The sequence below is a fragment of the Natator depressus genome, chromosome 20, assembly GCF_965152275.1.
Source record: "Natator depressus isolate rNatDep1 chromosome 20, rNatDep2.hap1, whole genome shotgun sequence".
Lineage (NCBI taxonomy): Eukaryota > Metazoa > Chordata > Testudines > Cheloniidae > Natator > Natator depressus.
Genome location: NC_134253.1, coordinates 22,926,141 through 23,048,036, shown reverse-complemented (window position 1 = coordinate 23,048,036; position 121,896 = coordinate 22,926,141). Strand labels below are relative to the sequence as shown.

At 52.3% G+C, this 121,896-nt stretch overlaps 2 protein-coding genes across 4 annotated transcripts; both read left to right on the top strand.

Annotated features, from left to right (window-relative positions):
- The first annotated feature begins 2,045 nt into the window (after positions 1-2,045).
- VAV1 (vav guanine nucleotide exchange factor 1) lies at positions 2,046-60,308 on the top strand. Of its 3 annotated transcripts, none has more exons than XM_074935731.1 (27): positions 2,046-2,398; positions 18,759-18,875; positions 30,714-30,772; positions 31,801-31,866; positions 33,326-33,434; positions 33,942-34,037; positions 35,594-35,662; positions 36,624-36,727; positions 37,288-37,387; positions 38,128-38,223; positions 38,868-38,936; positions 41,993-42,079; positions 43,138-43,223; positions 44,727-44,859; positions 45,671-45,780; positions 48,061-48,162; positions 48,419-48,516; positions 49,185-49,207; positions 51,400-51,445; positions 52,195-52,331; positions 54,398-54,463; positions 55,080-55,111; positions 55,366-55,482; positions 56,049-56,136; positions 56,905-57,019; positions 58,999-59,147; positions 59,998-60,308. In XM_074935731.1, the coding sequence occupies exons 1-27, from the start codon at positions 2,195-2,197 to the stop codon at positions 60,049-60,051; spliced, it is 2,532 nt and encodes an 843-aa protein (XP_074791832.1). In that variant the 5' UTR covers positions 2,046-2,194; the 3' UTR covers positions 60,052-60,308. The 3 variants fall into 3 exon arrangements, with proteins under 3 accessions (XP_074791832.1, XP_074791831.1, XP_074791830.1); XM_074935730.1 differs by having other exon boundaries at positions 2,047-2,398; positions 56,908-57,019; positions 58,996-59,147; XM_074935729.1 differs by having other exon boundaries at positions 2,049-2,398; positions 58,996-59,147.
- A 17,089-nt stretch (positions 60,309-77,397) lies between these two features.
- Positions 77,398-107,499, top strand: ADGRE1 (adhesion G protein-coupled receptor E1). Its single transcript, XM_074935354.1, has 22 exons — positions 77,398-77,477; positions 82,571-82,621; positions 82,890-83,033; positions 87,897-88,043; positions 88,216-88,353; positions 88,760-88,906; positions 89,851-89,997; positions 90,170-90,307; positions 90,711-90,857; positions 91,717-91,793; positions 92,693-92,776; positions 93,999-94,176; positions 95,020-95,139; positions 97,075-97,256; positions 98,272-98,442; positions 98,761-98,955; positions 99,675-99,910; positions 101,677-101,743; positions 104,970-105,061; positions 105,922-106,090; positions 106,859-106,951; positions 107,400-107,499. The coding sequence occupies exons 1-22, from the start codon at positions 77,447-77,449 to the stop codon at positions 107,403-107,405; spliced, it is 2,760 nt and encodes a 919-aa protein (XP_074791455.1). The 5' UTR covers positions 77,398-77,446; the 3' UTR covers positions 107,406-107,499.
- Positions 107,500-121,896: the final 14,397 nt, after the last annotated feature.

Here is a 121,896-nt window from a genome sequence, read left to right as displayed (position 1 = left end):
GATTATATAACTATTGTACTTACATTTCAGTGGATAGTGCATAGAGCAGTATAAACCAGTCACTGTATGAAATTGTAGAGTGTACTGACTTCGCTAGGGCTTTTATGTAGCCTGTTGTAAAACTAGGCAAATATCTAGATGAGTTGATGTACTCACCGGAAGACCCCTGTGTACCCCCAGGGGTATGCATACCTCGGGTTGAGATCCACTGCTTTTGACAGACAGAGTCTGGGTTTCAGAGTAGCAGCCGTGTTAGTCTGTATCCGCAAAAAGAACAGGAGGACTTGTGGCACCTTAGAGACTAACCAATTTATTTGAGCATACGCTTTCACGAGCTACAGCTCACTTCATCGGATGCATAAAGTGGAAAGTACAGTGAGGAGATTTTATATACACACAGACCATGAAAAAATATACATTGTAAGGAGAGTGATCACTTAAGATGAGCTATTACCAGCAGGAGAGTGGGGTGGGGGGAGAGAAAACCTTTTGAAGTGATAATCAAGGTGGGCCATTTCCAGCACATTTCCAGGAGTTAACAAGAACGTCTGAGGAACAGTGGGGGGGGTGGGGGGGGAATAAACAAGGGGAAATAGTTTCACTTAGTATAATGACTCAACCACTCCCAGTCTCTATTCAAGCCTAAGTTAATTGTATCCAATTTGCAAATTAATTCCAATTCCGCAGTCTCTCTTTGGAGTCTGTTTTCGAAGTTTTTTTATTGAAGGATACTCACTTTGAGATCAGAAATCGAGTGACCAGAGAGATTGAAGAGTTCTCTGACTTGTTTTTGAATGTTATAATTCTTGACGTCTGATTTGTGTCCATTTATTCTTTTACGTAGAGACTGTCCAGTTTGCCCAATGTACATGGCAGAGGGGCATTGGGTTATTAATAGGAATAGATGAATCGGTGACAGTGGGGATAAATAGATATTGTCTCTCTCTCTCCATACTCCACTCCCCACCCTGAGGATACAATCTGGATACAGCCCTTTAGCCCAGGTAAAGGGTTAGATCCCAGCTGTGTGGGTGTGAAGGGCCAGGCACCCCAATGTTCTGTCTACACTGCGTTGTAAATCCAGAGCTCAGACTCAGGTCTGAGCCCAACCACCCCCTACCATCCACTCACAAATCTGTCTGCAAGCCCTGCCCCCTCCCCTGCAAAATGTGGCGAAGAGTGACCCCTAGTGGTCACTTCGGGCAAACAGGTGGCCGCCCTGCAGGGATTTCAATGGAGAAGGTGGGAGGAGGAGATAGGGTTGGAAGCACTGCTCTGAATTTGCTGTGGGGACGGGGAGGTTAGTGGATGGAGACTGCTCTGGGCTCAGTGCAGAAGCTGACCCACCCAGGGCATCTCACTGTAGATACCAGCTCCCCGGCCTGCCCCCTCCCACGATCTCCCCGTGACAGCAAACCCACTTGTTGCTTCTACTGCTCAGATCGCTGGCTGCGTCTCTGCTTCTTGTCACCCCCTCCGGCTGTGCTTGATGGGAACTGATTTGCCTTACGAGGGGCACACACGCCACAAAGAACGGCCACCCACCCTTCTTATGGCAGAAACAGGGAGTCGCTTCTATTAAGTCTGCCGACGACTTCCTAGCTGATCTTTGGGAAATCGCTCCCTTGCTCCGTGCCTCAGTTTCCCCACCTGTGAAACAGGGATCATACTGACCTGCCTGCCACATGGTGCATGTGTGTGAAAGAGACAGCAAGAGCATACTGCCCAGTTCTACGGAGAAGATAAGATGTCTACTACTGCTGCAAGCAGAGGAGCTTTTCCTTTAGCTCAGGGGACCAAAGTCTTTGGGAGCAGAGCAGAGCGACTAGCCCCGGCTCCCCAAGCTGTGTGCACACAGGAACGAAGTGTGACTTTTTTTCCCCAGTAGGTGCTTTTAAAAGGGGCCTGTCTCCTCTGCCAGCACTTACCCTGCTCACCAGAGAAGCTCTCTCTGATGCCCCTGGAGGAGAGGGGCACCCTTCCCTTGTAGCTTCTCCCTGGGGTGCGGGAGGGGGAAGCTCCCAGGCCTGCTCCACCCCAGCCCCCACATGGGCTCCCTTGCTCTGTGGTTTGGTGTTGTCAGTTGCAAAAGAGGAAGCTGTCGCTCTCAGGCATCGGTTTCCCAGACACGAGGAGGAGGCGGAGGCAGCCGAAGCCGTCAGCAGCCGGCCAGCAAGGACGCTCTGTCGGGGAGATGGAGCTGTGGAAGCAGTGTGCCAACTGGCTGATCCAGTGCCGGGTGCTGCCCCCCAACCACCGGGTGACCTGGCCCAGCTCCCAGGTGTGCGAACTGGCTCAGGCCCTGCGCGACGGCGTCCTACTCTGCCAGCTTCTCAACAACCTAATGCCCCACGCCGTCAACCTGCGGGAGATCAACCTGCGGCCCCAGATGTCCCAGGTGGGTGAGCGGGAGAACCGGGGGAGGAATGGGGCCGGGCAGCCTCCAGCCTCCCGGCAGCTAAGGTGTTAATCTGGGAGCTGAGCCGGAGGCTTATGGGATCCAGCTGGCCGTGAAGCGGTTAATGTCCATGGGGTGGGGAGTTAATGGCATCAAGCTGGTAACTAAGGGGTAAACGTCAAAGGGGGAGGCAAGGCTTATGGGGGCTCACTGGCAGCTAAGGGGTTAATATCCACCCCCTCAAAAAGGGGAGGAGGGATTGAGACCCAGTTGACAGTTAAAGGGTTAACATCCAAGAGGAGGGGGAGTTCATGGAGTCCAGCTGATAGCTAAGGGGTTAACACTGTGTGTGTGTTTGAGAGAGAGATGGAGCAGGGTTATGAGACCCGTTTGTCAAGCAAGGGGTTAACAGTAGTGTGTGTGTCTGGGGGTGGGGAGTTGCTGGGACAGCTGGCAGCTAAATGGTTAACAGCAGGGTGGTGGGTGGTTATGGGCCCCAGTTGACAGCTAAGAGGTTAACACGGAACTGGGGAGTCTTACATGCTTCCTCACCTGGCAGCTAAGGGGTTAACAGGAAGGTGGGTGGTGTGGGAGGAGGGTGCTTACAGGCATTGCTGTCTTTGGGGATGGGGAGGAAATGGGATCCAGTGGGGGGGAAGCAGACACCAGCAACGAACCCTTCAGCAGCTAAGGGGTTAACAGCAGGGCTGGCTGGGTGCGGGTGGGGGCTGAGATGGGCCCTGGGGTGAACCAGGCCCTGATGCCCTGGCACATGGGAATGCAGCCCCCTGGAGCAGGGCCAGGGCACTGGGGCAGCTCCCCTGGGTCAGGGCACAGGCAGGAGGGTGAATGATGGTGGGGTGGGGGCTGGCAAGCCCTGTTGAGCGGGGTTGGAGTCCTAGCTGCAAAGCCTTGGCGGGAGATGCGAGCAGGCCCTGGCTCTGTAGAGGACCGACAGTCACAGGAGGGGACTGGGGAACGGATACCCAGCTGTGGAGCTGTGCCTGGAATTGGAGAGTGCCAGGCTCAGTGGGCCCTGAGCTGGGGCAACGGGTAGGCCCTCAGTTTTGGGGCTTGGTGTGAGGGGAATTTACGACAGGACTGGGGAGCCCTGACTCCTGGATCCTATCCCCAGCTCTGGGAGGGGTGTGGGGTCAAGTGGGTGAGAGCAGGGACGAATGAGAGTCAGGACTCCTGGGTTCCATCCATGGCTCTGGGAAGGGAGTGGGGTCTAGTAGTTAGATCAGGGGAGGCTGGAAGTCAAGTTCCTGGGTTCCTTTCCCAGCTCTGTCATGGTCCCGCTATTAGAGAAACAAGGCGGGTGAGGGAATATTGGACCAACTTTTACAACAACAATTGTCCTGCTACGAAAGATGCCAGTACAAATGGGGGGAGGGAGAGCTCAGTGGTTTGAGCTTTGGCCTGCTAAACCCAGGGTTGTGAGTTCAATCCTTGAGGGGGCCATTTAGGGATCAGGGGCAAAAATGGGGGATTGGTCCTGCTTTGAGCAGGGGGTTGGACTAGATGACCTCCTGAGGTCCCTTCCAATCCTGATATTCTATGAAATGGACCTTCAAGTTACGTCTACACTTAAGTTTTCCCAGGATAGCTATACCAGCCATGCCCTCCTAGTGTGGACACTAAGGCCTGGTTTGTATTGGAATAGCTGCACCGGCAAACCCTCCTAGTATAAAGACAACGAGGAGCCCGGTGGCACCTTAAAGACTAACGGATAGTTATTAGAGACGCAGCTTGTGGCAAACGAGTGCTTCCATCGTACAACAAAATAAATGATACCGGCACATACACGTCTAGGCCACAGTAACTGCAGTTCTAGCAGAGTTTTTGCTGGTAAGGGGATGTCACGTCCCTAAGCAACATTATTACACTGGCAACGTTTTTAATGTAGACCTGTCCTCAGAGGGCTTTCGCTGGAATTGCTGATTTTGGTTCTCCGGCCCTCTTCTCCTGGTATAGCCGCATCCCTACAAACTAGAGCTTAGCTAGGGCGGTAAAAACCCACATCCCTAACTGATGCAGCTAGGCTGGCGTTACTTTTAAGTAACCAGGCCCAAGCATGTGAGATCTGGAAATCGTGGCCAGGAGGTGAATTAAGCCTCCATGAAATCTGATCTAGGCTCAAAGGAGGGTCAGAAGGGATGGAAAATCCGGAATTGGGTGTATTGAGATAAGGCAAAAGTTGGGCTTGGTTTCCACCCCTGACACATGCTCTGGGGTGAGGGGGCACTGATCGGTGCTGGCGGTGGTCTGGGTTCAGGATAGCAGGGCAGAATGGGCCAGCGTTTCTCTCAGTGGTAAGACAGTGACTGTCTGGAAATGAGTCCTCGGGTGTCTCAATCATTCCCATGTGATTGCGCGGAGAGACAAAAGAAGCAAATCGCTCTCAGTCTCTTACTCCTCAGAGACTCGAGGAAAAAGGGAGGCTAGGGCAGGCTCTGACTTACCCTGGTGTAAATCCAGCATGTCAAGGCACTTACTCCAGATTTACACCAGATCAAAAGGAAATGTGGGGGGTTGTGTTAGGTGAGCCCTTGTCTTTGTGAACTGAGGTCTTCCTCCGGGCGCCATATCTAGTGTGACAATCATCTTGGAATCCTGCTTGGCAAGAAAGGCCTTGTGTCGTGCGTGGGAATAGGGGAGTCTCCCTTTAAATGATCTGTGAGTCCTCGAGTGACGCTCACTGTGTTCTGTGTTTGAGAAGCTGCCAGAAACCAGTCAGAGCAGGAGCGTGTGTGTGGCCAACCCTGGCATGATTGTGTGTTGCTGAGTCCCAATTGCAGTGTTTACTAACTGGGTTCTATGTGGTGTTGGGACTCAGGACTCCTGGGTTCTAGTCCCAGCTCTGGGAGGAAGCAGAACTGGGTATCAGGACTCCTGGGTTCTGGGAGGGAAGCAGGGTCAGAGCAGGCTGGCTGGGAGCTCTCCTGAGTTCTCTCTATTCCCAGCACAGGGAGGGAAGTGCGGGTGAGTGGCGCAAGGGGTGGGGCGGCTGGGACTTTTATGTTCCATTTCGGAGCCTGCCACTGCTTCTGTCTGTGAAGCTGCTTCCCCTCCTGGCCCTCCGTTTCCCTATTTGCACAAATGGCAGATGACGACGCGGAACTTCTTTGGAAAGGCGTTATGCGGCAGTGCCATCTCAGGTTTCAGGGCTGACCGCTGACCAGGGTCAGCAAGAACTACCCGCTCCCTGGCTCTAGTGAACAGGATACCAGATTGGGAGTCAGGACGCCTGGGTTCCACCAACACACTTGGGTGACCGGTCTCTCTCTGTACCGCAGTTTGCTCCCTCTGGGGATGAGAATAAAACTCTCTGAGACTTGCGGATAGGGAGTGCTTTGCGGTCACATCATTAGATGCAGCATATGGGCTTCCCTTGCTTCTGAAGCAACTTATCGGAACAGGAATTTTCCCCTGGGTCAAATTGGCAGGGATGTTGGTGGTTTTATGCCTTTCTGGCGGATCACCTGGGCGTGTCTCACCTGCTCTGCCATCACAGGGGCCTCAGTTTCTCCAGGTCTCTGTGTGTGGTACAAAGCAGTTTAGTCTCTTGAGGGCTGAAGTGCTTTGGTCTAAGTACAGTCACTGGGCTCAGTATAGGGGTGTCTGGGTGGGATATAGTGGCCTGTACTCCACAGGAGAGCAGACTAGGTGATCTAATGGTCCCGTCTAACCTTAAACTCTATGAGACTGTGGAACTAGCTGGCACTGGGCTCAAGGGAGTGCTGGTCGATAAGAGTTTGGCAGACCATATATTCCCTGCCTATCACCCAATAGGACTTGGGTCCTGAATAATAATCATCCCTAGCTCTCCCTTTTCATTGGTAGATCTCAATGGAGGTTAAGCACCAACATCCCTATTTTACAGGTGGGGAAACTGAGGCACAGAGCTGCCCGAGGTCACCCAGCTGCAGATCTGAGACTAGAATGCAGGTCTGTTGAGTCCCAGTCTAGTGCTCTGCCCACTAGGCTCTACTGCCTCTAAGAACTGGCCCCAACAAGATGTAAACTTGGCCTGGTGTTTAAAAACAACATCCCCATTGAATGGGGAAAATGCTGTAAACAGCTCCTGTGGTGTTTAGATAGTCAAATCCCCGGTGAGGTTGCCTGTTACGGGACTGTTCCTAGGGTGACCACAGACTGAACAATGGAGCCAGAATGCCCCAGGCAGGCTCTCCCAAGAAGAGGAGCTTTAAGGAAGCTGCCAAGCGAATTATCTTGGTTGACACACCTGTCACGGTCATTGAACTGAATGCCCCAGAGCTCAAAGCGACAGCGGCTTGAACTGAAGAGCCAGGCTTCCCTAGCTGCCTCTCAAAATCCCCCTCCCCCAGCGGTTTTAACGCTCCCTCACTTCCCGTCCTGGACTGTTGTGTGCTGTGGCTCTGCCACTGTTAAGCAGCTGCTGCATCCCACTCCAGAGGTGGTTGCATTTCAGTGGTGGGTGGGTGAGCCCTGTGCTCTGGGGCTGTAACAAGCACAAGCTTCTCTGTGGATAGGGGCTTCAGGGAGATCCGTAATGTGCACTCAGTGCTGGGTTATACTGTGATTTAGCCAGGTCTTGTTGGTCCTTGGATGGGAAACCCAGAGTGCTGTTGCGGGCGGGTTGCTACCTGACTCCAGGACGGACCCCAATGCATCGTCACCGGGGTGCTGCACTTTGGGAGACCATCCAGAGCATCCCTGGTGGTCGGAACAACCTAGGACTCAGCTGTGATGACTGTAAATAGGATTCTCTACGGAGGCTGCTGGACACAAACCAACCCTATGGTTCTCTCTTGGCCCCTGGTGTCACTTAATCCTGGTGTCACCGCTCTGCTGTGGAACGCCCTGCTGGCTAGCTCTCACCTGTTCTGAGGCTCTCACCACTTCTATATTTCGGAGGTGCCTGTCACTGGGGGATTTAGGTCACTAAAGAGCCCAGGACAATTTGCTCAAGGGTGTGAACCCTGGTGCTCTACCCGATTTCTAATCTCAGTCATTCCATTCTGCCTCTCTAAATTATCCCCCTTGCTGTTTTAATTCTCCTTCACTTTCTGTCCCAGGCAGTATTGTGCGTTTCAGCTGTGCAGTTGTTAAGCAGCTGTTGCATCCCACTCCAGAGATAGCTGCATTTCAGTATTGGGTGAGCGATCCCTTGCGCGGTGTTGCCGCGTACCATTGATCAGCTGCCACATCCCACCTCAGAGGCAGCTGCATTTCAGTGCTGGGTGAGCAATCAATGTGTACCATTGCAATTCAGCTATTAAGCAGCTGCTGCATCCCACCCCGGAACTGGCTGCATTTCAACACTGGCTGAGTGATCCCTTGCACAGTGTTGCTGTGTCCCACACCAGAGGTGGCTGCATTTCAGTGCAGGGTGAGCAATGCCTGCTCAGCATCACCATATGCCGTTGATCACCTGCCATGTCCTACCTCAGAGGTGGCTGCATTTTAGTGGTGGCAAAGTGATCCTTGTCTAGTTTGTAAAGTGCTCTGAGGTCTCACGGGATGGATGATGCGCTGTGTAAATTAGAGGTGGACTTGAACTTCAGTGCAGTCCATGAACCGATATTCAGAGGGCGTTTGGATCCAACCCTAGGCGTGCTAGCTGCTCCATTGGTGAGTGAACACAGGCTTGGTTGAGAGTCTCTAGCCCCTTGGTTGCAGGGGAAGATGGGTGAGGGGGCGGCCAATCGGAGCTTTCCCAGGAGACATGAAACGTACCAGCCTCCCTGCACGTGTGTGTGACTCGGGCAGATGCTGAGAGAGCAAAGCTGTTTGTTTCGCTGAAACTCTTCATTCTGCTGGGCTTGCACTCAAGTTCCTTCCTCAGTTCCGCTTGCGGGAGCTGCTCGCTCTCGCTGCTTCTCCCCAGAGCTGCTTTCCACGCTGCTCCCAACTTGCTGTGGTGCGATTTTCAAAAGCGCCTACATGACTTAGGTGCCTAAAGTCCCATTTTCAGAAGTAAATTGGGGTCCCAGGAGCCTAAGTGTCATTGAAAGTCAATGGGATTTTGGCACCTAAATAGAGCTGGGGCCTTTGCAGCAACCGGCACATTGGGGCCCTGATCTCAGTCAGGGTCTGTGCAGCACCTGGCACAATGGGGCCCTGATCTTGGTCGGGGTCTGGACAGCGCCTGGCACAACGGGGCCCTGATCTCAGTCAGGGTCTGTGCAGCTCCCGGCACAACGGGGCCCTGATCTCGGTCAGAGTCTGTGCAGCGCCCGGCACAATGGGGCCCTGATCTCGGTCAGAGTCTGTGCAGCGCCCGGCACAATGGGGCCCTGATCTTGGTCGGGGTCTGGGCAGCGCCCGGCACAACGGGGCCCTGATCTCAGTCAGGGTCTGTGCAGCTCCCGGCACAACGGGGCCCTGATCTCGGTCAGAGTCTGTGCAGCGCCTGGCACAACGGGGCCCTGATCTCGGTCAGAGTCTGTGCAGCGCCCGGCACAACGGGGCCCTGATCTTGGTCGGGGTCTGTGCAGCGCCTGGCATAATGGGGGCCTTGATTTCAATCAGGGTCTGTGCAGCATCCAGCACAATGGGGGACCCCAATCTAGGTTGGGGCCTCCGGCTGCTACCGTAATACACATAATATCCAGAATTGTAATAATTATTGGTGGTCACATTGTGAAAGGAGATTAAACTTCAGGGTTTGAGATGATCTCTGAGACCAGGAGACCTAACGTGAGGGGCAGATTATTCCCCATTTGCTACTGCAGGGTAAACCTGGTCTGTGCAGGAGACAGAACCTCCTTGTCCCAGCCGGTGGAACTATCTGCCACAAGAACTAGGGACCATTCCCAAACCTCCCCCCCTTCCTCTGCACCATCTGGCACTGACCACTGTCCGAGAAAAGATCCTGGGCTGCAAGGACCTCGGGTCCGATCCTGTCCAGCAATCCCTGTGTTCCTAGTAATCTAATCTGGTTCTCGTCCCCTGCCGCACTGAATCAGAGCAACGGTCTAGCTAGCCTGGTGTGCGACCCACTGCCATATTATTATTATGTATTAGGTGCATTATGGTATTGCCTAGGAGCCCCACTCATGGATCAAGACCCCATGGTGCTAGGCGCTGCCCATGAACACAGAACAAAAAGACGGTCCCTGCCCCAACCAGATCTGGCCAATGGCCCATCTACTCCAGCATCCCGTCTCGTGGTGCGGTGGGTCACAGCGCAGGGATCATTGCGCCATGACATAGGGTCCAGGGAATGCACCGAAATAGTTTAAGTCCTTCCTGGAGGGATGCGCCCGATGAGCAGTGATGGGGAACCGCCCCTCGGCCACTGGACCCCTCCCTGGTGGAGTCCCACAGAAATCCATTCTTCCGCTGGTCCCAGTCAACATATCCATGTGGGCACGAGGTGAGCCCGGTCAGACAACATGGACTTAAGTACCAGCAATAAGCAGATGTTGCCTATCCATCACCATGCACCGCCCACCCCCATGTGGCCCAGGGACGGGACGAGGTCAGCGCGTGGCTGAAGAGACGCTGAACCTGAGCAAGACAGAGGAGACGCTGGAGGACAGAGGGAAGCCCGCTGAGGAGAGTGCAGCTGGCTGGCTGGGGGACTCCATCCCATCCTGCTGGACAAAGACCTGGCCTCAGTGACTCAGGCCTTCGTCACTGAACTACAGCCATGTGATAGATCTGGCTGAAGCCTTCAGTGCGTGGGAAACTCCAGCTCATACAGTACTCTGCAGCACGCCTCCCGCAAACCCATCACCCTGCCTGTTGCTCTCAGCACCAGCTCCCGTTGGATAGAGAGTCAAGTTCAAGGGCTCGGTCTTTCTCGTCAAGTTTCTTGCTGGCCTGGGCCCAGCCTAAAGCTCCGGGACGGGGCCTGTGGTCAACATTCCTGCTGCTCAGGCCCCAGACAGAGCCTCCTTGTCCCAGCCGGTGGAACTACCTGCCACAAGAACTAGGGACCATTCCAAACCTCCCCTCCTCCTCTTCCAAGCACCAGACACACTTCTCCGATCAGCCTTCTCCAGTACAAACCCAGTGCGATGCAGGCAAATACAACAGACCCCAGATAGTGCTTCACTGCAGAGATAGCCCGGCTGATTGGCGCCTGGCTTGGCTTAGCCCGGGCAGGAGCAGCCCAGCCCGACCCCAGTTACTGGTCCACTAGAAGCCGCTGCTCGAACGGCTGCAGGCACATGCCTGTGGATCTCAGTGCAGCATTAAGCTCTGATCCTTGTGGGAGAACTTCTCTGCCCTTGTGGGAAGGGTGGGAAGGCGTTGGAGAACTAGAGTGGTTTTAACCTGCATCCACACTGCAAAGTGCAAGTGGCACCCGGCTCTAACCCGCTGGGCCAGCTGGGCGGGGTTTGTGTGTGGATGGAACCAGAAGGGGAATTGCGGGGCCATGCTGCAAAGGCTAACTCTGCAGTGAAGACCTGCTCTTCACCTGGGAACTCGCCTTGCGCTTTGATTCCCTTTGGGGAGCATGCTCAGAGCCCTGCGGGGGCGTGGAGACCTCAGAGCTCTGGGGTTTCTGAAAGGGCAGCTACAGACAGAGCCGGTGGTTTCCAGCTAGCACAAGGCCCCCAAGCCACAGAGGAGCTTGTCTCCAGAGCAGCCGCACAGAGAGGAGATGGGTCTCTGCAGCCCAGACTCAGCCTGGCTAAGGTCAGACCTCGCGAGTAGAGCGGGGGGCTCTGCACTGAGCCCCTGAATCACTAATAGCGAGGGAGGCAGCATCGTGGCGCTGGTGGGAGTTGGCCCTGCGGCAACTCCGTTAGCATCCTGCATCGGGGCTGCTCATAGCCCACTGGCCGTCCCAGTGGGGCAGCTGGGGGCCCCGGGGGCTTGATTCTTGGTGATGCTAAGGGACCTTTAGGCTGCTCCAGGAGTGTACACCCGCCCTGAGCATCCCCTCCACCCACGTGGGGGCCTCCCCACCTGATGGATCTGGTGGAAGGGGCAGGCTCTGCTCCCACAGAGGGTGGAGCAGTGGCACGGCTAGAGTGCACCGCGCTGCAGCTGTTCTTTGCTTCCCAGGGGCCACTGAGTTAGAGCAGCCCTGAGGCTGCTCTAACTTGGACCAGAAGCCGGGCAGGGCCCAGAATACGAGGAGCACAAAGGGTGGTTTAAAGGCCCCCCCCCACCATTTCTGCCCAAAGCAGGGGAATGGGGTAACTGAGAATCAAGCGCGAGGGGTGGGGTCTAAGCCGGTGTAACTGACACCAATGATGTAATGGACACCGATGAGCCGCCCGCTCAGACTCGGTCTGGATTCACTTGCTGCTAAGCGTGTGCTCCACGCAGCACAGCATCCAGTGGGTAGGTCTGATATGGGACATCCCCAGCCCAGGCTGTGCAGACGCAGCCAGAGGAAAACGCCAGCCCTGTTGCGCTCATTGGTTGCTCTCTGCGGTAGCCAATTTCCCCCGTGGGGGGTCGGGGGAGGAGGAAGCCGTTCTGATGGCTCTGCAGAGCTTCCTGTTTCCGGCCCAGCCCTCCCTAGTCGTAAAGAGATGTGGCTGGTGGAAGGGAGCATGACCTCTCGGTGGATCTTGCACCACCCAACCGGGCATCGCCAGTCCCGGTGCAGCCTCACCAGACCCCCATGCGGCCTCGCTTTGTCAGGCCCCAGGCGGCAGCCCCAGCCCCAGCATGGCATTGCCAGTCCCCTTGCAGCATTACCGGCCTGGCTGTGACGTTGCCATGTCCCACGCAACGTCGCCAGCCTCACGTCTACCAAAAAAATACAGTGCAGCCCCATCCAAAAAAAAAAAATAAATTGTGAGATTGGCTTTAAAATCATGAGATTTTTAAATAACAACAAAAGTGGGGGGTCTCTTTATGTGACTTTTAGTGGTTGTGCCCTTTAGGTTTCAGAGTTTCAAGCTTCAGATTGTGAGGTCTTTGGGGGAAGGGACTGTGTTTTCATTCTGTGTACGTACAGCACCCAGCACAATGGAGTCCTGGGTGATAGCTACGTAAGCTACCTAGCTGGCCCCCATCACTGTCAGATCTGAGCACCTCCCAGTCTTTAATGTAGTCATCCCAACATCCCATGAGACAGGGCATTGCTATTATACATATGATACAGATGGGGAAACTGAGGCGCAGAGAGATGGAGTGACCTGCCCATGGTCACCCAGGGAATCTGGAGCGAAGCTAAGAATTGACTCTGGGTCTCCAAAATTGTACGTTAATGCCTTTACCCCTGGATGATCCTTCCTGTCTGGGATACAGGTAATCTGGTGTTTACCGAATTCAGGTTTGCTCCTTCTCCCCTTGAACTATCCCACGGCCGTGACTTTCCCAGGCTACACTCTCTCTTGGCTTCTCTGTCCATTAGTGCTCTGTTGAGTTTGGTGGAGTCAAACCAGAGATGAGTTTTGACCCATTGGGCTGGATTCTTGCTTATGCTAAGATCCTTCCGATTGCTCTGGCCCCTGAGAACCCTTCCAGTGCAGGGAGCCTCCAGCCCCTAGTGCAGGAGGTGGATTGGACTGTGTGCTTCACTGTGGCTATTCCTACTCTCCAGGGCCCGAAGGGGTCGGATTGAGAGCATGGCTGGAGTACACTGAACTGTGTGTATTTTCCACCCCTCCCTCCCGGCCCTGAGCCCATAGCGGGTGGATGAGGGGTATGGCTGGCGTGCACTGCTCTGTGACTATTCCTGTTCCCCTTGGGTTCACAGGGCGAAGAGCATGAGTTAGAGCAGCCCAGAGGTTGCTCTCACTGATGCCAAGAGCCAGGCAGGGCTCTGCACAGCCCCAGCATCCAGGGAATGTAAGAGGGTGCATAAAGCCACTTAACCACCCCTACCTTGGGCATTCCCCAAGCAGCAGAGCTGGTTTCCATCGCCCCAGGGTTGGCAGTGGCATCTCTTTGCTCTGCTGAGTTGGGCCTGGTTACACTGAGTTCAGGTCTGGATTCTTTGGCCTGTTCTAGCACCAGGGCCCCAGGTGCTCCCCCAGAGCTGGGCGCAGTCCGATCCGGGGTTCTGGGTCTGACGTGCCCCCTTCCCCAGTCTCTCTTTCTCTTTCGAACTCGGGGTTCTTGAAATTTAGCAAGGAGAGGAAAGTGAAACCAGGGAGTCGGGGGCATATTTGCGGCTGATGAGCTCAGCTTGTGGTGGGCTCTGTGGGCTTAGCTGGCCCAGGGCCTCCGGGCTGTGAACAAGCTAGCTGACGGGGGGTGTGAAGCTTCCAGTTACTGTAAATGGGGGGAGAAAAAGGGGGGAAGGAGGAAGTTTAGAGGAGAGGAGGCAGGCAGGGGAAGGGGGAGGGGGAGGAGAAGGGGTGAGGAAAAGGAAGTAGGGGGAGGGGAGGGCATACTGGGGGAGGTGCAGGAGAGAGGAAGAGGAAGGCGTGGGGGAGGGAATCCAGGGGTGGAGGAGAGAAAACAAGTGATTTTAAAGAGCAGAAGTGGCTCAGCTCCTGTGGACCCCCCGTCCTGCCGTCGCTGGGGTGGGGGGGCTGCAGCCGGGTGTTCCTGTGAGAGACGGGGTGGAGCTAGGCCTTGCTTCTTGGCCCGAGTGTCCCCATCCCCTCAAACTGGAGACCCCCCCCCCAAATGTGAGCGCCCGCAAACTTCTGGGGTGTTTAAAATCAAAATTCCCCAATAGGCCAGGCCAAACACACGCCACTTCTACGATCCAGAGCTGGTGGCGCACCCTCCCCAAAGATATCACGGGTCTGTCCCTTGCTCCGGCCCTCGGCCTCGGTCCGGCCCCAGAGGGCTAGGCCATAGTTTCCTGCAAAAGTTTCCTCCTCCAAACGAGGTTGAAATCTTGTAAAACTTCACAGACCGATAATCCAGGTTCTCCCCCACCCCCACCCCAGTTCAGGTCAATAGAAATATTTCGGTTTCAAGAATTTTGAAATGTTTCATTTTGATTTTATCCCTTATTTGATTGAAAAGCAATTTTTTTCAACTCTAATTTGCTTACATTTTCAAAGAGGGAACCAGAATTTTCCTTGAGAAATTTTTCCCGTTGACGCAGAACCTTTTGACAACTTCAGAACTTTTTTCAACGGGTTTTTTTGTTTTTTTTAAAGTCGAAAACCTGTTTCACCTGTTTTTCTTAGCAGAGATCATTGTCAGAACCAACCCTTTCCCCTGAAACGTTTCGTAAGATGTATTTTGTCAGTGAAAAAAACCTTCTCCTGAAAAGTTCCCGTCTGGCTCTAGTCTCAAGCGATGTTAATGTGATGGCCACCATTTTGACTGCCACACTGGGGATAGACCTGGGAACCTCCAGAGCGTAAACTGATGCTGTGGCTTGCCCTAGCTCACGCTGTAATCGACTCATATCCTCTGTGGATCAGGGACCGACTGGGATCTGTAGTTACACGCTGACACGGGGGGATTAGGCTACGATTTTGGAGACTAAGCATGACCAGAGCCGGTTGGTCCTTGGGATGAGAGACGAGTGGGGGTGCGTTAAAGTATTTCCTCCCTGTAGCCTCTTCAGCACCAACCCGCAACCAGGGCTTCTCGGTGCTTGTCCCTTTCCTCATCTGAACAACACCAAAACACAGACTTCAACCGACGCTTCCTCTCAAGCTTGACTGTTGCTTTTTATAAAACCTCCTCAGCTCCTAACCTTAATTTTCTCTGGGATGCACATGCCTTTTCATACTCCCAGGCTGGAATTAGTAGGACCCCTCTGCTCTGGAAGCAAGTGTGAGTCGGCAGAAATAGTGCTGCGTTTCTGAGCTGTGAGAGTGGTGCAAAGGCTCCACCTCTCTGTGCAGGGACGTGGCATCGGGGTGAGTCAGCAAAAGTAGCTCTACCTCTCCACATGAAGCTCTTGGCATTGGGGTGAATTGGCAGAGATATCGCTCAGCATGGTCCTGGCATCGGGGTGTGTCAGCAGAAGTCGCCCTGCATCTCTGCGAAGGGTCTTGGTACTTGACAGCTGGACATTCAAACCCTTCGATACTCCTGAGCCGCAATAAAAGTACCCACCTGTCCTGGCTGCCAGGGTGAATCAGGAGAAATAGCTCTACCTCGCCACACAGGGTTCCAAACCTTGATGTCCCTGGGCTGTCCAGCTTTCCTTGTGTGCTTTGAAACATAAATCTTGTTTTTTCCCCTTTAACAATGCCATACACACACGCACGATTTGTTACGCAAACCTTAATCCTGGACCATTTGCTTAGAATGGCAAAAAGGCTATTTTATGAATCTGTACTGCCAAGATAATTTCTGGAGGCTTTTGCATCTTTGGGATAAAGGCCATTCAAGGAACAGCCATAGTAGCGGGGTTGATGTGATGAACCACTGCAGCTGGATAGCTGCAAAGACAGTCCACCAGTAGATCTTCTCTCCTGACAGCTTCCTGCCTCGGGAGGAGGGATGGAGACCCTATCAAAATTCCCAGCCTGCTCTCATGGCAGACATGTTGAGGCATTAAAAAGCCTGTAGCATCATGGCTGAAATGTAAGATCTGTCCAAGTATGTGTCATAGGTCCCATTCTGCAGCAGCCAACGTGTGACCCTCCGCAGAAGCAGGTGTTTGGAGGAATGGTTGGCTGTGGTGATCTGGAATCTTTATATCTAGGTCTCCAATTTACTGGCAGAGGGCTAGGGAATGAAATTCATCACCAGAGATTTTCAGATGGGGAGGGACCATTCGATCATCTAGTCTGCTCTCCTGCATAACACCCGGCCATCCACTCGTGACCTGTGTTGAGCTCCTAGTCAAACTGGAGCCAGATCTCCAAAGATCTGGGCTCCACTTAGGCACCGGAAGAGGTGACCAGGTTTTCAGCAGAGCTCAGCTCAGATCTCCGCTGAATCTCAGAGGATGAGCTCCCAGGCCATGTGTTGTGCCTTCTGCTCTTTACGCAAAACAGCCGTGTGGGCATAACCAAATAACCTATTGTGTTCACTGCATATATACAAACACACAAGGCCCAGCTCCGGCCACACCGCTTGCTCTGGTTGGTTTCTGGTGGCTTCTAAAACACGGAACATAGTGTGCACCATCAGAGGGTTCCCTCAGTATTTAAAGGGATACCACCCTATTCCTGTACACCACAGGAAAGTGCGCATCTTCTGGCAAACTTTTGAAGGGGGCAGGAATGCCAGGAGACCCGGAAGGTTAAGGATGACTCCCAAGATTATAAGATGGGAAAGCAGGTTCATGAAGCTATTATGGGTATTACAGTAACATCTAGAGATGCTGACCAAGATCAGGGCTTCATTGTGGGGGTGTAGTACACACATGAGGCAGCACCTGCCCCACAGGGTTTATAGTCTAAAGGTGGGAGGGGAAACTGAGGCACGGCAAGGAGAAGAGATTTGCCCAGCATCACTTAGTAAACTAGTGGAAGAGCTGGGAATGGAACGCATGTTTACTAAGTCCTACCTTGGTGCCCTATCCACTAGTCTAGACTGCCACTCGAGGTAAGACGGAGCCAGCTTGCTGATGGGGCCGGCGTGAGAGAGAAAGTTGGCAGGAAGGGGACAATTGTGGTTAAAGTGTGAAACGGCCTAACCACCATGGGAGAGGGCGTGGCCTGGGGAGGGAGACGAGACAAGATGCCCAGGGGTGGGGCTGGTGCAACACATGTTGTTTAGGGGTTGGGGACACCAGGATAGTGGGGCAGACGACCAAGGAGGTTGCAGTGCCCAAGGCTGAGGTCAAGGAAGAGGGTCTCCTGAGGGATTTGAGGTCGGCAAATGGAAGAGGATATGTCCCTTTGCCACTGTCCATTCTGCAAGTGATGGTGCCCCATTCTGCAGCCTTCAGGCCTTCCAAGAGCAGGTCCCCTGGGAGAGTTGGTAGCTTTGACCGGCTACAGTGAAGGTCCGAAGCTTAGCTGTTTCAGCAGCTCCATGTGGGTTTTGCATTCAGAGCATGTGCAGGCCAGGAGCCTAAGCCATCTCTTCTGGGAGCAACTAGCAGACGCAAATCTCAGGCCAGTTTTGAATGTCTCACGGATTACACCTAACCACTGAGACCTCACAATGCTTTGGAGACACATCTCAGTCTATTTCAATGATGGTGACTAAAACAGGACTCAGACTTGGGCCTTATCTATGGTGGGATTTTAAGCCACCGGTGTAGCTACACTGGTGCAGCATAGAGGGGCCTTAAAGCGGGTGGAAACAGCCTCCCTGAGAATCTCCCCACAGAGGGGACCAGTGTGGAACTTGTAAGAGCCCTACAGCTACTGTGTTCCCAGCCTCACAGCCAGAATACACTGCACGACAGCTATTTTCAGCTTCCTAGTGAAGCAGAGGAAGAATTAGAACAGCCTTGAGGCTGCTCTAAATGACCCCAGTGGCCAGGCAGGGCCTCAGAATGCAGGACTGGGAAGGGGTTGATAGCCCCCCTAGCCTTTTCGCTGCCCCCAGGCAGTCCCAGAGGCACAGCTTCTGGGAGGTATTTAGGCACCTAACTCCTATTGATTTCAGTGGAAGTTAGGAGCTCAAATACCTCTGATGGTCTGGGCCCAAGTCTCTGGGAATGAGCGTGTTTCTCTGTTCTAGTAATTACCCTGGGGAAGTTTTATGGCCTGTTTTAAACAGGAGATCAGATGAATTCTTCCATCAACCTAGTGTTGTCTACATTAGGGGTTAGGTCGGTTAACTTCACCATTCAAGGGGGGTAGATTTTTCACACCCCTGCGCTACGTAGCTGGGTCAACCGAAGTGTTTAGTGTAGACCAGGCCATAGGCTTGGAGTTAGTGAAAACAAAGCGTCATATTTATTACACTAAGGGCAAATCTAATCCAACACGGAGCTGGACGTATTAAAGAAACAGGTTTATGCAGCGAAACTGCTCATCTCACCCTATCTGTGTCACTCTGTCTTAAGCTTCTTCATTTGCAAATTTTGTGCCATGACCTGGCTGTGCCTGATGTAACTTCCCAGCACCAGCCTTTGCTGTTTGGGTGGCTGGAACGGCTTGCGGTGTCCCGCACCTTCTCTGAGGAATCTCCCCCCACCCCCCCGGAGCCCACCTTCTGTCTGACCCTCCAACTCCCTGTCCCCTGGGACTGCCCTGTCACCATTCCCAGATCCCCCCTCTCGAGATCTGCTCTCCCCCTGACGAACCCCGCACAGAGGCTTCCAAGAGAGGGACTGAGCTGAGGGCTCAAGCGGATGAGCTGGCTCGTAGCAGGCTCATGTCCTGGGGATTGAGCGGTGGGACACGATGCTGCTTTACTGGTGGCCACCAGTCCCAGCACAGAGGAGGCACTGGTGAGGAAAAGGCCTGCCGTCCCCAATTTATTATCATGTATCTGTAACGCAGCAGCCCCTGGGCCCCCAGTCAGGGATCAGGGACCTCTGGGGCTGCCACAGACACGTGGCCATAAAAGGGAAGTCCCTGCCCCAATGAGCTCGCAGATTAAACATCAACTCCTGTTTCCTTTTCAGTTCCTGTGTCTCAAGAACATCCGCACCTTCCTCTCCACCTGCTGCGATAAATTCGGCCTGCGCAAGAACGAGCTCTTTGAAGTCTTCGATCTCTTCGACGTACGGGATTTCGGGAAGGTCAGCCTTTGATTGGTTGGATTATTGATTGGTATCTATTTGGTGCCCGTCATTGTGGCATCTGGGCAACTCACAGTCTTTAATGCATTTTTCCATGGAACCCCATTGCATAGCAGGGAAATGCTAATATCCCTGTGTTAAGATGGGGAAACTGAGGCACAGAGTGGCTAAATGACTTGCCCATGGTTCCCCAGGAAGTCGGTGGCAGAGCAGGGAATGGCTCCCCCAGTCTTGTTCTCAACTCTGAGATGGTCTGTGGAGAATTGGGTGATCGGATGTCCCGATTTTTTGGTCTTTTTCTTATATAGGTTCCTATTACTGCCACCCCGTCCCGATTTTTCACATTTGTTGTCTGGTCACCCTAGTGGGGAAATTGAGGCTCAAAGAGGGGAAGTGTCTTGACAAAGGGCCGCACAGCGCATCAGCAGTAAAGCCAAGAATCCTTGCGCCTAGTGTCCCTCTCTAACCACTAAACCACACTTATTCTCAGAGCTGGTGATGAACCCACAAGACCTGGCTCCCAACCCAATGCCGCCTCCTCCCCCCCCAACCACTAGACACCACTACCCTCCCAGGGCTGGCAATAGAACCCAGGTGTCCTGACGCCCAGCCTCCCTGCTCTAACCACTAGGCATCACTGCCTTCCCCTCCTCCTCTCCTAGAGCTGGAGAAAGAACTCAAGAGCCCTGGCTCCTGGGTGCCCCCCTGCTCTGACCACTAGCCTCCACCCCCGTCCCAGAGCTGTGGATAGAACCCAGGAGTCCTGACTCCCATCCGCTCCGTGCCTTGCTCTAATGTACACCCCGCTGCTGTTTAGACAGTGTACAGTATAACCATTGCCCATATCAGAATAAATGGCCACGTTGTGTGTTTAGGTTTCAGAGTAGCAGCCGTGTTAGTCTGTATTCGCAAAAAGAACAGGAGGACTTGTGGCACCTTAGAGACTAACCAATTTATTTGAGCATAAGCTTTCGTGCGCTACAGCTCACTTCATCGGATGCATACAGTGGAAAATATAGTGGGGAGATTTTATATACACGGAGAATATGAAACAATGGGTGTCACCATACATACTGTAACCAGAGTGATCAGGAAAGGAGAGCTATTTCCAGCAGGAGAGCGGAGGGGGGGTGGGGGTGGCGGGGGGGGTGGGGGTGGGGGACCTTTTGTAGTGATAATCAAGGTGGGCCATTTCCAGCAGTTGACAAGAACAGTAGGAGGGGAAATAAACAAGGGGAAATAGTTTTACTTTGTGTAATGACCCATCCACTCCCAGTCTTTATTCAAGCCTAAGTTAATTGTACCCAGTTTGCAAATTAATTCCAATTCAGCAGTCTCTCCTTGGAGTCTGTTTTTGAAGTTTTTTTGTTGAAGAATTGCCACTTTTAGGTCTGTAAGCGAGTGACCAAAGAGATTGAAGTGTTCTCCAACTGGTTTTTGAACGTTATAATTCTTGACGTCTGATTTGTGTCCATTTATTCTTTTACGTAGAGACTGTCCAGTTTGGCCAATGTACATGGCAGGGGGCATTGCTGGCACTTGATGGCATATATCACATTGGTAGATGTGCAGGTGAACGAGCCTCTGATAGTGTGGCTGATGTGATTAGGTTCTATGATGGTGTCCCCTGAATAGATCTGTGGACACAGTTGGCAACGGGCTTTGTTGCAAGGATAGGTTCCTGGGTTAGTGTTTCTGTGGTGTGGTGTGTGGTTGCTGGTGAATATTTGCTTCATGTTGGGGGGCTGTCTGTAAGGAAGGACTGGCCTGTCTCCCAAGATCTGTGAGAGATCTGTGTGTTTAGCGTGCCATAGTGAGACCCATTGCCCCAATCTTGCCTCTCCCCCCTCCACCCACACCAGAGAAGTGGAACCTCTTTTTGGTTTTTTCAGTTTCTTTTTACACCTGAGGTTTCTCAAATAGTTTCAGAAAGAGTCAGAGTCCTCCCAAACCCAGCTCCCCTGCCCCCTAACCCCAGCCTCAATGAGTCACTGCTAGCATTTAGCAAGTGCCGTAATGAGTGGTTGACAAGCTGTGAACCGATTTGGTGAAAAATATCAACATGTCAACATGGATCGAAACAGACCCATTTGCACAAAAATATTTGTGAATTTTTGTGGATGACTTTTGTGTGTGAAAATGTGAAACGTTGGTGGACATGTTAGCGACCAATTGTGCGATAATGGTGAAAATTGTCATGAAAATATTAGTGAAAATTTTCTTGAAAACTTTAGTGGTTTTGGGGAAAAGTGCATACAGATTTTGGGGAAAATATTAATGAAAATCTTCAAGAAATACTAGTGAGTTAGGGGGACAATATTTGGGGGGGAAAAAAGGGGGAAAGTGAAAATATTGATGAATTTGGGGGTGAAAATTTTAGTGACATTTTTACCAAAATTGTCATTAACATTTTTTTTCAAAATAATTGTCCAACGTTTTATTGCATTTTTTTCCTTTACTGAAAAATTTCGTATTAAAATGGTAAACAAAAGATCTGAAAAAGAACACCAAATGGAGCATTATTATTGTTTTTAAATCTCGTGATGTGTAAGCCAATCTGGCTCCCGATTTTTGAATGCTTGGGGCTGGCCATAATGAATTTATCATTGCAGCCAAGGCCATTGCAAGGCTGGGACTTTCCGGCTGAGCCTTCAAGGAGAGCCACTTGCCTCCTAAAGCAGTACGGTCTAGTGGCTAGAGCAGTGGACTAACCCTCACGAGATGTGGGTTCTATTCCTGACTCTGTGAGACCTTGAAGATGTGACAATTGCTCTGTGCCTCAGTTTCCCCAACTATAAAATGGGGTTAATGGCTCACTGTTGTAAAGTGCTTTGAGTATGTATCTGTTGGACAATAAATCTTCTCCCTTTAGGGCAGGGGGGTCTCACAACAACTCTCATTGGTGGCTGCACTGACACTCTCCCCCTAAAATACTTAATTAACTCTAGGAAAAACAGTTAACTATGCACAGAGTCACACCCAGATCACTGTAATTTATATTTCTAGGGATTTTTGGCAGACTCAATAACAAAAATAATGCCTCCCCCTTCCGCCCCCTCATCCGGGGCTTAATGGGTCCGGGGGCTTGCTGTGAAAAGTGGCATTAGCATAGTTCAGGTTTCAGAGGAGCAGCCGTGTTAGTCTGCATCCTCAAAAAGAGCAGAAGGACTTGTGGCACCTTAGAGACGAACAAATTTATTTGAGCATAAGCTTTCGTGAGCTACAGCTCACTTCATCGGATGCATTCAGTGGAAAATACAGTGGGGAGATTTATATACACAGAGAACATGAAACAATGGGTGTTACCATACACACTGTAATGAGAGTGATCAGGAAAGGTGAGCTATTTCCAGCAGGAGAGCGGGGGGTGGTGGTGGCGGGGGGGACCTTTTGTAGTGATAATCAAGGTGGGCCATTTCCAGCAGTTGACAAGAACGTCTGAGGAAGGGTCGGGGCGGCGGGGGGGGGGGGAATAAACACGGGGAAATAGTTTTACTTTGTGTAATGACCCATCCACTCCCAGTCTTTATTCAAGCCTAAGTTAATTGTATCCAGTTTGCAAATTAATTCCAATTCAGCAGTCTCTCCTTGGAGTCTGTCTTTGAATTTTTTTTGTTGAAGAATTGCCACTTTTAGGTCTGTAATCAAGTGACCAAAGAGATCGAAGTGTTTTCCGACTGGTTTTTGAATGTTATAATTCTTGATGTCTGATTTGTGTCCATTTATTCTTTTACGTAGAGACTGTCCAGTTTGGCCAATGTACATGGCAGAGGGGCATTGCTGGCACTTGATGGCATATATCACATTGGTAGATGTGCAGCTGAACGAGCCTCTGGTAGTGTGGCTGATGTGATTAGGCCCTATGATGGTGTCCCCTGAATAGATATGTGGACACAGTTGGCAACGGGCTTTGTTGGAAGGACAGGTTCCTGGGTTAGTGGTTCTGTTGTGTGGTGTGTGGTTGCTGGTGAGTATTTGCTTCAGGTTGGGGGGCTGTCTGTAAGCAAGGACTGGCCAAGATCTGTGAGAGTGATGGGTCGTCCTTCAGGATAGGTTTTAGATCCTTGATGATGCGTTGGAGAGGTTTTAGTTGGGGGCTGAAGGTGATGGCTAGTGGCGTTCTGTTATTTTCTTTGTTAGGCCTGTCCTGTAGTAGGTGACTTCTGGGTACTCTTCTGGCTCTGTCAATCTGTTTCTTCACTTCCGCAGGTGGGTATTGTAGTTGTAAGAATGCTTGATAGAGATCTTGTAGGTGTTTGTCTCTGTCTGAGGGGTTGGAGCAAATGCGGTTGTATCGTAGAGCTTGGCTGTAGACAATGGATCGTGTGGTGTGGTCTGGATGAAAGCTGGAGGCACGTAGGTAGTCATAGCGGTCAGTAGGTTTCCAGTAGAATCTCCGATAATGTCACGGCAGACCTGGTGGCTGAACTTTGTGACTTTGTCCTCACCCATAACTATTTCACATTTGGGGACAATGTACACCTTCAGATCAGCGGCACTGCTATGGGTACCCGCATGGCCCCACAGGATGCCAACATTTGTATGGCTGACTTAGAACAACCCTTCCTCAGCTCTCGTCCCCTAATGCCCCTACTCTACTTGCGCTACATTGATGCCATCTTCATCATCTGGACCCATGCAAAAAAAGCCATGGAGGAATTCCACCATGATTTCAACAATTTCCATCCTACCATCAACCTCAGCCTGGACCAGTCCACACAAGAGATCTACTTCCTGGACACTTCGGTGCTAATAAGCGATGGTCACATAAACACCACCCTATACCACTCTCCTGCTGGTAATAGCTCACCTTACCTGATCACTCTCGTTACAGTGTGTATGGTGACACCCATTGTTTCATGTTCTCTGTGTATATAAATCTCCCCACTGCATTTTCCACTGAATGCATCCGATGAAGTGAGCTGTAGCTCACAAAAGCTTATGCTCAAATAAATTTGTTCGTCTCTAAGGTGCCACAAGTCCTCCTTTTCTTTTTGTATATTAGTTAATGTCACAGCACAGTTAGAAGCTACCTGGGAGGCTATGAAAAGCGGTAAGTGATGTTAACAAACATACAAGTATCACTTTTCACAGATAGCTAGTAAGTCTGCTGTGAAAAGGGATACTTGCATGTTTGTTAATATCACTTTTCTCAGCAAGCCCCAGGACCCATTAAGCCCTGGATTGGGGGGATGGGGGAGCTGAAAGGGGAGGCAGCGGGGGCCCAGGGCAATGCGGGGGATGGATGCGAGGCCAGGAAGGTAGCAGGGTCTGGGGAGGAGGAGTGATGAGCCCCACTGTCGTGTGGCCAGAGCCAGGACCCAGTGTCTGCTGCCATGTGGCTAGGGCCAGGGCCCAGTGCCCGCAGCCAGAACCTGGAGCTGGGGACAGGAACCGCGTGGCCGGAGCCAGGGATCGGAGCTTGCTGCTGTGCGGCTGGAGTCTGGGACTAGAGCCAGGGGTCAGCGCCTGCTGCCACCCAGCTGGAACCAGGGGCCGGAGGCTGAAGCCCGACAGCTGGAGGCCAGGGCCGCGTGGTCAGAGCCGGGGGGCTCAGAACCCGCTGCCCCGCGGTCGGAGACCGGGGCTGCATGGCCAGGTTCCTGGAGTCCCACCACTGGAGCCTGTCGCCCAAACCCCCTCCCTCCAACGTGGGTTAAGAACTCACCTTGCTCCTGCAGCATTGTTCCCCACCTGTCTCCAGAGTCGGGGCGGGGCGGCGCATCCAGGAGCAACAAAGGTGGGGGGGGGTTTGCAATGCTTTGCCCCCCCATCACCACCCAGGAGGCCTTCGTGGCCTCACATAAAGCCCCTGGTGGCCGCATGCAGCCATGGTGGCTGCATTTGAGAAACGTAAACAAACCGGCCCTGCCCGCCAGGGGCTTTCCCTGCACAAGTGGCCGAACAAGTTTGGGAACCCCTGCTTTAGGGAGTGTCAACCTTTCCCCAAGAAAAGCTGACTTGCTAGCCCTCCTGATCCCACTGGGTATGTCTACACTGCACAGGAAGCCCAGGTCTGTGGGATCCAGGCTTGTGGACTCAGTGTTTCCCAGCCCGAGCTTGACTGTCCACACTGCATCGTAAGCCAGTTGCTGGACTCGGCTCACACGGCATGACACAGGCTTTCCAACTCGGATCTGTGGCTTGAGCTGCGTCCACACAGTAAAATGACAGGGCTTGGACCCAAGTCACCGCAGGACTTGGGCTGTGACCCAGCCCCCTAAAAGGGGTCTAGGTGTGGAGTGCTTGCTGACCCGGGACAGGCTGATTTGTGCATAGACGAAAGGGGGGCTTGGGCTCAAACCTGAATCAGAGCCCAGGCTTGGGGTACGTCTACACTGTGATTATAAAACCCCGGGCAGCAAGTCTCAGAGCCTGGCCCAGCTGACTCGGGCTTGTGGGGCTCGGGCGGTGGGGCTAGAAATAGCAGTGTAGACGCTCAGGCTGGACCCGGGGTTCTGAGACCCGCCCCCAACCCGAGCTCAAATAACTACACTGTAATTTGCCAGCCCTGCAATCCCGAGTCAACTGACCTGGGCCAGCCTCGGCTGTGCCATGGGTCTATGACTACAGTGTAAACATGCCAGAATGTACAGTGTAGACAACATACCCACAGATCCAGAAGAAAAATACCGTCTATTAAAGGGCTCTTTAATCAATTGAAGAAAGAATCAGCCAGAACCAGCGGCTGGAAGGGAAAAGCCAGACTCATTCAAATTAGAAACAAGGCACCAATTTTAAACAGTGAGGGGGTGGGAATCATTGACAGAAACTCCCCAGGGAAGTGGTGGATTCTCCATCTCTTGAGGTCTTCAAATAAGGAAGTGGTTGGGCTCAAGACACGGTGACGGGGTGAAATTCTCCAGCCTGAGCTCTACGGGAGCTTCGATTAGATGCTTGAATGGTCTCGTCTGGTCCCAAAATCTGTGGATCTGCGAAGGCCGCGTTCTCACTGCACGTGAGACGCGCCTGCTGTGTCTCTGAGGCTCTGGTGCTGCAGCCCGTGTGTGGTTTTTCTTTTAGATCTCGCATCCTGTCGAGGTTGGGCCGCTCGCTCAGTTTCTGTTCTGCTGGGGCGTGGAAGAGGAGCTGGGGCCGACAGCTTTCTCTGGCTTTCACAGAGCTGAATGGTTGGGTGCGGGTGTCACGTAGTGGCCGCGTGCTACGATGCTGCTGTACGTCATGGGGGACGAAGGCTTTATGGTGACAGGGGTGGAGGCTCAAACTTCAGAGCTGAGACTCGGGGACGGGGTGGTGCAATGGTTAGAGCACTTGCTGCCCAGCTGCTCTAACGGCCCTGCTTTGCTACAGGCTTCCAGTGTGACCTTGGGCAGATCTCTCTGTGCATCTGCTCCCCTAGCTATCAGATGGGGATCATAGCACTGCCTTATCTCCCTGGATGGTGTGAGGATTAATACAGATTAAAGAGAGTCAGGTGCTCAGATATTGTGATATTTGGGGCCATAAAGGTCTGATAGTATGAGGCAGTGTGGTCTAGTGGTTAGACCAGTGAACTGGGAGACCTGTGTTCTAGTGCTAGCTTTGCCGGTGACTGTGGGCAAATCATATTGCCTCCCCATGACTCAGTTTTCCCCTCTGTAAAATGGGGATAACAAACCTGGCTTCCTTTGCAAAGAGCTTTGAGATGAAAAGCGCTAGATGATGCTATTATTGCTATAGGTCATCCTCTGACACCAGTGCAACGGCGGAAATGCCATTTCCTGTTGGCAGTATAGGGCCTATGACACACACACACACAGTTGACCCAGTTCTGATTCCATCCAGGAAGGGGCTGGGGTGCACGTGTAATCAGCGTGTGTTATGTGTTCCCCGTTCTGTGCCTGAGCCACAGAGACAGTGGGTTGGTTAGAGCCGCAATGAAGCTGCTTGTGGAGCGGAAGCTGGAGAGACTCATGCTGAAAGCTGTGGAGATCCCCTGGTTCAGTGTGTCCTGGGCTGTCTACTCAGCAAGCTGTCTCCTATTTGCCTGGCATTTCCAACTGTGGATGGATGGTCTCCTTACCTATGTGCCACAGTCCAGCATTTGTTAGTTTTGGACTAATAGCTGCTTCTGGGTTCTCTCCCCAGCTTTGAGAGGGGAGTGTAGTGTTTAGAACAGGGTGGGCTAGGAGTCAGGACTCCTGGGTTCTAAATCCAGTTCTGGGAGGGGAGTGGCATCTAGTGGTTAGAGCAGGGTGCCTGGGAGTCTGGATTCTATTCCCATTTTTGCCACTGACTCACTGCACGACTTTAAGCACATTGCTTCCTCGCCCCCACCTCCTGTGCCTCAGTTTCCCCCTTTATACTATACAGCTTCTCTGTGTGACCTTGGGCAAATCTCTGTGCCTCAATTCCCATCTGTACAATGGGCACAACAGCCCTGCTCTGCCATCCAGGGGTGTTGTGAGAGTAAATGCAGTAAAGATTGTGAGGTGCTCGGACATGACAGGGGTGGGGGACAGATAAGCACCTAGGGAAGAGAACTAGTAGTTTACTGGGCTTTGGGGAGATAACATAGGAACTGCCAGGCTGAAAAAGTTCTTTGGGGCAGGGACTGTCTCTTTTGTCTATGTTTGTACAGCACCTAGCACAATTAGCACCTGATCTATGACTGGGGTTTCTAGCATTACCGTAATACACCTAATAAATAATGTACAGTGCCTAGCAAAATGGGGTCCTGGTGCAGAAATAGGGTTTCTAGCACTGCCATAATAAACCTAATAAATAACAATAATAGTCAGACTCAGAATCCATCTAGTCCCCTATTCTGCCTCAGACAGTGGCCAGCACCACATGCTGCAGAGACTCAGGTGGGATAATCTCCCCTCAGGAAAATCTTCTCTTAATCCCCAATTAGTGAGGGGTTGTTTTGTGCCCTGATGCGTTTCTCTCTCTTCCAAAACATTTAACATTTGCTGGTCTAACGATGGATCTCCTTGCTGTCCAGGTAAACAGCCAATTCCCCTTTGAATCTTGGCGAATTCTTGGCCATGGCAGTGTCCTGTGGCAATGAGTTCCACCGGCTAATCACCCGTGTTGTGGAAAAAGCACTTCCTTTGCCACTGTTCAGTTTCATTCAAAGGGGCCACTTGTGCTGGTAGCCCGACAGGGCAACTAAAAGCTCCCCCTCTGTTTTCTCTAGTTGTCAGACTTGATCAAATTTGTCCCTTCTGGTTTTATAATCTATGAATTCCTTATTCTGTATCTATCCGTATATTTGTCTCCTGTTCGCTTCAATCTCTCTTCATAGGAGAGTTCTTCCAGGCTCCTGATCATTCCCATCGCCCATCTCTGAAGCCCCCCATCCATGCACTAGGCTTCATGGTCAGTGCTAGTAAATCCACCTCCCTGCTGCCTCCCAGTGACTTTTGTGACAGTGACACCCTCCCCGGAGCTGTCTCCCATGAACTCTGCTGAGCAGGGAAAAGGGAAAGGCTCCCCTGGCACGCCCGAGAGCGTGTCAAATAGTCTTGGCCAAGGAGGAAGTGGAGAGTTTTGTGCTTCCTCCCAGACAGGCCAGTCTGAGGTGACATAACCTGCACCGCAGATCAAATGGCCCGAGATATCCCACAGAGCTTATCACTGCCTCTTTCTCCACCCTGCCCTGCCCCCTTTAAGAGGCTTTAAGGTGCCTGTGGACCATTGAGTGCCCAAGCACACCCACACCCTCCCTGGCCCCCTTGTGGCCTTGACTGGAGTAGGGTGCCACCTTTCTAATGGCTGGTAACCGGACCCCCAAGGCCCCGCCTCTTTCCACAAAGCCCCGCCCTGCTCCACCTCTCCCCCCCCTGCAAAAAGCAGGACCTCAGGGCTTGTCAAATGGCACCCGGACACACAAGCTGAAACCTGGACTGTCCGGTTGGCAGCCCTAGATTGGAGTCACTTGGGGCTTTGGCTCATGAGGCAGCCATCTTGGAGAGCCATCCGGAGCCATGGAGCGAGTTAGGCCCCACCGTACGCACCCCCCAAAACTCACTTCCCTTGCTCCCCAGCCAGCCCCGACGCTCCAGCTCTGTCTTAGGGAAGAAGGCAGGCGGTCAGCGCCGCAACCTTTGCCTGGCAGGATCAGCGCACTGGGCACCGTCTGCAGGGCTGCCATGTCACGCTGCGGCCCAGCGACATGGTTCTGGGTCTGGAATAGTCCCTTAGTGTCACCTCGGTGTTGCTGGATCGAGCCGAGAATTATTATTTATCGTGATTACGTCCATGCCTGGGAGCCCCAGTCTCGGACCGAGACCTGATGTGCCAGGTACTGTACAAACACAGAGCAAAGAGAAGGTCTTTGTTCCACAGCGCTCACAATTCAAGTAACCCTAAATGGAACGGTGCTGCTGCATGTCTGGGCCTGGAGAACTGCCCCAGAGTTCGGGGACAAGGTCGGGAGCATTTCCTGCCACTGAACTGCTGGGTGACCTTGGGCAAGTCGCTTCCCCCCTTGGGTCTCTGTTTCTGCGCCTACCCTTTGTCTATTTAGATTATAAACTCTTCAGGGCAGGGACTGTCTCTTACTGTGTCTGTGCAGCGGCCAGCACAATGGGGCCCTGATCTCGGTCGAGGTCTGTGCAGCTCCCGGCACAACGGGGTCCTGATCTCGGACAGGGTCTGTGCAGCGCCCGGCACAATGGGGTCCTGATCTTGGTCGGGGTCTGTGCAGCGCCTAGCACAAGGGGGCCCTGATCTTGGTCGGGGTCTGTGCAGCGCCCAGCAAAATGGGGCCCTGATCTCAGTCAGGGTCTCTGCAGCGCCCAGAACAATGGGGCCCTGATCTTGGTGGGGGGGGTCTGTGCAGTGCCCAGAACAATGTGGGGTGGGGGGGACGACTGATCTCACTTAGGGATCTGTAGGTGCTACTGTAACACGAATAAATAATAACACTAATAAATAACAGTTCTTGAGAAGTGAGTGGGTGTCCCCACCTGGCCTCTGAGTAGCTCCGGCGTTGGTTTTGTGGTGCTTTCACCATCACAGCAGCAGGGGGCACTCTGGAAGCAGGAGTTTAACATAGATTTATATTGCCCCTTTCAATCCAAAGATCCCAAAGTCCTTAAAATCATGTGTACAGAAGAAGCCCAAGAATGTGAATGTCTTGGGTTAGTGGGGAGCACCCAAAGCCCCCAGATAATTGGTGTGCTGTTTGTAGCGATATATGGTGCTTGAAAGAAGATCTGTGTCCAGGAGGGTTCTCCTTATCTGTTTGCAGAGACAGCTGCTGGGCAGCTTCTGTTCTGTGTTGCAGTCCAGGTGCCGGGTGTTACAAAGGGGCTTTGTGTGTGAGAGACCCTGCATCTCTGAGTACATGTTCATCTCGCTTTCATGGAGACTTTACATTGGTTCTTTCTTACTCTCCAGAATAAAAGCTCCCTGGACAGAGACATTCCTGGTTTTTTCTTTTTGTACTTTGGGAAAGCCACACATTTGGGGATTGAGGTCAGCTGGCCCAGCAGGCTTTGGGGCTGGGAAAATCCTGGGAAGATCCCCAGCCTGCTGCTCATTTTAACCCAGGGCATGGAAACCCCTCGGGTTTAGCACCAAGGGGCCATATTTGCTGAGCATTCAGCAGCTCCCCCGGCAGTGGGAGTCTCCATTGCGCTCAATGGGTGGTTTCAGAGTAGCAGCCGTGTTAGTCTGTATCCGTAAAAAGAAAAGGAGTACTTGTGGCACCTTAGAGATTAAGAAATTTATTAGAGCATCTCACAGGGCAACGCTGCATTCCCAGAGCCTCGGGGAGTTCCAATCCGGGTTCTATGGGTCCAATCCACCCTCGCTACAGTTCTGTTGCCATCCCTGCAATTGTCCATCTTGTCCCCTGATGTAGCACGCCCCTCTCTCCCCTTACAGGTGATCGAGACCTTGTCGATTCTCTCATGGACTCAGATAGCTCAATCCAAAGGGATCATGTAAGTATGGATGGTGACGCACCCCGGTTGAGTGCTACAGCAAGGAATTTGAATATGCATGAGAGGGGTGGCTTCATTTCTCTTTGGAATGTGCTGGTGGATGGGATAATCAGCCTGGTAGTTCATTAATATCACCTGGCCTCTCCTTGCTGGGAAGGATCCTAGTTTATGGTCCAAATCAGGCAGCCTACATGGGTCTAGAATCCACGAGCCAGGGATCCAGAGTCCTGCACTGGGTGATATCGAGGGTAGGAATTTTCCAGCAAATCATTTTTTCATCCGAAATGCTGATTCATTGACACCAAAACTGGCCGTGAAAGAGGGACAGGTTGGCCAAATTCTTCCTGACTCGGAAGAAAGTTTTGAGATGGTCAGAATGTGTCGTTTGGACATTTTCAAAATGGAAAAATCCCGGTTCTCCAGTTGGAAACAACTTTTCGTTGGGAGATTGAAGCTAATTAGATGGGTAAAAAAAAAAAGGATTTAAAAAAAAGAGAATAAATTGGCCAGTCTGAACAAAACTGGGGTTGAAAAGATGGAAATGAAACATTTCAGTGCACCAGAAATGAAAAAAAAATTAGTTTTCTCAGTGCGGGACTAGTTTCAAGATTGCAGCCTTTTGCCCCCAATTCAATATGGAAAAAAATTTCAACTCTGATTCGCAGGACGGGAAAACCGTTCCCAACCAAACCCTATCTGAGGGCCTAGTCCTACCTCCTAGACCTTCCCATCAATTAGAAGTTATCAGCTGTGGTGGTCATGTGGTTAGTAAATGGCCACCTTGGTTGATTGTGACATCTGTCCAAGTTTGCCCACGGACAGTCTCTTGAGTGACCCCTTCTAGCTGATCAGCTCCATGAGAGGGGCAGGGATGCAGGCAGCCCTGTGCCGCTGGGACATGGGGGCAGCCAGGGTAAAACTGAGGGGAGAAAAGGCCAGAGAGACGAACCCTCCTGGAGAGGAGACGGTCGCGAACGAGGCTTGCCCGCTTTATAACCTGATCATGAGCTGGCTCCATCCTCTTTCAGCCCCTTCCCCACTGAGGACAGCGTCGCGGACAATGACATTTACGGCGACCTTTCGGATCAGATTGAGTAAGTGCCCCCTGCGTCTCCACCAAAAGCCATAGGGTGTGACCTGGAGAGAGCATTGGCTTGGCAGTCGAAAGGGTCCTGTTCCCTGCTTTTCCACTGGGCGACTCTGCCTCTGTAAAATGGAGGCCACGCTCTTGACTTTGTCTTGCCTGTTTATTCTGCAAAATCTTCGGGGCAGGGACTTTCTCATTACGCGTCTGTGCAGTGGCCCCCATGGTGCTTAATATGTAATGAAAAAGGTGCTGGGACTCAAGTCATTTTTTTAGATTCATAACGGATGCGGCAAGCCCGGAGGTGCCGGGGCTCTGCACTGCCAAGCCCGGAGGTGCCGGGGCTAAGCACTGCCAAGCCCGGAGGTGCCGGGGCTCTGCACTGCCAAGCACTGGCCCAGCACAGGGGGGGCCCCGAACTTGGTTGGGGTCTGTGGAGCGCCTGGAACAATGAGGGCCCTGATCTCACTTGGAGTCTGTGAGGTGTCTGGCACAACGAGGGCCCCCATCTTTCTGGGGAGTCTGTGCAGTGCCCGAGACAACAGGCCCTGATCTCAGTTGGGGTCTGTGCAGCGCCTGGCAAAATGGGGGCCCTGATCTCAGTCAGGGTCCGTGCAGAGGGTTGCCTACTTTCTAATAGCACAAAACCGAACACCCTTGCCTTGCCCCTTCTCTGAGGCCCTGCCCCTTCTCTGAGGCCCTGCCCCCCCTCACTCCATCCCCCCTCCCTCTGTTGCTCGCTCTCCCCCACCCTCGCTCACTCCTTTTCACCAGGCTGGGGCAGGGGGTTGGGGTGTGGGAGGGGGTAAGGGGTGCGGGCTCCGGGTGGTGCTCACCTCAGGTGACTCCCAGAAGTGGCTACATGTCCCTCGGCTCCTAGGTGGAGGTGCGGCCAGGCGGCTCTGTGCACTGCCCCCGTCCACCGCAGGTGCTGCTCCCACAGCTCCCATTGGCCGCAGTTCCCGGCCAATGGGAGCTGTGGAGCTGGCACTCAGGGTGGGGGCACCACACAGAGCCCCCCTGGCAGACCCTACGTCTAGGGGCCATAGGGACATGCGTGAAGCAAGGTAAGAAGCCTGCCAGCCCTGCCAACCGGACCTTTAATGGCCCGGTCAGTGGTGCTGACCGGAGCTGCCAGAGTCCCTTTTTGACCAGGTGTTCCGGTCAAAATCTGGACACCTGGCAACCCTAGCAACACCTGGCACAATGGGGGCCCTGATCTCCATCCAGGTCTGTGCAGCACCTGGCACAATGGGGCCCTGATCTCAGTTGGGGTCTGTACAGATATTAATCATTGGGTGCTGAGGAACCCTTGGGGGAGCTCATCACTTCTGAGAATCAGACCACTTATTTAGGTGCCTAAATATTGAATTTTGGCCTGTGAGTTGGAACATCTGGACTGTTCTGCAAGATAAGGGTTCAGACCCGGTGCAGGGCACTGAGCTTCCTTCTCGCTCTCAACTCCCCAGTGACACGGTGGAGGAAGATGACGACCTGTACGACTGCGTGGAGAATGAGGAGGCAGAAGGAGATGAAATCTATGAAGACCTGATGAGGTCGGAGCCGGTTGTCATGCCAGTAAGTAACAGGAAGGGTACGTTTCTGAGTCCCTGCTGCTGGAGTGGGATGTACCCCGAAGGTGGCTCGAGGTATTCAGCATGTGGAGATATCCTAGGACTCCTGGGTTTCATTCTCTGGGGAGGGGAATGTGAGCTAGTGGTCAAACCAAGGGCTGGGAGTCAGGACTTCTGGGTTCTGTTCCCAGCTCTGGTAGAGGAGTAGGATGTAGAGGTTAGAGGAGGAGGAGGGGATGGCAGTCAGGACTCCTGGGTTCCATTCCCAGCTCTGGAAGGGGAGTGGAGCCTAGGGGGTAGAGCAGAGAGGAGTGGGAGTCAGTACTCCTGGGCTTTGTTCCCAGCTTGGGAAGAGAGCTGGAGTCTAGCGGTTAGAGTAGAGGGGGCTTTGAGTCTGGACCCCTGGGTTCGATTACGAGCTTGGGGAGGGCTGTGGGGTCTCCAGCTGGGCATCTGGCCTCAGGGGTTAAGGTTACTGAATGGCAGGTATCTGCACTGTGTCTTCCTGCAGCAGAAGATGACAGAGCTGGATAAGCGGAACTGCTGCCTTCAAGAAATCAGACAGACGGAGGAGAAATACACAGACACACTAGAATCAATCTACCAGGTATGATAGGTGGGCGGCCCACCAGTCCTGCCATCTCTGCTGGCCACTCGGCCCGCTGGGGGTGCAGACAGTCCCCCTGTGACATAGGCAGAGGTATGGCTGCGATGATTTAGTTGGGGATTAGGTCCTGCTTTGAGCAGGGAGTTGGACGAGAACCTCCTCAGGTCCCTTCCAACCCTGATAGTCTATGATTCTATGATTCTATGACATGGTGAACAAGGGGCTCATCTTAGTTTGGCTTCCCCTGCCCCCTTAATGGGAGGGCTTTGTGGGCGGCAGGAGCTGGGGGGACACCCTTGAAAAGGCCAGGTTGGCATGAAAGAGGGTCAGAGCCCATGTGGGCAAAGGTCACCGTGGTGCTACTTGAGGCGGTGACTACAGAGTGTATAGCCCTTCCTAGCCCTTTAGTGACTGCACCATATGTAGCCGTGTAAAAGCATTCTACCACCTACAGCTCAAGCAACAGAACGATGAGCTTTTAGCTCCATATGCTGCAGGTTCAGTCCCCAGAGACAACCTCCCCACCATGGGGGATGAGTCCGCTAGTTCTCACCGTACCTAAGGAGAAGAGGAACTTTCCCCTAGAGCCGGTAGAAAAATGCCGGGGGTTCTGCAAAACGTTTAATTGAGAACACAGTTTTCAGTGACCAATTTTGATTTTACATCAAAAACCTGAAATGTTTTTGATGAAAAAATGAAAAGAAACGAAACCACCTCCAAGAGATTTGGTCTAAAGCTGGACGTTTTTCAGTTTTCTGACCCAAAAAAGAAAAATCAAAAATGTTGGAGGAAGGCAGACGCTTTCTGTGAAAATGTCAATGCTCCAATTTTCCATCCACAAAATTTGAACAGAAAAGTTTGGACCAACCTTTAACTCCTGGATCACTTTAACCTTCAAGCATAGAGACATAGAATGATTCCAAGCCTACAAAGGCCCATGGTGATCATCTAGTCTGACCTCCTGAATGACACAGGCCAAAGAGCTTCCTCAAAATAATTCCTAGAGTAGATCTTTTACAAAAACATCCAATTTTGATTTAAAAAGTGATGGGAGAATCCACCACAACTCTTGGTCAATTGTTTCAATGGTTAATTACCCTCCCCGTTAAAAGTTTACACCTTGTTTCCAAGATCATGTTAGACCTTTTTCTGCTTGACAGAAGAGCCCGTTATCTAATATTTGTTTCCCATGTCAGTACTTACTCACATCACCCCTTAACCTTCTCTTTGTTAAGCTAAATGGATTGAGCTCACTTTAACTTTAGATTGAGCGAAGCTTTAACTCCTGGACTACTTTAACCTTCAACCTTTAGCGTACACATTTGACCTTGAACCCCTGAATTGCAGAGGTGTATGTTTTACCCTCTCCAGGAGGGTGGTCCCTTTAAATGACAATGCTGTTTCCTTTCCCACTACCCAATCTGCGCCAGCGACCCTCGCTCCCTTGGGTATGTTCCATGAAAATCCAGCCAGGGTTTGTCTGTGGAATCTGGCCCCAAGCCGTGTGATTCAGACAGGTCTGTCCTGTTTGACTACTCCCCGTTGTGTGTTTGCAGCACTTTATGAAGCCCCTGCAGAGATTTCTAAGGCTGGAGGACATGGAGAACATTTTCATCAACATCGAGGTAAGTTACTCTCTTCTTCATATACCTCTCCTGACTCAAACTGAGCTCCGTCCTGGAAACCCGGGCTAAATACCACCCATCAATCCACCTTCCCTGTTTAGGGGACTGTGTGACTCAGAAGTTCAGTATGTGCTATATATCCCCACATTCTAGTGGCTGTTCCACAAAGTGTATAACAACCTGCTACTGCTAGCAGCTAATGGAGTTGCTCCTTTAGCTCAAAAGGCAGCAGCCTGTGCTGAATGCCCTGGATCCAAATTTCATTGGCAATCCATGCAGGGGTAGTTATGAATGTCACACTGTCTCCTGCAGTAGGTCATGGGTAGGTTCCTAGAACTGAAAGGCTCTGGTAGGGGAGTGTGGCTTACTGGTTAGGGTGAGCCAGCTTAGTAGTCAGAACTTGTGGGTTCTATTCCTGGCTCTAGGAAGGAGTCTGGTCTAGGGGTTAGATCAAGAAGGATTGGTAGTCAGGACTCCTGGGTTCTATTCCTTGCTGTGGGTCTATTGGTTAGATCAAGATGGATTGTTTGTCAGGACTCCTGGATTCTCTTTCTGGTCCTGGATAGGACTGAGGCCTGATTGTTACAACCAGGGGATCTCATTAACACAACTGGGGGGTCTGGCCCATTGACTTCAGTGGGGCCACACCCATTTGCACCCGCCGGGGATCTGGCCCCACTGATATTTTTGTTCTGTGTGTGTACAGCACCCAGTACAATGGGTTCCTGCTCTGTAAGTGGGGACTGGGCAAATTTCACATCAGCTGTTAGCCCAGGAAGCCCATGTCCTGGTGGGTTCCACAGTCTAATCTTGGGGTCTAGATCTAAGTCCGCCTCCCCTGGGCCTCCAGCATGGGACTTGTGGTGCACGTGATGTTTCTGTACAGCCCATAGCTGGTGACTGAGCTAGTTGTAGCAGGTTGAGTGGCTCTGAGCTGACCTCCCCCCCAACACGCTCCTAGGACCTCGTGAAGGTGCATCGATTCTTTTTGGATGACCTGAAGAACGTCCTGTCCTTCAGCAATGCCCAGAACCTCTACCAGATCTTTATCAAGTACAAGGAAAGGTGAGGCTTGTCTGGAAAGGTGATGGTGGGGAGAAGAACCCCTGGGAAGGGGTGGAGGAGCTTCCCCGAGTGGGGTCACTTGGGTATGCTCCATAGCCACATGTTCTTCCCCGTCCCCCTCCACCCAGACCCCCTTGCTGGGGGGAGGGTCAGTTCCCCTTTTTCCTTCCTGCCCTGAGAGCTCAGTGTCTAGAAGAATCCGTGGAGATGTCCCCTTCTGTCCACCCCCTCACCCCACTTCTGTATTCCCTGCCCACATGGTGCCCCCCCCCCCGCCGAGCAAGAAAGCTAAGCCCACCTTGTGGGCGCTCTCTTCGCACTTGGAGAGCAGAGGAGGGACAAGGGAGTCAGGGCACAGCTGGTACCAGTGTTCCCCACTCTCCATTCCCAGGATACGGGGCTCCCAGCACCTCTTTCCCGAGTTCCCACCTTTCTTTTTTCCCCTTGGCTATGAGTGGAGACGGGAAGAAGACAAGCCCAGGGTCCTTTCCAGACTAGGCCAGGGCCAGCTCTCCCTCCCCTCCCCCGGCTCATGGCCATACTTCCTTTTGCCCTCCCAGGTTCCTGCTCTATGGCAGATACTGCAGTCAGGTGGAAGCAGCCAGCCGGTGTCTGGACCAAGTGGCTGGTGCCAGCATGGACGTGAGGATGAAGCTGGAGGTCAGGGCCATGGTTCTGTATCATCCTAGCCACTCACCACTCCCCATCCATCTTCTAACAACAGCCCCACTCCCCACATCCCTCCGTGCTAACAGGAACCCCCTAAGCAGGAATGGGCTGGGGACATCAGAGGACACGGAAGAAGTGTCAGGGTCAGGGGGTTCAGAGGGCACATCAGGAGGTGCCAGGTTTGGGAGGTTCAGATGGCACAGCAGGAGGTGCCATGGGGTCAGGGGGGTTCAGAGAGCATGGCAGGAGGTGCCAGGGTTGGGGGGTTCAGAGAATGTGGCAGGAGGTGCCAGGGTCAGGGGGTTCAGAGGGCATGGCAGGAGGTGCCATGGGGCCAGGGGGGTTTGGAGAGCACGGCATGAGGTGCCATGGGATCAGGGGGGTTCAGAGGGCACGGCAGGAGGTGCCAGGGTTGGGGGGTTCAGAGGGCATGGCAGGAGGTGCCATGGGGCCAGGGGGGTTCAGAGGGCACGGCAGGAGGTGCCATGGGGTCGGGGGGCTCAGAGAACATGGCAGGAGGTTGCCAGGGTCAGGGGGTTCAGAGGGCATGGCAGGAGGTGCCATGGGGTCACAGGGGTGGATGGGTTCCATAGTCCTGGCTCAGTCAGGAGCTAGCTGGGGCCCTATGGCTGTCCCATCACATAGGACTGGCCCTAGTCTCTGTGGGACCTTCTGGCCAGCCCTCAGCACACTGGGCATTTCCCCCGCCAATGCCCCTTCCTGTCGTGCAGGAATGCTCCCAACGAGCCAACAATGGGCGCTTCACCCTGCGTGACCTGCTGATGGTGCCCATGCAACGGGTGCTGAAATACCATCTGCTTCTGCAGGTAAGGACCCTTGGCGGGAAGCTGGGGGTGGGCACGAAGGGCCCTGGTCAACGGGGGTGGGGGTAGTCTGTGCAGAAGGGTCACAGGTTGGGAGTCAGGACACCTGGGTTCTATTTTCAGCTCAGGGAGTGGAGTGGGGTATTGTGGGCTAAAGCAGGGGGTAGCCTGGGGATCAGGACTCCTGGCTATTCCTGGCTGTGCCGTTGGCCTGCTGTGTGACCATAGGCAAGTCCTTTCCCCGCTCAGTGCCTCAGTTTCTCTCTATAAAATAGGCAGAACAATGACCACCATCAGAAAGAAAGCCCTATAGGTTTTTGGCATGGTATAATCCCCATCAGTGCCAGCTGGGTCTGGCCAGCTCTTCCATCAAAGCCTGGGGTCAGCTTCAGACTAGGAAGTCTGCTCTTTGGGGCAGGAGCCGTCTTTATGTTCTCTTTGAGGGGTCCTGAGCCATGACTGGGGCACCTAGGTGCTACCGTAATACCCCTAATAAATCACATACAGCGCCCAGCACTATATGGGTTCCTGGCTCTGCCCCATGATGCTTCGCTCTGTGGAGCTGGGGAACCTGGAACCCTCTGCTGGAGGAGCCAGAAATGCCTTTGAGTCAGTCAAATCCATCCCGGTTAATTTCCTCTCTCCAGGAGCTGGTGAAACATACGGTGGAGCCCACAGAAAAGGAGAACTTGCGGCTGGCACTGGATGCCATGCGGGTGAGGCTGGCTCTCCGTCTCTTGGGTGCCGCCAACTTTCGGGATGGTCGTGAGGGTCTCTCAGTGTTTTGGTCGCCAGACTTGGGCTGGAACAAAACGCTCCAGGGCCTGGTGGGTGGGTGTGCGCATCAGAGGGGCTTATGCTTGTGGGGTGAGGGTAGGAAAGTTCCTGTGTAAGGCTGGGTGGAAGAGGGACTTTCCTCCCAGGGGAAATTCTGACACTGCAAGTACGGGGGAGGGAGAGGGGGATGGGGACCATCGCCCTGAGCCTGAAATTTTCCTGAGAATGGAAATGCTGAAAAATTTTGATTCGGAACATCTCAGTGACTCGAGGGCTTGTGGAGACATGGAAATGGACCGAAATAGCTTATTCTGGAATAATTACCTAATAACAAAATTCTAGGATAATTATTTTAAAATGGAGTAATAATAAAAAAAATCGATTCCAGAATAATTATTTTATACCAATAAAATAAACATAGTAATGAAAACAATAATTATAAGTAGCTACTCTGGAATAATTATTAAATAAATGACATCATAGTAATAATTATAAATAGCTCTTCTGGAATAATTATAAAATATAATAATAACAATAATAATAAAAAATAATAACTGTAATAATAATTAATAATAATTTCACTATTCCAGAATAGTTCTTTTGGTATAAGTCCCAGTGTGGATACTCTTATTCTGGAAGATGAATGCCTTTTCCAGTTTAGCTTAATGCACTTTGGAAGTGGATTTATTCCGGAATAGCTACTTCTGAAAATGTTTAAGCGTAGACACACCTTAAATATAATATAATATATAATACAGGGGCACCAGAACGGGGGGGACCAGGGGGTCATGGCCCCCCCACTTTTCACTGGCTGTAAGGGCAAGTGATGGGGGGGGCGAAGAGGAGCGAGCGGGGGGCAGGGTCACTGCAGGGAAGAGGCAGTGTGGAAGCAGAGGATCTGGGGAAGAGGCGGGGGGGACGCCTTGGGGAGAAGGGGCAGTGTGGGGGCAGGGCTTGGGGGGGGTGATGGGGCACAGGAGTGCGGGGCCACGGTTCGGGTGCCTGTGGCCCCCCGCTTTTAGGGCACTTACCTCCGCCGCTCCTGATGTAATATAATAAATTAATTAATAAGGCTTAGAAGTATTTGATTTTTATTGTAAATGTTGGTAAGCATCGATTTCACCGCACACACACAAACCAACAAAAATATTTCCACTGATGATAATCGACATTTAGAGGTAGGCAAAGTAAGAAGAATGCCGGTTGAGACCTTATTAGAGTCCAAATCCAGGGACTTAGACTTTTGAGTTAGGTGTGTTACAAGTGGACTAGCGCAGGGGTTCTCAGACTTTTTCTTTCTGAGGCCCCCTCAACATGCTAGAAAAATGCCAGGGCCCAGCCAGAGTGGGGTGGGGTGGGGGCTCCGGGCCCGGGACCCTGGGGCACAGCCGCAGTTTGACTTGTATCGGGGGGGGGGGGGGCGTGGGGGACGGGGACGAGGGGGAAGGGCCGTCAGGGCTCGGGCCAGCTCTGCACAGCGGGGTCTGGGGAGGGAGCACCATCTCCACCCCATGACTCACCTCATCAGGCCACCCACCTGTCTGGGGCTGTAGCCCGTGGCTACTCCCCAAGGGCTCTGCTGGGCCCGGAGCTGCCTGGGCTGCTCTGACCAGCTGCGTGAGCAGTCAAAGGAGGCTGGGAGCTGAGGAGAAGACGCAACCCCAGGCACCAGGGGAAGATGGGGGGGATGCCACCGCTGCCCACTCCCTGGCACCACCAGCCAGAGAGCAGCTGCCTCGCACTACCTGGCTCTGTCTTCCTGCCTAGGATCTGGCCGGGGGGCGGGGGGGGGGCTGAGGGAGAGGAGGGGGTGGGGGGATGGAGCTGCCCCCAGAACTACTCCACTCTGGGTAAGGCACTGCAGTTTGGGGAGCAGCACCCTTGTGCCCCCTCAACGCTTCAGCCCCGCAGGGGGTGCCAGGGCTCGGGGCACTGGGTTTCAGAGGCGGGGTTCTGCGGCCCCCCCTGAAAGGGCTTGTGGACCCCGAGGGGGCTACGGACCCCGGTTGAGAACCACCGGACTAGCAAATGACTCGTGAAAACAGGGGTGATTTGTTGATTGGAGGGTCTTTACTTTGTGTACGTGACGTGTGGTGTTCACAGGTTTTGAATCCGGTGTCAGTGCATCGCCTGAGCACCTCATAACTATCCCCAAGTGTGAACATTTCAACCAATAAAAATAGGGGGGGGAAAATGCTTAAAACCCGTAAATTCGCGCAACTGTGAAAATTTACATCTACAAAAATTGATTAAAAAAATAAATGTTCGTAGTCTCAGTGAAAATTCAAAAAGATCTGCTCACGCTAAACAAATACACGAGAATAAACACCGTGTAACTAAGCTGCAGTAAATATACTGTGACTGCGCTTTGGTGCTGGTGCAATGGGCTGGGGGTGGAAGAAGTGGTGCCAAGTGCAGGGGCTCGTGAGGTGAGGAGGGTGGTGCTGAGGGGAGTGGTGGGGGGGCTTGTGCTACTGTGGTGGGGGTTTGTGGGCGGGGGGGCTGCAGAGTTGGGGGGTTTGTGGGGTGGGGAGGCTGGGGCTGGAGAGGGAGGGTAGGGGGCTGCTACTGGGGTGCTGGGCTGGGGCTATTCAGTACACCCCATTGGGTGGCGGCGTGGCAGAGCAGTAATGGAGGGGGTCTGGCGCACCCTTTGCTAGCAAGGGATGTCACTCTGCCCCAAGGAAACCGCCCTTTTTAATAGTCAGACATCAGATGGCCATTCCCCCCAGCAGAGAATGCCCTGGGGACCCTGAAGGGAAAACCCAGCCATGGATCTTCTAAAGCCTTAGAAGTTTTTAAGGTCAGGCTTGACAAAGCCCTGGCTGGGATGATTTAATTGGGGATTGGTCCTGCTTTGAGCAGGGGGTTGGACTAGATGACCTCCTGAGGTCCCTTCCAACCCTGATATTCTATGATTCTATGATTCTATGATCACATCCCCAAGCACGGCTGGTGCTGACCAAGGGCTCGTTGTGTCCCCCCCATCCCTTAGGACCTGGCACAGTGCGTGAACGAGATCAAGAGAGACAACGAGACCCTGAAACAGATCACCAACTTCCAGCTCTCCATAGAGAAACTGGTGAGTCCCTGGGCCACACCTACTGTCCCCTCGCCTGGCTGCCTTTGCTGCTTCCGTCGGTCTCTGTCTTTCTTTTTCCTTTCTTCCTTGTCTGTTTGTTCGTTCCTTCATTCATTCGTTCATTTTTCCTCTTTCATTTATTTATTCCTCCATTTATTTCTTCCTGCATTCATTCATTCATTCTTCCTCCACCATGTTTCACGTTTGCTCCTTTATCTGTTCATTCCTTTATTCGTTCATTCTTCCTCTTTCAATTTTGCGTTCGTTCGCTCCTGTATTTATTCACTCCTTTTCTTGTTCATTCATTTTTCCTCTCTCACCCTTTTGTTCGCTCCTTTATTCATTTGTTCCGTCGATCATTCTTCCTCTTTTTCTTTTTTTTGTTCTTTAATTCATTTTCTTTTACTCATTTGTTCTTTTTTTCATTCATTCGCCTGTTGGTTGGTTCTTTCATTCACTGATTCATTCGTTTCCCCTCTTTCATTCTTTTTCATTGATTTTCACTGGTTTACGCTTTTCCTTTCATTTTTTGTTGTTCTTTCATTCAGTTCTTTTCATTTGCGCGTTCTCTTTAATGAACTGATTATTTCAAACAAGTGCCATGAAATTATTTTTTCCCCAGCCGACTGTGTCACTCTTCGCCTCTCCCCTGGAATACGTATATACTATACAAACCTGAGTGCATGTTATACGCACTCAACAGCTTCCTGCTGGCTGGCCTTTGTTAGAGCTGCTCCTGTCTAGACCAGTTCCCTTTCCCCGCTCCTCCTGGTCGCTGTGGTATTTCCCAGCATTATCGCTACCACCCTTTGTACAGCTCTAGGAACCTTGTGCAGCCTAATATGGCCTCCCATGGAGTGAACCCAGGACCAAGCACAGAGGTTTTCCCTCTGTAGCTATAAGAGTTGCTCCATCATCCAGTAGCAGTCGTAGACTCTTACCATCTTTGGGCCAGCCATTAGGGAGGTATATGGCATCTGTTCAGTCTGCTGGTTCCTTATGTCTCAGACTGAATTCCGGTAAACGGGTTTGGTTTTCTGTCCCCCTTCTCCTCTTAGTCACAGTCCCTGGCTCAGTACGGGAGGCCGAAGATTGACGGGGAGCTAAAGGTCACCAGCACTGAGAAACGCTCCAAGACGGACAGGTGAGGGCAGGCAGAGAGCTGAGCTGTGCGGCTTTGAGTGGTGGCAGCGCGGCCTAGTGGACAGAGCACTGGACTGGAGACCTGGGTTCTACCGGCTCTGTCACTGGCCTGCTGGGTGACCGTGGGCATGTCGCTTAGCTGGGAGTGGGGGCTGAATCGATGGTGGAGGGCTTGCCCATGCAGTACAGATATGATCAATAAACCCCCGACGTGATGGAAGGTTTGCCATCTTGACTTAAGGTCATACAAGTAGTTTACAAACTCTTTTACCTCCTTGAACGGTGGGGCCAACTCCAGGGCTCATCCCATTGCTCTTAGGCTGCTGACTTTCAGCAGAAGGGACCACGATGCATCTGATCACATAACAAGTGTCTGGGACAGCGGTTCTCAGGCCATGGCCCATGGCAGCCATCTCTGCGACCGACAGAGCCAAACTGGGGCTCCAGCCCGCAAGCTGCTAAGAGCTCTGGGCCCCCATTTAAGTACACGCTGAGCTTTAAGTCACACTGACCGCTCACGCACTTAGAATTCAGCGCATGCATCCGGCCCCCACTCAGGAGCACGTCCCTTGTCAGGAAGGGCACTTACACACACGTTTAAATGCTGTCCTGGACTGGGGGTTTAGCACCAGCGTTTTCAAGGGATAGTGCGTCTTAGTGCCATTCAAAATCTGGCCTTTCCTGGCAGGGTTGGTTGGGTTCTTTTCAATTTCAACAACAAAAACCAGCTTTTCATTGAAAACAAACGGGGTGGTGGGGAAATGCCCTTGCTGGACAAAATGAGTCCTACAAAAATGAATGTTTTTTTCAGAAATCCTTTGTATCGACAATTTCAACTGGAAAACCAGATTTGGGTTGGTTGGGGTTTTTGGCCCACAGTTTTGGGGTGGGGGGGGGCAGGAAATTTTGATAAAACCAAAATTGATTTTTTTTAAGGACACTTCTTGCAACTAAAACGAAATTAAAATAATTTGCTGCCTTGAACCGCCTCCCCTCTGCCTATTTCAAGATCAAGCTCTGGGGCGGTTGGGGGATCTAGAGCAGATACGGTCCTTAATAGTGTCATCCTGAGGTCCAGAGAATAACAAAGGTTGGAGAACATCTTAGAGAAAAGCCAGAGAACAGCCAGCGTTTCTGTGCAGACACTCACCGGAGGGGTTCTCCTATTGCCACAACTAATCCACTTCCCGAAGAGTCAGTAGCTGGGCTGATGGACGAATTCTCTCAGCAACCTAGTGCTGTCTGCACTGAGGTTTAGATCAGCTTAGCTTCGTCGCTCAGGGGTGTGGATGTTTCACACCCTGGAGTGACATAGCTGTGTCGACGTAATTTTTGCATGTAGACCTGGCTTAAGTGTACAGCCTCCCCAGAGCAGAGCTCAAGTCTTGGGGCTCATATAAGCCAGATGTGCGTTCCTCCCGCCCCCCGCCCCCGGCCCGTCGGTGGTTCATCTGTCCCAGGTTCTGTCTCCATCCTTCTCCGTGTCGGGGCTTGTTCCTTGCAGGTATGCCTTCCTTCTGGACCAAGCCCTGCTCATTTGCAAGAGGAAAGGGGACTCCTACGAGATGAGGGATTTCATCGACCTCCACACTTACCAGATCCGGGATGACTCCTCAGGAGAAAAGGACAATAAGAAGGTAACGCTGCGGGATGTGTGTGTGTGTGTGAGCTGGAGCCTCTCCCACCCTGCTAACACAACATGTGTGCACTCCATCCCGCACATCCATACCCACACTTACTCAGAGCAGGTATTTCCCCCCCAGTAGGGGGCAGCGACCACACACATACAGAGTCTGCACCATTTCCACACAGTCTTCGGCCCAAGGCGTCTCCTTAGCTTGGCTGATCCCACTATTTGCCCCTGTGCTAGCTCCTCTTCCCCCTGGCTCAACCCTTTTCTGTCCTGGGTTGGAGCTAATGAGACCTGCCAGTTCTGGCTGCCAGGGAGAGTCAGCAAAATAACTCCCACTCCTAGTCCCTCTGCTCTAACCCTGGGCACATTCCTCCCATCAGCCAGGAATAGAACCCAGTCATCCTGGCTGCCAGTCCCCCTGCTTCGACTACTGGGCACACTCTTCCCAACAGCCAGGAAAAGAACCCAGGAGTCCTGGCTTCCACACACACCCTGCTCTAACTACTAGTCAACGCTCCTTCCAAAAGCCAGTTGTAGAACCCTGGTAGTCCAACTCCTGCTTCCCTAGCTGTAATCACTAGACTTGTCTCCCCTTCCAAGGCTGGGAATAGACCCCAGGCATCCTGGCTCCCCATTCCCTTGCTCTAATTTCTAGTCTGCACTGCCCCTGTCTGCTGCTGGTGGGCGGGAGTGTGGTTTCACATCTCTCTTTGAGTCCCCTTGTCTGATATGCAGTTACTGGGAAGGTGGGACCCCCCCCACTGCCCATGAGTTCCAGGGGGACTGTTAAACATCCGTGCACTTGTCTTTTCCAGTGGACTCACATGTTCCACCTGATCTGTTGTTACGGGACCCAGGGTTACGAGCTCTTCTTCAAGACGCGAGAGCTGAAGAAGAAGTGGATGGAGCAGTTTGAAATGTCCATGTACGTCCCCCCCCACCCCACACACCCTCACTCCCATCCTTCCCCACTGAATCTCCCCAGATTTGGTGTCAAAAAACTGTCCCAGCCCTTCTCTGAAACTTCTCTGCCACGTCCTGCCGCCCTCTCTCCTCGGTTGGTTGTTGCTTGCTAGATTATTAGTGGTAAAGTGGTAGTGGCCAGAGGTTCTGATGAGGATTAGGGCCCTGTTGTGCCAGGTCCTGCACGGACACAGCGAGAGACGGTCCCTGTCCCAGCTGAGATCAGGGCCCCGTTGTGCCAGGTGCTGCACGGACACAGCGAGAGACGGTCCCTGCCCCAGCTGGGATCAGGGCACCGTTGTGCAAGGCACTGCACAGACACAGCGAGAGACGGTCCCTGCCCCAGCTGAGATCAGGGCCCCGTTGTGCAAGGCGCTGCACAGACACAGCGAGAGATGGTCCCTGCCCCAGCTGAGATCAGGGCCCCGTTGTGCCAGGCGCTGCACGGACACAGCGAGAGACGGTCCCTGCCCCAGCTGAGATCAGGGCCCCGTTGTGCCAGGCGCTGCACGGACACAGCGAGAGACGGTCCCTGCCCCAGCTGAGATCAGGGCCCCGTTGTGCCAGGTGCTGCACACACACAGCGAGAGACGGTCCCTGCCCCAGCTGGGATCAGGGCCCCGTTGTGCCAGGCGCTGCACGGACACAGCGAGAGACGGTCCCTGCCCCAGCTGAGATCAGGGCCCCGTTGTGCCAGGTGCTGCACACACACAGCGAGAGACGGTCCCTGCCCCAGCTGGGATCAGGGCCCCGTTGTGCCAGGCGCTGCACGGACACAGCGAGAGACGGTCCCTGCCCCAGCTGAGATCAGGGCCCCGTTGTGCCAGGCGCTGCACGGACACAGCGAGAGACGGTCCCTGCCCCAGCTGAGATCAGGGCCATGTTGTGCCAGGCGCTGCATGGACACAGCGAGAGACGGTCCCTGCCCCAGCTGAGATCAGGGCCCCGTTGTGCCAGGTGCTGCACACACACAGCGAGAGACGGTCCCTGCCCCAGCTGGGATCAGGGCCCCGTTGTGCCAGGCGCTGCACGGACACAGCGAGAGACGGTCCCTGCACCAGCTGAGATCAGGGCCCCGTTGTGCCAGGCGCTGCACGGACACAGCGAGAGACGGTCCCTGCCCCAGCTGAGATCAGGGCCATGTTGTGCCAGGCGCTGCACGGACACAGCGAGAGACGGTCCCTGCCCCAGCTGAGATCAGGGCCCCGTTGTGCCAGGTGCTGCACACACACAGCGAGAGACGGTCCCTGCCCCAGCTGGGATCAGGGCCCCGTTGTGCCAGGCGCTGCACGGACACAGCGAGAGACGGTCCCTGCCCCAGCTGAGATCAGGGCCCCGTTGTGCCAGGTGCTGCACACACACAGCGAGAGACGGTCCCTGCCCCAGCTGGGATCAGGGCCCCGTTGTGCCAGGCGCTGCACGGACACAGCGAGAGACGGTCCCTGCCCCAGCTGAGATCAGGGCCCCGTTGTGCCAGGCGCTGCACGGACACAGCGAGAGACGGTCCCTGCCCCAGCTGAGATCAGGGCCATGTTGTGCCAGGTGCTGCATGGACACAGCGAGAGACGGTCCCTGCCCCAGCTGAGATCAGGGCCCCGTTGTGCCAGGTACTGCACACACACAGCGAGAGACGGTCCCTGCCCCAGCTGAGATCAGGGCCATGTTGTGCCAGGCGCTGCACAGACACAGCGAGAGACGGTCCCTGCCCCAGCTGAGATCAGGGCCATGTTGTGCCAGGCGCTGCACGGACACAGCGAGAGACGGTCCCTGCTCCAGCTGCGATCAGGCCCCCGTTGTGCCAGGCGCTGCACAGACACATAGGGTAAATCTACGATCTGAACTGCGGCTGTAATTTCCAGCCCAAGTAGACATACCTGTGCTAGATCTGTTCAAGCCTTGCACTAAAAATGGAAGTGTAGCTGTGGGGGTGCGAACGGCAGGCGGGACTAGCCGCCCTGAGTACGATCCCGTCCAAGCCCGTAGGCTCGTCCTCAGGGTGGCCAGCTCCTCCTGCTCCTCACCCCACCTCGGCTACACTGCTATTTTCAGCGCCCCGGCTCCATCAGAACGAGGGGACGAAGTGCTCCTGGGTACTACTGTAATATTCAGTGCCGAGCGCGAAGGGGAGCTGGCCAATGACTGGGACTCCTAGGTGCTACCGTAATACACCTAATAAATAACAATAATAATCATAATAATCATAAGCATAACTCGGTCTGTCTCTCTCCCCTGATACCCGTAGCTCCAATATCTACCCCGAGAACGCCACGTCCAATGGCCACGACTTCCACATGTACTCCTTCGAGGAGAATGCGTCCTGCAAATCCTGCCAGATGCTGCTCAGGTAGGCGCTGCCTGGATCCATGTGCGATGCCCATGCCAGCCACTGGTCTACACTACTGCTCCCAGCTAAGGCATCTCCTGAGTTTGGCCGTTCCCGTGCTTGGGGTTAATTTGTGGGGCAGGGCTGAGCTGGGAATGGGGCATGGGGAGGTAGGGGTTAATAGGGCAGGGTGGAAGGGTGTGGCGGGATGACGTCAAGCCCCGATTTACCACGGTGACTCTAACACACATGTTCTCTCTCTTGGCGGTGCAAACAGGGGCACGTTCTACCAGGGCTATCGCTGCAGCCGATGCAAAGCCCCAGCTCACAAGGAGTGTCTGGGCCGGGTAGCCCCCTGTGGGAAGTCGAGCTCAGGTACGTGTCTGTGCCCAGCCCAGGTCAGCAGCGTTGGCGGGAGGTACAACTCCGTTCCTGCTACCTGAGCCTGCCTGCGGCCAGCCCTCCTTAGAACAACCCAGAAACTAATCAGCTGATTCCCAGGGGGTCCTATCTGAAGGGTTGGGGGCAAGAGATTGTGGAATGCATCTAGGCCATGAAGTACAATGCATTCTGGGATGCATCTGGGCCAAGTGTTGCAAGGGATTGTGGGATGCAGTTGGGACAAATTGGGACAAGGAATTCTGAGATGCATCTAGGCCATGAGGTGCAAGGGATTCTGGGATGCAGCTGGGGTATGGCAGCACAAAGGATTCTGGGATACATCTGAGGAGGCTGCAGTTGCAAGTGGCTGAATACAAGAGCAGAGGAAGGAAAGGGTTGGCCTATGGGCACGAGTTAACCCTTTCACTGCTGCTGCTCTGTATCACCATCTGCGCTGCAGCCACATGCCGCTGAGGTGCCAGTGGGGTGACAAAGGGGCACCACGTGGGACAGGAGGTGGGTTTTCTAACCCAGCCTCCCTGGCACATACTGGTCACCCACAACCAGAAATACAATTCTGCTTTAATTTAGTCTGAGAACTCGCAGGATGAGATTTCGCAACTAACTGAGTAATCGTTTCTCCCCTTTTCTGTTTAATCCAGATTATGGGTCTACGATGAAAAAGGTAAACAAACAAACCAACCCCGAACAACCTTAAATCTCTTAGGGAGAAAACGTTCTCATCTGGGGGGTGGATTTATTAGTTGTATTGTGATAGGAGCTAGAAGTCCCAGCCGAGATTGAGACTTTTACTGTGCTGGGCTCCGAAAAGCGCCTAGTAAGAGGCTGGAGCTGTCTTTTTGCTCTGTGTCTGTACAGCGCCTAGCACAACGGAGTCCTGGGCCTGGGGGAGAGGCGGAGTCCTAGGCGTACTGTGAGACACCTAATAAATATGAATAACAAGTCGGAGGGTTTGGAAACTGAGGCCTGGAGAGGGGAGGGGATTTGGCCGGGATCACACAAGTCAGAGTTGGAAATAGAAGGCAGGTCTCTTGAGTCCCAGTCCAGTGCTCCATCCGCTGGGCAGTACTGCCCCTTGAAGCACCACTAACTTTTAATCAAGGTTCCCTTCACCTCAGCTCATTTGCTGCCTGGCTTTCTCTCCTCATACTAAAAAGAAAAGGAGTACTTGTGGCACCTTAGAGACTAACCAATTTATTTGAGCATAAGCTTTCGTGAGCTACAGCTCACTTCATCGGATGCATACTGTGGAAAATACAGAAGATGTTTTTATACACACAAACCATGAAAAAATGGGTGTTTATCACTACAAAAGGTTTTCTCTCCCCCCACCCCACTCTCCTGCTGGTAATAGTTTATGTAAAGTGATCACTCTCCTTACAATGTGTATGATAATCAAGGTGGGCCATTTCCAGCTCCTCATACTGTTTATCAGACAGATGTTGCACCTAATTTCTCGCTCACCCACGCCTTATTTTACACCAGTGGTGCTCCAGTGTAAGTGAGCAAAGAGCCAGGCCTTGTGGCTGATGGGGGAGAGCACACGGGAGATGTAATCCAGCCAGGGAGCCAGGCCCATAGAAGAAAACGGGGTCCCGGGGCCACTGAACTACAACTCCCAGGAGGCACTGGGGCAGCATATGGAAATTTTCAGGCCTTTGGGGGATTTTTTGATGAAAAATTAGCCATTTTTCTGCAGAAAGCCGACACTTTTCATGAAAAAATGGTGTTTCTCAGAAAAACCCCAAATGGAAAATGTTTCGGATCAGCCCTAGTCACAGCCTAAATGGCAGCATCAGGAGATCACAGAGCCCTACCCATGGTTCATTAGCAATAAGTGATGCGGGACAAGGGAGATCTTTACATGCTGAGGGTCTAGAGACTGGGTGCAATGGAGCTTGGTCCCAGCTTATATGATGTTGCTGGGGCAGTCATCAGGAATGGGCATCAAACCTGGGACCTCTGGGTCTAGAACCTGACCTAGCAGCAGGCTCATCAGCCTCTGTCTATGGCTCAATTACCATTAGAAGGGGATTAAGTATAAGTAGGGGCATAGAGAGCAGATCGAGGGACGTGGTTGTTCCCCTCTATTCGACACTGGTGAGGCCTCATCTGGAGTACTGTGTCCAGTTTTGGGCCCCACACTACAAGAAGGATGTGGATAAATTGGAGAGAGTCCAGCGAAGGGCAACAAAAATGATTAGGGGTCTAGAGCACATGACTTATGAGGAGAGGCTGAGGGAGCTGGGATTGTTTAGTCTGCAGAAGAGAAGAATGAGGGGGGATTTGATAGCTGCTTTCAACTACCTGAAAGGGGGTTCCAAAGAGGATGGCTCTAGACTGTTCTCAATGGTAGCAGATGACAGAACGAGGAGTAATGGTCTCAAGTTGCAGTGGGGGAGGTTTAGGTTGGATATTAGGAAAAACTTTTACACTAGGAGGGTGGTGAAACACTGGAATGCGTTACCTAGGGAGGTGGTGGAATCTCCTTCCTTAGAGGTTTTTAAGGTCAGGCTTGACAAAGCCCTGGCTGGGATGATTTAACTGGGAATTGGTCCTGCTTCGAGCAGGGGGTTGGACTAGATGACCTCCTGAGGTTCCTTCCAACCCTGATATTCTATGATTCTATGATTCTATGATAAGTACCACATGGGGGGTTGTTATATTTGCCTTGCTGAGCCCTCCCCTAGTACCACACTGACCTAAGTCCCTCCTCAAGCCCCACCCTCTTACTCCAGTTCTGCTCATAATACTACACCCCCTGCTGATTTACAGCAGGGTCTGTGCCTGCTGAACTTCAGACAGATCCCACACATCCTCCTTATCTGAGCCAGGCTCCTTGTCTTCCCTCTGCAGAACAAATCCAACCGACACACCCAGGAGAGAAAGAAGAACGACCTTGGTAAGTCCTGTGGCAGGCACCCACTCTCATGCTTCAGGGCAGGCAGGGGAGTCAGGAAGGAATTTCCTTTCTTGTAATCAGCAGTCCTGATTAGGCCTGGTGTGATGGAGACCCCTATTGGTGACACCAGGCACTGCAGCCTGGAGAGAGCCGAGGGTCTGCTCTGGGTCTAAAGCCTCAATAAAGGACCCCCCTTTAAGTTCTGCTAGATCTGCTGTACTATGAGGGACTGGAATACTATAACCCCATCCCTCTGAAGTTGTAGTGCATCATGGGAGATGCAGTCCGGCTGGGGAGCTTGCCCCATAGAGGAGGACATGTGGTAACTGAGCTACCGTTCCCACAGGCTGGACACCGGCCTAGCTGGATCCCTGATCTGTGCTGGGATGCTGAGCTCCAGCTTAAATTCAGGGCACCTGCAGGAAAGCCCCACTGGCTCATGGGAGCTCTGGGTGGACAAGGGTTCAGGAGACAATAAGCCCTTAAAATACACCTTCCTGCATGCAGAATCCCTGTCCTGGAGGGGCAAATGAGGCCTGCCCCAGGGCTTTCCCTCTATCCCCCATGTAGAGCACGGGGAGGATTTTCTGTCCCCCTCGCACCAGGAAGATGTGACCGTCCACGTGTGTCCACGTAGTGGGTGGGAGGAGCGCTGGGCGCAGATGCAGCTGGGTGGCAGGCGTTTGCTGCAGGGAGATACATGGGGTTGCTCTGTGACCGGTTCCTTGCCAATGTCCTTGTTTCCTTAGGGCTGCCCAAAATGGAGGTCTGCCAGGACTATTACGGGCTGCCCCCGCCACCCGTGGCATTTGGCCCGTCGCTGCGACTCAGCCTGGGGGACATTGTGGAGCTGACCAAAGCTGAGGCACAGCAGCTATGGTGGGAGGTAGGTGTCTCCGCAGCCATCCACCCCCAGCTCCGGTTGCCCTCATGGAGACACGCTGACTAGAACAGCGGTTCCTGAGCGTTCAATCCCACAGATTCCCACCACCCCATAACTACATCACTAGACCCGCTGCTGAGATTTCGTTTGTCTACTCACTTGGACTCGCAACCCCACCCGCTGATGGGGTGACCCCACTTGGGGTTGAGACCCACAGTTTGGGAACTGCTGGACTAGAGGAATTGCACATAAATTTGGTCAGCGGGGACTTGAAGCTGTGACTTCTGGTTCCAAAACCACAGGGCTCCGCCACATGAGGACATCTCCTTTGGATGGCTGGTCCACTCAGAGGGTAACAGTCTGACTACTGTTATGTTCATGGCATGCAAACCGAGAAACTAGATAAACCCAGAATACTCTTGCTGGAAAGTTGCAATGTAACACAACTTTATTTAATTGAATCCAGAATGATAACACACAAGAACCCCAAAACAGAGAGAGACAAAACAGGCTTCTCCCTGAGGCATAACTCACCTCAGCTTACTCCAGGCTGGCTGGCTGCAATCTAACTATTGCTAGGCCCACATCTCAGAGCTTCCTACAGAGCTCCCTGCCCATAAGCAGGACCAGGAACACTCCACCACCACCCCCTGAGTGTTTAAAGGGATAGCGTACAGTTGCAATGCAGTTTTCAAGACACCGCAAGTTAGTGCAGCTGGCTAATGGAGCTCACGTTCGCTCAAGTGGAAGGGGTCTGTCAGCACTAACATTCCAGCCGCCAAGCCCTGCTGATGACCGTAGCTGGGATCGTTACAGAGCTCATGATAAGAAATGATGGTGGGGAGGGGTGTCTTTAAAATCAGGTGTCAAAGAGGAGAGCAGCATAAATCAATTCATGCTTTAGCCTGTTGTTGTTCGGGAGGCCAGGCGGCATCAGGCTCTGAATGATGAAACAGAACTGATCTGGGCCGCTTCTGAGCATGGCTCAGTTGTTGAGCCCTGTATTCGACTCTCCTGATGAGGCCAAGAGTGAGGCAGACTCCTCTTAGTGGTGATGCCAGGCAGTGAAGGCCAGAGAGAACCACTGGGTCTGCCTGGACCAGCAGCCGTGGTGTCCAACCTGCTTTCAGTGTCTCTGTGTTTATACCTCGGGCTTTAGCAGCAATAAATAGCCCCTTTGGCAGGGTCACCCATGCCTTGTCTTCTCCCAGTTAATTCCTGGCACGATGGAGCTCTGATCTCAGTCGGAGTCTGTGCAGCACTTGGCACAATGGGGCCCTGATCTCAGCGCTGGCTCTGATCAGAGATGCTGAGTGTTAGGCAGGGTTTGATCCAAAACCCACTGGAGCCAGTGGAAGAGAGGTGGGCAGGGTTTCATCCAAAACCCACGGGAGCCCATGGAGAAGATGCCCATTGACTCCAGTGGGGGTTGGCTCAGGCCTTCAGGCTAGAGTTGGTTGGAAAAAGGGGGCTTTTTCCTGTGCAAAATGGTCAACTTTTGGGGGGAAAATGAAATATTATGGTGGGGGACTGTAGCCCCAGTGCCTTATTGGAGTTGTAGTTCGGTTGCTTCATGCTCCCATTTCTCTTCCAAAGGCCATGCTTCCTGGTCAGACTACATCTCCCATGATGCACCACAGTCTGCCCTCATGGTGAGGGGAGACGGTTGTATTATGGGAGGCCCTGACCATGGTGCATCCTGGGAGAAGTAGTCTGGCTGAGGAGCCTGGCCCATAGAGAATAGGAGCACGAGAAAACCAAACTACAATTCCCAAGAAACACCACAGTGAGATAGCCAAATTGAAATATTTCTGCTCTCGGCTTAAATCTCCAGCCTACCATAGTCCCTCTGCAAACCAGGCCCAGAGCAGCCCCTTCGGCCTCTGCCATGATAGCTCTTTATGATTAGGGTGACCAGACAGCAAGTGTGAAAAATCGGGATGAGGGGTGGGGGGTTATAGACACCTATATAAGAAAAAGCCCAAATATCGGGACTGTCCCTATAAAATTGGGACATCTGGTCACCCGATTTACGATAGATCTGACATGCATTGGCTTCCGCTTTGCAGGGCAGAAACACATCCACGAATGAGATCGGCTGGTTCCCATGCCAAAAAGTCAAACCATATGTGTGTGTGAGTAGCAACTCCTTTCACATTTGCTTGATTAGCTGGTAGATGCTGGATGTTTTTGTAGGGTCTCTAAATTCCTTAGACAAGTTTGGGTGGGTTGCATCTGATCTGGGGACAAAGGGCAGATGTCCATCTACAATCCAGGATGCTTAGCAGCAGAAGAAAGGGTGGGTTTTGTGGGTAAGGCGCTGGAGTGGGGCTCAGAAAATTTGAGTGAAATTCTTGGCTCTGCCACAGGCTGCCTGTGAGGGACCTTGGGCAAGTCACTTCATCTCCTTGTACCTCAGCTCCTCATTTTTAAATGGAGTATAATCATTCTTTCTTTGTTTACATGCTGTCTGGGGCAGGACCTGTCTTTCACTATGTGTCTGGGCAGCACCCAGGGATCTTGGGGAAGGTCTATGCAATGCCTGGCACAATGGGGCCCCATTCTTTGTTCCATTATGTACATAATTTTTTTAAAAAATGAATTATTTGTGATATGACACTGGGAGCAAAATGAAACTCCAGAATAACAGAGTACTGACATCAGACATCAGCTCTCCTGGGCCAGACATAACTCTTTCTTCTCCGTTTTATTTACTGCAAGAAAATAAAACCTTTTTCTTTCCCCCCCCAGAATCCTCCCCCAGATTTTTCTGTTTATCTTTGGTAAGTAAAATTATAGAATTGAAACATTTCTGCATCTACATAATTTATTGCTGTTTAATCTGGAGTCCAGCCTTGTATGCATCATGCTCTATGAAATCACAGACTGTCTTAAACCAGCTTGAGTTCCAGCTTTGCCTCCATTGTTTACCAGGAAACCACACCCTCGCTGGTATGGCATACAGCCCACAGCAACATCTAGTGGCTGAATTGTAGACTTCAAGTAATAACTCCTGTGTGGATGTCCCTCCTTCCAGGTACGCGGGACCTATGGAGAGAGCAGAGGCAGAGCAAATCCTCACAAACCGTTCAGACGGCACGTTCCTGGTGCGGCAGAGGGTCAAGGATGCGGCCGAGTTTGCCATCAGCATCAAGTAATCCTAACCTTAGTAACAGCTTCTAAAGAGCAACATCTTTGTGTGCGTGAATAGCCTGCCGCTCAGAAAGAACTCTTTTGGGCCCTTCCCTATAATGCAAACACCAGGGGGCGCGTAACAAAATTAAATGCCCACCTGGTAAAAGTAAATATTTTTATATGCAACAGGTAGTTAACCTGTGGGACTCCCTACACTTGAGGTGGGATATAAGGCCAGAGCACTGCAATTATCCTGGTGGGATATAAGGCCAGAGCAGTGCAATTATGGAGAATCCTATATTCCTAGGGCCAGAGCCCCAGAGGGCATGGATCGGTGTCACTCCATTGGAATCGGTGGGGCCAGATCTCCATCTTAGTTCTTTCTGAAAGACCCTATGAGAGAGAGAGAGTACAGCGTGTGCCTCTCTTCTGTAACCAGCTGCATCTACCCTCCATGCACAAAGCCCTGCCCTCCCCAGAGAGCAGACAGCTAGAAATTTAAAGGTGCAATACACTGGAAAATTACAGCTGTCGAGATCGTTAGGAAACCCACGGTCCCCTGAGAGCTGGTGTCTGTGCCCCCAGGTTTAACGTAGAAATCAAACACATCAAGATCCTGACGTCGGAGGGCCTGTACCGCATCACGGAGAAGAAGGCGTTCAAAGGGCTCATAGTAAGGATTGACCGGATTTCCCATCCACTGCTTCAACTCCATCTTCACTGGAAGGCTCCGGCCACTGGGGGAATGCTTAGTGCAACACCAGCTGCTTAGCCCTCAGGAAGGCAGTGTGGTGTACTGAATAGAGCAGGAGGGGCTGGGAGCCAGGACTCTTGGGTTCTGTTCCCAGCGAGGGGAGGGGCGGGGGGGGGCTAGTGGGTTAGAGGAGGAGGTGGCTGGGAATCAGGCCTCCTGGGTTCTATTTCTGGCTGGAGGGGCTGGTGGAGTGGGGTCTAGTTGTTACTGTCTCTGTTCCTGCTCTGATCTTTAACTATTCATGGTAAATAGGCCCAATGGCCTGTGATGGGAAGTTAGATGGGGTGGGATCTGAGTTACTACAGAGAATTCTTTCCTGGGTGTCTGGCTGGTGAATCTTGGCCACATGCTCAGGGTTCAGCTGATCGCCATATTTGGGGTCGGGAAGGAATTTTCTTCCAGGGCAGATTGGCAGAGGCCCTGGGGTTTTTTTGCCTTCCTCTGTAGCATGGGGCACGGGTCACTTGCTGGAGGATTCTCTGCACCTTGAAGTCCTTAAACCACAATTTGAGGACTTCAATAGCTCAGACATAGGTGAGAGGTTTATTGCAGGAGTGGGTGGGTGAGATTCTGTGGCCTGCATTGTGCAGGAGGTCGGACTAGATGATCATAATGGTCCCTTCTGACCTTGATACCTATGAGAAGGAATCTCCGCATGCTCAGGGCCCCTCTGTACTTCCTCCCTAGGAGCTGGTGGAGTTTTACCAGCAGAACTCCCTGAAAGACTGCTTCAAAACACTCGACACCACGCTGCAGTTCCCGTTCAAGGAGCCCGAGCAGAGGGCCATCTCCAGACCTCCCGGTAGGGTGCTCAGGGGCCAGTGCTGAAGCTGGGGCAGGGAGACCTCGAGAGCCCTCCCTCAGGGCTGCAGGATCTCAGCCCCTGGGGTTCTTGGGATAGATCCTCATGACCAGGCATATGTGGGATGGAAATTTCCCCCAAAACATTTTTCTTGAGGGACGGTGGCTTTTCAACCCAATTTTTTGCCCCCCCCCCCGCCATTCTAGTTTTTGTCAAATTTCCAGGGTTTAGTGTGGGGGACCCCAAAACTGGGGCTTTCAACAGAAATGGTAAAATTGGGACAAAACCAGGAGAAAAATGTCTGGAGGCAAAACCCGTCATTTCCCAGCCCCAGCTGGAATCGCTCATACTGGTCGGCGGCCATGGCCCCCCGAGGGTCCCCTCTATCAAAAATCATAGAATCATAGAATATCAGGGTTGGAAGGGACCTCAGGAGGTCATCTAGTCCAACCCCCTGCTGAAAGCAGGACCAATCCCCAACTAAATCATCCCAGCCAGGGCTTTGTCAAGCCTGACCTTAAAAACTTCTAAGGAAGGAGATTCCAACACCTCCCTAGGTAACACATTCCAGTGCTTCACCACCCTTCCAGTGGAAAAGTTTTTCCTAATATCCAACCTAAACCTCCCCCACTGCAACTTGAGACCATTACTCCTCATTCTGTCATGTGCTATCACTGAGAACAATCTAGATCCATCCTCTTTGGAACACCCTTTCAGTTGGTTGAAATCAGCTATCAAATCCCCCTCATTCTTCTCTTCCGCAGACTAAACAATCCCAGTTTCCTTAGCCTCTCCTCATAAGTCATGTGTTCCAGTCCCATAATCATTTTTGTTGGCCTCCGCTGGACGTTTTCCAATTTTTGCACATCCTTCTTGTAGTGTGGGGCCCAAAACTGGACACAGTACTCCAGGTGAGGCCTTACCAATGTTGAATAGAGGGGAACGATCACGTCCCTCGATCTGCAGACAATGCCCCTACTTATACATCCCAAAATGCCATTGGCCTTCTTGGCAACAAGGGCACGCTGTTGACTCATATCCAGCTTCTCGTCCACAGTAACCCCTAGGTCCTTTTCTGCAGAACTGCTGCCTAGCCATTCGGTCCCTAGTCTGTAGCAGTACATGGGATTCTTCTGTCCTAAGTGCAGGACTCTGCACTTGTCCTTGTTGAACCTCATCAGATTTCTTTTGGCCCAATCCTCTAATTTGTCTAGGGCCCTCTGTATCCTATCCCTACCCTCCAGTGTATATACCTCTCCTCCCAGTTTAATGTCATCTGCAAACTTGCGGAGGGTGCAATCCACACCATCCTCCAGATCATTAATGAAGATATTGAACAAAACCGGCCCGAGGACCGACCCTTGGGGCACTCCACTTGATACCGGCTGCCAACTAGACATGGAGCCATTGATCACTACCCGTTGAACCCGACAATCTAGCCAGCTTTCTATCCACCTTGTCATCCATTTATCCAGCCCATACTTCTTTAACTTACTGGCAAGAATACTGTGGGAAACTGTGAAAAGCTTTGCTAAAGTCAAGGAACAACATGTCCACTGCTTTCCCCTCATCCACAGAGCCAGTTATCTCGTCATAGAAGGCAATTAGGTTAGTCAGGCATGACTTTCCCTTGGTGAATCCATGCTGACTGTTCCTGATCACTTTCCTCTCCTCTAAGTGCTTCAGAATTGATTCCTTGAGGACCTGCTCCATGATTTTTCCATGATTCTGTGCATCATGGCTGGTGCATGCACTCCACCCTGGTGGTCTCTTGAAATTAACCCTCTGCAGCTCAAGCCCTCGGAACCCTAGGAGGGGAGAGAGCCAATCTTTCACCATGAGTTCACTGCCTCCAGCCATGTGGTGGGTGACGAGCGCTTCTGGGGGCCGCTCGCTTTCCAGGATCCCACCAAAGGGGTGGATCTTTATTTGAGGGTGTCCAGTCCTGTCTCTAGTGTGGGTCTGTCCCCTTGCAGCAGGAGGGCTGAAGTACTTTGGGTCGGCAAAGGCTCGCTACGATTTCTGCGCACGGGACCGGACGGAGCTGACACTCAAGGAGGGCGACATCATAAAGATCCTGAGCAAGAAAGGGCAGCAGGGCTGGTGGAAAGGGGAGATCTATGGCCGGGTGAGTGCACCGCCGAGAGGGGGTTGGGACCGGCAGAGTTTTACAGCCCCCTTATACACCAGAACAGGCCTGACAAACCCGTCCACAAGGGGGCAGCGTTACACACATATACACGCACACGACGCGCTCTGACATATCCCATCCAGCAGAGGGCAGGGTTCTTCACACCTCTACACACACTGAGCATTTCTATCTCACCCACACCCACAATCCATGCATATGCACACACACAATCCATGCATGAAGATGTGCTCACGCGCACACAATCTCTGCATGCCTGCACACACGCATATACGATCTCCACACACACGTACGTGCACACGCACGATCGCTCCACAGGCCGGCGCCCGCACACCCACACGTTCTGATGCATCTGGTAACAAGAACACCTAGTGTGAGTATAAAATGCCAGGAAATCTATGGCCAACTGGTGACTTCCGAGGCACTTTGTCTCCCCCTAGTGGTGGCTGGGACAGTAGCGGTTGATGAGCCAGCTAATGGAGCTGGGGCTTTTAGGTCAAGCAGTAGAGACTGGTGCCTTTAGATCCAGAGGTCCACAGTTCAATCCCTGCTACCCATGCCTCAGGATAGTGGCCCTTGTGCCACATGGCATGGCCAGCATATCTCACCACAGCATTGGGGATAGCACACAGATCTTCCTGCTGTGAAAACCAGCTGAGTTACAGGAGAATCCCTGTTAGCTCTTAGCAGTAAAGGGCTTATGACACACAGGTAAGCAGCACCCATTTCATCCAGAAGAGGGCAGCAATGTGTATCTGACACATGGGCCATGTTCCAATGGCTGTTTTGTGATAACAACTGAATGTCTCACTGGGTTTTCCCCTCCTAGGTTGGCTGGTTCCCAGCGAATTACGTGGAGGAAGATTATTCGGAATATTGCTGAGGTCTGGAGCCCTGTGTAATTTTTTTCCCTCCTGAGATCATGACCCACAGGATTCTCGTGGGCTCACGCAGAGCTCACAGCGTGAGCTCACGCGGAGCCAGGCCTGGAAGGGGTCTCTGTAGCAGGAAGAAATGTTGTGTTGGTGCCCAGTGGCAAGTGCGGCGGGGAGTAGCACCCCCTGGACTATTAATTTATGAACTTTCGGAACCCTCTTCTCTTTCTCTTCTCTCACGCATGTAAAGGAAGTTTTGTGTTAAATAAACGGGATGGGTGGACGGGCTGGGGATGTATCGTCTGCCACCCTGCCCCCAAAAGCCCTTTTCTCTCCAGTCCGAGCCATGATCCAACTGCCCCATCAGGCGCCAGAGTATGGAGCCCAGAGGGCTGCCGCCTCGTGAATGGGAGGGAGGGAGGATCTCTTGCCCACTGTCACCTTTATATTCCCTCCAGCATAGGCAGAACCCAGATGGCAACAGGCTCACGTGATTGCCATTTGTTACCAGATTTGCCCGTTAGGTATGCTCATTTATTAGGGTTACTCTTCTAGGGGGGGTGGGGGTGGGGCGGATTCTGTAATTCTATCAACGTAGTGCTTGTGTCACTTGTGTGTTCATATGGAGCTCTACTTCTCCCTGCTGCAAGTCCCCTCCCCATGGAGCTATCCTGCAGGACCTTGGTTCCCCAGGGCTGGGTTCCTCCAGCCCCAGAACCGGATGAACACACACCCACACAGGAACAGAGCAGGTCTGAGTGGACCAGGTCAATCAGCACTTTCAAGCTGCCACCCTTGTATGTCCCAGGTTCAGCACATCCCTATCCCCACTTTCACGTTATAATTGTTCTGGTCGTAACCCACTTGATGAACAAACCCCACAGGATTTTTGGGCGCTATAGGGATCTTTAGCTTAGGTAAGAGGAGCGTTGCTTCAGCGTAAATGGGGAACCCAAAACCACAAAAGAGTAAAGTTCAGAGAGAGAGAGGGAGGGAAGCAACCAGCTTAACCATAAAAGTTATTTATTGAATAACAGTGATAACTACACAAGGAGAGCCTAAACCAACATAACGGTTACATTATTAAAGGTTACAAAAGTCATATATAGAAAACAGTACCTGATCAAACAAGTCAGGGTTAGAAAGTTATACCTGAGGAAGAAAAGAAAACAGAGGGGGGAGGATCTCACTGCTCCACGAAGTTTGAACTGGTCAGGGTTCCCAGGTGATGGTAGTTGCTCAGGGCCCTGAATGCTGGAAACAGGCAGAGCCCCCAGCACGATCAGTCAGGAGAAGATGAAGTCCCCGTGGAACTGATGCAGAGTTTGGATCCAGGCATCAGAACACTTACTTGAACATAGGTAAGGGGTTTTTGTAGAGAAACATCAATGGTTCACGGGAGAACACTACATCTTTCAGGCTTGACATGGGAGCTGATCATTCCTGGCTATGGGTGGTGTTCCTTGGAGAGAGCTCACTATGCAATTAGGCAGCTTCAGTATTTTGGATCTCAATCAAGGATTCATTACTAGAATTGGTCTGATAACTGCTGAGCTGGGGGTGTGCAGGCATAGGTTCATTAACATCTGGAGCAGAGATCCCCCATCATGCCGTGCTTCCCTGCTTTTCTGGTCCCAGAGTTCAGTGTGGTTCTTGCCTTGGAATCTCCATTCTCCATTCTGTATGCTAATGGAGATGCCTCCTTGTCCTATCTTTGATGCAGATGAGGCTAGGGGAGTTGCCTTAATCCTATCACCCTTGTCAGGAGAGGTCTAGGTGTGTCTCACACTGCCCTTCACTGCTCTCTGCGAGTCTTTTCTCCGATCGATTTTGGTTCAAGCAGAGGCTGGGAGCATCCTTTATGAGTCAGACAGGCTGGATACTGTGACCTGGTTCCCCAAGAACACAGAGCTGACAGGTATCACATTAACCCTTTACTAAGTTGGTCAGCAGGGTGAGCCAAGGCATCCAGGCGGGTGGGGGGGCGACTTGCTGGCAAGTCAATTTATGAGCCAGGAACAGAACCCAGGAGTCCTGACAGCCAGGCCCCTCTTCTAACCACCAGACCACACTGTGAGGGGTTGGATCACAGAAACCCCCTGGGGGCTGCCACCTGATGTGCCAAGACTACTTCTGCCCCAGCTTTCCCTGCCACCATGGGACTCCAGCACCCTGTCTTGCTGAGCCAGACACACCAGTCTGCTCCAACACAGACCCAGGGTCTGAACCACGTGCCGCAAAGCTGCAGACTTAACTGAAAGCAATTTAAGAAGTGTTCCTGTCTTTAACACTCAGATGCCCAACTCCCAACGGGGTCCAAACCCCAAATAAATCTGTTTTACCCTGTATAAAGCTTATACAGGGCAAACTCATAAATTGTTCACCCTCTATAACACTGACAGAGAGATATGCACAACTGTTTGACCCCCACCCCCAGCTATTAATATATACTCTGGGTTAATTAATAAGTGATTTTATTAAATACAGAGAGTAGGATTTAAGTGGTTCCAAGTACCAACAGACAGAACAAAGTGAATTACCAAGCAAAATAGAATAAAACACACGCAAGTCTAAGTCTAGAACAGTAATAAAATTGAATACAGATAAAATCCTCACCCAGTAAGCTTCCTTTTACAGACTAGCCTCCTTTGGGTCCAGCAATCACTCACACCCCCTGTACTGTCCTTTGTTCCAGTTTCTTTCAGGTATCCTTGCGGGGGGTGGAGAGGTTCTCTCTTTAGCCAGCTGAAGACCAAATGGAGGGGTCTCCCACGGGCTTAAATAGACTCTCTTGTGGGTGGAGCCCCCTCTTCTCTCCTATGCAAAGTCCAGCTACACGATGGAGTTTTGGAGTCACATGGGCAAGTCACATGTCCATGCATGAATCAGAACTTACAGGTGGCAGCCATTGCCCACATGCTATCTTGAATGTCTCCAGGAAGATTTCTCATGTGGATTGGAGCCTTCCAACATCCATTGTTTGTTAAATGCTTCTTGACTGGGTACTTAATTTGCACATTCCTTTCTCAAGAAGCTGACCAAATGCTTTACAAAGGCTACTTAAAAAAATCAAGCCAGTACACAGCCAACATTCATATTTGAATACAAAACTGACATATACCTACAAATAGGATTAATAGATTCAATAGATCATAACCTTTTCATAGATATGTTACATGGTATATGTAGCATAAAACATATGCCAGTTATGTCATATATATATTCATAAGCATATTTCCATAAAGCCTTAGGGGGCACTGTCACACACACTTCCTCCCAGAACTGGGGTTAGATCCAGCAGCCCTGACTTTCAGCCCGTCGCTCCGAAGCACTAAATTAAACCTCTCTTAGGGCCAGCATTAGGACCCGGGTGTCTTGACTTTCAGAGCCCCCCCTCTGCTCTAACCACTAGACCTCACTCCCCTCCCTGAGCTGGGGAGAGAACCCAGGAGTCCTGACTCCCATTCTCCCACCATGCTTTAACGTAAGGGTTCTCACCCCTTTTTTTGCGGGCCCCCCCCTCCGAAAATATTTCAGGCTGTGATAACCCCCCCCCCAAAAGTGATGACCCCCCCCATACCATGCCACCCTTACTTCTGTGCTGTTGCTGGAGGCCGCGCTGCCTTCAGAGCTGGGCGCCTGGCCAGCAGCTGCTGCTCTCCAGCCACCCAGCTTTGAAGGGCTCAGGCTGTCCGCCCTGCACAAGGCAGACAGCCAGAGCCCCGGTGTGCATGGGGGCCTGTGACATGCCCCCCCATTACCTCGTGACCCCCAGTTTGAGAACCCCTGCAACAGCTAGACCCCAGTCCCCTCCCAGAAGAGGGAAGAGAACTCAGGAGTCCTGAATCCCATTCTCCTCTAACTCATGAGCCCCCATTCCACCCCCAGAGCTGGGAATGGAACTTAATGAAAGTGAAAAGGAGGCACCAAAACATTTGCTGGTGTACGTTCCCCTCCCTTTTGTCTGCTTCACTCATTCATTTCATTGCACTATGCTGCCTAAACCCCAGGCCGTGCGGGGTTTCCTCCCTTCTGCTTCATTGGCTCTGCAGTGCATTTTCCAGAGGGATGAGCTGCCAGGGAAGATCCTGGGGACACGGACACCCTGTAGCCTCAATTCTCAGCCACACCAGGCCCGGTACTGTGTTAGCATCCAAAGTAGCTACCCCTAAATGGCGCTGTTACCTCCAAATTGTGTGGTGGTGGTGATGATAATATTATGGTTCTCTCAGGAAACTGAGGCACAGAGCAGGGAAGCAGCTCACCCCATGTCACCCAGCAGCAGAGTCAGGCACAGAAACCAAGGTGTGGATGTGGAGCCTAGCAGGGGCAACGCGCTGGCCTGGCACAACACAGGGAAATGCGGCTTAGGCCCAGTTGGCCATGGGGGTTGGGAAGAGATAAAAGTGGGGTGGGAGAGTGTTGGGATCAGAGCCAGAATACATTACAGCGTTTTGCTGAGCTACCAGTAAGTTCAACCCTGGCTCAGCATTTCCCCCCGGGTCTTGAGTTTGTGCAATATTCCAGGAAACCCAAGGAAAACGGAAGCACTTGGTTTCAAGCAGAACACTGTGGCCTCAGGGTGCGTGCATGCGAGCGAGCGGCACGAGACGTCTACTGAAGAAACCCGGGTTCTATTTCTCTGCTGCTAGGTGACCCTGGGCAAGTCCTGCCAGATCGCAGAGCCTCAGTTTCCCCCACTGTAAAATGGGGTGAGCGATACATGTCTCCTTTGCAATGTGCTCTAAGTGCTAATTATTGTGCTTCACAAACACTGACTGCGACATGGTCCCCACCCCGACGAGCCCCTCTCATTCTGGGCTAGTGAGGACGATAAGGTACTGTCAAGGTTCCTCCCCCACTCTGAACTCTAGGGTACAGATGTGGGGACCTGCATGAAAACCTCCTAAGCTTACTTTTACCAGCTTAGGTTAAAACTTCCCCAAGGTACAAATTAATTTTACCCTTTGCCCTTGGAATTTCCACTGCCACCACCAAACTTTAACTGGGTTTGCTGGGAAACGTAGTTTGGACACATCTTTCCCCCCCAAAATCCTCCCAACCCTTGCACCCCACTTCCTGGGGAAGGTTTGGTAAAAATCCTCACCAATTTGCATAGGTGACCACAGACCCAAACCCTTGGATCTTAGAACAATGAAAAAGCATTCAGTTTTCTTACAAGAAGACTTAATAGAAGTAAAGGAATCACCTCTGTAAAATCAGGATGGTAGATACCTTACAGAGTAATTAGATTCAAAATATAGAGAATCCCTCTAGGCAAAACCTTAAGTTTCAAAAAGACACACAGACAGGAATAGTCATTCTATTCAGCACAGTTCTTTTCTCAGCCAGTTAAAGAAATCATAATTTAACACATACCTAGCTAGATTACTTACTAAAAGTTCTAAGACTCCATTCCTGTTCTGTCCCTGGCAAAAGCAGCATACAGACAACCCCAGACCCTTTGTTTTTCTCCCTCCTCCCAGCTTTTGAAAGTATCTTGTCTCCTCATTGGTCATTTTGGTCAGGTGCCAACGAGGTTACCTTTAGCTTCTTAACCCTTTACAGGTGAGAGGATTTTTCCTCTGGCCAGGAGGGATTTTAAAGGGGTTTACCCTTCCCTTTATATTTATGACACGCCCACCAAATCTCAGCTAGGGTGAAACGCTGGCTGGGATTTCTTCCTGGAGCTCTAGGAAAAACAGAGTTAATAAGACACATGCACCTCTAAATATACTACCAAGTACATAAAGACTAACAATATTTTCCACATCTCAAGGACGATTTTAACCAGTTGATTCTGGGAAACTTTCACGGGAGAGTGCATCAGCCACTTTGTTAGAAGCTCCTGAGATGTGTTGGATGTCAAAATCAAAATCTTGGAGAGCTAAACTCCACCGAATAAGTTTTTTGTTATTTCCCATGGCGGTATGAAGCCACTGTAGGGCAGCATGGTCGGTTTGCAGGTGGAAACGTCATCCCCAAACATATGGGCGTAGCTTTTCCAGAGCGTAGACAATGGCATAACATTCTTTTTCACTGACTGACCAGTTGCTTTCCCTCTCAAACAGTTTTTTGCTGAGAAACACTACAGGGTGGAATCCTTGATCAGGTCCTTTCTGCATTAAAACTGCTCCCACACCACGCTCGGATGCATCTGTGGTTACTAGGAATGGTTTGTCAAAGTCTGGGGCCCTTAGTACAGGGTCAGACATGAGTGTCGCTTTAAGCTGGTTAAAGGCCTTCTGACACTTTTCGGTCCACTGAACGGTATTTGGCTGTTCTTTTTGGTTAGGCCTATCAGTGGGGCAGCGATTTGGCTGTATTGCGGTACAAATCGTCTGTAATAACCGGCCAAGCCTAAGAAGGATTGAACCTGTTTCTTTGACTTTGGGACAGGCCACTTTTGGATAGCATCCACTTTGGCCTGTAGGGGGTTGACAGTTCCTTGACCCACCTGGTGTCCAAGGTAAGTCACTCTGTTGAGGCCTATTTGACACTTCTTAGCCTTAACAGTTAGTGCTGCCTCCCTTATGCGCTCAAGGACTTTTTGTAGATGTTGCAGGTGTTCTGCCCAGGAATCCGAAAATATGGCCACATCGTCAAGGTAGGCGACTGCATATTCTCCTAATCCCGCTAGGAAACCATCTACAAGTCTTTGGAAGGTGGTGGGTGCATTTTGCAGCCCGAAAGGGAGGACATTAAATTCATACAGCCCGAGATGTGTGATGAAGGCTGACCTTTCCTTGGAGGATTCATCTAGCAGTACTTGCCAGTACCCCTTGGTTAAGTCCAAGGTAGAGATGAACTGGGCCCGTCCCAGTTTCTCTAATAGTTCATCTGTGCGTGGCATTGGATAGTTGTCAGGGCGAGTTACACCATTTAGCTTACGGTAGTCCACGCAAAAGGGTATCTCCCCATCTGGTTTGGGAACTAGAACCACTGGAGATGCCCATGCACTGCCAGAGGGGCGGATTACACCCATCTGTAACATATCCTGGATCTCCCGTTCTATAGCAGTTTTAGCTTGAGGAGACAGCCGGTAAGGTTGGACTTTAATTGGGCGAGCATTACCTGTGTCAATGGAGTGGTATGCTCGTTCAGTCAGTCCTGGGGTGGCCGAGAACGTCAGCGCGTAGCTAGTGCACAGCTCCTGGATCTGCTGTCGCTGCATACGCCCAAGGGTCATGGAGGGGTTCACCTCTTCCACACCACCAGCACTTTTCCCTTCGTAGTAGACACCTTCAGGCCACTCAGCGTCGTCTCCTCCCTGGGCTGTAACCTGACAAACCTTTAATTCTGTGGAATAAAAGGGCTTTAGAGAATTAATATGGTACACCTTAGGCTTTTGGTTGGAGGTGGGGAATGCTATGAGATAATTAACAGCTCCCAGGCGCTCCTGGACCGTGAATGGCCCTTCCCATGATGCTTCCATTTTATGGGCCTGGAGCACCTTTAAGACCATGACCTGGTCCCCTACTTTGAAGGAACGCTCTCTGGCATGTTTATCATACCAGGCTTTTTGCTCTTTTTGAGCATCCTGTAAGTTTTCTTTAGCAAGGGCTAAAGAGGTTCGGAGGGTGTTTTGTAGGTTGGTTATAAAGTCCAGAATGTTAGTTCCTGGAGAAGGTGTAAATCCCTCCCATTGCTGCTTCACCAACTGTAATGGCCCCTTAACCTCATGGCCATATACAAGTTCAAATGGGGAAAACCCTAAACTGGGGTGTGGTACAGCTCTGTAGGCAAAGAGCAACTGTTGCAACACTAGGTCCCAATCATTGGAGTGCTCATTTATGAATTTACATATCATGGCCCGCAAAGTTCCATTAAACTTCTCCATCATGCCATTTGTTTGATGGTGGTAAGGAGTGGCAACCAAGTGATTTACCCCATGAGCTTCCCAAAGGTTTTCCATAGTTCCTGCCAGGAAATTAGTCCCTGCATCTGTGAGGATGTCGGAGGGCCAACCTACCTGGCAAAAATGTCTGCTAGTGCCTGGCACACACTTTTAGCCCTGGTGTTGCTTAGAGCTACTGCTTCCGGCCATCGGGTGGCAAAATCCATGAAAAGTCAGTATGTACTGCTTTCCTCTGGGTGTCTTTTTCGGAAAAGGACCCAGAATATCCACAGCTACTCGCTGAAATGGAACTTCAATGATGGGGAGTGGCTGGAGAGGGGCTTTGACCTGGTCTTGGGGTTTTCCCACTCTTTGGCATACTTCACAAGACCGGACATCTGTAGAAACATCCTTGCCCATTCCCTCCCAGTGGAATGACCCCCCCAAACGATCTTTGGTCCTGTTCACCCCAGCATGGCCACTAGGGTGATCGTGGGCTAAGCTCAAGAGGTTGGCCTGGTATTTAGTTGGAACTACCAACTGTCTCTGAGGATGCCAGTCTTCCTGGTGTCCGCCAGAAAGAGTTTCCTTGTATAAAAGTCCTCTTTCTACCCCAAACCTGGATTGATTGGAAGAGCTGAGAGGCGGTGGGTTGCTCCGTGCTGCCGCCCAAGCTCTCTGGAGGCTTCCATCTGCTTCCTGTTCAGTCTGGAACTGTTCCCTTGATGCTGGAGACATCAGTTCCTCATTGGATTGTGGATCTATGCTTGGTCCCTCTGGAAGCGATGTAGGGGATGGGGCTGTTTCCCTTGATTGTGAACCGCTCTCCGCTGAGACACTATATTGGGGTTCAGGCTCTGGCTGAGCCTCTTGTGTAGGGTTCTGGGCTGCTGCCGGTTCAGTTTCGGTGGGGCCCTCTGGTTTTGAGGTTGCAAGTACTGGATTCAGTGCTGACAATGGGTCTGGTGCTGGTTGTTCCGCTGGTTCCGGTTCTGGGACTGGTTCCATCTGGGTCTCTGGACTGGATCCACTACTGCTGTTGCAGACATTGGCCTGGGGTCCGGGTCCATCACCTCTGACTGGGTCCTGATAGAAGTTTCCAGAACAGAGCTAGGCCTCAGGGCTTGTTTAGCGTGGCTGCGGGTGACCATTCCCACCCTCTTGACCCACTTCACATGATTGGCCAAGTCTTCCCCCAACAGCATGGGGATGGGATAACCATCATAGACTGCAAAAGTCCACGTTCCTGACCAGCTCTAGTACTGGACAGGCAACTTGGCTGTAGGCAAATCGAAAGAGTTGGACTTGAAGGGTTGAATTGTCACTTGGATCTCTGGGTTGATTAAATTGGGGTCTACTAAGGAAGCATGGATAGCTGACACTTGTGCTCCGGTGTCCCTCCACGCGGTGACCTTCTTCCCGCCCACACTCATAGTTTCCCTCCGCTCCAAGGGTATCTGGGAGGTATCTGGGCCTGCGGACCTCTGGTGTGATTCCAGTGCAATGAACTGTAATCTGTTGGGGTTCTTGGGGCAGTTGGCCTTTACATGCCCCAGCTCATTACATTTAAAACATCGTCCAGCTGACGGGTCACTGGGGCGAGGTGGGCTGCTGGAGAACGGGGTGGTGGGACGATAAGGTGTCTGGAGGGTTCTTTGGGAGGTAGGTGGGGCTTTGGGCGGCCCCCGGTAATAGGGTGTGGTCTGGGGTTGTCCCTTCTGGTCTCCACTCCAACTCGACCAGTTTTCTTCTTCTCTGCCACCTCCACCCATCTGGCTCTAATCTCTCCTGCCTCGATTACAGTTTTGGGCTTCCCATCTAGGATGTATCTTTCTATTTCCTCAGGAACACCCTCTAAGAAATGTTCCATTTGCATTAGGAAGGGCAAATTTACTGGAGATTCAACACTTGCTCCTGATATCCAGGCATCCCAATGTTTCACAATGTGGTAGGTATCTCGGGTAAATGACATGTCTGGTTTCCACCTTAGGGCTCTGAACTTCCGACGAGAATGCTCGGGTGTTATCCCCATTCTGAATCTCGCCTTGGATTTAAACAGTTCATACTTGTTCATGTGTTCTTTAGGCATTTCAGCCGCCACCTCAGCTAAGGGTCCACTGAGCTGCGGCCTCAGCTCTACCATGTATTGGTCGGTAGAGATGCTGTACCCAAGGCAGGCCCTTTCGAAGTTTTCTAAGAAGGCCTCCGTATCATCGCCTGCCTTGTAGGTGGGGAACTTTCTGGGATGGGAAGTGGTACCTGGAGGAGGATTGCTAGGGCTTGTTGGTATATTCTGCTGAGCCTTTATCTTCTCCATCTCCTCCACATGCTTCCTCTCTTTTTCCTTCTCCTCCAGTTCTTTGGCCCTTGCCTCCATTTCCCTCCTGTGGGCAGCCTCCTGTACCTCCTTCTCCAGCCGCATGAGTTCTATCTGTCTTTCATGTTCCTTTTGTTTTTCCTCAGCCTGAAATCTGGCTAATTCCAGCTTTTGTTAAGCCGCAGATTCTGTCATCCTAACCTCTCTGTTTTTAACTAACTTTACACCCGAGGTTTAGAAATAAACAAAACTTGGCTGTAAAATTTTGCTGTGCTGGAATAGGTTACCTATTCTCTGATAGTGATTGTCAGCCTACAGAAAAAGACAATTCCCTTTGTCTCTGTTCTGGGCCCAAATCAAAGCAAAAAACCTCCAACTACTTGGAAACCTGCTTACCAGCAGCCCAAAGGAAAAAAAATTCCTTTCAAACCTGTGCTCCTCATTAAAAAAAAACAACCCCCCCCCAAAATCCTAAAAAAAAACCCTACCCATTTGCCTGGAGACAAAAGTGGCAGGAACACCCCCCTTATTTACTTTAAGGGGAAAAAAACCCTCTGGTTTGCGAAGACCGTGAATTTCCCTGCAGGAGTTAATTACTCTGCCTCCAGGCAAAGAAAACCTGCAATTCACAAAGATAATCCCCTTTTGTCTCTGCTCTGGCCCCAAAGCAGAGAAAAAACTAGCTGCTTTCAGTTGGACCTCCTTTCCAGCAGCCCCAAAGGAAAAAAAATATTTCCTTTTTAAAATCTGTTTTTCTGGTTCAAAAAAATCTCAAATTGATCTCAAAAGGATTTCAGGTTAATCCCACCACTCTGCCACCATGTCAAGGTTCCTCCCCCACTCTGAACTCTAGGATACAGATGTGGGGACCTGCATGAAAACCTCCTAAGCTTACTTTTACCAGCTTAGGTTAAAACTTCCCCAAGGTACAAATTAATTTTACCCTTTGCCCTTGGAATTTCCACCTCCACCACCAAACTTTAACTGGGTTTACTGGGAAACGTAGTTTGGACACATCTTTCCCCCCCAAAATCCTCCCAACCCTTGCACCCCACTTCCTGGGGAAGGTTTGGTAAAAATCCTCACCAATTTGCATAGGTGACCACAGACCCAAACCCTTGGATCTGAGAACAATGAAAAAGCATTCAGTTTTCTTACAAGAAGACTTTTAATAGAAGTAAAGGAATCACCGCTGTAAAATCAGGATGGTAGATACCTTACAGGGTAATTAGATTCAAAACATAGAGAATCCCTCTAGGCAAAATCTTAAGTTACAAAAAAGACACACAGACAGGAATAGTCATTCTATTCAGCACAGTTCTTTTCTCAGCCAGTTAAAGAAATCATAATCTAACACATACCTAGCTATATTACTTACTAAGAGTTCTAAGACTCCATTCCTGTTCTGTCCCTGGCAAAAGCAGCATACAGACAGCCCCAGACCCTTTGTTTTTCTCCCTCCTCCCAGCTTTTGAAAGTATCTTGTCTCCTCATTGGTCATTTTGGTCAGGTGCCAACGAGGTTACCTTTAGCTTCTTAACCCTTTACAGGTGAGAGGATTTTTCCTCTGGCCAGGAGGGATTTTAAAGGGGTTTACCCTTCCGTTTATATTTATGACAGGTACAGTGAGGGGCAGGGACTCAGCCAGCACCAGTGGCCGAGCCTGAAAGACAACCCAGGTCTGCAGAGTGCGATGCTGTCACCATTGGACCACCCTGCCTGTTAATTGGAGAGGCTGGGTTGCCATTTATCGCTGCAGGAGTTGGCCAGGAGCCCTTTCCCCTGGCTACACACCCGGTGCTGCTCTGGCGGCATCTAAACCAGAACACAGTGAGCGCTAAGCGAGGGCTCACGTTAGTTAAAGGGATACTGCCCTATTCCTGTACACTGCGGCCCCCACAGCCCTGCTCCCACCCCAGAGCCCTGTTCCTCAGGTGTAACATCCTAAGCAGATGTCTCCTTGGCCTGAAAAACAAAATGCTTAAACAAGCCCCACCAGGCCAGGAAGGTCGCTCACCTCCTTGCCTCTCCCAGGACTTCCTGCTCCCAGGCAGCCCATCTCTGACACAGGCATCTCCATGCCAGGCACAGGGCAGCTCCGAGGGAAAGCTGGCACTGCTGCCACAGGAATTACTATTAACCAGCATTGATAATGCCTAGCATGCACACGGCACTTTTTATATCAAAGGAAGTCAGCCTCATTAGCCCCCATTTTACAGATGGGGAAACCGAGGCACAGACACGCCAAAGGTCACGCAGTAGTGCCAGGAAATGAATCCAAGTCTCCTCAGTCTCGAGGCTGCGGTTGAGCCACCACCCACACATGTGCCTTTCTATTCCCCTTTTCGGAGAGCGGCTCTGAGGAAACACTCCGCCCGTGACTGACTCAGCACTTTTCCCAAGCGAAACGCCCCGCGGTTGGTCAGTTTCCCCAGTCGCCCGGGCATGGCTCAGCTTGTTACTCCAGCAGTGACGGCATCCCAGTCCCCTCCTGGCTTTGCAGATGGGGCGGTCTCAGAATTGGTTCCCCCCTCCACGTTCCTGTGAATCTCAGAGCTCCCGGCAGAACAGCAGAGGAAAACTGGGACAACCGTGTGTCTAAGGGACGCATGGAGGGCCCAACCTGGCTTCCAGATCTGAATCCCTCTGCAGGCCGGACGGCTGAGCCAGTGGCAACAGACATCTACCTAGCTGTATGTATGTCTCCAGGGACTGCCCTCATCATCCTGTCACCTGCCCTCTTGCAGCCCCACAAAGCTTTCCTTGAGCTCTCCCTACTCAGCACTCTGTCCAGCCCTCCTGGGCACGTAGAGCTCGCATCTCAGGCGTCATCTGTGTGGAGAAATCCCCCGGACTAGCCGTGTTGTAAGCAGTTGGGCACAGTGTCTACTGATTTATGGGCTCTGCTGTTGAGAAAGCAGCCTCAGAAATAAGCACCGATGATGAAAAACATCCTGAATGAAATATGACCACAGACTTCTGGGTTACAATTCCACTCAGCCTCCCCTTCCCAGGGCAGGACTCCACCCCCTGAGCACGTAGCTTTACAGCACCAGGATCTCTTAGCAGTATGCCCTCCCTTGTACATTATTATTCTGTTTCCCTTAGCTCTGGCTACATCCACAAAAGGCTTCTCTTTACTCAGGCAAGAAAATATCCCCAGTAACGTAGCAGTTACATTGATGCATTTCAACCAAAGATATCAAAACACTTTTCTTTAGTATCATTGCCCCATTTCACAGCTGGGGAAACTGAGGCACGGAGCAGCGGTGACTTGACCACGTCACACAGCAAGTCAATGGCTGAGATGGGACTAGCAAGCAAACCACTGGATTCCCAGGCAAGTACTCAGACCTATAGACCGTGTTCTCAAAGTTAGGAACATGCCCCAAGAGACATGCACATAACTAGAGTATATTCCCAGAGCTAGGACTTCTGGATTCTTTCCCTGACTCCCAATCCTGTGCTCTCACCGCTAGGTAATACGCTCCTCCTAGAACTGGGAAGAGATCCCAGGAGTCCTAACTCCCAGCCTCCCTCTCTGAGCTGAAGATAGAACCCAAGAGATGAATTGAATGGAAAAACTTCAACTGACCCCTTTTCCATTGGAGACTATGGTTCCCTCAAAATGGAAACATTTGGATTCACCGAAATTTTGTCTTAGGATAAAATGTCTCATTTTTAACATTTTCAGAGCCAAACGGTTCACGTTTTCTTTTCAAAATGGCTTCACTTTTTGAAATTTGTATTTTGTGTTATGGTGGGTGTGTGTTGTAATGCAAGATAACATTGTCGAAGCAGCAATTGAAATGAAAAACCTTCGTCGAAATGAAACATTTCGATTGACCCCCCAAATGATTTTTCCCCCCTGAAATTTTTTTCACAGAGAATTTTGAAAGTTTCGGGTTTCAGTGAAGACAAAGTTTGAAATTATGAACGTCCTCTGCCAGGAATCTTGACTCCTACTCACATGCTCTAGCTACTAGATAACACTGCCCTGGGAAGAGAACCCAGATGTCCAAATTCCAGCTTCCTGTTCTACCCATTAGATCTTGAGCTAGGAAGAGACCCAGGAGTTCTAGACCCGTACAAGGAGGATTGGGCCAAAAGAAATCTGATGAGGTTCAACAAGGACAAGTGCAGAGTCCTGCACTTAGGATGGAAGAATCCCATGAACCAGTACAGGCTGGCGACTGACTGGCTAAGCAGCAGTCCTGCAGAAAAGGACCTGGGGATTACAGTGGACAAGAAGCTGGATATGAGTCAGCAGTGTGCCCTTGTTGCCAAGAAGGCTAACAGCATATTGGGCTGCATTAGTCGGAGCATTGCCAGCAGATTGAGGGAAGTGCTTATTCCCCTCTATTCGGCACTGGTGAAGCCACAACTGGAGAATTGCTTCCAGTTTTGGGCCCCCCACTGCAGAAAAGATGTGGACAAATTGGAGAGAGTCCAGCGGAGGGCAGCGAAAATGACCAGGGGGCTGGGGTACATGACTTACGAGGAGAGGCTGAGGGTGTGATGGGTTTGGTCCCAGAGACCCCCTTGGGACTGTCACCTGACCTGCTGAAGTTACCTCTGAGCCCGTTTTCCCTGCCAGCTTGGGACTCCAGAACCCTGCCTTGTTGAACCAGACACACTAGCCTGCTGCAACACAGATCCAGGGTCTGGTCCACGGCCCCAAAGCTGCAGGCTTAACTGAAAACAGCTTAGCAGGTTACCTGCCTCCAGCACCCAGACATCCAGTTCCCAGAGGGATCCAAACCCCAAATAAATCCATTTTACTATGTATAAAGCTTATACAGGGTAAACTCATAAATTGTCCACCCTCTATAACACTGATAGAGAGATATAAACAGCTGTTTGCTCCCCCAGGTATTAATCACTTACTCTGGGTTTATCAATAAACAAAAGTGATTTCATTAAGTATAAAAAGTAGGATTTAAGTGTTTTCAAGTAATAACAGACAGAACAAAGTAAGTCACCAAGCAAAATAAAGCAAAAACACGCAAGTCTAAGCCTAACACATTAAGAAACTGATTACTAGTAAAATCTCACCCTCAGAGATGTTCCAATAAGCTTCTGTCATAAATATAAAGAGAAGGCTAACAACCTTTATGTATGCAGTAACATAAAATCCCTCCTGGCCAGATGTACTGAATCACTTTACCTGTTAGGGGTTAAGAAGCTCGGATAACCTGGGTGGCACCTGACCAAAAGGACCAATAAGGAAAGAAGATACTTTCAAATCTGAGGGCGGGCGGGGGGAGAGGGGGTTTTTTGTGCTCTCTTTGTTTGTTGCCCCTCTGGATGGAGAGAGAGACCAGGCAGGTAAAACATCTCCTGAAAACATACTTGAAATGCTCCATATAAGATTACAAAAATTGTAAGTAAGGGCAAGGAAATGCGTTAGATTATATTTTGTTTTAGCTTGTGAATTTTCCCTATGCTAAGAGGTAATTTCATTCTTGTTTTGTAACTGGGAAGCAGAGTCAGAGGGGAATCCTCTGTGTTTTAAATCTTTTATTTACCCTGTAAATTTATCTTCCATCCTGATTTTGCAGGTGTGATTCTCTTTTTTTTTTATAAATAAAATTCTTCTTTTAAGAACCTGATTGATTTTCAGTGTCCTAAAAACCCAGCAGTTTGGTCTGTGCTCACATTTTAACCAATTGGTTAGTATATTATTCTCAAGCCTCCCCAGGAAAGGGGGTGAAGGGGCTTGGGGGAATATTTTGGGGAAACAGGGACTCCAAGTGACGCTTTTCCTGAATTTTTGTGTGAATCACCTGGTGGTGGCAGCAATACTGTCCAAGGACAAGGAAAGGATTTGTGCCTTGGGGAAGTTTTTAACCTAAGCTGGTAGAAATAAGCTTAAGGGGTCTTTCATGTGGGTCCCCACATCTGTACCCCAGAGATCAGAGTGGGGAGGGAACCCTGAGAGCTTCTTTCACACACTATACTCCTTCCTAGTCTAGGCCCAATCCTTTCCCCTGGTACAGCCCTTGTTAGTTCCAGCAGACATCTTAGGTGGAAAACAGGCGTGTTCTCATGACTGGGACCCCCTTTGTTCTGTTCCACCCCCTTATATAGCTTTAGCACAAGGCGGGAATCTTTTGTCTCCCTGGATCCCCACCCCTCCTTCTAAATGGAAAAGCACCAGGTTTAAGATAGATTCCAGTGTCATGTGACCTTGTCACATGTCTGTGAGACCTCATTCTTCATTACCCATGTCAAGGACACAGGAAGGCATGCAGGTAAATAAACATTTACAACCAATTGTCCTAGTCAATGGGAGCCATCAAGATTCTAAGCCACCATTAATGGCCCACATAATTACAATAGGACCTCAGAGTTATACTTTATATTTCTAGTTTTAGATACAAGAATGATAAATACATACAAATAGGATGACCACACTCAGTATATTATAAGCATTGTAATGATACCTTACAAGACACCTTTTGCATGAAGCATATTCCAGTTACATTATATTCACACTCATAAGCATATTTCCATAAAACATTATGGAGTTCAATGCCAGAGAGGGGACTGGGCTTGTTTAGTCTGCAGAAGAGAAGAGTGAGGGGGGATTTGATAGCAGTCTTCAACTACCTGAAGGGGGGTTCCAAAGAGGATGGAGCTCGACTGTTCTCAGTGGTCGCAGATGACAGAACAAGAAGCAATGGTCTCAAGTTGCAGTGGGGGAGGTCTACGCTGGATATTAGGAAACACTATTTCACTAGGAGGATGGTGAAACACTGGAACGGGTTACCTAGGGAGGTCATGGAATCTCCATCCTTCGAGATTTTTAAGGTCCGGCTTGACAAAGCCCTGGCTGGGATGATTTAATTGGGGATTGGTCCTGCTTTGAGCAGGGGTTTGGACTAGATGACCTCCTGAGGTCTCTTCCAACCCTGATATTCTATGATGCTATGATAAGACCAACTCCCCCCACCCTCCATGTCCCACTTTCAGTTCCTGAATAGATAAAATTGCAACTTCCCCTGTTGTTTCCTGTCCATTGCAGGGGTGTTATTTGGGTACACTGATAATAAACACGTAGTAGATGCCCAGAGACCGCCCTGTGCAGAGGAAGAAGAAATGTCACAAGATAAGGAGCGCTGAGCTAAAGCCTCCAGAAAAGAAGCCCCAGTAAAATCTGTGTCATTCAGCAAACGTCCTCTGAGAAAGATCACAACAGGATAAAGTAGGGCAGTTTTCTTGCCTGGTAAGAGAAGGCAGTGGCATAATGAAGAAGCAGCTTATCACCCACCTTGTAGGTAAGTTTGTAAGGAATTGTGTTATTTTCTTCCAATGGGGGCTTGGCAAAAAACAAACAAAGTTAACTGAAGCTCTTTGGGGCAGGGACGGTTTTTTTGTTCTGTGTTTATACAGCACCTAGCACTGCGGGGGGCCCAATCCATGACTGAGGCTCGTGAGTGCAATCAATCCTTGTTACCGGTTGAGTTAAAAGCTCATGGAAATTGATGTGTGACGGTAATTGTAAGAGAACCTTTAGGGGGGCCCGCCTAAAACAAGGCAGGATGGAATCTGCCCAGAAACTAGCACTGTGTGGGCAGAGGGTGCCATCTGGATATTATTCTGACCAGGTGTGTGTGTGTGTTAATGTTAGGCATGGAATTAGTCTAGCTGCAGGGGGAGTGGCAGACAAGAAACTGGGAGAGACTCAGAGAAAGAGGAAGAAAGCCAAACAGGAGCTTGTAGACACGGTTTGAATGACCCTGGGAGAAGACCAGAGAGAGATTTTGGGTTTGGTGATGGCTAAAGAGGCTTGGGACTGTAAGAAAAGAAGGTTACAGAGTGGTAGCCGTGTTAGTCTGTATCAGCAAAAACAACGAGGAGCCCTTGTGGCATCTTAGAGATGAACACATTTATTTGGGCATAAGCTTTCGTGGGCTAAAACATCTGATGAAGTGGGTTTTAGTCCACGAAAGCTTATGCCCAAATACATTTGGTAGTCTCTAAGATGCCACAAGGACTCCTCGTTGTTGGTTTTTTTAGGAAAAGAAGCTATCCCTGGTTTTTGGTCCCTCCTGCATTTGGAGAAGCAGGACTTGTAACTAAACCAGATTGGAACAAAGGAAATACCAGACTCCATCATCAGTTTCTACTCCCAGTTGGAACATGCCCAGGACCCAGAACTTCGACTAGCCGCTCGGGCTGAAAAAGGGCAACAATAATTGTCATTGTGTTGAGATCTTTGAGGGGTCGTAGGGTCTTTCAGTGATGGGCATTCAGCCCAGATCTGTGACTTTTCATATAAATGCTAATTTGATCAATGACCCGGAGAAACACGTAGAATCGTTACTGAGAAAGTCAGCAAAAGACATGCGGATTGGGGAAGTGGTAGTAAGGAAGAGGACAGGTCATGGATACAGAGAGATCTGGATCCCTCGGTAAGCTGGGTGCAATCAAAGAATATGCATTTCGGTGTGATCAAATATATGGACGCACATCTATGAACAAAGAATGTCGGCCATACTTACAGCATGGGGGGCTCCATCCTGAGAAGCAATGACTCAGACAAAGATTTGGGGGTCATGGTGGATAATCAGCAGAACATGAGGTCTCAGTGTGACCCTGTGACTAAAAGGGCTAATGTGGTACTGGGATGCATGAAGAGGGGAATCTCCAGTTGGAGAGAGAGGTTATTTTACTCTGTATTTGGCCCTGGTGTGACCCCTGCTGGAATCCTGTGTCCAGTTTTGGGGTCCACAATTCAAGAAGGGTGTCGAAAAAATTGGAGAGGGTTCAGAGAAGAACCACGAGCATGATTAAAAGATTGGAAAACTTGCCTTATAGTGATAGACTCAGGAGCTCAATCTATTTAGCTTAACAAAGAGAAGGTTAAAGGGTGACGTGATCCCAGTCTATAAATACCGACATGGGAAATAAATATTTGATCATGGGCTTTTCAGTCTAGCGGACAAAGGTCTAACAAGAGCCAATGGCTGGAAGTTGAAGCTAGACAAATTCATCCTGGCAATAAGGTACAATTTTTAACAGTGAGGCCAATTAACCATCGGAGCAACCTACCAAGGGTCATGGTGGATTCTCCGGCGCTAGAAATCTTTAAATCAAGGTTGGATGTTTTTCTAAAAGATCTGCTCTTGTTCAAACAAGAATTAATTCAGGGAAGTTTTGTAGCCTGTATCACACAGGAAGTCAGATTAGACATTCACAGTTGCCTCCAGATCTATTAATACACCGGTGGCTGGCCACGCTGGGTATCCTTGGGTGTTTTTATTGTTAATCACAAATGGCTAATAATGAAGGATTCGTTGGCGTTTGCAGTGTGTGGACTTGATTATTAGAGGTTTGTTATTAATTGTTGCACATTGATTATGAATGATTGGTCTTGGGTGGCTGTTGTTAATCAATAATATATTAAGGTTATTGTCACGGCCCTGTGTGTAGCTAAATAGATAGGTGCTGTGTGTAGCTAAATAGCAAAAGACACTTCCTGCCCTAAAATTCTTAGTCTCTTTAAGCCCTGATTCTGCAAGGAGCCTCCTGCAGAGTCCCCCTGACTTTAACAGGCATGGGGGAGCTGCTTGGGTGAAGATCATTGGAGGATCAGGGCCTTATCTTAGGAGAAGGTGGGTAAAGGGAACTGAGCGGAAGGGTGGGGCCGGAGGACAGATAAGAGTGACACAAGCATGAGGGGTTGTGCTCATGGCTTTCTAGGCATAAGGTATTTGTTTGTTAATGGGAAGAAGCAAATCACCAGTCTCAGCTGAGCACCGGCTTAGCCCTTGGCCGCTGGGAGTGTCACCAGGATGGATGCCGAGCGCAGCCAAGCAGGCGTTTGTGGATCACAGTACTGCCTAAGTGCTTTTGATGAGCTGGGTCCCTGGGCCTTAACTGTAAGACCCCCGTTCGTCTCAGTGCCGGGACTGTAGACGGGTGTACCCGAGAGCAGACCCGCCCACAGAGCCTGGTGGTGACTTAACGATGCTACTTGAAGCACCCAGTTAATGAATGGAGAGTCGAGTCAGTGAGGCTGCTTCAGGGCACAGGGCTGGAAGGGACCTCCCAGGTCACCCAATCCAGTCTGGGGCATACCCAGAGGTGGACCCCACCACACCCAGTTAGCACCTCGGCCCACCCAGATCCGAGCCTGTGAATGCAGAAGCTGAGAGCGGCATGGGTGTGGATCAGGAGCTCCTGGCTGAAGGCTCTTGGCCTGTCTGAGGAGCAACACAGCCAGCAGGGAGCGGTGCAGGCGGGCCAGCCGCTGCCCCCACACAGGTGCCAATTGGCCCCCCGGGTTAACCCGTGCCTGCCTGTGAGGTTGTGGGAATCGACCCTCTCCAGTGGCCAGCCCAGCCCCCCGGCTCCCTGCACTCAAATCCTTGCCCTGCCCCCAGCCCCCTTCCAATCCTGCCCCCAGCAATCAAATATAACACACAGTAACATCATAACATGCCGCATATAGGATTTGCTGTGACGTCAGATCTTTGGTCGTTGCCCAGCCCCCACGAACGGCGGCCCCCCCAATTTCCACCCTGCGTTTTCTCTCCGAGCGGCCAAGATTCTCTCCGCAAAGCTGAGGGTGGGGGAAGCAAAGGGGTGCCTGACACCCAGGGGTGAGAGAGGTAAGAGCTTTCCAAGCAAGCCAGCTGAGATTCAAACTGTTCGTGGAAGATAAAGATGGGAGAGGGGAGAATCTGGGGGCGGCAGGGCCCAGCCTCACCTGAGACTGAGCAGCTGGGGATCAGATGGTTATAAAACCCAGCGAGTGTCTCAGCTGGGGTTGGCTGGAGAATTGCAGGGAGCAGGAGGTCCGGGGGAAGTGAGGGGAAGTCAAGGGAACCCCTTGGGTCAGGGGAAGGGATGGTTTGCAGTGGTCCAGTCCCCCGCGATCACACACAATCCTGCCATATCACCCTGTGTATAAATGTATCCAGCCCCGCACTAGAGCCATTGGGAGGCTGATCCAGAACCTCCCTCCTCTGCCAGCTAAAAACCTTCTTGTATTTTCTAGCCTGCAACTTCCCAGCCCCCTTGGATCCATAGGCGGAGAGTTATATGGGCCCATGGTGCCCGCGCTCCATCAATATTTAGGAACGTGGGCCCGCTCCACCAATGTTTGGGCTTACCGCGCTTTGGGGGGTCCCGTGCATCAAGGGGACGCGGGGTCCAGGCCGGCCTGGGGGGTTAGCAGGGAGCCCGGCGCAGGCAGCAGCGAGTGACCCAGCCCCAGCCTGCCCCGCCCTGCCCCACCCCCATTCCAAGGGGGCTGGGAAGGTTCAGGCTAGAAAATACAAGAAAGTTTTTAACTGGCAGAGGAGGGAGGTTCTGGATCAGCCTCCCAATGGGACTAGTCGTCTGTCCAATGGACGTTCTGGGCACCACCAAAAATTATACAAACCTGGCGCCCAGGCTTGGATCCAAAATGGAAGCTGCCTCGTGTAACCGGCCGCAGTGCGCTGGGCTGCAAATGCCAAGTTCCTCTGCTCCTATGGTGCCCGGCACGGCCCTTTGTGGGGGAAATGAGGATCAGGCCAATGGGTTTTTTTGAAAGTTTGGTCCCTTTTCTTTTTTAAATCAAACGGCCCCACATGCCTCGGCCTCTCTGAGTTCCCGGTCAGAGGAGAGAGCGTCAAAATAATCCCTTTGTGCGGGGGCAGGCTCCAGTGCAAGTGACAGCAGGAATCGTCTGAGGTTTCCACCTGCCTTCCCAGCTCCAGAGGGGTTTAGACGAGCCGCCGGGCTTCTGGTTGTCCCAGGCAAGGGGCGTTTCTGAACCTCTGGGGGCTCAGCTGTCCCTGGAGTTGGGTAGCGAGCACCGCTTTCGAGGTTACATCGCCAAGCAGCGGGGACACTGGAGCAGTGGGAGGAGCGAGTGCCCGCGAACGTCTCTCTCGTGAAGGGGCCCACAGAATGAGCTGAACTCGTGTATCCTTTCGTGGTGCTTACTCAGGCTAAACTCCTGCTGGGTCTGAGGGCCAGATCCTCAGCTGCTCACGGCAGTCAAGAGTGCCACGCTGATTTACACCGCCCCGGGATTGGTTCCTGAGTTGAATACCTTGGGATCTGGCCCATTGAAAACCTGTTACTCTGATAGGTTACGTTCCAGTCGTGCTTAGGGGGTCTCAGCTATGATCAGCGGTGTGAAGACAGAGGCTGCTCTGAAGAGTTTATAATCAAAATGGAAAAGCCAGACCCAGGGAAACAGAGAGGACGAGCAACTTGGCTGAGGTCAACTAGCAAAGCCAGGAAGAGAACCAACCAACCACCCTCCCCTGAGACCCACTGCTCTACCCACTAGGCCACCCAGCCTCCTACTGGGTAACAGCACTAAAATCCAGTGAAATAAGAGCCTCCTTGGTTGTTTCTCCTCTTTCAGGCTTTTGCTGGCTCATCTGCTTCAAGGGGACTCAGCATTTCTCCAGCGCTGGTAAGTTAATGCCTAGAAACCTGCACAAAATCTCCAGATCTGAACCCTGGAGTATCCTGCAGCTGGAGGGGGGCTTTGAACGGGCAAAGAACTTTCCATCCCATTTCCTCCTCCCCTTTCCCCACCTTTCTGTGTATTTTCTTTTTCATTCCCTTCTGCTCTCTTGCGCTGTGTCCCCGCTTGCCACAAAGCCACCTTCTCCGCTGGCAGCTAAACAGGGCTGCGCTTTAATTCAGTGCTCAGCCCTGGTTCCTTCTTCATTTCCCAGTGAACAGGTGCGACGATCCAATGCTGTGCCCTGATTATGCAACGTGCACCAATGCTCGCCAGGGCTACTACTGCACCTGCCAACGTGGGTTTGTATCCACTTCGGGGGCCACGGAGTTCACCGATCCAGCCGTCCGCTGCAATGGTGAGTGTGAGCCCTAGAGCTAAGGGACGGGGAGCTCTGTACTGGAGAGACTGCCATGGCGTAGCTCTGGAGCGTGTGATGAAGATAATACATCAGGTACTAGAGAAAAGAGTATCAGGGACTGGAAAGCACGATGCGGTGACTAAGAGAGCCAGGCCAGGCCAATACGTGGCAAAGGAGATTTAATGACTTGGCTTCCCGCAATCTGGCCATCAGCAACGCCAGGAATGGCCAGTCACACTGGAAAAGAGCAATGGAAGTTAGACAGTGGAAACTGCACACAGCCGTGGGTGGGGAAGCTGAGCAACCCAGACTGCGGCCAACTGGGACTGGACAGCGGGTGGATCACTCGGTCACTGCCCTGTTCTCGTCATTCCCTCTGAAGCACCTGGCACCGGCCACTGTTGGAAGACAGGGTACTGGGCTAGATGGACCTTTGGTCTGACCCAGTCTGGCTGTTCTTGTCATCTTAATCCAAGGTGTAGGAGGAGTTCTCCCCACCCTCACCCTGATTTAAATCAAATCCACCCTGGAGGGGGGATCAGGCATGGGGAGGAGACTGGGACAGGCTGGGCAAGGAGACGGGGACTGGGATGAGAAACCTGAGGAGTGCAGAATGGGATGGGGCCAAGGAGCCAGAACTGGGGAAAAGACAGAACTGCGACAAGGACGGTTTGGAGGGAATGGGGTGGAAGGAGCCGAGCTTGGGGGAATGGGCGGATGGGTCTGCACCCACTAGACCACGCTCCCTCCAGAGCCTGGAATGGAGGCCAAGATTCCAGAGTCTCCCCATTCCTGTTCTGTCAGCAGGGATCTGGGGAACTCCCCGGCAAAGTGCCTCCTCCCTCGCATAGATACTGACAAGCTGCTGTGGCTCTTGGTTTCTCCCTCAGCTCAAGTGGCTGAGGCCTGTGCAATGGATGTTAAGGGTCCAGCTCGGCTGCTGACCCATGTGGCTCTTCGTACGATGCCACGTGATGGGTTTTTTCAGTTTGCTTTTGGAAAAAACCTAGGAAAATACATGCACCAAAAACGCCTTTGTTAAAAGACCATTCTCAAGCAGTGGTCCCCAAACTTTTCAGGGTCATGTCCCTCTCTCACCCCTGTCCACCCCACCTCCCCTCCAGCAGCCGGAGGGAGGCTGCGGCTCCCGGGGTGAGGGGGTACACGGACAGGAGTAAGGGGGCCGAGGCTGGCGCTGTGGCCGGGTGTAGAGCTGCGGCTGAGGCTGGGAGTGGTGCCAGCGCAGAGCGGGGCGGCACAGCGGGGCTAGGTAGCGCTCCCTCCCCACCCCCATGGGGGCTGGCCCGGGCCCCGCCATGCCCCCCAAACCTTCCCCCGTGCCCTCCTAGGGGGCGCACCCCACAGTGTGGGGACCACTGTTCTAAACGTTGCCAGATAACCACTCAGAAGTGAGGAAATGCCAGAAGACAAGTGTTCTCTCTCCCCTTGTGCGTGTGCATTATGCCATAGGCTTTCATTACATGGCCACATTCAGTGCAGGGCTAGATCTGCTCTGGGGGCGAGTCAGGGCTGGGTAGGGAGGGGATTTGTTATCTGCAGGCCCCCAGACTTCCGGTGTAGTGCTGGGCAAGTCACTAGCTGTGTGTTGACTTGAGACCCCAGGGCCTGATCTTCAGACGGGCTGAGCACTCACGGCTGCGAGTGAGATCAAGGTGATCTGGGCTCTGCACATGCAACAGGCTACCGAAGGCTACGGGCGCTGAGCCATCAGGTCCCGTGTGCCTCAAATGCGGTTCCCCGAATTACTGCTTTGGACCTTACTCTCTCGGGGCCTCAATTCCCCCTCTGAAAAATGGGTATAATAGCCCCTCCCCTCGCAGTGATATCGGAGGATCAGCTCCCTCGACACGCAGCCTCCGTTCCTACGCTCCCCACCTCCGGCTTTTCCTTTCCTGGCGTCAGGGGAGGGGGCTGGAGGCCTGTCCTTGCTTCTTCATCAGATGCTTTCAGAAGCGAGCCCAGCTGCCTTGATCCTACCTCCCCACCCACCTATTCTACTAGGCCCACTCTTCCTCATGTGCGGTCGGCTTAAAGAATGAATATGAAGCACACTGAAGATGTAAGACAAAGGGTGCAAAGGCTTATTCATTCATTAAATTGTTTCTTGGTCATTTCCCAGCTGATGCGTGTGCAGCTTCATCTGTCTGTCCAGCTTTTGCAACCTGTGAAAACATCCCTGGGAGCCACCGCTGCGCCTGCAAACGTGGGTTTGCATCTAGCTCTGGGGAGCAGTACTTCACTGATCGAAAAGTGAAGTGCAAAGGTGAGTGGGAGCCCGGAGAAGGGGAGCCGTGCAGTGGGGACACTGTTATGTAGCTTGCACCAGTGTCACCGGGAGTGGCTCTTCCGCTTGCAGGGAAGGGTTCGGTATTGAGTACTTCGCTGACTAGAAAGCGTGATGCAGTGACTAAGAAAGCAAGGAAGGGATATATGTGGCCAAGGAGATTCAGTGACTTGGCTTCCCCTGCCTGTCAATCTGTCCCTCCCCAAACCACGGGACAGCCAATAAAATGGAAGAGCCGTAGTGCAGTCTGCACGCAGCCCTGGAGCAGGGCAGGGTGGCATGGGGATGGGTGGCTGAATTCCCCCCGGAGCAGCCCAGGGTGTAGAAAGAGTCCCCTCCAGCCCTGATTCTATTCCCTTGTATGGAGGGGAGGAGCACATTATGGCCCCACCTCCTTCCCACCCACTTTTGGGACACCATGATCCACCAGGAGGAATATGGAGGAAAGCATGATCCTCGCAGAGGCCCGCGGGGACGTTCCTTGTGAGCTCCCTCCTCCTATGCACCCATATCCGGGCCACTCACAATACAGCCCCTAAAATGGATAAAAGAAAACTGTTTTTCTTTTTACATGATGCAGTATTAACCTGTGAAACTCCCTGCCACCGTATCCCATGGAGGCTGCAAATTTATCAGGTTTTGAAGAAGGATTAGAGTGTGACATAAATACTGAGAACACCTGAAATGATCGTCAAAAGCATCTAGTACCAGCCACTGTTGAAAGCAGGACTCCAGGCTAGATGGGTCCCTAGTCTGAGCCAGTTCTGGCACAGAGCAGAGCGATCGATCCAAGGGGCCACTGAGGCTGGTGGAAAGATTCTCACTGACTCCAGTGGGCTTTGGATGAGTGTGTGGGTGGCTGTGACAGTAAATCCCTGGTGGTCTAGCATCGCTCAGTCCAACGTGGGGTCCCTCCCCTAGATATTGATGAATGTTCCCGGGACCCATCGCCCTGCGGTCCCAGCTCCGTGTGCACCAACAAACGGGGCAGTTACGCCTGCACGTGTCCCCCAGGCTACCTCCCGTCCAGCCAGCCTGGCATCCCGTTCAGCTGCACAGGTAAGCGTCCCGTGGGGGGCTGTGGGTGAAGCTCTGGGGGTGGGAGGCTGAGTCCGGCTCTCCGGTCGTCCCGCAGACGAGAGCTAGGGTCCGAGCGGCTCCAGCTGCCCACCCTGGAGTGCGACTGTCTCCAGAGGCCTGGGAGCTGGGGCAAGCTGGCTGTGTCTTCACGGCTGGCTCAACAGTGTAGCTCAGTGGGTCGGGCGACTCCCCGGGAATGAGGAGACGGGAGATCCAGTCCCAGCGCTGCCCTGACTTACGGAGTCTCTGCCCCTCTCCTGGCCTCTGCCCCCTCCCGCACTTTGTCTTGTTGGACTGTGCAGCGCCTAGCACAGTGGGGCCTGTAGGTGCTACCGTAATGCATGTAATAAACACACAGACTAATTCCAAGTCATCTCCTGCAGATGTGGATGAATGTGCCCGAAACCCTGCAATCTGCGGGCCCAATGCCTCCTGCCTCAACACACCTGGGAGCTACACCTGCCAGTGCTCACCAGGGCACCTTCCCTCTACGCCAGGGCCGTGGGTACCCGGAACAACCCACTGCACAGGTGACCATCCAAGCAACCTTCCCCTGCCGATCTCCCCGGAGAAGGACAAAATCTGAGCCCCCACCCTGGTTTGAAACAGCTTCTCTGCCCAGTCAGGGTGGGCTTCTCTAGGGGGACGAAGATATTCCTGGGGCCACAGAGTGTCTGTCCAGTTCACATGTGATGGCTAAACTGTATTATCATGTTCAGCACCGGGTGGCCCCGTGCACACCGTACTTGGCCAGAGCCGGGACCAGCTGTCGCTGGCTGTGAGTAAAAGCACCAAGGGGAACAGTCTCTGGTCTCTCTCTGGGATGGAGCCAGTCCACGGCGGGTACAGGAACCTGACCCGGGTGCCTCAGCCCAGCAACCTGCTGTGACCAGATACTCAAGCGGGAGAGCCAGGTTCCAGGCCCCTGGCTGCAATGACTGCGTCACCCGACCGGAGAGCTTGAGAGATACCAGCCGTGTAGCCTAGCGGTTAGGGCTCTCTCTGGGGAGATTGGGAGACCCAGGGTTGTAGATGAGGCAGAGAGGGGGAAATTGACCCTTCGTGTCCCGTATCTCAGGTGCGCGCGCTACCCACTGGGCTATCGGTGCCAAGGGGTTTTGTGGGAGGCGGTATCACCCCCCTCCACTTCTCCTTGAAAAAGGGTGACCAGACTCCTGGATGTGAATCCTGACTCCCCCTCTCTCCGTCCCTCCTTCGTCCAGCTACCCAACCTGACTCTCCTCCCAAAGCCGAGGAGAGAACCCAGGCATCCTGGCTCCCGCTTCTCAGGCCACTAGCACTCGCTGCCTCTTGGGAATGGGCAGCATTTTGCAAACCTGTTGGGAACCATATTCCTGGCAGGGTGCCCCCTCTGATGCCAGCTGCTGGGACCTGCCTTCTTTCCCCCTGCTCCTCCCATCAAGGGAAGGCTCCGTTGTGCAGAGCTGGACCCATTGCTCCTTCCCCTGTCCCAGATATCGACGAGTGTCTGGATCTGGCGTCATGCCCTGCGTCCGCCACCTGCACCAACACCCCAGGAAGCCACTTCTGCACCTGCAATACCGGGTTTGCATCCAGTTCTGGGGAGCAGCGCTTCACCGAGCCAGCAGCGCAGTGCAACGGTGAGTGCTGGTTCTGGCACAGAGCAGAGCGATCGATCCAAGAGGCCACTGAGGCTGGTGGAAAGATTCTCACTGACTCCAGTGGGCTTTGGATCAGGGTGTGGGTGGCCTGTGGCAATAAATCCCTGGTGTTCCAGCATCGCTCAGGTCCAACGTGGATTCCCTCCCCTAGATATTGACGAATGTTCCCGGGACCCATCGCCCTGCGGCCCCAGCTCCGTGTGCACCAACACCGTGGGCAGTTACACTTGCACGTGTCCCCCAGGCTACCTCTCCCCGAGCCAGCCTGGCATCCCGTTCAGCTGCACAGGTAAGCGTCCCGTGCGGGGCTGTGGGTGGAGCTCTGGGGGTGGGAGGCTGAGGCTGGCTGTCCGGTCGTCCCGCAGACGAGAGCGAGGGTCTGAGCGGCTCCCGCTGCCCACCCTGGAGTGCGACTGTCTCCAGAGCCCGGGGAGCTGGGTCAAGCTGGCTGTGTCTTCACGGCTGGCTCAGCAGGGTTGCTCAGTGGGTCGGGCAACTGCCTGGGAATGAGGAGACGGGAGATCCAGTCCCGGCACTGCCCTGACCTACGGAGTCTCTGCCCCTCTCCTGGCCTCTGTCCCTCTCCCGCACTTTGTCTTGTTGGACTGTGCAGCGCCTAGCACATTGGGGCCTGTAGGTGCTACCGTAATGCATGTAATAAACACACAGACTTATTCCAAGTCATCTTCTGGCAGATGTGGATGAATGTGCCCGAAACCCTGCAATCTGCGGGCCCAATGCCTCCTGCCTCAACACACCTGGGAGCTACACCTGCCAGTGCTCACCAGGGCACCTTCCGTCTACACCAGGGCCGTGGGTACCCGGAACAACCTTCTGCACAGGTGAGCATCCAAACAACTTTCCCCGGCCTCTCGCCCACAAGAAGGACAAAATCTCAGCCCTCACCCTGTTTTGAAACAGCTTCTCTGCCCAGTCAGGGTGGGCTTCTCTAGGGGGACATAGATATTCCTGGGGCCAGAGAGTGTCTGTCCAGTTCACAGGTGACGGCTAAACTGTATTATCATGTTCAGCACCGGGTGGCCCCGTGCACACCGTATTTGGCCGGAGCTGGGACCAGCTGTCGCAGGCTGTGTGTTAAAGCACCAAGGGGAACAGTCTCTGGTTTCTCTCTGGGATGGAGCCAGTCCACGGCGGGTACAGGAACCTGACCTGGGTCCCTCAGCCCGGCAACCTGCTGTGACCAGATACTCAAGGGGGTGAGCCAGGTTCCAGGCCCCTGGCTGCAATGACTGTGTTCCCAAGCGGAGAGCTTGAGAGATACCAGCCGTGTAGCCTAGCGGTTAGGGCTCTCTCCGGGGAGATTGGGAGACCCAGGGTTGTAGATGAGGCAGAGAGGGGGAAATTGACCCTTCGTGTCCCGTATCTCAGGTGCATGCGCTACCCACTGGGCTATCGGTTCCAAAGGATTGTGGGGGAGGTGGTATCACCCTCCCCCTCCACTTCTTGAAAAAGGGTGACCAGACTCCTGGATGTGAATCCTGACTCCCCCTCCCTCCGCCCCTCCTTGCTCCAGCTACCCAACCTGACTCTCCTCCCAAAGCTGAGGAGAGAACCCAGGCACCCTGGCTCCCGCTTCTCAGGCCACTAGCACCCGCTGCCTCTTGGGAATGGGCAGCATTTTGCAAACCTGTTGGGAACCATATTCCTGGCACGGTGCCCCCTCCGATGCCAGCTGCTGGGACCTGCCTTCTTTCCCCCTGCTCCTCCCATCAAGGGAAGGCTCCGTTGTGCAGAGCTGGACCCATTGCTCCTTCCCCTGTCCCAGATATCGACGAGTGTCTGGATCTGGCGTCGTGCCCTGCGTCCGCCACCTGCACCAACACCCCAGGAAGCCACTTCTGCACCTGCAATACCGGGTTTGCATCCAGTTCTGGGGAGCAGCGCTTCACCGAGCCAGCAGCGCAGTGCAACGGTGAGTGCTGGTTCTGGCACAGAGCAGAGCGATCGATCCAAGAGGCCACTGAGGCTGGTGGAAAGATTCTCACTGACTCCAATGGGCTTTGGATCAGGGTGTGGGTGGCCTGTGGCAATAAATCCCTGGTGGTCTAGCATCGCTCAGGTCCAACGTGAATTCCCTCCCCTAGATATTGACGAATGTTCCCGGGACCCATCGCCCTGCGGCCCCAGCTCCATGTGCACCAACACCGTGGGCAGTTACGCCTGCACGTGTCCCCCAGGCTACCTCTCCCCGAGCCAGCCTGGCATCCCGTTCAGCTGCACAGGTAAGCGTCCCGTGCGGGGCTGTGGGTGGAGCTCTGGGGGTGGGAGGCTGAGGCTGGCTGTCCGGTCGTCCCGCAGACGAGAGCGAGGGTCTGAGCGGCTCCAGCTCCCCACCTTGGAGTGCGACTGTCTCCAGAGCCCGGGGAGCTGGGGCAAGCTGGCTGTGTCTTCACGGCTGGCTCAGCAGGGTTGCTCAGTGGGTCGGGCAACTGCCCGGGAATGAGGAGATGGGAGTTCCAGTCCCGGCACTGCCCTGACCTACGGAGTCTCTGCCCCTCCCATGGCCTCTGCCCCCTCCCGCACTTTGTCTTGTTGGACTGTGCAGCGCCAACACAGTGGGGCCTGTAGGTGCTACTGTAATGCATGTAATAAACACACAGACTAATTCCAAGTCATCTCCTGCAGATGTGGATGAATGTGCCCGAAACCCTGCAATCTGCGGGCCCAATGCCTCCTGCCTCAACACACCTGGGAGCTACACCTGCCAGTGCTCACCCGGGCACCTTCCCTCTACGCCAGGGCCGTGGGTACCCGGAACAACCTTCTGCACAGGTGAGCATCCAAGCAACTTTCCCCGGCATCTCGCCCCCGAGAAGGACAAAATCTGAGCCCCCACCCTGTTTTGAAACAGCTTCTCTGCCCAGTCAGGGTGGGCTTCTCTAGGGGGACATAGATATTCCTGGGGCCAGAGAGTGTCTGTCCAGTTCACAGGTGATGGCTAAACTGTATTATCATGTTCAGCACCGGGTGTCCCCCGGCATAACGTACTTGGCCGGAGCTGGGACCAGCTGTCGCAGGCTGTGTATTAAAGCACCAAGGGGAACAGTCTCTGGTCTCTCTCTGGGATGGAGACAGTCCACGGTGGGTGCAGGAACCTGAGTGGGGTGCCTCAGCCCGGCAACCTGCTGTGACCAGATTCTCAAGGGGGAGAGCCAGGTTCCAGGCCCCTGGTTGCAATGACTTTGTTCCCCAAGCGGAGAGCTTGAGAGATACCAGCCGTGTAGCCTAGTGGTTAGGGCTCTCTCCGGGGAGATTGGGAGACCCAGGGTTGTAGATGAGGCAGAGAGGGGGAAATTGATCCTTCGTGTCCCGTATCTCAGGTGCGCGCGCTACCCACTGGGCTATCGGTGCCAAGGGATTTTGTGGGAGGCGGTATCACCCCCCCTCCACTTCTCCTTGAAAAAGGGTGACCAGACTCCTGGATGTGAATCCTGCGTGGAAATAAGGATCTCCCTCTTACCCAGATCTGGGATCAGCAAATAGTGGGGCTTGCTTGGGTAGTAGCCCCTAGACCTGGAAGTCACTGGTTTTACCAGCAGGATTTTTAAACCCTTTGCATCCTGGATGGGGACACCCAGGGATTTCATGCACGTTTGATTTTTTTCCCTTTTTTTGGTTCATTTCCTCCTAGAGGTCGCTTCAAACGATCCGGTGAGGACATGCCACAACCGAAGGCTGGACGCGGCTCCCGGCTCATCCCCAGACGATGTACGTATCCCAGCATAGTTGACACGCCCCGCTGATCTAGGGACCCTCACGGCAAAGGCCGTGTGGGGGACGCTGGCTGAAATTCTTTAAAGCGGCTGAGTGATTGTTTTGGGGGTTCCTGCCTTGAGATGCCTTCAAATGGGCCTGAGTTTGCAGGGAGCCGGCCTTCGCCACTTCCTGGGCACCTTTCAGGAACCTTGCACGGGTGCTGCCATGTAGTTGAGTTGCTCAATTTCATCTTCAGTGCGGCTCTCGACGGCCACAGCAAAGCTCCTCACACCAAGCCTTTCTGGTGCTGGGGATTTTAATCCATGGGACAAAACATCCTCATCCCTGCCAGTGAACCAGCAGCAAAGTGCAGGTTGCAGGAGATTGACAAGAATCATCAAAGCTTTAGTGGGTGGAAAATCCCAGTGTAGGAAGCCATAGCTCCCCCCAGCCCACTCCTCCCCCCCGACCCCAGCAGCACCAGTCCCGATCCCCATGGTACCACCAGCAGAACCTCTGGAACCCCAAACCTCCCTTGTCCCTTCCTGCCACCCGCAACACTTTGCAGTAGCACCCTGGCTTCAAGCAGGGTGCTGCAGAGACCCCTTCCCCCTCCCCCGGACCAAGATCTGGGCCCCCATTGTGCCAGGTGCTGCATGGACACATAGTAAAAAGCAGTCCATGCCCCCAAGACTTACAATGGAAGTGGACAAGACGGGATTAGTTGCCCCACTGTACGGATGGGGAATGGAAATGGTGAGAAATAAAATGACTTCCTGACTGTGCTGCAATTTGAACCCATGGGTCCCAGTCCCATTCCTTGACCACAAGACCAACCTTCCCGCCATACGACTGACTTGGTGTCGCACGACGGGCTTTTCCTTCTGCTCCGGCCCCCTCCTTCTGCACAGGCTGCCTTCTGCACTTTATTGACCTCCACCTTCAGCGTCTTGGGAGACCCCTCTGAAAGGAAGGACTCCACCGTCTCTCTGGTGGTAAGAGAAGCCTGGATGTTTTATTGCAGCTTTCAGTCTCTCTGGCAAACTATGGCCCGCGGGGGCCCACGGGACCATCCTGCCCGGCCCCTGAGCTCCTGGCCTGGGACGCTCGCCCCCGGCCCCTCCCCCGCTGTTCCCCCTCCCCTGCAGCCATGCTGCCACGTGGGCAGCGGGGCTGCCAGCTCCTGCCGCTCTGAGTGGCGTGGTAAAGGGGCGGCGGTGTGCGCAGCGGTGTGGGGGTTGGGTCGGGGGTCCGGGGGGGCAGTCAGGGCACAGGGAGCAGGGGGGTTGGATGGGGGTGGGATCCCGGGCGGCGCGGTTTGGGGCGGGGGGTCCCAGGAGGGGGGAGTCAGGGGACAAGGAGCGGGGGAGGGGTTGGTTAGGTCGGGGGTTCTGAGGGGGGCAGTCAGGAGGTGGGAAGTGGGAGGGGGCGAATAGGGGCAGGGGCCAGGCTGTTTGGGGGGCACAGCCTTCCCTACCTGGCCCACCCCTGCTCTAGACCCTCCTGCATCACCGAATCCTATCCCACTGAGCCCTGCATCCAGCCCTATAACTTGGGGGTAGGTGGGTCTTAGAATTCCCTGGAAGAGAAAAGGGCTGATGGCTGGAAAATGACACCCTGCTAAGGACGGCCAGCACTGGGGCCAGCTCCCGCCTTCGAAAGGCACAGCTGGCCTCTGATTTCCGACCTTTTCTGAGCTGGGTTTTTTGCTTCTCCTGAGTCGGTGAGTTCTTTGGGGCAGGATGGGATGACCCCCAGAGCCCATTGACTCAGCTCCAGAAGGGCTCATGCCACCAGTCCCCCACAGAGCTGAGCTGCCCACCTGCCAGGCCCGGCTCTTGCTTCAGCAGCCTCTTGCTCTCGAGAGATCTAATCGGTGCCACGCCGGCTCGTGGCAGGGCTGGACCAGGGAAGCTCAGCTTTAGAGGCATGAGCCGGTAGTGCTTGAGCCAACAGGCTGCAGGCCTGAGCCGAAGCCCACTGAAGTCATTCAAAGCTCCCGTTGGCCTGGGAGCAGACCCCGGCCCTGTAGCTGGCTCAGACCTCGATGGACCAGCCACTAGAGGGGGCATGCTGCACACGTGGCACCTCAGGGCAGGTGGGACGAAGGGCAGCTGTGAGCGTGCCCATCAGCAGCTCTTAGGAGATTGGCCGACCGTTGCTGGGGTAATGCAGCACAGCCAATAAGAGCTCTCTCTCTCTCTCGGCCCCCCGTAGAAAGCCGCTGCAGGATTTGCCTCCATCCTGGAGCAGACACCCTCCTGGTCCAACCTGAGCACGGAGCAGCTCTCCACCATGGCCACCGTCTTCCTGCAGAGGGTGGAGAGCGTCCTGCTGGCTGCCTTCGCCAACCCCACCGGGAAGGGGAACCAGACCATCCAGATGGAACAACTGGGTAGGAAGCTGGGTTGGGGGTGGGGGGGTCAGAACAGGTGGCCACTGCACATCACAAGCAGCGTGACTCAGCCCAATAGGGATGGAGCCTGCCTGGTGACCAATCAGCAGGTGCCATATCTAGTTAGCTCATTTCTCTATAGTCTCCTTATTATGAACATTACGGTATCACCTATTTTTCCATGACCTCCCTATTATGAACATTACAGTATCACCTATTTTTCCATGACCTCCCTATTATGAACATTACGGTAGCACCTAGAAACCCCAGCCGAGACCGGGGCACTGTTGTGCCAGGTGCTGCACAGACACGGACGGAGAGACAGTCCCTGCTGCGAAGAACTTACAATTTAGACAAACAAAGGGAGGCTCATATCCCTATTTTACAGAGGTGGGAAACTGAGGCAGGGAGCTGCAGTGACTTGCCCAGGGTCACACAAGGATTCAGTGGCAGAGCTGGGAATTCAGCTTGGATCTTCTGAGTCCCAGGCGACTGCCTGAAGCACAAGGCCATACCCCTAGGTCCCAGCTCTTGGGACTCCAGCCAGCATGTGCCGACAGCTGCAGTTCCCATTCTCAAGCAAGGCCACATCCCCTGCCCCCATCTACAGCTCCCGAGTCTCCCCTTGTTCTTAAAGCCCTCGGGAGAGGCTGGGTCCAAGGGCCCCATGAAACTTCCTCCCCATCTCTTTCCTGTGGGCCTCTTCCCCTCTCAGCTGGACGTGTCTCTCCATTTCCTTCTCTCTCTGCCACACCTGTGGCTCAGCTCTGCAGAGCAAGTGATGGCCCCTGCCCGAGGAGCCATTGTGCTGTATCAGACCATGCTCTTTCTCCCTCTCCTTAGATGTCCAGACCAAAGTCATTGCGGACGGCTGCCCCGGAAAGGACTCAGTCATCAGCCTGGAAGTCAAAGGGGAGACCATGAAGATTAGCTGCAGAACGATCCAGGGAACAGTGGCACAAGGTACATCACCACCACCAGAGGGTGTGAAGCGGATTTCCCAGGCTTGCTTCTCAGCTGCCCCATTTGGGGTGGGAATCATAGAATCATAGAATATTAGGGTTGGAAGGGACCCCAGAAGGTCATCTAGTCCAACCCCCTGCTCGAAGCAGGACCAATTCCCAGTTAAATCATCCCAGCCAGGGCTTTGTCAAGCCTGACCTTAAAAACCTCTAAGGAAGGAGATTCTACCACCTCCCTAGGTAACGCATTCCAGTGTTTCACCACCCTCTTAGTGAAAAAGTTTTTCCTAATATCCAATCTAAACCTCCCCCATTGCAACTTGAGACCATTACTCCTCGTTCTGTCATCTGCTACCATTGAGAACAGTCTAGAGCCATCCTCTTTGGAACCCCCTTTCAGGTAGTTGAAAGCAGCTATCAAATCCCCCCTCATTCTTCTCTTCTGCAGACTAAACAATCCCAGCTCCCTCAGCCTCTCCTCATAAGTCATGTGCTCTAGACCCCTAATCATTTTTGTTGCCCTTCGCTGGACTCTCTCCAATTTATCCACATCCTCCTTGTAGTGTGGGGCCCAAAACTGGACACAGTACTCCAGATGAGGCCTCACCAGTGTCGAATAGAGGGGAACGATCACATCCCTCGATCTGCTGGCTATGCCCCTACTTATACATCCCAAAATGCCATTGGCCTTCTTGGCAACAAATGGGCTCCCCCAGCCCTCACCACCAACTGGCAGTATTGCACAGGTAAAGTACAGGAGGTTTTATACCTCTGGAAGCATCACTGGCAATGGCAGGAGATTCCAGCTTAGATGGAGCATTGGTCTGTGCTGACACAGAGAGATGGGAAAGTGAATTAGATGCACTATTTATGTGATTTGGGGTGGCTGGGGTATGGGATACAGGGCTCACAGAACAGGGCTCTGTGATGGAATGGGAATTCCCGGGTTCTTACGCCTACAAATATAAATTCCTTCTGTCCTAGTCAAGTTTACTAGAATAAAGGGAACTAGAAGAATTAAGAATGAGGGCTGGTCAAAACTGTTCCATCTACACTGTACTTCAATGGAAAACTGGGTCCTCGGAAAATGCAATTCTTCATGAAGTGGCTGATTTCTGCAGAAAACGTAGATTACGTGATGAAAAACTGGCTGCCCCAAATGCCCTCAAACCTGAAATATTTTCTGCTTTGGGCTGAAGAGCTAAAATATTTTGATTCTGAAATCATGTCTCTGAAGCCTCATACTCCCATTCCCCTCCACAGGCCAGGGTCTCCAGCCAGGCTTCGTCTCCCATGATGCACTGTGGCAAGATGATTGCCATGGTGCATCATGGGAGATTCAGTCCAACCAGGGAGCCTGGCTCATAGAGGAGAAACAAGAGCACGAAGCACCCGAACCACAACTCCCAGGAGGCATTGCAGTGGCATTTTCAAATCAAAAATTTGGTTTCCATTCCCCCCCCCCAAACTCAAGATTTTCACCCGGGGAAAAAAGCCCTTTTCCAACTAGCTCTATTAATATCAGATGTTTTGAGAAAACCATCTTCAGGGGCTCTCCAAAAACTGTCACACATTGGGGGGGATTTTCAAGATCCACCCACCCCTTATAACACTGAAACAAGCACACAACATTAAGGAGCCCTCTGCCCCCTGTTGTGTTCTGTAATTTATGGACAGCCCCTCTGTCTTGTCATCAGTGCCAGCTGAGCTGCACTGGCTATCCGGACACCTGGGTTCTCTTCCCAGCGCTGCTGCAGGTTTGCTGTGCCGTTGTGTTACTTTTCTGTGCCTCATTTTTATCCGTGTGTGGGTCTAAAGCAATACATTACCCAGCTCCTGAAATGGGGGAGTTGTACAGTGCTTTGAGAGGCCCCCCGGTGGAATGTGGGTAAAGAAGCCGCTAACTCACCTGGTTTCTCCTTGGGAATACTTGCAGCCCGGGCTGGAGTGGCGTTTGCCTCCTACATGGGCATGGAGTCCATCCTGAATGGCAGCTTCTTCCATGGCCAAAGGGCCACCTCAGTCTGGATGAATTCCAGGGTGGTGAGTGCCGTCCTGACCAGCCAGACCAAGACCGATTTCCCGGATCCAGTCAACTACACCTTCCAGAACCTCATGGTAAGGCCGGCTGCATGTCCCTCTGTGAACTGCTGCTGGGCTTGATTCCGACTTTTCAGGAGCAGCCTGGCTCCTCTGGTGGGGATGCTGCATTGAATTAACTCTCAGGTGGGGAGGAATTCTTGTGTTGTCCCCCAAGTGTGGTGCTGCCTTGTGGGGGAAGGGGGGGATTGAACTCATGATCCAAAAGTCTGAATTTCTGCTTCAGCCGCTAACGGGCCACTTCCATTATCTGAGTCTCAGTAGTAGCCTCATAAATCTCCCACCACTAGGGCTGGGAGGCAGGGGAAGAAAGCAAAGAGGAACACAGGGGAGACAGTGGGGCCTAGTGGATAGAGCACTAGTGAGAGATCTAGGTTCTACTCCTGGTTCTGCTGCTGGCCTGCTGGGTGACCTTGATATTTTCCCTCACTCGGTGCCTCAGTTTCCCCATATGTCAAATGGGGGTAATGATAGTGACCTTCTTTGTAAAGCACCTTGTTAGATGGATGGACAGCACTGAAGAGCTAGGTGTTAACACTAGGAGCAGGGATAGATTTGCTTTTGCTTCATTAAGGCAGACGCAGAGTCTGGGAGCCCTTCAGAACCACCCCATATGTGTTCTCTGGCCCACTCTCTGTGGGGGGCGATGGAGAGTCTTGTTAACCCTCTGCCCTACTGTTCAGTATTTGTGCTAATGCGCAGGCTGAAATGAGCGCCCCCTTCTGGCAGGAGCGGCTCATCGTGTGAGAGAGCCCTTGATGCCAAGCACTTAGTCTGTCTAGACAAAGGGTGGGAGGGGAAACTGAGGCACAGAGCAGGCGAGTGACTCAGTCAAGGTCACACAGCAGGCCAGTGGCAGAGTCAGGACTAAAACTCAGCTCTCCTGAGTTCCACCCCGTCCACTGGCCTGCACAGCCTCTGTTAGTCTGCCTCTCAAGCGCTCTCTTGGAGTGCCTGACCCGCTCCCCTGGTATCACGTTTTTTCCATCCTGCGTTATTCCTTCCACCTTCCCCCCCCTTTTTTTTTTTGCAGCCAAGCAGCAGCCCTGAGCAGCTCATCTGCGTCTCGTGGGAGGCCACGGCCTGGCGTGGCAGCTGGTCTCGGGCAGGGTGCGGGGTCCTGCACAGCAATGCCACTCACACCACGTGCAGCTGCAATCGCGTCTCCAACCTGGCCGTCCTCATGGCATCGGGGGAGATAACGGTAATGGGACCGCGCCCGCAGACCGAGGCTGCGGGCTTTGCTGGGGGGCGTCGGGCACCCTCTCAGCCAAGGAGAGATTGAAGGAGGACAAGGAGGTAGTTCTGGGGACGTTTACGAGGAGCCCCTCCCTGGCATGGGGGGGGCAGCACTGGAGAAAGCGCAAAGGGGCTGGGGTGAGCACTGGAGCTGGGCATCATGGGCCGATCGCAGGTGGTTCCCCATTCCGTGGTCCCTCCGCAAAGCCCCAGCTGCATTAACTGCCCCGCGCGGGACGACGCTTGGCCTCCTAATGAGCCCTCTGCCCCGCCTCCCCGATAGGCAGGCTTCCCACTGTTCCTCGTCTCCCACGTCGGGCTGGCCTTCTCCCTGCTGTGCCTCTTCCTCGCCATCCTCACCTTCCTCTTGAGCCGCTCCATCCGCAACGTGAACACCTCCATCCACCTGCAGCTCTGCCTCTGCCTCTTCCTGGCCGACCTGCTCTTCCTCACCGCAGTGGACAGCCCCAGCCATCAGGTAAAGCACTCCCTCCCCCTCGCAGGGTGCCTAATGTGGCAGGCAGAGTGGCCTGGTACATAGAGCACTGGGTGGGAACTCTGGTGACCTGGATTCTAGTCCTGGGTGTAAGTCCTGGCTCTGTCCTTAACCTGGTGGTGATGCTGGGCAAAGCACCGTCCTGTGCCTCAGTTTCCCTATCTGTAAAATGGGGGTAATGATGCTGACCTACTTTGAAGAGTGAGTGATCATTGGGTATGCAGCTAGCAGTGGCCTTTAGGACAGAAATGAGATCCTAGGGGAGAACCCCTTCTTACAATCGTAATTCCCAGGGGTGTGTTTGATGCAGGGGAACCAGGGGAACCAAGCCCAGGGATGCTCATTAGAGGCTGTGAAATGAAAGAATCATAGGACTAGAAGGGACCTCGAGAAGTCCTGGTTAATGCAGGCTGAAGGCCCCAGACCTCAAGTGGGCTCTTTGAAATGCCCCCCCCCCGAGCTGGGGTTTGTGTGGCAGAAGATAGTCGTGGCTACAGTGCCCTGGGGGTAGGGTGGAGGCAATGCTCAAACGTTGTTTAGCCGGGCAGCTGGACACAGATCCCGTGGTTCTCTCCGGCTCGCCAGCTCCTGCCCTGTTCTGCACAGTGTTGCCACTAGGGGTCGCCCTAAATGCCGGCCTGGCCTGGGGAACCCCGCAGAAGCAGATCCCTGCGCTCACGCGGGCGTTCTTCCCTCCCCAGCTGGCATGCGCCATCATCGCCGGCCTCCTGCACTACCTGTTCCTGGCCTGCTTTGCCTGGATGTTCCTGGAGGCCGTGGTGCTCTTCCTCACCATCCGCAACCTCGGGGTCGTCAACTATTTCAGCACCCACAGCCCCAAGATGCGGCACCTAAGCCTCTTTGGCTACGGCTTCCCCACCCTGGTGGTGGCCGTCTCGGCGGCGGTTATGCCGCAGGGCTACGGCAGGCAGGAAAAGTGAGTGCCCGAGCTGGGGAACTGGCCCTTTGCGACCGCGGCCCTTTGCAATCGCTTGCTGCGCCCTTCCACGGCCAAGCGCCGCAGTGGGGTGAAATGAGGGGCCTCCTGGAGGACAGGCAGGAGGCTGCAGTGGTTAGGGCATGAACGTGTGGTAGGGGGAGATGCAGGTTCAAGTCCAAGCTCTACTACAGGCCGGGTGCTGCGGAAGCCAATTCGCTGCTTTGTGCCTCAGTTTCCCCAGGTGTGAAATGAAGATAATGGCACTGTCCTGCTGCACCGGGGCATTGGGAGGCAAAATCGATTAAAGATTGTTGGATGCTACATTGATGGTGCCTTATAAGTCCCTAGAGGTAGACGGTTCTAATCTAAGGCATTCTCTGCATTAAGGAAATTTGATGTACTGTGGTTAGACCTGCAGGCCAAATTCGCTGTGTGAGTACAAAAAGGGGAGTGAAGAGAGTAGGTCCTGTCTTACGCTAGCACTCTGTGTGTGTGTGTCTGTGTGTGTGTCTGTGTGTGTGTGTGTCCCAGCGCTCCTCAGTGAAAGATGCTCTGGACCAGTGGGCATCTGCCTCAACAGCTGTGCTGTTGTCATTCATGAATGAATGAATCAGTTTCTAGAACAGAGGTGGGCAAACTATGGCCCGCGGGCCACATCTGGCCCGCGGGACCGTCCTGCCTGGCCCCTGAGCTCCTGGCCCAGGAGGCTAGCCCCCTCCCCCTCCCCTGCTGTCCCCCCTCCTCCGCAGCCTCACCTTGCCGCGCCATGCTCTGGGCAGCGGGGATGCAGAGCCCAGCCTGACCCGGTGCTCTGTCCTGGTGCAGCCGCGCTGCCAGCCACCGGTGCTCCAGGCAGTGCAGTAAGGGGGCAGGGAGCAGGGGGGGTTGGATAGAGGGCAGGGGAGTTTGGGGGGTGGTCAGGGGCGTGGACAGGGGTCAGAGCGGTCAGAGGGCGGGGAAAAGGGGGGTTGAATGGGGGCAGAAGCCCTGGGGAGGCAGTCAGGAAGGTGAGGAGGGGTTGGATGGGGTGGCGGGGGGGGGTCAGGGGACAGGGAGCAGGGGGAGTGGATGGCGCAGGGATCCCGGGGGGGGCAGTCGGGGGGGGGGTTGGATAGGGCCACAGGGGGCAGTTGTCTGGGGGGTGGCCAGGGGACCGAGAGCAGGGGGGTGGGTGGGGCAGGGGTCCTGGTGGGGCAGTGAGGAAGGAGAGTGGGGGTTGGATGGGGTGCGGGGGGCAGGTAGGGGCGAGGAGTCCAGGGGCAGTCAGGGAAAAGGGGTGGTTGGATGGGGCAGGAATCCCGGGGGGGGCAGTCAGGAAGGAGAGGGAGGTTGGATAGGGCCGCAGGGGGCAGTTAGGGGCAGGGGTCCGGGGGCGGTCAGGAGACCAAGAGCAGGGGCGGGTGGATGGGGCAGGGGTCCCCGGGCGAGAAGCATTAGGGGTTGAGAAGCAGTGGGGCGAGAAGCAGGGCGGGGTCGGATAGGGGGCGGGGGCCGGGCCATGCCTGGCTGTTTGGGGAGGCACCGCCTCCCCTTACCGGCCCACCATACAATTTCAGAAATTGCGGCCCTCAGGCCAAAAAGTTTGCCCGCCCCTGATTTAGGTTGTGCTGGGCGGGGCAGGGACCGCCCCTCACTCCGTAGCTGTGCCCAAGGGGACTCCAGTCTCGGGGGGAGCCTCTTTGGGTAGCACTAATCTCAAGGGGAATCGCTGCACCAGGCTGCTACTGTTCAGTGAACCTCACGTTAACCTTTTGTTCTTGTAGCTGCTGGCTCAGCATGGAGAAGGGCTTCATCTGGAGTTTCCTGGGACCGGTGTGTGTCATCATCGGGGTACGTATCCACTGCGGCTTGACCCTGCCGCCTCCCGCAGCACGGTGAAGCCTGGAGCTCTGCCTGGCTTCCCTTGTCTCTGGCTAAGCACTGTGGGCCCAGTTCATCCCCTGGTGTAGTGCTACTGACCTCGAAGGAGTACATGCCAAGGAGGATTTTGGCCCACTCGGGGAATGGGGTGATAAGACCCACCAGATCCACCCTGCGAAAGCCAGTTTGCGCAATGCCGTAGGCATCACGTTGGGACTTCAGACCACGGGGCCAGATCCTCACCTGGTGTAAATCAGTATTGCTCGGGTGATTTCAATGGAGCTTCAATGGTGATTTCAATGGAGCTTCAATGGTGATTTCAATGATTTGCACCAGCTGGGGATCTGGCCGAATAATCATACCGAACAGCAATACGCTTGCTTTGGACGGCAACAATTTCTGCTTCTGCTCATGTCGAGACCCTGCAGCTGCCCGGCACATCCCTTCCCCAGAGCCTGAGGCAAATCAGGGTTCGTGACCGAAGAACAGACAAACATAAGTTTATTAATGATCTGCAGGATGGTGTGGATTGCACCCTCAGCAAGTTTGCAGATGACACTAAGCTGGAGGGGAGAGGTAGATACGCTGGAGGGTAGGGATAGGGTCCAGAGTGACCCATAGGCACCGACTTCTACTCACGCTGGTGGACGCTCGACCCCACTCTGCCCCCGGCCCCGCCCAAACTCCACCCCTGTCCCCCCATTCCAACCCCTTCCCCAAAGTCCCCGCCCCAACTCCGCCCTCTCCCTGCCCCTATTCCGACTCCCTCCCCAAATCCCTGCCCCTGCCCCGCCTCTTCCCCACCTTCACCCCTGAGCGCGCCATGTTCCCACTCCTCCCCCCTCACTCCCGGAGCTTGCTATGCCGCCAAACAGCTGTTTGGCAGCAGCAAGCCAAGCCCTGGGAGGTAGGCGGAGGAGCGGGGACGCAGCCCTCTCAGGGGAGGAGGCGGAGGAGGAGGTGGGGTGAGGTGGGGAGGGGAGCTTGGCTGTCGGTGAATGCAGAGCACCCACTAATTTTCCCCCATGGGTGCTCCAGCCCCGGAGCAACCGCGGAGTCGGCACCTATGGAGTGACCTAGACAAATTGGAGCATTGGGCCAAAAGAAATCTGATGAGGTTCAACAAGGACAAGTGCAGAGTCCTGCACTGAGGAAGGAAGAATCCCATGCACCGCTACAGGCTGGGGACCGACTGGCTAGGCAGCAGTTCTGCAGAAAAGGACCTAGGGGTGACAGTGGACGAGAAGCTGGATATGAGTCAGCAGTGTGCGCTCGTTGCCAAGAAGGCTAACGGCATGTTGGCCTGTATTAGTAGGAGCATTGCCAGCAGATGGAGGGAAGCGCTTATTCCCCTCTATTCAGCACTGGCGAGGCCTCACCTGGAGTAATGCGTCCAGTTTTGGGTCCCCCACTAAAAAAGGATGTGGACAAATTGGAGAGAGTCCAGCAAGGGCAACGAAAATGATCAGGGGGCTGGGGCGCATGACTCATGAGGAGAGGCTGAGGGAACTGGGCTTGTTTAGTCTGCAGAAGAGAAGAGTGAGGGGGGATTTGATAGCAGCCTTCAACTACCCAAAACGGGGTTCCAAAGAATATGGAGCTCAACTGTTCTCAGTGGTAGCAGATGAGAGAACGAGGAGTAATGGTCTCAAGTTGCAGTGGGGGAGGTCTAGGTTGGATATTAGGAAACACTATTTCACTAGGAGGGTGGTGAAGCACTGGAATGCGTTACCTAGGGAGGTGGTGGAATCTCCATCCCTAGAAGTTTTTAAGGCCCAGCTTGACAAAGCCCTGGCTGGGATGATTTAGTTGGGGTTGGTCCTGCTTTGAGCAGGGGGTTGGACTAGATGACCTCCTAAGGTCTCTTCAAACCCTAATATTCTATGATAAGAACAGCCATACTGGGTCAGACCAAAAGTTCATCTATCCCAGTATCCTGTCTTCTGACAGTGGCCAATGCCAGGTTCTCCAAAGGGAATGAACAGAACAGGTAATCATCAAGTGATCCATCCCTGTCGCCATTCCCAGCTTCTGGCAAACAGAGGTTAGGGACACCATCCTGGCTAATAGCCACTGATGGACCTATCTTCCATGAACTTATCTAGCTCTTTTTTGAATCCTGTTATAGTCTTGGCCTTCACAACATCCTCTGGCAAGGAGTTCCACAGGTTGACTGTGCGTTGTGTGAAAAAATACTTCCTTTTGTTTGTTTTAAACCTGCTGCCTATTAATTTCACTTGGTGACCCCCTAGTTCTTGTGTTATGAGAAGGAGTAAATAACACTTCCTTATTTACTTTCTTCATATCAGTCATGATTTTATAGATCTCTATCATATCCCCCCTTAGTTGTCTCTTTTCTAAGAGTATGTCTATACTACCCGCCAGACTGGCAGGCAGCGATCAATCCAGCGGGGGTCGATTTATTACGCTAGTCTAGACACGATAAATGGACCCCTGAGCGCTCTCCCGTCAACTCCTATACTCCACCGGAGCGAGAGGTGCAGGCAGAGTTGACGGGGGAGTGTCAGCAGTCGACTCACTGCGGTGAAGACTCCGCGGAGAGTAGATCTAAGTATGTCGACTTCGGTTACGTTATTCACGTAGCTGAAGTTGCGTAACTTAGATCGATTCTCCCCCCCCGCCCCAGTGTAGACGAGGCCACGCTGAAAAGTCCCAGTCTTATTAATCTCTGTTCATATGGCAGCCGTTCCAGACCCCTAATCATTTTTGTTGCCCTTTTCTGAACCTTTTCCAATTCCAATATATCTTTTTTGAGACGGGGCGACCACATCTGCACGCAGTATTCAAGATGCGGGCGTACCATGGATTTATACAGAGGCAATATGATATTGTCTGTCTTATTATCATCCCTTCCTTCATGATTTGCAATATTCTGTTTGCTTTTTTGACAGCCGCTGCACATTGAGTGGATATTTTTAGAGAACCAGCCACAGTGACTCCAAGATCTCATTCTTGAGTGGGAACAGCCAATTTAGACCCCATCATTTTATATGTATAGTTAGGATTCTGTTTTCCTGTGTGTATTACTTTGCATTTATCAACATTGAGGCCTTTTGTTGCCCAGTCACCTGGGTTTGAGAGATCCTTTTGTAGCTCTTCGCAGTCCGCCTGGGACTTAACTATCTTGAGCAATTTTGTATCTGCAAATTTTGCCACCTCTCTGCTTTGATTCTAGATTAATTCCATCCTTTTTGCCTTAACCCTCTGGATGCTGCAGAGAAAGCTTTCCAGGCTCAACACGGATGTGTCCACCCTCAAGAACACCAGGTAATGTTGGTTTAAAAGCAGAGCTGAAAAGTATCATTCAGTGGTGGTAGGGGGGAGGGTGGGAGTCAGGACTCCTGGGTTCCATTCCCAGCTTTGCTACTGGCAGTGTAACTTTGGGCAAGTCACTGTGCCTCAGTTTCCCTCTCTTTTAAAATTGGGCTGATACTGGCCTCCCTGAAGTGGGAGTTGTGAGCCTCCCTGAATGCTGGGACAACCCTTGGAGATCCTCAGTCTGGCCGATGGCCCCCCAAGAGCTGTGCTTGTATGCCCCATTGTTTGTGTCCCTCAGCTGTGGAGTGGCCAAGGTGCTAGATTGCAGGACAGAGGGTGATGCTGTTACGAAGCCTGGATGGACAGATGCTCAGCTGGTGTCTCTTTATGGGATCTGCCGATTTGAACCAGCTGGAGATCTGCTCCCTGTGGGGCTTTCCCCTGTCTCTGACACCTTGGATTTACAAACCTGCTCTGCTCCATGCTGTGTACCCCCCACGGACACCTTCCTCTGCAAAGGGGACCCGGATGGGATAGTCACCCCGAAAGCCTGGTCACATAGAAGCAAAGATCTCTCCGTGCTTATATGTGCCTGCAGCGAGGGCTGGTGGGTGTGTCACAGGGCTCCTTTTGTCCGATCCACACAGGATCTGAATCCGTCCCAGCCCCTCTTAGCGAGGCTTGGGTCTTTAGTGCAGGCTGTAGCAGCTTGTGCGTCTACCTTTCGAAGACTCTGGGCCAGCCGCTCTCACGCTTGTAGATGGAGCGTGGCTACCTGGAGGCATTCGCCCTTTTGGCCCGGACCCCCCTGACTCAGCCGCCCTCCAGAGGGCTGTCATCACGGGATCTCTCCGTCTGCCTTTCTCCAGGCTACTGACCTTTAAAGCCATTGCCCAAGTCTTCATTCTGGGCTGCACGTGGATTTTCGGTCTCCTTCAAGTCGGCCCAGCCGCCATTGTCATGGCGTATTTATTCACCATCGTCAACAGCCTGCAGGGAGCCTTCATCTTCCTGGTGCACTGTCTCCTCAATCGTCAGGTACTGCCCAGGGCCCTTCGTTCCCTGATGGACTCATCAGACCCCCTGCCAGCAGAGAGCAGGGCGGGCTAACGATGCTTTACTGATTCTTCTGGGCAAGATCTCCCACCCCCAGCTTTTTGCCCAGTGTTTCCCCCAGTAGCAGAGCAATGGAGCAGCCCCTTGTTTGGAGAGGAAAGATGGCCCAGAGGCTGAAGTACTAGCTTAGCCCTTAGGAGACCTGGGCACAATTCCATGCTGTGCTGTCGACTCCTTGGGCAAGTCACTCAGCCTCTCAGTTCCCTGGAGAACTTCCCTCAAATAATCAGTCTGGCACCCTGAAGGGCTGTTAAAGGGGGGAAAGGGAAGGGAAAGTCCTCCTGAGAATCCCCTTCCATGCATAGCTCCTCTAAAGGCTCTGCCTCCAAAGCAGGGGGTGGATTGGGTGCAAAGCTAGTGTGCACTGCACTATGGGTATTCTCTCCTGCCACAGGAAGCAGAGTGTTACAGCAGCCCTGAGGCTGCTCTAACTTGTACCAAGGCATAGATGAGGGGGGAACATAAATAGCTATAAGTCTCTGCATGGGTAACAGTGAATAAGCCCCAATGACAGCATCAGGGGCTCCGGTCCCTTTTATCAGGGAGGATTAGACGCGGCTCTTATTCATCTGCCTAATGCCCTGATGCTGAGGTGCTGGGCACCTTAGAAACGGAGATAAGGCATAGAGAGAAGAGATCTTCTCCCGTTTCTTAGCGGTGCAGCACCACTGACTGTCTCTGCAACTCCAGGTGCGGGAGGAGTACAAGAGATGGTTCACCTGCAAACCCAAGTCCTACGTTTCCGACGTCTCCATGTCTACTTTAGCCACCAGCAGCAAAGCGGTGAGAGAGCCAATGTCCCTGCGATCTTTGCCGAACCCTCACCAGATGCATCCAGAATCCAGGCGAGATCCGGGCAGGGTTACAGCACTGGACTGGGAGTCAGGACTCCTGGGTTCTGTTCAGGGCGCTGGAAGCGGGGTGGGTCTAGTGGTTAGAGCAAAGGGGGCTGGGAGTCAGGACTCCCCGGCGCAGGGCAGACATGGTGTCTGGACTGATGTCGATAAATTGGTACAAAAGCTGGGTGCAGACCAACCCTCAGGGACTTAGGAGCTCTGGGGGAAGCCCCAGTGACACCAATAGACATGGAAATCTGCTATGCTAGGAGCTTGAAGTCAGGGTTAAATCTGAAGGCACAGAAGGCTTGATCCCACTCACCTGATATCAAAACTCTCCTGGGAGCTTGTGTTTTCCCCTCCGGAACCATGCCGGTGTCTCTCTTTCCTTGCAGGGCTGACGTTCTGGCCGGGAGGCAGGAGATGCTGTCGCGCCACAGGAGAAGGAAGAGCTTATCGCAGAACTTGAATCCGCCTTCTTTAAAGCGCTTGCAGGATCAGAGCTTCGAAACCAACCTCCCAGCTGTCTAGGCTGGAGTTTGATCCCGGGGTTAAATCAGTGGGCTGGAAAGGGGAGTGGGGTGTGAGGATTACAGCTGCAGGTGCTGGCAGTCAGGACTCCTGGGTTCTTCTATCCCTGGCTGTGGGGTCTAGTGGTTAGAACAAGTTACACTCCCTAGACGTGGGCCAGTAGTACCTATAGCTTAGTCCAGCCCTGGTCCGCTGCTCCTTTTCCGAGATTCCCTTTCTCCTTATTTATTGTGGGTTCCCCCCCCCCAATCCTTCAATCCCCTGAAATCTGAGCAGGTTTTGCATGTCTGTGCCATTTCAGTAGTGTAAAAGGAGTTTGATTTTGAATGCATGACTTTGTGGCGTCTTTTAAAATGCCTCCTCGAGTGGTTTTGTTTCGACACCCTAAAATATACAGGCTAAATTGTTTCTCCCTCTAGTGGCTGGAAATGGGGTACAAGCAACCAAGTCCCGAGTCCCCACAATGCTCAGTCTAAATGCAGTCCCTAGTGCTCCCTGACAGCAAGGGGGCGCTGTCTAGCATGCCCAGTAGTGCTGTCCTATGAATTCAGTATAGCCTGCACTCCCTGCTCCGTGACTGCTTAATGCAAGCCAGGATTTGGAGAGATGCCTAATGGTGACATCAGGAAGTACAGTCTGGGAGCTAGAGTGCCTGAGGGAACCAGTGGGTCTGTATCCGGCAGCCTCAATACAGGGCCCCCCTTTATAGGCATCCGCGCAGAGTCCTGTCTCTGCTCCGCTCCTGGGGCCCCCCACCCTTGGAGGCAATGAGCCGGAGCTCGGTTCTTTTGTCCATGGTCTTGTCGGGACCAGGGCGCACCCCCACATGTGCAACTGCCCCTGCTGCTTTGCAGCCCTGTGCTGCCCCCCCTCCGCCATCACCAGGGTGCGACTGTGCCTGGATCCCTTCAGCCCCAGCTGTCAGGCTGCCCGGGACGCAGCCTTAGCTCGACAGCCAGCTGTCAGGCTCCCATGTGGCCACCAGCCCCCTCTCCACCTCCGGAGGTGATTGTCTCAAGAACGGTCATCGTGGGTCAGAGCAATGGTCCATCTCGCTCAGCAACCTGTCTCTGACCGCGGCCAGTGCCAGACGCTTCCTAGGGAATAAATGGAACAGGGCAATTAGCGAGTGATCCATCCCCTGTCATCCAGGCCCAGCTTCTGGCCGTCGGAGGCTTAGCTGTCTTGGCTAACAGCCAGCGAGGGCCCTATCCTCCAGGAGCCCTGTTATACCTTCCCTGGGCTGGGGTGGATTATGTCACCTGCTACTAGCAAGCTTTTGAACTGGGCAGCAGGGGGCCCTCTACGCGCTTTGAGAGCTACTGATGAAAAGAGCTGTATAAGGGTGAAGTGTATTAGTTCTGCCCAGGTCCTTTCCCTCTAGCTTAGGGACCCAGCAGTGATCCTGGTACATTACAGTCCAAGTTGCAGTGGGGGAGGTTTAGGTTGGATATTAGGAAAAACTTTTTCACTAGGAGGGTGGTGAAACACTAGAATGGGTTACCTAGGGAGGTGGTGGAATCTCCTTCCTTAGAAGTTTTTAAGGTCAGGCTTGACAAAGCCCTGGCTGGGATGATTTGATTGGGGATTGGTCCTGCTTCGAGCAGGGGGTTGGACTAGGTGACCTCCTGAGGTCCCTTCCAACCCTGATATTCTATGAGAGACGCACCTTAGGGCATATCTATGCTGCAGCTGGGGGTGTGGGACTGCAGCATCAGCAGACATGTCTAGCTAGCTCGAGGAGCAGCTGGCCGCCTGCTGCTAGCCCAGGACCCAGGGCACACGTTTGAGCAGCCGCTGCCCATGCTACTGGGACTTCACGGCTATTAATACTCGAGCTAGCCGTGATCTAGCTAGATAAAGCTAGCTCCGATCAGGGGGTGATGCAGCGCTCAAGCCGCGCTGGAATGTAAGTGCTGGAAGCATCGCAAGATGCCAGGGAAGTGCTGGAATGGTGTGCCGGAGCGTTCCAGTGCGACTCGACCGTTGGCTCAGATACGTCTAGAAGTGCAGTGGTCACACCTCCTGGTTGCAATGTAGGTATACCCTGAGCCCCCGCGAGGGGCCCCCCGGGTGTTCCTTGGTTCTCATACGTGGGCCTGCAGGGCAGTTCTTGGAATCCCAGCTTGTGGCTTCAAAGGGGAAGTTTCTTTCACAAGAAGTGCCACCATCCTGCACCAGGGCGATAAGAAGAGCTGCTGCAAGAAACCAAAGAGGGGAGCTGAGCTCTGGCAGGGAGATAAGGCAGCAGAAAGCTGCAGGGATAAAGCAGAGAGATTGGTGCTGCATTCTGTGTTAAACCTCGCACTGCTGGCCGGATGGGGACTCATAGTATGTAGACTCTTCTCTTCCCCCCCACAACTCCCCATTGTTCTCCTCACCAGGGTTCTTGGTCCCCACAGCTGTCCCCTAGCAGCAGAGCACGAGATCCGCTGTGATGTGTTACCTCATGTCCTCTGAGGCATAGTGCTGCGAACACAGTGCCTAGGTCAGTGCCAGGGCCGCTGGCAGTCAGGTGCTAGAGCCCTGTCTGGCTGGCCCAGTTGGGCCCCATGACCTCCATTTCAGACATATCCAGAAGTGAGAGTCATTCCATAGCAGAATATGGCTTGTAGGGAGAGACCCTACAGCAGATAAGTCAGAAGAAATGTTGTGTTCCTTCTATTCTGGGGCCATTCAGAACTCTGCCCAGCCCTCTGTGTAAGTTAGAGCAGCCTCGAGGCTGTTCTAACTTATGCTGCAACCTATAGCCTCCTGGGGAGCAGGGAAGAGCTGTAGTGCAGTGTACTCTGGTCATGCCCCTGATTTGCTCTCTACTCTGGGAGCAGGGGGATGCAGGACCCCTACGCCAGCTCGCGAGGCCCCCTGCCCACGGGACGTTTACAGGGGGGGGGCATATCTGCCCACTTTATGCTGCTAGAGCGGCCTAAAGGGGCTGGCATGAAATCGAGGTGGGGCACAGGGTCTTTGTTTCCCTTTCTATAAGCTGTACAGTCAGCCCCGAGCCCCAGAACAACTTCCTACTCCAGCAGGAAAGGCAAAAGTTATAGGCAAAAAGGTCAGAGTTAGTTACCAAAAGAAAAGAAAAGAAAAGAAAATATAAGCACGCAGTCTAAACTCTCAACCCTGTTAGACTGGGCAACCTCTAGATTAAGCAGGTTTTCTCACCCCACTGGATATTGCAATTCATAGTACACAGATTTCACTCTTGAAATCTGGGCCAGTCCCCTCATTTGGAGGCTTCAGAGTGTCCTTGTTGCTTGCAGCGTAGGTGGGTGAAGGAGAAAGGCCCAGCTTGTGGCCACTGGGTTCCGTTTTATACCCTCAGTCCCATGTGCTTGGGGAGCACAAGTCCAGACATGTCTGGGGGGCATTGCTGAGTCTCCAGGCAAGGTTGAGCAGTTCTCTTGGTGTGGCCTCATGCAGGTGAGTCATTGAATTGTAGCTCCCTTGCTGGACAAGGGCTGTTGATGGGTTGTTTGCTGTTGACTCTGGGGAGCGAATATCTGGCGGATTCCCCAACTTACAGCATGTCTTTGTGACAACCATACAACATAATTCTCATAACTTCATATGCATTAATGATACACATCTATGGATAGAGACATGACTTTCAGCAGATCGTAACCTCTCCCCTGATACCTTACAAGGCATGCTTTATATGTAAGATCACAATTATATAAAAATGAGGAATATGGGGGTTACAGGATGCTCCCCCAAGCTATAGAATGTCACATGTGGGTCCCAGGAACCATCCATGAGGTTATTCCTGAAAGAAAAGGAGAACAGTTTCCCCTGTTACTTTCCTTCATGTAGATTGCAGGGAGGTAGGCAGGGGAGCTGGAACAATTTTTATAGTGGGAGGGGGGTGCTGCTGATGGAAATCATGTATTTGGCGTTTGTTATTACTGCTTCAACCTGGGAGGCATGGCAGCACCCCTAGTTCCAGCACCACTGGAGGTAGGTTTACCCTCATAACAAACATTAGTGAGATGCTTAAAGGCCATCGTGGGTAGGGGAGATGTATCTGTTGTGACAAAGTTCTATCCTTGCCTCCGTGGGTCCCACGTTTCCTGGCGGATTTCGCTAGCCTCAGAGGCTCACTGTGACCCTCCACGTAGCCCTTCTCTCTCTGGAGACAAGGGCCACAGTCTACTGAGCCATTTTCATCATAAGCCAGCGGGGGAGGTGAGGAGAAGCTATCCTCCCTTGCACAATCTCTGTTGTCTCCCAGTCTTAGTGATTAATCAGAGGGGCAAAGCGGGGGAGCCCGGGCCCACCTTCTACCCAGGGACCCTGTCATAAATATAAAGGGAAGGGTAAACCCCTTTAAAATCCCTCCTGGCCAGAGGAAAAATCCTCTCCCCTGTAAAGGGTTAAGAAGCTAAAGGTAACCTCGCTGGCACCTGACCAAAATGACCAATGAGGAGACAAGATACTTTCAAAAGCTGGGAGGAGGGAGAGAAACAAAGGGTCTGTGTCTGTCGGTATGCTGCTTTTGCCGGGGATAGAACAGGAATGGAGTCTTAGAACTTTTAGTAAGTAATCTAACTAGGTATGTGTTAGATTATGATTTCTTTAAATGGCTGAGAAAAGAACTGTGATGAATAGAATGACTATTCCTGTCTGTGTGTCTTTTTTGTAACTTAAGGTTTTGCCTAGAGGGATTCTCTATGTTTTGAATCTAATTACCCTGTAAGGTATCTACCATCCTGATTTTACAGAGGTGATTCCTTTACTTCTATTTACTTCTATTTCTATTAAAAGTCTTCTTGTAAGAAAACTGAATGCTTTTTCATTGTTCTCAGATCCAAGGGTTTGGGTCTGTGGTCACCTATGCAAATTGGTGAGGATTTTTACCAAACCTTTCCCAGGAAGTGGGGTGCAAGGGTTGGGAGGATTTTGGGGGGAAAGACGTGTCCAAACTACGTTTCCCAGTAAACCCAGTTAGAGTTTGGTGGTGGCAGTGGATATTCCAAGGACAAAGGATAAAATTAATTTGTACCTTGGGGAAGTTTTAACCTAAGCTGGTAAAAGTAAGCTTAGGAGGTTTTCATGCAGGTCCCCACATCTACCCTAGAGTTCAGAGTGGAGGAGGAACCTTGACCGACCCTAATAGTATCAGCTATGGTAGCTGACCTTTTAGAAACATGACATGTACAATTCCCTGGGCTACTTCCCCACAGCAGCCTTCACTTCCTCAAGTTCCACTTCACCCTTACCTCAGGGCCTCCTTCCCTGTGCCTGATATGGTGTGTACTGCTCAGCCTCTCCAACAGTGCAACTTCCTCCCACAGCTCCTGACACGTGTGCCTACCTGACTAACTGGGAGGCTTGTAACTAGTTTCAGCCAGCCCCTGACTGGCTTCAGGTGTCCCAATCAACCTAGCGTTCTCCCCACAGCTGGTGCAACCACTAGGTGAACTAGGCGGTGGCCCAGGGTGCTAAGTGGTTGGGAGGCGCCAAAAAAGTGGTGCCCTGGCTTGGCAGGGAGAAGCCACCTTCCGGAGGCACTGGAGAGCCAGACCGTCGGCTTGCGGGGGCAGCGAGCCCTGCAAAGGCGGCGGTGCTGCTAGAGGGGAGCAGCCGCGCCCCCTGCCCCTCCTGCCCAGGCTGCGGCCAGCATCCCCCCCCGGGGGGGCTCCTGCAGGCTGCAGCAGATGCAGGCGGGCGGCAGCCCCCGTGTACCCCCCGGTTCCCCCCTCACCGTGCTCAGATTCTGCGGCTCCCGGGCATGTGAGCCGCCGCTGCCCCTCCCGGAGCAGGCTCAGGGCCCTGTGTCCTGCCGGCTTCTTCAATAACTTGATATCCCATCACATTGCATTTTTGGCCTTTTGTGTTTTGTGTTTGAAATGCAGATTCTGTGCTCACCATTGAAAATCTTGGTTCCATTACCGAACAATGGTACAGAATTCAGAAGAAGCCCCAGATTATAGTTTATCATGCAAGATGGGAATATTCTTCAGATTTCAGATACAAAACGACCAATTACATGGTTGAGAAGTAGATATAAAGTATTTTAATATGTTTATACAAAGTGAGTTGGTTTATACTTGGACCATCACATCTTTAAAAAAGTCTTGTTTCACTAACTTTAATATTGTTAACAATTCACAAAGAAAGAAAATGATTTTGAAAGTTGAGTATGGAAAAACAACCTTTCCCCCGCCACCCCTTTTCTGCCTTTTGAGGTAGTTACTCAAATATTTTCACTGCATGTTTTGAAAGTCAAATGAAAAACAATGAACTCATATCAACGAAGCCACCAAGTAGTTCGGTTTCCAGAGGATGGGAGAGAGAAATACATTTTTTATCTAAGAGATAAAGAGCCTAGATTTTCGTGAAAGTTGCTGAACGTTAGATGAGCAATTAACTGAGGGGGATTTCTCAACTGCAAAGTTGATTCTTGGTCGGCTATGCCAAGTGACTTGATTTATTAATTTGGATTTCATTCTAAAAGAAACATCCCACAGCCATACACACCGCTGACAGCCTGCCCAGTTGTTTGTCTATGCACCTGTTATATCATGTCTTTAGACTGTAAACACCGGGGGACGATCATTTACTATGTATCATGCACTGAAGCATGTGAGTAACTTTAAACATAGCAGGACTACTCACAGGGTTGAAGTTAAGCAAGTGCCTCAGTGCTGTATTGTCTAATCATCAGTTAGTAGATGCAATGGCATTTGAAGTGCTCTTTAACCATAAACAGACAGATTAGTGTTGTCCTGCACCCCAGGACACATAGTACATGGTTTAAACACGCCCTATCCCTGCTCGCTGGAGTTCTTGGGGGGCAATGTGCCTATTCCATTGAAAATGAGGCACATGGGTGTCATGTTGGCCCAAGGATATGTCTATGTAAAAGCTAGCTCTTCTAGATGTTCCTCTGAGTTGCCTTGCAAGGGAGGAGAATTTGTGTGTTGCAGGAATTCTGAGGAAAAGCTGGGAATAGAACATGGATCTGCTCACTCCCCGGCACGGGACTCCCACACAAGACCTTCCTTCTTAGCAGCATGTATGATTTACATTATAAGAGAAAAAGATTTATAACCCAGTAATAAAATATCCCCTCTGCCCTTGTACTGTATGATTGTATTCATTACTGATCATTAAGAATTATCTTTTTAATAATCAAGAGGTAACAGGTGCAGTTAGAGCTATAATCATTGGGATTTGCCCCTCAATGAATTGATGGGCGGGACGGGACGGGGAGAGAAGCAAGGTGGAAGTTTCACCCGGGGCACAAAATATCCTTGCACTGGCCCTGGTCCTCCCTGCCTTCTGGAAAGCTCTTAATGGGCCCCAGGTGTCTTAATTGACCTGGAGCAGCTGCCATTTAACTTATCCTGGTACCAGGGATTTGTTTAGCCTGGAGCTAATAGATCTATCTCCCACTACTTTTCTATAGCCATCTGGCCTTGCTCCCTCACACCGTCCAAAAAGAGACACAGCTGAGATAAGGCACGGTGATAAAAAGCCCCAGTAAAACCTGTGTCACTCAGCAAACTTCCTCTGAGAAAGATCACAACAGGATAAAGTAGATGCGGTTTTCTTGCCTGGCTGCAGAAGGCAGTGGCCACCATGAAGCAGCTTATCTCCCACCTTCTGGGTAAGTTTGAAAGGAATTGGGTTATTTTCTTCCAATGGGGGCTTGGCAAAAAAAAAAATCTTAGTTTGAGGTCTCTGGGGCAGGAAAACTCTCTTTCTTCTCTGTTTGTACAGTGCCTAGCACAAGGGTCCATTACTGGGTGCTGCCGCAATAATTGTGTTAGGATCTTTGTAGGGCCCTTCACTGCTGGGCATTCAGCCCAGATCTGTGACTCTTGAAATGAACACTCATTTCATCAATGACCTGGAAGAAAACATAAAATCATCACTGATAAAGTTAATAAACCACAGATTCCAAGGCTAGACAGGACTAGTGTGAGCAATTAATCTGACCTCCTCTCTACATAGACCATAGAACTCCCCCCGAACTAATTTCTGGAGCAGATCTTTTAGAAACTCATCCCATCTTGATTTTCATATCGTCAGGGATGGGAAATCTACCATGACCCTTGGTAAATTGTTCTAATGGTTAATTACCCTCACTGTCAAAAATATACGCCTTCTTTCCAGTCTGAATTTGTCTAGATTTATCTTCCTGCCATTGGATTGTGTTACACCTTTCTCTGCTAGACTAAAAAGCTCGATATTAAATATTTGTTCCTGTGTAGATGTGTATAAATGGTAATCAAGTCACCCCTTAACTTTCTCTTCCTGAAACTAAATAGATTGAGCTCTTTGAATCTTTCACCTACACATGTGCTCCAATCCTCTAATTCTCCTGGCTCTTTTGGGGATAGTCATTGGGCCACAGAGTGAGTGAGAGTGACCCTGCAGTGAGGGGGTTAGTACACCTGCTTGAGACACGGGAGACCCAGCGTCCAGTCCCCCGCTCCAATGGCTCTTTGAGCTCTTCTGCTTTGTATAGCTAATTAAATATGACAGACTTTGGTAGCACAGTGGTTAGGACACACTCTTTATAGGCAGAAACCCCTCTGTTCAAATCCCTTTTTCTCCCCCCCCCCTGCACCCCATCAAGCACAAGGGGGAATTGAACCTCGGTCTCCCGCAATCCAGGCGAGTGAGCTAACCCTAGGCTAAAAGGTATGAACAAGGTGCCCCCACTGCTTATCCCCCTCCCCCAATTTTGAATGGGACCCAGTCCAGGAGGCGTGCTCTGAGCATGCCTACAAGATTGGGGCCCCCACCCCCCAATTTGTGGGGCTTAGGTGTGAGATAGGCATCAAGAGCAAGGCAAATAGGGCATGTGTCCAAAGGCAGAAACTCAGGTGCCTAGAAAAAGTTTTAGCCTGTGAGTTTAGGCATCTACAGGGTTAGGGGGCAGCTGAGGAGGGGTTTTGTGGAGCTGAGATTTAGGCCCTTAAATACCTTTGTGGATCGGGCCTTAATTGCAAGACCCCCATTTTTCTTGTTGACTTCAGTGAAGTTATTGTAGATTGGTCCCAGTGTAACTGGGACCAGACTAGCCTCCAGAGCTTTATCCTAACTCAGTGGTTCTCAACCAGGGGTACACGTGCCTCTGGGGGTCTGCAGAGGTCTTCCAGGGGGTACATCAACTCATCTAGATATTTGCCTAGTTTTACCACAGGTGACATAAAAAGCACTAGCGAAGTCAGTACAAACTAAAATTTTATATGGACAATGACTTGTTTATACTGCTCTATATACCATCCACTGAACTGTAAGTAAGGTATTTATATTCCAATTGATTTTATAATGATATGGTAACAATGAGAAAGTCAGCAATTTTTCAGTAATTGCATGCTATAACACTTCTGTATTTTTATGTCTGATTTTTGTAAGCAAGTCGTGTTTAAGTGAATTGAATTTGAGGGTGTGCAAGACCAATCAGACTCCTGAGAGGGGTGCAGTAATCTGGCAAGTTTGAGAACCGCTGTCCTAACTCATGACGCAGCTTGGAGCAGCCACATAACAAATGGTGGATTTAGTTAGTAAAACTTCCAGATGGTCCCATGTCCTAAGGGTCATTGAGTCCAGGCCCCTGCTGTCATACACAGTCCTGTCTTATAACAGTCCTGTTATATGAATGGGATTAATTCCATCTTCAGACTAGCTGGGTGGGTTAGTTCAGACTAGTCCTATTGGAAAAAGGTTCCAAAACCTCCTTCCTCTAACGTCCAGCCATCTTGGATCCACAAGGAAAAGAGCCTCATGTAATGGGCTGCGAAGTGCTGGATCTCCAACACAAAGCGGTGAGAGTTGGGAAAAGCCCTCGGCCAAGGGTAGTGAGATCCTTCTACTGTGCTTGGCATGACCTGTTGTTCTATTGTAAACTGCTGAATCCATTGGGAGGGTAAAATAAGAATCAGGTGAAAATATTGTTCATCCAAAAAGGTTTGGTCCCTTTGTTTTTAAATCCTCACCATGTGCCCCTGCATTTCTTAGTTCCGGCTGAGTGTGGAAGAGGAAGTATCAAGTAGCCGTTCTTTGGGGCTTCTACAGTGCAGGGAACAGAAGTAAACTTCTGAGAATTCCACCTGCGTTCCCAGCTCCAGAGGGGTTTTTCCTGAGCAGTTGGGCTTCTGAGGGTGGCATCCAAAGCACATTTCTGAGGCTCCGCTATCCGTGAAAGGCGCAGAGGGTCAGTTGATGTGTACTGCGGCAGCAGGTTACAAAGAAATGGCTTTGAGACTGGTTTCTGAGACGATTTGATAAATGTGCAGTGGGGACATTGGGCAATCGGAGAAGTGAGTCACTCTCTCACAGCGTAGGCTTGGGAATGAGACAAAACCCTGAGTGTTCTCACTCGGGGTTTGCTCAGACAAAACTCCCTTGGGGTTTCAACGACAGAGGTCAGCTCATCAGTTGCTGTAGCTCTGCTAAAGTCAACAGAGCCACCCGGGTTTGTAGGCTGAGCACAACTCGATTTTAGTTCTTTATTTTTATTGATTTAAATGGTCTTGGTTGTGGGGAAACTATGGAGGGGTCAGGCCATGGGGGGAGTCAGGCAGTATTTGTTTAATGACCACAGACCTTGAGATTCAAAAAGTCAAAGCTCTGTCATTGTTAAAACACAAATTGTCAGTGTCAGTCACAATATAGAAAGTAAAAATCTGTAAATCAAACTGTAATAAGTACTCAAGTAACATTTTCTTACTTTCCCTACCGGTCAATTTCAATTGTTGATGGAAATATTCTTTTTATGTGTTTGTGTGTGTGTCTGGCGAAACTGACGTTTACCAACATCTACCCATAAACATTCAATCCTCCCAACCCTCCTGTTTTACAGGTCCCCATCCTCCCCATGAGGAGGGTTTGGCCTGCTGTAAGCCCCCCAAAATTGCTTTTATTATCTATAGACTATATTCCAAAGTGCTTGGGGGGGGGGGGTCTCCACCAGTATCAGGACCTTTCTGTGCTAGGCGCTGTATGGACACAATGCTCGCCTTGAGCTTACAGTCTAAATAGAAAAGATGGACCAAGGGGATACTGAGAGGGGTAAGGACTTGTCCAAGGTCAACTGGCAGGTCAGTGACTGAGCCAGGAATAAAACCCTGATCTCCCAGCCTAATGCTTTATCCACTAGGCCATGCAGCCTCCTACAGGGTAACAGCAATAAAACCCAGTGCAGTAAGAGCATCTTTGGTTGTTTCTCCTCTTTCAGGCATTTGCTGGCTCGTCTGCTTCAAGGGGACTCAATGTTTCACCACAGCTCGTAAGCTGATGCCTAGAAACCTGAACAAAATCTCCAGATCCGAACCTCGGAGTGTCCTGCAGCTGGAGGGGGGCTTTGAACGGGCAAAGAACTTTCCATCCCATTTCCTCCTTATGTCTCTATGCATATTTTTCATTCTCTTCTGATCTCTTGATCTCTGTCTCTGCCTCCTTCTTCCCCGCTCACCAGAAAGCCACATGCTCCACTGGTGGCTAAATAGGGCTGTGTTTTAATTAAATGATCATTGCTGTTTCCATGGTTCCTTCTTCATTTTACAGCTAATAGGTGTGGTGATCCGTCTACGTGCCCTAAACATGCAATGTGCGTCTATACGATCCAGAGGCACTACTGTACCTGCCTACCTGGGTTTGTATCCACTTCAGGGGACCCAGACTTCACTGATCCAACAGTTCAATGCAAAGGTGACTGAGCCCTTGAGTCAAACTCAGTGAGGGGGAGCCCTGGAAAAGGGAGACAGTTCTGTCACTTGCTCTAATGCGGTTGAGCTTGCAAAGAAAGTGCTCAATGCATCACCATCAAAAAGAGCATTACTAACTGGAAATCTTCCTAAGAGACCAAGGAAGAAATGATCCAGGGCCAGGAGATTTAATGACTTGGCTTCCCCTGCCTGTTAATCTGGCCATCAATGAAGTCAGGGACATCCAATGAAACTGGAAAGCAGCCATGTGCAAACTGCCCACAGCCCTGGGTGAGGAAGCTGCTGAGCCACCCAGGGTGTAGAGGTCCCCACTCGCCCTTACATTCTTCTGGGGGAATCCCGCATACTTCCCTCCTCTATGTGGTCGGCGAGACCTTGGGCAAGTGCGGAGGGGAGGAGCATACTGTGGCCCTACCCATTTCTCAACCCCCATTTGTGGGACTGTGACCCACCAAGAGGAAGCAATGTACCTCATGCAGCCGCTGGCGGGGAGGTTTTCTGTGTGCATCCCGCCTCCTGTGTGCCATGTCGGGGCCAGGCACCATCAAATGGATAAAAATGAAGGCTTTGATTTTCCCCAATGTAGTGTTAACCTGTGGGACTCACTGGTGCAGACTAGGAAACCCATATGTTGGTTGAAAACTCATTGAAGCCAGCTCAGATCCTCCCTGCCCCCAACACCAGTCCTCCATCCATACCTCCCTACCTCCTCCTGCTTTTCCTTTTGGGGCTTCTGGGGAGGCGGAGAGGGATGGGGATTTGTTCCCTCACCTGATGCCTTCAGAAGTGTCAGCCAGCTGGCTTGGTTCTCCCACCCCAGCCACGTGCTCTGCTGGCTCCACCCTTTCTCCCTCGCTGCATGATTAACTGGATTAATGAATGAATGTAAACGACACTGAAGAAGTCAAACAAAAGGTGCAAAGGGTTATCTGTTGCTCTCTTTAAATGACACGATTCCTTCTTCCTTTAACAGATGACATCTGTGTGAATTCGTCTACTTGTCCTGATCTTGCAACTTGTCAAAACATCCCTGGGGGCTACCACTGCACCTGCAAAGCCGGGTTTGTGCCTAATTTTGGGAAGGAACCATTCACTGATCCAAGAGTGAAGTGTGTCGGTGAGTATCGGCTCCGGAGCCCAGCTAAGCGAGCGGGAGCCCTGCAATGGGGTGACTGCAATGTAGGTCACTCTACTGCACTTGGGAGAAGCTCTTGCCAGAAAAGCCATGTATCCACGCGCTCTGCTGACTGGCGAACACGACACAGTGACTGAGGCTGTGTCTACGCTTCCAGCTGGGGGTGCGATTCCCAGCTCACGGAGACAGCATGCTAACAATAGAGGGTAGCCAGGTTGGTGCAAGTGGTGGGACGGGCTAGTTGCCCCTGGTACGTACCTACCGCCTTAGATCATGCTGCTGCGGTCACAGTCTACTTCTAGCATGCTGGCTTGATGGGAGCTAGCGTGAGTATGTCTCCTCGAGCTGGGAATTACGCCCCCAGCTCGAAGGGCAGGCGTGCCCTAAAAGAGCAGGAAAGGGATGATCCACAGCCCCCAATAGCTGTCAATCTTCCCCCCCCATGAACCGGGGGTGTCCAGTCAAACCAAAAAGCAGCAGGGTAAGATTAGACTGAGCAATAGGCACAGAGCCCTGGGTCAGGGGTGGCATGGAGCTGTACAACCCTGCTGGGGCTGAATCTTTCCCTGAGCAGCCCAGGGTATATGGGGAATGTCCCGCCCCCATCCCGTTACATTCTTCACATGTTGCAATTCCAGCTTCATGTGGCCAGACAGATCCTTTGGCAAGTGCAGAGGGGAGGAGCATATTATGGCCCCACCCTCTTTTGGGGCACCGCAAACCACCATGAGCGGCAGGGTGGAAGCAGTGACCCTTGTGCAGCCTGTGGAGAGGGTTTGGGGGGAGGCTGCTAATCACAATCTGGCCCCTAAATGGATCAGAGGAAATGCTTTTGTTTTACGCAATGCTATGATAACCTGTGGAACTTACTGGTGGAGACTGAGCCTGGGAGCTGGGAAGGGAAATGGGGGCGAACTGAGAGACAGTCTTTGGTGGAGGAGACTGTGGTTGGATGAGGAACTGGGATGGGGAAACTGGGACTGGAAACCAGTGTGTGGAAGTTGGGCGGGGAGACAGATCAGTCCAGGCAACAGGGTGCAGGGGGAAGATGGGACTGGCCAGGGAAAGAGACTGGGCTGAGGAGCTGGGCTGGGGGAACAACAAGGAGCTTGGACTGAGGGACACTGGGACTGGGACTCAGTGGGACTGGGGAATATTGTGGGGGGGGGGGGAGGAGTTGGCACAGCTGGAAACTTGGAGGGGAGGAGAAAGACAAATGGGATGAGGAGCCGGGATGCAGGGGAACTGGGAATGGCTGGGAAAGGAGACTGGGACAGGGAGGGGAGGATTGGGTGCAGGGGGAGACTGGGACTGGCTGAGAAAGGAGACTGGGATCGGATGAGACACCTGAGGCATTCAGATTGGGACGGGGACAAGAGCCAGGGATGGTAAGAGACAGCACTGGGACAGGGACAAGTTGGCGGGGGGGAATAAGGCTGAAGGAGCCAGGCTTGTGTATGAGCATGCAGAAGAGTCTGTTCCCATTAGTGGACACTCCGCTCCAGTGCCTGGAATGGGAGCCAAGATTCCTGTCCACAG

What these genes read in the sequence shown, in the direction of transcription:
- VAV1 (XM_074935729.1), top strand. Translation starts at nt 2,195, where the DNA reads ATGGAGCTGTGGAAGCAGTGTGCCAACTGGCTGATCCAGTGCCGGGTG. An exon ending in ACGTACGGGATTTCGGGAAG is followed by an intron (nt 18,876 to 30,713) that starts GTCAGCCTTTGA and finishes CTCCCCTTACAG; the next exon opens with GTGATCGAGACCTTGTCGAT. An exon ending in CTGTGGGAAGTCGAGCTCAG is followed by an intron (nt 48,517 to 49,184) that starts GTACGTGTCTGT and finishes TGTTTAATCCAG; the next exon opens with ATTATGGGTCTACGATGAAA.
- ADGRE1 (XM_074935354.1), top strand. Translation starts at nt 77,447, where the DNA reads ATGAAGAAGCAGCTTATCACCCACCTTGTAG. An exon ending in CATCCAGATGGAACAACTGG is followed by an intron (nt 94,177 to 95,019) that starts GTAGGAAGCTGG and finishes CCCTCTCCTTAG; the next exon opens with ATGTCCAGACCAAAGTCATT. An exon ending in CCAGGGAACAGTGGCACAAG is followed by an intron (nt 95,140 to 97,074) that starts GTACATCACCAC and finishes GAATACTTGCAG; the next exon opens with CCCGGGCTGGAGTGGCGTTT.